General features: G+C 39.4%; 1 protein-coding gene across 4 annotated transcripts; it reads right to left on the minus strand.

Moving 5' to 3' along the window:
- Positions 1-66,785: 66,785 nt before the first annotated feature.
- AKAP11 (A-kinase anchoring protein 11) lies at positions 66,786-121,391 on the minus strand. Of its 4 annotated transcripts, none has more exons than XM_045202194.2 (12): positions 121,110-121,391; positions 107,012-107,120; positions 100,108-100,224; positions 96,548-96,595; positions 94,731-94,865; positions 93,089-93,356; positions 88,040-92,528; positions 79,138-79,293; positions 76,718-76,801; positions 75,894-75,940; positions 72,919-73,079; positions 66,786-70,516 (listed from the first exon to the last, which is right to left on the minus strand). In XM_045202194.2, the coding sequence occupies exons 2-12, from the start codon at positions 107,069-107,071 to the stop codon at positions 70,376-70,378; spliced, it is 5,706 nt and encodes a 1,901-aa protein (XP_045058129.2). In that variant the 5' UTR covers positions 107,072-107,120; positions 121,110-121,391; the 3' UTR covers positions 66,786-70,375. The 4 variants fall into 4 exon arrangements, with proteins under 4 accessions (XP_045058129.2, XP_024425158.2, XP_045058131.2 ...); XM_024569390.3 differs by lacking the exon at positions 121,110-121,391 and adding an exon at positions 120,686-120,811; XM_045202196.2 differs by lacking the exon at positions 121,110-121,391 and adding an exon at positions 102,681-102,913.
- Between the last annotated feature and the right edge of the window lie 19,176 nt (positions 121,392-140,567).

The following is a 140,567-nucleotide window of genomic DNA, read 5'->3' on the forward strand; positions in this document are numbered from 1 at the left end:
AAATGCCTCCATCTGGTAGCTGGAATTATCCTTGGCTTCTCTCAAGGCTTCTTCAAACTCCAAGAGTTTCCCAATATGAACCTTCATCAACTTCAAAACAGCTGGCTCAGAGGACAGATCTTTGAGTTCCATTCTCTGACTTCTCTGCCCCTTTTTCAGGATGTTCTCACTTTTTCTCTTTCAAGGAAGGGATGAGTCCTCCTTTGTTTTTGAGGGTGGAAGGAATCAGCCACCCTGCTTTTATATTCAAAGTAACAAGTACTTCCAAGCAGTTTCTATGAGGTAGGCACTGATCTCAAGCCTTTCACATATTTAATTTACTCCCTACAAGCTAGTGGTGAAGCAAGTGCTATCATCCTATTTTGCAGAAGAAATTCTCCAGCAAAAGTTTACCAAAGCTGCCTCTTTTCAGTTAAGGGTAAACAGGAATACGCCTATTCCTGGGTCAAAGAAGTTCTACAGTGGACACATTGAACAAAAATAGCATCCTGTAGCTCAAATATGGTAAGCCAAATTTTGGAATTATGAATAATTTTTAAAACATTTTGAGTATAGCATGCCGAGTAGACTTGTGCAAGGAAGTAGACTTGGTAAAGGAAGTATCTTAGTCTGCTCAGGCTACTGTATATAATAAAGTACTATAGATGGATGGCTTAAAAAAAAACATGTTTCTCACAGTTCTGGAGGTTGGAAGTTTAAGATTAGGGTGCCAGCATAGTCAGGTTCTAATGAGGACCCACTGCCTTACTTGTAGACGGCCACCTTCTCACTGTATCTTTACACAGCCCACCAAGGGGGAACTCTGGACTCTTCATCCCTTTGAGCACCAATGCCATCATGGGGCTCCACTCTGTGACCTCATGCAAATCAAATCATTCCCAAAGACCTCCCCTGCACCCCTCCAAACACCAAAACCTAGGGATTAGGGCCTCAACATAGGAATTTGGGAGGAAACACAAACATTAAGCCCACCGCAGGAAGGAAAGAGTAAGGGGAAAGAAAGAAGGGAAGGAAGAAAAAGCAAGAGATTGTGGGAGCATAGGGGAAGACTCTGGTGCATCAGGAACTTGGGCCAGAGATGCACAACCACCACAGGAAACTCTCCTCAAGACCCCGCCTTCCAGTCAGGAAGAGGAGACATCTAGCACCTGGATTCAATAAAGAGCCTCTCCTGCAAACCCTGCCTCTGTCTCCCAATAGTCATGAAATACTGGGGTTTTTTAACCCAAAAGGCAACTTGCCTGGCACTCTGCCATTTGAATTACAATCTCTGTATTTTTTGGAAGCTCTCCTCATTAAAATGCTGTTTGGGGGGTGGGGGGGGGACGACCCATCTGCTGTTGAAGATGCCCAAATTAAAATGTCTGTTCCCAAAGAAGAGACTGCAGGTAGAAAAGCCCACTGGTAATTTGTTTCTCCCTGCTACCCAAAACATTAATTTTTCAGTGGCCTTTCAAGTTAGACAAAGTAAATGCTCCTTCTCTCCCTCTGGCGTTCTGCTGACACAGGCACTTGGAGACAGCTTCCATAGCATTTCTACATCTTCCCTCCCAGCAGCTCTTTCATCAGTACTATTTGAATATTCTCCATTTTATTGTCTGTACTTGGGCAAAAGCCTTTTTCAGGGTGGTTATTTATGGTTTCCTTAACTTTGTGATTAAGTTATCATCAACACCATTGAAATATTCTTTATTTTATTGTCTATTTTATTTTTATGAACTTGAGCAAAAGCCATTTTCATATTGGTCACTCATGGTTTCCTTAACTTTGTGATTAAGCCAGAAAAATTCTGTTTGAAAGTGCATCTAATTTAAGGCTTCAAGATCCAACTATGTATTTCCACTTGCCTGTGGTCCCAAATGACTTCAGTATTTCTACTTGCCTTAGAGGCTCCCAGAATCAGCAGATGTGACCTCCACCCGCCCCACTCAGCAGCAGCCTGAGGAAACTGGTGAAGGACTTTTTCCACTTAAGACCACAATTTCTGAAACCACTTCCTCTCCTCACTTTCCTTGACCTCTCTTCAGAATTGGGCCCTATTAACCACACTGACCTTGAAACCCTCTGAGAGAAAGACAGTTAAAAGCAAAGATTTTGGCATCAACAGACCTGGATATGAATCGCAATCTGACACTTTTTAACTGCAAGACATTGGGGGAGTTTCTTAAAAACTCCAAGCCTCTCTTTCCACATCTATAAAAGAGAAATGATAATCCCTACTTTATAAGACTTGTGGCAAAGACTAAATTATCTGCTTGTAAAGTATTCACAGTCTCCATGAGATGACAATAAACTAATCCTCCCCACTCATATTTTTGTCTCCTTTTTGGGCTCCTGAAAATTAACATGGCCCAAGCTGCTCGTCTTTAGCCACCTGCTCCTCTCTCTCTACCTTTGCATAGGTCTCCCCTCAGTTCCCCCAAGACCTCACTTGAGAGTCAGCACATTAACCCAGCAGGCCACCCACAAAATGACACTTGGAGAAATGGCTTCACCTCTGGATCTCAGTTTCTATATTTGTAAAATGAGATGTTGAGATGGTGAATAAGGCAAGATGTCCCTATCACCCCTTCTTAAATAAATGAAGTCATTTCCCCTGTCTCTTCCCCATTCCTTCCCTTGTCCTCAATAGAATTTAAATAGTTTAACAGATGACAAGTGCCTAGATTAGAAAATTCTTAAATAAATAAAATGTTTGGAGAAGAAAAAAAAAGCCCTGGCTGGTGTGGCTCAGTGGATTGAGTGCCAGCCCTCAAATCAAAGGGCTGCGGGTTCCAATTCCCAGTCAGGGCACATGCCTGGGTTGCAGGCCAGATCCCCAGTAGGAGGCGTGTGAGAGGCAAGCACACACTGACGTTTCTCTCCCTCTCTTTATCCTTCCCCTAAAAGTAAATAAATAAAATATTTGAAAAGAAAAAAGAAAATGCTTGTGTAAGAGTCTGTCTCTTAGCACAGCTATGCACCTAGCATCACTGAGCACAGCTGTAGCTTTGGAGATTTAAAAAAACTTGGATACTATGGATTGGAATGGTTTTGAGAAATTTCTTAAGAAGTGTAATTAAGCCTAGTGAATGGTATAAACTTCATGAATATACTGAGGTGTTTCCTCCCTTGTTATGCTAAGGTACACTTGTTAAGTCATTTCCATGACAGAGTAGTTGGAAAGCAGTTTGGTACTACTTAAACAGGCTGACTTAATTATAACTACTTAATTAAACTCTGCTATCTAGCAGTTCCATTCTGGATACAAAGGTCTTAAGGGAACTGTTATGAGAATGGTCACCATAGCAGAGACTTGGAGGTAGTCTCTGTGTCAGCTGGGTGAGCAGGTAGATAAAAGGGGTGATACATAACCCTGGAATACTATTCAATAAGTAGAAGCTAAGAGTTAGGTATACATACAGTGGTATAATAGATCTCTAAAACAGTACTGAATGTCTGAAAAAGGAATAAACAGAATGCTATATTCAGTACAATACTATTTACAAAATCAACAATACATGCCCACATAATTGCCCACCATTAGAGAATGCAAGGGAATCAACTTATTAGTTTTGAAAACTGGTTAAAAGAAAAAAAGGAAGAATCAAGCAATTATTCTGACTTTCTTCTATGAATTATATTACAGATAAATAATATATCAGGAGAAGTTTCTTGTTATATAATGTTCCAGCCAATAAACAAAGAAGGAAGGCTAGAATTAGCATATCACCACTTTGCAACACCAAACTGTGGCAGACTCTAAGAGAGCCTCATGATCCCTGGTACTCATGCCGTTGTGTAATCTCTTCCTCTTCAGTATGTGTGGGACATATGAGTTGCTTCTAACCAATGGAATATGGTAAAGGTGATGGAATGTCTCCTCCATGACTACATTACATTAAGATTGGACTTTCATTTTGGCAGCAGATTCTCTCTATTGACTGTCTCTTGTGGTGGCTTTGATGAAATAAGCTGCTATGTAGACAGGCCCAGGTGGCAAGGAACTAAGTGTAGCTTCCCCCAACAGCCAGAAAGGAACTAAGACCTTCTGTCAGACAACCCAAGGGACCTGAATCCTGCCAATAGCTATGTAAGCTTGGAAGCAGATCCTTCCCCGGTCAAGCCTCAGATGACATCCCAACCTGGCCAACACCTTGTCTGTAGATTTCTGAGAGATGCTGAAGCTGAGGTTTAGCTAACTTTTGCCTGGATTTCTGACTGTGAAATAATTAGTTCATTTTGTCACAAACCACTAAGCTTGTAACAGTTGTGTTACACATCAGTAGATAACTAATGCAGACATACCTTGTTTTATTGCACTTTATTGCAAGTCACAGATGTTGCATTTTTTGTTTGTTTGTTTGTTTTTACAAATTGAAGGCAAAACCCTCCATCAGCAAAAAGATTACGACTTGTCCTGGCTGGCATGGCTCAGATAGTTGGGTGTTGTCCCTCAATGCAAAAAGTCGCTAGTTTGATTCCCAGTCAGGGCACACGCCTGGATTTCAGGCCATGTCCCCAATTAGGGTCATGCAAGAGGCAATCCATCCATGTTTCTCTTGCACATGAATGTTTCTCTCCCTGTCCTTCTCCCTCCTTTCCCCTCTCTCTGAAAATAAATAAATAAATAAATAATTTTGAAAAAAATTAAAAAATATTACAACTTACTTTACTGTGGTGGTCTGAAACCAAACCCACAATATCTCCAAGGTATGCCTGGACACTAACAAACCAACAGGATCTTAGGCTGTGGTCATCGATGGCTGCTAATATCACACACACATGGCAAATATTTGTGCATCTTGATGGAAGAATACAAGACAAACCATGAAATAGTCTTGTCAAAAAAAACTAAACATGAATTTGAGCAAGTCCTTAGACTCAGCTACTAACTCATAGGAACTACAGAGGACAGAGTAACTTTTTTAACCATACCACAGAGAGACAACCAGCAAAACCACACTGTGGTAAATTCTATGGGACAAACAACCTGGGTTCTTCAACAAATAAATTGCAAGGGGAGTGGGAAACAGATTCAGTGGGAGTCCTATTGATTAAAAGAGACTTTAAAAATATCAGCCACTCATTTATGAATGGGTCTTATTTAAATCCTGATTCACATAAACAAACTGTGAAAAGAAATAACATTCATAAGAGAACTAAAAATTTGAGCACTGGCTATTCAATGACGTTAAGAAAATACTGTTCTTTTTAAGCTATTGATAAGAATATTGTAGTTATGTTATTTTGCAGAGATGCACATGGAAATGGGTGGAATGTGTATGGGGTAGGACTGGCGAATGGTAGTTGAAGCTGGGCACAGGAAGTTCATTATACTCTTCCATCTCTTTTTTGGGTATGTTCAAAATTTCCCAAAATTTAAAGTTTTTTTAATTAGCTACAGATAAGAAAACAAGAAACATTTTGTAATAACACTTACAAACAAAAAGATACAAACATTAGAATTGTTGTATATAGAGAAGAAAAGAAGATTGGAGAATGGGGATAAAAACAAATGAGTAAAGCAATCTCACTCCTGGGTAAATATCTAAAGAAAAAGAAATTGGGATTTTGAAGAGATACCTGCATCACTATGCATTATTCACAAAAGCCAAGACATGGAAACAACCTAAGTGTCCGCTGATGGATGAATGGATAAAGATTTGGTATACATTGGGTACCAACAGCCATAAAAAAGAATGAAATTCTATTATCTGTGACAACATAGATGACTCTTGAGGGCAATTTGCTAAGTGAAATAAGGCAGACTCAGAAAGACAAATACTGTATATTTTCACATATATGTAGAATCTAAAAAAGCCAGACTTAAAGAAGCAGAGTGGATTGGTGATTGATTACCAGGGGCTGGGGTTGGGGGAAATGGGGAGATGCTGTCAAAGAGTGCAAACTTCCAGGTATACAATGAGTAAGTTCTAGGACTATAATGTACAGCATAGTGACTATAGTTAATAACAATGTATTGCATACTTGAAAGTTGGTTAGAGAGTAAATCTTAAATCTTCTAACCACACACACAACAAAAACCTATGAAAAGAGATGGATATGTCAACTAACCTAATTGTGGTAATCACTGCACAATATATACATATATCAAGTCATCATTCTATATGCCTTAACTATACACTGTGGTATGTGTCAGTTATATCTCAATAAAGCTGGGGGTGGGAGGAATGAGTAAATAAGTAATGAACAGATAAAATAAGTGAGGACCTTACAAGAACCAATGATGATGGTGATTATAAATGGAAGAGTACCAATTAACTCAATTCTATATTTATTAAGACCCAAAAGGAAAAAGGAAAAATGTTTCCCAGGGCTTCTCCTGTCAGAAATCTCCAATCCTGCCTTTCTCTGGAGTCTGACTCTAGGTCTCAGTATTTCTCTGAGTCCCATCCAGGTTCCTTCAGCATCTCTGAAATCCGTCCACTGCTTTGCTCCACCACACTCGCCCGCCTCGCATCACCAGAGCCCCTCAATGGTCTCCTGCCCTCTTTCTGTTCTATTCTGTACTGCAGTTCTCCTCGGTCCCCAGTGCCCGCCAGATAGACAGTCTTCATCGCATACAGCCGCATCACGGCTCTTCTCACAATCTAGCTATGGTTAATAACCTACAAAGTACTGTTAAAATTCTCTTTCCAGTTTCAAGGCCTTCGACAGTCTACGGCAACTCCTTTGCCTACTTTACCTCCCACTTCTTAATATGAATTCGATCCCACCTCCCCTCCCCACCCCGCACTCCCCTTTCCCAGCTCAGCCAAACCAAGCCAACACACCCATATCCTCAGAACCCACGCATGTTTCCACCCTGACTTTACTTATTTTAACCCTCTCTTCAGCAGACACAAAGCCCTATCTCAGCCCAAGAGGTGGGGCTTCTTATCTGAGAGATGACATCACTGTCTGCACTAGGGGGCGTGGCTTACGGCCTAGCTCGGGGTTCTCCCGGGCTGTGGCCAGCCTGGCTGAAACCAACTGCAGAAAATGGAACTGCCACCTTAGGGCTGCGCCCTTGAGACAAAAAGGGTAACCTGGGCTAGGACTGCCCCGTTCTGGGCCAACCCAGCCATCACACTCTGGGTCCTTCCTCCCAAATAGGACGAGGGCAGCTTTATACAGGCTGCAACCCTGAGTGGCTGGCTGCCCCACAACAGTGTATGTATCCCCACAGGGAGTAAAACAGCACTGTTTGAATGACAGGGATTTGGGGGAGACCCTAAATCAACACTGCAGTGAAAATCTTGAATAGTTCCTTACTTACCCCTTAAAAGTCCTTAAACTGTCCCAGGACACTGCCTAGAATAAAAGGCCGTGTGTATACAAGGCTGTGTCCACCCTCCCAATTCTCTGTTGCTGGGTGCTTCTCTACAACCCTCAGTTCTTCAATCTGTTCCTCGAGGATGCCAAGCCCTCTGTCACCACCCTCAGCCAGACCTCCTGAGCAAAGCGCTTCCCTCCTCAGTCAGTAGCTAGAGAACCGTCTAAAATTGTTTACAGGAGGGAGGGAGAGGACAGCCTGCAGTGTGGTGGGGAAGGTCGGACACAAATGCACCAGCTGGGGCCCTCATAAAGTTCTGTCTCCTCATCTGGGCGATGGCTACATCTGGGCAGCGGCTGCACCTGGGCGACAGTTACACCGCTGTGTCCATTCTGTCATCGTTCGTCTAGCTGAATAATTGAAATGGGTGCACTTTTCTTGTTTCTTAAAAGTGAAACAGACAAGACTTTCCAGCAAGTCTTGCCTAGGATCTATCACATTCAGCAGAACAGGCTTTCTCTTTCTCTGTTTCTTTTTCCTCCAACAGTTGAATGCTAGTCTTTTAATTGATGATAAGGTGAGTTTATTAGAAAGTAGCTCCATCACTGACTTGCTGTATTACTCTTGGCAAAACATGCTTAACGCAGCCCTTCACATCCTCCACATTTATAGCTTTTTTTTTCTGTAAAGGGAGGATAATAAGTTCTTAACCACATACCACTCACAGAGCTAATAAAAGAGGATTAAATGGCTTGTGTATAACTTGCTTAGAAGAGTGTCTGACACATAGCACTCAATGCATCTTAAGTTTGGGTTTTGTTTTTTAATTTCTCATCTGCCCTTTCCCTGAGCATATATTTGAATGAGGAACTTCATCAGGAGGAAGAGTGCAGCATCCACATGAGATTTGTGACCCCAAATCCCTTGAGCCAAGACCATCAGATAGGACCTTACAAACTCACCTAACACCCCTCTGCCAGCCAAACCCTCCTAGTCCTCCAGACCTTGCTCCCATCTACTCCTTTACAAAGGTTTCGCCAAACAGTCTGGCCCTTGGGCTCCCTCCTTCCTCTGAATGTTTGCTGAACCAGTAGGAACCAAACTTCAGTGCCTTACCCCAGCTCTGTTGGAGAGTCTTCATGAATCCCTGAGGCAGCAGCAGCTTCACATGTAGCTGCATAAGCCAAAGACCTGTGTTCTGTAGCGGCCATGGACTGTAGGAAGGGATCTGAAATCAGCAGTTTGCCCCCAGCCCCAGCTTCGTTCTTGAACCTTTCCCCTCCTCCTCAGCCTCCCACTTCTCCCATCCTGGTGGAGGAGGTATTTACTCAGGGGCCTGTACTTCATCATATTCTTCCAATCACACCAGCAAGATTCTGTAACCAGCATCCATGCTGGTTAATTGTCTGATTACACCTTTACTAAAGTGTGTTCACACCTTCAGGGTACCACATCTGGATATTTAAATTAGAAGCCATTGTTATCTGTATTTGTATTTGTATTTGAAGTCATTTAACTCAACTTATAGAATGGTAGGTTTCTTCCCTCTAAGAAATTTCAAACATCAATAAATGGATGATGAATTATGTGCAAGAATATCCTAAAAGTGATCTATTCCATTGCTAGACATTATGATCTAAAAATAATGACTTTGTTCAGCACTTACTATGTGACATTCCTATGTTACTCCATATGCATTAACTACTTTAATCCTCAATCAATGAGACATTTGTTACTCCAATTTTACAGATGAGAAAACTGAGACTTGGGGAATTACTTACCATGACCAAGACAATTACCATTTGTATGTGACTGATGGGAAGAAAACTCAGGGCTATTGAGTCCCTAAAACTACCCTCAAGTGACTTGTGAGTAGAGCAGTATAAGACTTCTTCCCATACGACTCGCAGATATCTTGTTTCCCAACACTCCCTTAGGGACTTTCTGGGTGCTGGAACTGGGGAACCCTGTGTCCCTTGACTTTTCCCACAGCCTGGGCAGCTCCAGCACAAGTTCCAAACATCCTCTCAAATCCACTTCCCACCACGTCTCACCATTCTCCTTTGTTTCATTTATTTATTTAATAAAGATGTATTGAAACCTATTGTATGTCCTATGTTAGTACTGAGGACTTAGTGGTTAGCAAGATAGATGCAATCCATGACCTCATGTTGCCCATAGTATGGTCCTTTTCATGATTCCATCATGTTCTCTCTATTGATAATTCCTTGTCCTTCCTCCCTACCCCATTACCCAACCAAACTCCTATTGATCCACAAGACCCAGCTCATGCTCTCACCTCCTCTTCTACCTTCCCCAACTCCTTGGGGATGACATTCAAAATATTTAGCAACCAGTTTAGCAATCACAATGGAAGTCAGCTATGAATTACCAGTCTACCATACATCCAAACTGAATTTTCTCACTGTCACAATCCTGGTCATAGTTAGTCACCCTGCCCATGAGGATCCCCAGAATCTGGTCCTATAAATATAGATACACTGCCCTTTATCTCTTCATCTGAAGGGTATCCTCCATTATCCTCCACCAACCCTCCCACTGCGCTCACATCCCCTACACACAAATGAGCCTGAGAGTTTCCAAAAGGCAATAGTCTTTTTTTTTTTTTAGTGTATCCAGTAGACTGACACAACCCAGGTAGACATCAGGAACTCAATACATATATATTGAATGAATGTATTGGGGTAGGAAGTAATCTACCCTTTATTCTGGAGAATTTCCTAAATTATCACTTCTGAATTAACTACCTTTCCTACTTCAAGACCCCCCAAAAATGAATGTGTGTTGGGCTCATTTTTTCCCTTTTAATTAGCATTTAATTATTTTTTAGTGTAACAGCCCTTACATAATGTCTGAGAACACGTTCCTTAGTTTCTTTATTTCCACCTTTACTTATTTAATTATAACAAAAGAGGCTGAATTGCTTCCCCTCCCAAATTCATATGTTGAAGTCCTAACCCCCAGTATATCAGAATATACTGTGCCTATACTGGAGATGCAATCTGTAAAGAGGTCATTATGTTACAATAAGGTCATTAGGGTGGGACAGACACAGAAGGAGAACCCTTTGAAGACACAGGGAGAAGCCAGCCATCTGCACGTCACAGAGAAGGGCCTCAAAGGAAACCAACTCTGCTGACACCTTGATCTTGGACTTCTAACATCCAGAACTGTGAGAAAATAAATTTCTGTTGCAAAAGCCACCCAGTCTGTGGTATTTTGTTACAGCAGCCCTAGCACACTAATATAAGTACCAATCTCCCTTGCAAATGAACAGCACAATTTTTCACTGCATATGTACTATCTGAGTAAACTTAAAAATTCTTGATGTTAGTAAATACTAGTTTTACTTCTTAGATTCTGTCATAAAGCATAGAACCATTTTTATACATAACAGATGCTCAATAAAACTTTAGAACCCACTTCCTAAACTACAGACTACATGAAACCCTTCCTTGTTTTCATGCATTCCAGGGCTTCTCCACCTCCACATCACTGACATTTGGGACTGGATAATTCTTTGTTGTGGAGGCTCCATCCTGGGCATTGTGGACATTTAGCAGCATCCCTGACTTCTACCCACTACATGCTAGTAGCACACACACTACCCTAATCTCCCCATGTTGTGACCACCAAAAAGTTCTCCAGGCATTGTCAAACATACCCTAGGACTGAAGACACTACTGGTTGAGAACTGCTGATCTATTGTGATGCTAGCTTTTTCTCCTCTTCTTGGATATTTTGTTCAAGTATTATACAAATCTGGGAATTCCTTAGAGAAATGTGCTATGTGAGTCTCAGGCATGAGAAGGGTAACAAGAGCCCTGCCCAGTGTGGCTCAGTTGGTTGGAGCATTTTCCCATGAACCAAAAGGTGGTAGGTTTGATTCCCAGTCAGGGCACATGCCTAGGTTGTGGTTTTAGTCCCTGGTCAGTGAGCATATGGGAGGCCACTGATTGATGTTTCTCTCTCACGTTAAAATGTTTCTCTCCCCATCTCTCTCCATCTCTCTCCATCTCTCCCCACCCCTCTCCCTCTCTTCCCCTCTCTCTAAAATCAATGAGCATGTCCTTGGGTGAAGATTTTAAAAAAGGATAATGAGAAATAAGGCAAATTTTATTAGCAGAGGAGCAGTTGGTACACTTCAGAATATGACCTGGTAGATAAATTTTGTCCAATTTGAGCTGTAGGAAGAATAGTCTCTATAGTAGGAGAGAGCCAAAGAAGAGGCTAAAAATGTCAGACAGTGGTTTCTGCTGAGTCAGAAGCCTAGGCCTCTGTTCCCAAGATTTCACCTCCTGGTCACTGGTCACCAGCTAGGATCAACATAGACAAGGAGTTATTTCTATATCCAGTAGCATTGACTATTTTAAATGAATTTGTGGTTCCAGGCCGTTTCTTAGTGGACAAATCCCCACATCACAAAAACCACCAGGGAAATTGCCACTAATTAGCATGCTTGTTAACGATCCTAGGAAAGAAGGCAGCAGCTGAAAGGGCTGGGGCCCCATTGCTGTGGTCTCCCTCCGAAGCTGGCCTGGCACACTGGTGCCAAGGCTGAGAGTGAGCACACAGCATGGCCTCTTACTTCCTAAACCACCTCCTTCTTGGAGAAGCATCTCAGGGTCTCAGGATTGTCCTCTGCACCCAATCAACTAGAGCCAAAACCTCTCATAGGGGTAAAAATAAAATTATGGTGGGGAAGGTCATGGGGTCAGTCTTATTTACTAAGAATCTGAAAGAATGATGGGTCAAGCTTTGTAGCCAAAAACTGTAATCTAGTCTGATGGTCCCAGTGCCTCGATCCTCTGAGATCCTATCACAGGGAGAGGGAAGGCAGCCAGGAGGCAGACTGGGGGGCCTGTCATGCCAAAGATAAGGAATTTAAATTATTTCTCAACTCATCAAACTTCCCATGTTAAAAATCATTTTCTCTATTATTTATGGGAAAATATAGAAGACGCTTAAGGCACTGGTGACTTAAAGCAATACATTTATTTAAATAACTATAACATGAGACAATAAAACGCTACCTAGAGAGAAGATAAGGAAGCACAGTACTTTCCAAGCCTCTCCAAAAATACTTCGTTGATACAAAGCCCAATAGCAGACAGAGTAACACTTTTTGTTTCTACTTTCTGAGTGACTCATTGCACTATTTACCATCCCAGAGGTACCAAAGTACCAGTGAGACAAAAACATACCGGCACTTGGACATTAAAGGAAATCTGTGTCATACTCGTACTGTGACCTGTCACACCTGCTTCTTTTCCCTCGGCTCTACCCTGGGTGACAGATGCTAAACTCCTTCCAATTTGACTAAATGGCAGCCACACACCTCAGAGTTTGAGTAAACAGACACAGACCACAGACTAAATATGTCAGCAGGAGTTTCATAGGGGTCCCCACGGCTTCCTTATTTCCTTTCAAATAGAGGGTCATCTATTTAGCAAAGGGTAAAGTTAGCTGCCATCAATGCTCAATACAAACTACCCCTTACTCATGTTATCACAGTTCACATTGTCCTCTATTCTATTTTCTGTGGCACCTTGAATTTTCCATGCAAAATTCATTCTTTCCATATTTCCCTGTTGTCCTACTTATCTACAAAAACAAATGAATAATGGTCATTTTACTTAGAACTTATAATCACCTTACTACTTTTATACTAGGTTATAATAGCCATAGCACAGCCACTTTAATTTCATTTAACAAACAGCAGAAAAAATAAAAATGAAAATTAGGACAGATGCTAAGGACACATAATAAGCTAAAAAGTACCTGTGATGTCAAGTGAGCTTCATCCATCACCCTAGAGAAAAGCATTACAGAAGTCGCTTTCCTTTTTCCTTTTAACATGTACTATGTCTCACAAGCCCTTCATCCAATGGGAAAACAGCATGTGTGGGAATTTTAGAACACCTCTAGTAACTAGGACAGAGCCCAAGCTGCTGCAGCACAGCTACCGGATGACACAGCGCCTCAAGCAGAACTGAAGCATATTTCTCTTTAACAGAGGAGTGCAGAGGTTGTGGAAAGGACTGGCTCTATTGTATGAGGTCCTCTAGGAACCCAGTCTCTTCTATTTTTTTTATTAAGGTCTAATTTTCAGAGTCAAATTCACTTTTTTGATGTATCCTTCCACCTTGTGGCTCCACAATTCCCCCAGGATGTTGTTGTTCTCATCTGCAGCATCCCTTCTCCATTCCACTCCACAGGAAGAGGGAGAGAGAATACCTAGCAACAAGCCTCTTTATACAGGGCAGCTCACATCCCACTGACAGTAATTTAATCACATACCTACCTTCAAGAAAGCCTCAAGAATGGGGTTTATGTGTCCAATTAGAATGTGGAAGATTCTATTACTGAAAGGATGAAGAGGAAAATGAATGCAATTGAGAATTATGCCACAATATCAAACTCTGTGAAACTTAGAATTGGGTTATTTTCCAATATCTTTTAACAAATGAGAATATAGTACTAGAACACAATTTGCAAATAATCAACAAATTAAAGGTTCCGTGAAACAATATCCACCTCTGGCATCCTTGTTTGATGTTGTTTTTTGTTTTTCACTTCCATTTTCCCCAAAGATCTGAATCAATCAAAAGAATAAGATTTTCTGTCAAATACAAGAGACCCTTGCCACATAGTGTCTTTGTTATTCTCCTTTTGTACAATCTGAAATTTCCTTTCAATGATCCTGGCAATCATAAAATGAATAAATCTGTGGAGCAAGAACATTTGTAGCTCAAAGTCGTTCTGCAGCGCATAGCAACTGTCAACACTTCAGACAACAAGAAAAATATCCTGTGCTGTTTTCTGAATCCTGTAATTCCTATTCTATAGGCTATGGCTCTGATCTGATCTTAATTTCCCATGACAACTATGAAACTGCAAGAAAGATGAAGTTCTAGAGAATATCAACATTTCTTTAGGTAGTGGTTGCTTTTGATGAAAGCATGACTAAGTGTTTGGCACAGAAAAGTTCTAATTGAGTGAAAGAAAATAAAAGATATTATCAGTGGGTTAATGAAGAGCTTTCTATGATGTACCTATAAAACAAATATACGATGATGTCAATTCCCAATTATCAAAAGAGCAGTTGATACAAAGCTTTACCTGTTTCAAAAATGTCAAAGCCTAAGAGCAGCATTGCTATATTCCATTGTCATGATGTGTGGTACTACGTGGATGCCTTAGCAGAAGTGAATATCCTTCCAGCCTCAACAGTAATAATTACAGTGACAATAACATCAGTAGTAACAGAAGCTGTAATTTCTTTAGATCTACTATTTATGGGCCACTGTGCTACGTACTTTTTGTGTAATCTTTCTCATAATTTATGCAGTAATATTGCAAGGTAAATATAATGGAGACTTTCACTTTAGACTCAAATAATTGCCCAACGTCATCTGGTGGTTGTGGTGGCAGAACTAACACACAGTGAGTGTCTCCTCTGTGCCGGACCATGTGCTAAGCACAGCGAAGCTGGATTCAAGTTCACAGCATCTTTGCATGGGGCCTCCTAAAATGAGACCTCTGCTCACAAAGACAGAATCCAGATTTGTCACCAGCCACAGGCTTCATCATGCTGTTTGCAGACACTCACACTGTCTCAGAAAGTGTAGATTCTGAGCATACTAACAAGTGTCTAGTGGTGATGTGGGATTCTAAAATAAATCTGAACTAGAACTGCTGTGCCTTCTCCTGCAATACACATGGTCGAAGGGCATGATGGCCAGGCTATAACGGCACAATGCTGGAATGAAATTTGTGAATACCAACTGTTGTGCTTTAATTCAAATCTCCCAAATTTGTCTGTGGTAGACAAATATAATGTTGATCAAAATAGTATGCCCCACATTCTCAAATACTTGAAAGTGGAAAACCATGTAAAAGAAACAAGTATGAACCAAGTCCCATGAGCCATGTCATTTTTTAATCTCTTCCAGTACTTAGCAAGATGCCTTTCTAGTGTCAGTGCTCAAGAATTCTCCACAAATTGTTATAATTGGTTTCTAAGAGGGAAAACTGAATTGACTAAACAGGTTACTTAAGGTCTTTCTCTGCTTCCTGGATTTTAAACAATTAGATTAATTGCTAGTACATTTAACAAAGAGATTTAGTTGGCTGATTAAAGAACTGGGATGATGGTACCTACAAAGATTAAATAGCAGATTTTTCTGTTGTGATTTTCTTCCATTAAGTAGTCAGAAATAACAACCCTTTGGCTGATAATTGAGTTTGGGGGTGTATTAAATTTATTGGGGTGACATTCATTAACAAAATTATGTAGGTTTCAAGTGTAGAACTCTATGATACATCATCAGTATATTAGTAAAGAATAAAGGAGGTCAAACACATTGTGACAGAAAAAGATTTGACTTTGGGTGGTAGACAATTGTTTTTATTACAGGAACCTGCGCTCACCTATTTAAAATGTAAACTTCTGTCTGTAAACCATGTTTTAATAGATTTTAGAAAGTCATGACACATGGCTCAGGGCAGACATAAAGATAGTCACAAATGGCATTACTGCAGAGGTGGCAAACACAAGGCCCACGGGCTGAATCCGGTCCTCCACCGTGTTTTATCTGGCCCAGCACCTTGCTGCTACCCCATACCAGTGCCAAGCTCTAGTTTAACTGTTAAGGAGTAGTTACATTTATACAGTCCTACAATTACATTCATCCCTTTGAAGGCAACCTCGAGGCTGATGTGACCCCTGGTGAAAATGAGTTTGAAACCCCTGACTTACTGTTAACTGCTTTGGATATAGTTAAACTTAAAATAAACCTGCCAAGCTTTACCACTGTAATTATTTCTATCAGCAGCAGCTGATGTATTTATCATACTTGAATTCTGCCACTTCATAACTTTTTCTTCAAAAAAATAATGGTTTTTAACCCACAGAAATGGTTAGTTGTTTAGATGGCTGTTACAATTTTGTCTTCCTCCTACAGTAGCTCACAGTAAAAAGCATTAATCAAATGATAATGCTCTGAGAGTATCTGACTCCAAACATTTATGCTTCAACACACATTTATCATCCTTGTGCTTTCCCACCCACATAAGGACATTTTGAAGAGTAAGGTCTCCATCTGGTAAGACTGAACCCACCCTGGTACAACCCCAGTAAATCCCCACAAACACGTCTAAAAGAATAATCACCTTAATTGGTAAATTTCTCGAAGGAGAGATTTTTGTATCTGTTTTGCAGTAGTGACTATTAAGCTTCTTCAGGTTAGATATTTGATCATTAACTTTGAAGAATAAAAAGCAGAAAACAAAGTGAAGTCATCACATGACTGATAAGCAAACTGAGGATGATGTGAAATGATAAATACCAACAAAGCAAGTAGATGTTGACATTTTCAGTCACAGTTTTCCAAGAACATGTCTACTGAAATGGTGACCTGAGCCTAGATACTCAGGGTTCATCATTGTTACAAAGGCCACAACCACAGAAACACAGCCTGTATAGTTGGTAAAGAAGTTCACGTTGAGACTTATGGCCAAAATGGAGACATAGGTAGACACACTGTGCCTCCTCACACAACCAAAAGAAGGACAACAACAATTTAAAAGCAAAAACAACCAGAACTGACAGAAAATCGAACTGTATGGAAGTCCGACAACCAAGGAGTTAAAGAAGAAACATTGATCCAGACTGGTAGGGGCACAGATGGGCAGCCGGGCAAACAGGACTCACGGCAAGGTGGCAGCTGGAGGGCCTGGGTGGGAAAGGCAGCAGCTGGTGGACAGGGTGGTCCCACATTCCTGTGCAGATAAACTGGGAGGGACAACTGGGGAAGGAGACAGACCGAACAACCCAGGGTTCCAGGGTGGAGAAATAAAGCCTCAAAACCTCTCACTGAAAAAACCTGTGAGGGTTGCAGTGGCAGGTGAAATTCCCAACCTCACAGGAGAGTTCACTGGAGACACCCACAAGGTCCTAGAACTTACAAAACCCCATCCACCCGGAAATCAGTGCTAGAAGGGTCCAATTTGCTTGTGGGTGTTGGAGGAAGTGACTGAAAGCCAGCGAGAGTTGAGCAAGCAGCATTGTTCCCTCTTGGACCCCTCCCTGACATACAGCTCCCCAATGCAGCAAAGTGGGTTGCCCAGTCCTGGTGAATACCTCAGGCTGTGCCCTTTACTATGTAACAGGCCCACCGAGATGAAAAAAAAAAATGGCCCAATGAAAGAACATATCAAAGCTCCAAAAAAAAATAAAAGTAAGTGACGAAAAGATAGACAACTTATCAGATGCACAGTTCAAAACACTGGTAATCAGGAAGCTCACAGAATTGGCTGAATATGGTCACAAATTAGAGGAAAAAAATGAAGGCTATGAAAAGTGAAACAAAGGAAAATGTACAAGGCACCAACATGGATGGGAAGTTAACCGGGACTGAAATCAATGGTCTGGAGCAGAAGGAAGAAAGAAACATTCAACCAGAACATAATGAGGAAACAAGAACTCAGAAAAATGAGGAGAGGCTTAGGAACCTCTGGGAAAACTTTAAATGTTCCAACATCCGAGTCACAGGGTTGCCAGAGGAGAAGAGGAAGAGCAAGAAATTGAAAACTTATTTGAAAACATGATGAAGGAGAACTTCCCCAAACTGACAAAGGAAATAGACTTCCAGGGAGTCCAGGAAGCTCAGAGAGTCCCAAAGAAGTTGGACCCAAGGAAGCACACACCAAGGCACATCATAATTACTTCATCCAAGATTAAAGATAAGGAGAAAATCTTAAAAGCAGCAAGAGAAAAGGAGACAGTTACCCACTGAGGAGTTCACATAAGGCTATCAGCTGATTTCTCAAAAGAAATCTTGCAGGCAAGAAGGGTCTGGAAAGAAGTATTCAGAGAATGAAAGGCAAGGACCTCCATCCAAGATCACTCTATCCAGCAAAGCTATCATTTAGAATGGATTGGCCGATAAGGTGCTTCCCAGATAAGGTCAAGTTAAAGGAGTTCATTATCACCAAGCCCTTATTATATGAAATGTTAAAGGGACTTATCTAAGAAAAAGAAGATAAAAAATATGAACAGTAAAATAACAACAAACTCACAGCTATTAACAACGAAATCTAAAAAAAAAAAAAAAAAAAGGCAAACTAAGCAAACAACCAGAACAGGAACAGAATCACAGAAATGGAGATCACATGGAAGGTTACCAGCAGGGGAGTGGGACAGGGAGAGATGGGGAAAAGGTATAGAGAATAAGTAGAATAAATGGTAGGTAGAAAATAGACAGGGGGAGGTTAAGAATAGTATAGGAAATGTAGAAGCCAAAGAACTTATATGTATGACCCATGGACTTGAACTAAAAGGGGAAGTGGGGATGCAGGTGGGAGAGGAGCAGGGTGGAGGGGAATAAAGGGGGGAAAATAGGACAACTGTAATAGCATAATCAATAAAATATATTTTAAAAAAAGAAGTTCACATTGATTTTGTTCATATTTATTGAGAACTTATTAAGCCCAGCACTGCCTTAAGCACTGTGAAAAATATAAAAAGCAATGGTATTCTATGAAGAAGCTACCAATAACTCAGGATAATTAACCCAAAAGTTAACAATGTGTGTGGCCTTGTTTATGCTGGTTTTTTATCTTTTTAGGCTTAGGACCCCTTTACACTTTTCAAAATTATTGAGAACCCCAATGAGCTTTCCTTATATCTATCAGTAATTGCCATGTTAGAAATTAAACCTTAAAAATTCTTTAACATGTAATAATTCATGTAAAATATTCAATAACTAAAACCCACTGCATATTAATTTAAATAACATGTTCTTATGAAAAATAACTATATTTCTCAAACAAAAAAGTCAGTGATAAAAATGACACTGTTTCACATCTTTGCTTATCTTCTTAATGTCTGGTTTAAGAGAGAAGAATCAAATTATCAAATCCACTTTTATTCACTCTGTGCCAATGTGTGTTTTCAGTTAGTATATGAAGAAAATTTGACATCATGCAGATATGTAATTGAAAAAGGAGACATATTTTAATAGCCACATTAGAACATTGTAGCTATTCTTTAATATTACATCAAACTTCAGGAAGTGATGGTTTCTTTTTTTTATTTTTTAAATATATTTATTGAGTATGCTATTACAGTTGTCCCATTCCCCCCCCACTCCACTCCATCCTGCCCACCCCCTCCCTCCCACATTCCCTCCCTATAGTTCATGTCCATGGGTCATACTTATAAGTTCTTTGGCTTCTACATTTCCTACACTATTCTTACCCTCTCACTGTCTATTTTCCACCTATCATCTATGCGACTTATTCTCTGTACCTTTCCCCCCTCCCCCTCCCACTCCCCTATTGACAACCCTCCATGTGTTCTCCATCTCTATGGTTCTGTTCCTGTCCTAGTTGTTTGCCTAGTTTGCTCTTGTTTTTGTTTTAGGTGTGGTCGTTAATAACTGTGAGTTTGCTGTCATTTTTACCGTTCCTACTTTTGATCTTCTTTTTCTTAGGTAACTCCCTTTAACATTTCATATAATAATGGCTTGGTGATGATGAACTTCTTTAACTTGACCTTATCTGAGAAGCACTTTATCTTCCCTTCCATTCTAAATGATAGCTTTTCTGGATACAGTAATCTTGGATGTAGGCCCTTGCCTTTCATGACTTGGAATACTTCTTGCCAGCCCCTTCTTGCCTGTAAGGTCTCTTTGGAGAAATCAGCTGACAGTCTTATGGGAACTCCTTTGTAGGTAACTGTCTCCTTTTCTCTTGCTGCTTCTAAGATTCTCTCCTTCTCTTTAATCTTAGGTAATGTAATTATGATGTGCCTTGGTGTGTTCTTCCATGGGTCCAGCTTCTTTGGGATTCTCTGAGCTTCCTGGACTTCCTGGAAGTCTATTTCCTTTGCCAGACTGGGGAAGTTCTCCTTCATTATTTGTTCAAATAAGTTTTCAATTTTTTGTTCTTCCTCTTCTCCTTCTGGCACCCCTATAATTCGGATGTTGGAACGTTTCAAGATGTCCTGGAGGTTCCTAAGCCTCTCCTCATTTTTCCAAGTTATTGTTTCTTCATTCTTTTCTGGTTGGATGTTTCTTTCTTCTTTCTGGTCCACACCGTTGATTTGAGTCCCAGTTTCCTTTGCATCACTATTGGTTCCCTGTATATTTTCCTTTGTTTCTCTTAGCATAGGTTTCATCTTTTCATCTGGTTTTCGAACAGATTCAACCAATTCTATGAGCATCTTGATAACCAGTGTTTTGAACTGTGCATCCGATAGGTTGGCTATCTCTTCCTCACTTAGTTGTATTTTTTCTGTAGCTTTGAACTGTTCTGTCATTTGGGCCATTTTTTTTGTGTGTGTGTGTGTCTTGGCGCATCTGTTACTTTAAGGGGTGGAGCCTTAGGTGTTCCCTGGGGTGGGGTAATGCTGGTCAGGTGGCTGTGACGCTGTACGTGGGGGAGGGTCTGAGAGGGGGCAATGGCGCCTGCTCCACTCTCCACCACGTTTCAGTCACTCCCTCTGCTACCCACAATCAAACTGGGCCCCTCTGGTGCTGGTGCCCAAGTGAGTGGGCTTGTGCACACTCTAGGCCCCTGTGGGTCTCTCCAACGACCTCTCCTGTGAGGCTGGGAGTCTCTCCTGCTGCTGCCCCAACCCCCACGGGCGTTTTCAATCAGAGGTTTGAGGTTTTACTTCCCCGCACTGGAGCCCTGGGTTGCACGGTCTGCTTCGATCCCCTCCATTCATCCCGGTTTATCTGTGTGCGAATGTGGGGCCACGGGGTGCTACCAACTGCTCTGCCTGCCCCGCTCCCCACCACTCTGATTCCAGCCCTCTCGGTTTATCTGTGCACAAATGTGGGGCTGCAGGGTCTGCCAGTGGTCAGACTGCCTGAGCCGTTTGTCCCACACTCCGCCAGTCTCGGTCCCTCCACAGCCACGCGAGTCCTCTCCACCCTGGTGCCCGTCTCCACCCCTCCTACTGGTCTGGATGAATGTTTATTTTTTATTTCCTTGGTGTCGGACCCCCTTGGCGTTCGATTCTCTGTCAGTTCTGGTTGTGCGAGGAGGCGCAGTGTGTCTACCTACACCGCCATCTTGGTTCTCCATTGATGGTTTCTTAATGGTTAGCTTTAATGTGGAATCTAAAACCATTACATTAAAATCCATTAATCTTTCTCACAATTCAAATTTTATAACATTATGCATTGGTATTTTGAAAAATATGAAATGTTAGCACTTCTATTATATAATATTAAAAATTACATTTGTTCACATCACTAAAAATCTCATTGGAAAAGTCTTTAAGTATTGTGAAGCTGTCAAATTCATGGTAACAGATCCAAATTTTACAAAATTCTTGTTTTCACTTAAAAGCTCAAATTTTGTAATTGGCCATAGGTACTGTCTGTTGTTTTCCTTGAAATGTCAAACTCAAGTTTCTCATTATTGAGAAAAATATCTGCCAAATACACAAGGCCTGTCTATCATTCTTTCAAATAAACATAGTGTTCCATGGAAAAAACAGCTAACTGAGTTTGCAACTCAAATTATAGAAGTGCTTTTCCTCAACAGCCAGCATTTATTCATCTGACATATAAATTTCCATCTGTAAAACATGTTTTAATAAATGTGAGAAAGTTATGACAGATGGGTAAGGGAAGGACATAATGACAATCACAAGTCATACTGCTAATGCCTGGTAAGGAGAAAGACAATGACTATCGTATTCAGTTCGCTGCCACTGCCAAGGCTGATCCTAAGGTGCAGGCACTTGTATCCACCATTAGTGCAAATGTCAATCTAGTGAACTGAATAAATCATGTCCCTTATGTTTCATGAAATGATTTTTACTTTGCAGTCCAACTGAAACAGTATCCGGACCCCACCATAATAATTACTGGGGTAGGAGAACCTGCCATACCCTGTCTAGTTTGAGGATTAGGGTTTTAGTGTTTTTTTCTTCTTTTAAAACATACTTTATTGATTATGCTATTATAGTTGTCCCATTCCCCACCCCTTATTCCCCTCCACCCTGCACCACTCCTGCCACCAGCATTCCCCCCTCCTTAGCTCATGTCCATGGGACATACATATAAGTTCTTTGGGTCCTCCATTTCCCATACTGTTCTTAAACTCCCCCTCTCTATTTTGTACCTACCATTTATGCTACTTATTCCCTGTACTTTTCCCCCCATTCTTCCCCCACCTCCTCCCGCTGATAACCCTCCATGTGATCTCCATTTCTGTGATTCTGTTCCTGTTCTGGTTGTTTGCTTAGTTTGTTTTTGTTTTTAGGTTCAATTGTTGATAGTTATGAATTTGTTGTCATTTTACTGTTCATAGTTTTGATGATCTTTTTCTTAGATAAGTCCCTTTAACATTTCATATAATAAGGGCTTGGTAATGATGAACTCCTTTAACTTGACCTTATCTGGGAAGCACCTTATCGGCCAATCCATTCTAAATGATAGCTTTGCTGGAGAGAGTGATCTTTGATGGAAGTCCTTACCCCTCTGAATACTTCTTTCCAGACCCTTCTTGCCTGCAAGATTTCTTTTGAGAAATCAGCTGATAGCCTTATGTGAACTCCTCAGTGGGTAACTGTCTCCTTTTCTCTTGCTGCTTTTAAGATTTTCTCCTTATCTTTAATCTTGGATGAAGTAATTATGATGTGCCTTGGTGTGTGCTTCCTTGGGTCCAACTTCTTTGGGACTCTCTGAGCTTCCTGGACTCCCTGGAAGTCTATTTCCTTTGCCAGTTTGGGAATATTCTCCTTCATTATTTTTTCAAATAAGTTTTCAATTTCTTGCTCTTCCTCTTCTCCTCTGGCAACCCTGTGACTCAGATGTTGGAACATTTAAAGTTGTCCCTAAGCCTCTCCTCATTTTTCTGAGTTCTTGTTTCCTCATTATGTTCTGGTTGAATGTTTCTTTCTTCCTTCTGCTCCAGACCATTGATTTCAGTCCCGGTTAACTTCCCATCCATGTTGGTGCCTTGTACATTTTCCTTTGTTTCACTTTTCATAGCCTTCATTTTTTTCCTCTAATTTGTGACCATATTCAGCCAATTCTGTGAGCTTCCTGATTACCAGTTAATGTGGACACCAGCCTGCAGTGTCTGCGGCGTTGTGGCTGAAAAGAGACAAATTCATATATACTATCGAGTCCTGTGATGGAAAAGGGACTGCACGGCCACTCTCTCAAGGGGAGAGCACCTCGGAGCACCTCGGCCACTCTCAAGAGAAAGGCACCCCAACCCTTGCCTTAATGGAGTTTTATTGCTTTTCTGGGCACATTACATTGAGGATGGTCCTCATTTACTACGCACAGTTTCGGTTTAGGTGGTTACATTTTACAGAAAACAAAGGAAAGGATGTTGCTAATTACTTCAAAAAAAAAAAAGGATATTTGCAAATGTAAAGGGAAAAGTGGTTGAACTGGTTACCCTCATGCTTGGAAGGTTTAGCATAGATTTGGGAAGTTACTTTAAAGATATGTAATAAATGTTTGCTGCCTCAATTCAGGGTGAGGGAGTTTTCAGAAAAAAACAAGTCTCAAAGCGGCCTAGGTACAATGCAGGCCTGATTCCCCCACAGGAGAACCTATCTGTGGGCCTGGGTCCTGTGTGCTGGACCTCACTTTCCACTGGCCTTTCCGAGTGGGAGCTGGGCCCACACCACGTATAACAGTCTCCTATAACCAGTGTTTTGAAGTGTGCCTCTGATAAGTTGGCTATCTCTTCATTGCTTAGTTTTGTTTTTTCTGGAGCTTTGATCTGTTCTTTCATCTGGGCCTGTTTTTTCTTTCCTTTTTTTTTTTTTTTTTAAATTTTGTCTCAGTGGGCCTGTTACATAGTAAGGGACACAGCCTGGGGTGTTCACCAGGACTGGGCAACCCACTTTGCTGAGTTGGGGAGCTGTATGTCAGGGAGGGGTCCGAGAGGGAACAATGCTGCTTGCTTGACTCTTGCTGGCTTTCAGTCACTTCCTCCAATACCCACAAGCAAATTGGACCCTTCTGGTGCTGATTTCCAGGTGGGTGGGCTTGTGTACATTCTAGAACCCTGCGGGTCTCTCCAATGAACACACCTATAAAGCTGGGAGTTTCACCTGCCACTGCAACTCCCACAGATTTTTATAGATAGGGGTTTTTGAGGCTTTATTTCTCCATGCTGGAACCCTGGTTTGTGTGGTCTGTCTCTCTCCCCAGTTGTTCCTCCCAGTTTATCCACACACAAATGTGGGACCACCCAGTCCACCAGCCACCACCTCCTTTGGTCCTGCAGCCACCACCTTGCCACGTGTCCTCTCTGCTGGGCTGCCCATCTCTGCCCTTCCTACCAGTCTGGATGAATGTTTCTTCTTTAACTCCTTGGTTGTTGGACTTCCATATAGTTCAATTTCCTAGCAGTTCTGGTTATTTTTTGTTTTTAAATTTGTTGTCCTTCTTTTGGTTAAGCAAGGTGGCAAAGTATATTTACCAAGATGCCTCCATCTTGGCCAGAAGTCTCCTGTTTTGACTTCATTAGCTACATCAGGGATCATTAGCTCAGTTAATGTGCCATATCTCCTGATTATATAGACATGCTTCTGTACCATTAAAATCATGCAAATTTCTTTTGCAACTGGCCACAGCAGCTATTGTTAGATACCACAAAAAAAAAAAAAATACCATGAGCAGTTTTCTTTTGTCCTAAAAGGAAAAGCATTTTGTGACCTTCTGTCTCTAGACTACCCCTGAGGGATGGCTGGCAAAACAAGTTAGCCTATCTGATTTTGTCAAGCTCTGCAGAGTCAATCAAAGGGGAAGAAGAGGATTCAATGTCACCGACCCCATTTAATAAGATCAAAAATGTCCAGTTCAGAGCTTTCCAAAACATTTTTTCATATATGCTTCTGAGCTTGCCACAGACTAATTTGAAATCAAGAGTGTTATAAAGTGAATCAGAGATTTACAGCAAAGAATGTGAGAAAGGGGTCCTGACTTTCCCTTATATTGCCAAATACACCCAATATAATAAGTATTTTTTGGACAATTTATACAGAAAATAAAGTACAATCTATTGCCAAATATTTTCTTGCATAAGAAAAAAAGGGCTTGAGCATTCTCATTGTAAAGACAAAAGTGTGACAGGAAAACATACACTAAGAGTCTTATGCGAAAGGTTGTATGTGAAAGGAGCCCAGACCATAGTAGGAACAGGGAATTCATGTTGCCTTCTGCCTATTCAGCTCAGTCCATATCTTCTTGCATCTTGTTTCATCTATGGAAAAGTAACATTTGGACAGAAATAAGGGATACAAATTAAAAGATTTTACTGTTTGGAACATTTTTAGGTTTTCAGAAAAATTGAGCAGTTTATAAAATATGAACCTAAATACCATATTTTGCCATGCATAATACACACCCACGTTTTTGTGCATGTGATACACTGGATTATTATATCCATGGTATGTAATCATCATACCCGTGTATAATGTACATCCTAATAGTTCTCTCAAATAACCACAATTGAAGTCACCTGGCAACAGTGATTTTTGAAGTCCAGTTTTTATCAAAAGTTTTAGTCTACCTACTAGGCTTTAAATTTTTTTTTCTTGGCTTATCTCATTTTTGTGATTAAAACAATGTCAACCTTCTATGGTCTTGTGTTTGCTATCTTATCTGCTTTTCTACACTCACTTGCTAACCTGATTTTATTTTTTTCAGATTTATAGACTCAACACATTCTGCCCTTCTACTATGTGATAGATTTCCAATCTGATCAATACTAACCAACTCAAGGCAGCTGGGAGGAGAACAAAGCTATCCATTATAACAGAAGAAAGAACAGAGTTAACAGGAATGAAATCATAATATGTTTATATAATTATCACAATGAATTATGATGGCATCAGCAGACCATGGTGGACCTAACACAGACATGAGTCCTGATTTTGGCACAAGAGGTCATGTGGCCTTAGAGAAGCCATTTCAATTTTCCTTCATTTATAGATAAGGAAACAGAGATCTGGAGAGTTAAGATGTCCAAGATCTTTTCCACATCTAAGATGCTAAGATGATAAATTCATGTAATTTTTTATAAGCCACTATTTTATTCAGTGTTTAATTTACCAGGCAAAATACTTATTAAAAACAAAAACGTTTTCAACAAATCTTTTAGAGGCTGCCAAGGTCTTCCCCCATGCCTTTGCATTTTCTATGCCTGAGCTATTTATACTCCATGTTCCTCTGCTTGTGCTCATCTTTGGACAGTAACTGGGCAGGCTACTGACTTCTTACTGCACTAAGTCTTTCTGAAATAAAACAAGAAATTATAGGCCTAAAGTTACTCCCATCCTATGTTCCAGTTTTGTTCTCAAGTAGATTATAATTTCTGATTCCACTCCTCAAACACTTACCGAATGCCAACCCAGAAGCCAGGCAAGGTAATAGGCCTTGGAATTCAAAGAATCAACAACTCAATCCTTGCTCTGGGCATTTTTACTAATAGCAAATAATAGTTCACATGTACTGACTACTTACTAGGCATTTTTCTGAGGACTTTTCACTTATTACTCATTTAATGATCACAACTTGTGTTATTATCTGTATTTTACTGATAAGGTGACAAAAATTACTTAAGATGACTCAGTAACCAGGTGACAGAGTGAGAATTTAAATGTTCCTGCAAAATATATATTGGTCTTTCATGTGCTCTTATTTTACATGAAAGGTTTTCCTGTTTCATACTTTATTCTACTTTAAGTTGCCTTTAAGATCTATCGATGATGCTATGATACATCTAATGTCATTCTTGTGTTTATAGATCTACTCGCTTGATCATAGTGTGTTTATAAAAGCATTGTTGGATTCAGTTAATGTTTTAGTTAAGAATTATTCATCTACTTCCAGCCAAGATGGAGGTGTAGGGAGACACACTGTGCCTCCTCACACAACCAAAAGAAGGACAACAACAATTTAAAAACAAAAAACAACCAGAACTGACAGAAAATCAAACTGTATGGAAGTCCAACAACCAAGGAGTTAAAGAAGACACATTCATCCAGACTGGTAGGAGGGGCAGAGACTGGAAGCTGGGTGGAGAGGACTCACAGCAAGATGGCAGCTGAAGGACCCAGTGAGGTAGCAGATTGTGGAGCAAGGCAGCCAAAGCTGCATCTGGCAGACCCAGCAACAGACCACACAACCCAGGGCTCCAGTGCAGTGAAATAAAGCCTCAAACCACCAATGAAAACATCTGTGGGGGTTGAGGCGGCAGCAGGAAAAACTCCCAGCCTCATAGGTGTGTTCGTTGGAGAGACCCACAGGGTCCTAGAACATACATAAACCCACCCACCCCAGAATCAGCACCAAAAGGGTCCAATTTGATTGTGGGTGTCAGGGGGAGTGACTGAAAACCAGCAGAGAGGGGAGCAAGCGTCATTGCTCCCTCTCGGACCCCTACCACATATATAGCATCACAGCCCAGCAACATGGGTTGCCCCGCCCTAGGGAATACTTAAGGCTCCGCCCCTTTACATAACAGGCATACCAAAACAAAAAAAAAAGTGGCCCAAATGAAAGAACAGATCAAAGCTCCAGAAAAAATACAACTAAGCAACGAAGAGATAGCCAACCTATCAGATACACAGTTCAAAACACTGGTAATCAGGATACTCACAGAATTGGTTGAATTTGGTCACAAATTAGATGAAAAAAATGAAGGCTATGCTAAGAGAAACAAAGGAAAATGTTCAGGGAACCAAAAGTGATGGGAAGGAAACTGGAACTCAAATCAAAGATTCGGACCAGAAGGAAGAAAGAAACATCCAACCAGAAAAGAATGAAGAAACAAGAATTCAGAAAAATGAGAGGCTTAGGAACCTCCGGGACAACTTTAACATTCCAACATCCGAATTACAGGGGTACCAGAAGGAGAAGAGGAAGAGCAAAAAATTAAAAACTTATTTGAACAAATAATGAAGAACTTCCCCAATGTGGCAAAGGAAATAGACTTCCAGGAAGCCCAGGAAGCTCAGAGAGTCCCAAAGAAGCTGTACCCAAGGAGGAACACACCAAGGTACATCATAATTCCATTCCCCAAGATTAAAGAGAAGGAGAGAATCTTAGAAGCAGCAAAAGAAAAGGAGACAGTTACCTACAAAGGACTTCCCATAAGACTGTCAGCTGATTTCTCCAAAGAGACCTTACAGGCAAGAAGGGGCTGGAAAGAAGTTTCCCAAATCATGAAAGGCAAGGACCTACATCCAAGATTACTGTATCCAGCAAAGCTATCATTTAGAATGGAAGGGAAGATCAAGTGCTTCTCAGAGAAGGTCAAGTTAAAGAAGTTCATCATCACCAAGCCCTTATTATATGAAATGTTAAAGGGAGTTACCTAAGAAAAAGAAGATGATCAAAACTATGAACAGTAAAAATGACAGCAAACTCAGTTATTAACAACCACATCTAAAACAAAAACAAAAGCAAACTAAGCAAACAACTAGAACAGGAATAGAACCACAGAAATGGAGATCACATGGAGGGTTATCAAAAGGGCAGTGGGAAGTGGAGAGGGGGGGAGAAGTTACAGAGAATAAGTAGCATAAATGGTAGGTAGAAAATAGACAGGGGGAGGGTAAGAAGAGTATAAGAAATGTGGAAACCAAATAACTTACATGTATGACCCATGGACATGAATTGTAGGGGGGGAATGTGGGTGGGAGGGGGTGTTCAGGGTGGAGGGGAGTGAAGGGGGAAAATGGGACAACGGTAATAGCATAATCAATAAAATATGTTTAAAAGATAAAAATTTTTAAAAAACTACAAAAAGAAATTATTCATCTACATTCAACAGTGAAATGGGCCCACGTTGTTATATAGGTGTATATGTCATCTATATGATACTCATCCTTTGGTATTTATTTATTTATTTATTTATTTAATTTATTTTTTTAGACATTTCTCTTAAGGGAGAACTGCCTATGCTTACCAAAATACTTAAGGGAAAAAAAAGAAAGAGCTAAACCACACAACTGAAAAATTAACAGGATTTTTTTCCCTTCTTTTTTTATTATGAGATATATTATTCATACAGGAGTGAGTGAGCCTTATCTGTTCAGTCAAAAAATAATGATAAATCATACCCATGTAACCATCACCGAATTCAAGGCCCTTCCTTCATGGGCCCATTTGTTGGCAGCAGTGAGAATGGCATCAGGTGTTCGACTGGTGGGTCAGACTGGACCTCAGTTCAGCAACCTCAGCGCTTGAGGTCTGGCTAGGAAAGAATTCAGAGCCAAGAGTTAAACAATAAGAGAAAGTTTATTTAGAAAATCACAGAAGTAGAAGAAATGGGCTCAAGAAACAAGTTACAGAGTCAAAGGAAAGGCCTTTGGAGTTTAGGAGAGAGAGAGGGTAAAGGAGAGGGAGGGGGAGCAAAGGCACTGGTGTGCTCCCAGAAGGAAGAGCACACTGGGTCCTCCGTGCTAAGGGCTTTCAAGGGTGGGGATTTTAGAGGAGGTCCCAGGGGAAGATCTCAATAGAATATCATCAGCTTTCCAGGTGTGTCCTTTCAGGGTCGTGATCTCCGCTGATTAGTCGGAGCCAGGGCAGAGGATCATTAGTCTATGCAGCTGGTCCTGGCATCACCCACCTGGTTTTGCTGCTTTTCTGGTCCCAGATCTGAAATACAGCTGAGGCCTAGATGTTATCTCTAGGGAGGAAAGGTAAGGGGATCTAAACCTTGTGACCAGTGATATGCTAGAGAGGAAAGCTTACTCTTCGAGCAAGGTTCTTATTTTTCAGTTTTACCAGTTGCTAGGCACCCAGGACTTTTACCTTGGTGACCTTTGTACCTGGACTATCATCCTTGCTCTGCTCATGTCTGTCTGTCTACCACACTTCCTGGTCACAACTTCATGAGACCAAGAGTTTGGGGCATGGAGAAATTAGAGATGAGGACATGGGAGAAGGGAGACAGAGTGACATGGTGGGAGGCTAGAGTAGGAGAATTTTTAAACACAAAAAGCCTAATGTTTATGTTTCAATTATCTGATGTGTGGGGCTGTAATGTAGGCTTTTTTGCCTTTTCCCTCAATTTCCAGTAGAAATTCTTTGTATATTTGATAGGGGATGGGGATGCTGCAGGGAAATTGAGGGGCGTGGGTCTGTACCATGCTTGGCTGGCCGACCCTGGGCTGGGGTTCAAGTCCCTGTTTGGGCACCAGATGTGGGGGAGCTTTGTCCACCAGAGTCCCACCGGCCATTGCAGATGAAAATAAGTCTACCAAGGCATGATCTGCTTGGGGAGGAAAGCTGGCCAATCTCTCAGAGGAGAAGGGCCTCATCCTTTGGTATTTATAGCAGCTTCCTTTATAGCTTCATAAAGTCTTTTTTTTTTTTTTTGTCTAACTCCTCCTGTGTCCGTCTTATGTGTATATATGGGTTCTCCGAATCTCAATATGGTCCTTTTAATCTGTTATTTCATCTGTAATTCTAGGAAGTTAATCTCTGTGATTTCTTCAAACATTACTTCTGTCATCAGTTTGTAATTTTCTCTTTCTAGGGCCCCTATCAGATGAATAAGATATTTCTATTTCTATCTTCTGTATCCTACACTTTGGCTTTTGTTTTAAATTTTCTATGTCTTGATCCTTTCCTGCATCCTTCTAGGAGAGACCCTCAATCTGATAGTCTATCTCAAGCTTAGTCTCAGCCATATTCTTCCATGTATTTATTCCTTTTCTGTGCTATTTATCTCAACTATTAAATTTTTCAGACATGCTTCTGCTTTGTTCTTTTTTACTTATGGATCTTATCTAGCAATACTAATGGTCTCCCTTACCTCTCTAGGTATATTTCATCACATACCAATGTGTCAGTGACAGTTTGGGACGGCCAATGCTGTCTGACTTGCTGTCTTTAAGGCAGTTATTACGATTCAAGAGCTCATTTCTGCTGGGGGTATTTCCCCCTTCTTCTGGGAAGGTATTTTGGGGAAGAGCGTAAAGCTCTAGTTTGTGTCATGGTGAATGATTGAAGGGAAGGGAGGAATGATCTCCGAATGGGGAGTACAGGCACCATAAAAGCATTGTGCATTGGTCCCATTTGCTGCTTCCTCATCAGGCAAATATTCCAGCCAGAATTTCACATCTAAATCTTTAGGGATGCACTAGGTTGGAATGAAAGAGTCTCCTCCACTGGTATCTGGACGGAAAACGGGGCTGGAAGTCAGCAGGTCAGTTCTGCACCTGTTTCCTGCTTCCTCAGTCCAGCAGAGCTGCTGTACTACCCAGGTCATCCAGAACAGGCATGCCATTTAACAGTCTCCTGCTGCTGCTATAACAATTACCACAAACTTCATGGCTGAAAACAACAGAAATCATTGTCCTATAGTTTTGAAAGTCAGAAATCCAAAATCAGTTTCACCAGGCCTAGGTCAAGGTTTTGTAGGGCTGGTTTCTTCTGGAGGTTTCAGAGAAGAATCCATTTCCTGGTCCTGGTGACCAGCTGTATTCCTTGGCTTGTGGTCCCTTCTCCCACCTTCCTCCACCTTCAAACCACATCACTCTGAGCTCCGCCTCCATGGTCACATCACCTTCTCCTCTGACTGTCCCCACTTGTGTCACTCTTATAAGGACTGTTGTGATTCTATCAGGCTCCCAGATAATCCAGGATAACCTCCTCATCTCAAAATCCCTAATTCTATCACATCTGCAAGGTCCTTCTGCCATAGAAAGGTAAAATTTACAGGTTTCTGGGGTCAGGGCGCAGACATGTTTAGAAGCCATTATTATCTCCACCACCCAGGCTCAGGTAGGCTGAGGAAAAGAAGATTACACATTTTTGAAACACCTATTGTGTACAGAGTATTGTTGGGGATAGGGGGCAGCACAAACAGAGTTAACAAATGCAAATGAGATTATATCGCTCTCTATAAAGAAATTTATAGTACAGATGTAGTTTAGAAGACAGACACATAGAATAATAGGATGTGGGCTATATGTGAAATTAACCAGCTCCAAGGTTTAAAACTGCCATATTTCAACTCTGTCCTGGTGGCAGGGCCATGCGAGGGGGACCTACATGTTCTGAAATATCAGCATTCCCCTGCACTTGACGTGGACCTGGAGGCACTGTTCTTTGCACTATTAATCTTCATTATGGGGCATGTTCTGAGTCAGCACTCGGGGTTCAGAATCAGAGATGCGGTATAAAGACACATAAAGCCCAGCTCCTGTCTTTGAAAGACGTTCAGCCCAGTGGGAGAGTCATACATACAAGAAGTGGAGGAGGATGCCATGGTGTGCTGGAGAAGGGTGCTTGCCCAGGACCAGGGAGGACTGGCTAACCACCTGCCCCCAAACCAGTGCAAGCTTCACTGGTTCCCAGGTAAGAAAGGAGATAAGGGCAGCCCAGGCTGAGAACCACAAGTGCACAGAGGCTTGAAGGAGATGACACATCCTGGAAACAGTGAGCAGCTCAGTGCACTGGGCTGTTGCAGCATGTCTCCTTCTGTGTGCTTAAGAAGAGAGCGGCATCAAAGCCCTTTCCTAACCTCCCCCTCCAACCTTTCCTCTTCGTCTCCTTTCTTCTTTCCCATTTCTTCAGCAGGGGAATGAGAAAGATGTTACAGGTGTCACAGTACTTTTTTCCCCTCAACTCAACTCCTTACATGACAACAAACTGAAGACAGAGGGCTTGGCAAGAGGAGGAGAGAGAAGAATCAGTTGCACTGATGTTGTCAGCCCTCAAAGGGCCTCCTGACCATTGTTTCATCTCCGGAAACTTTTATCTCAAATACTTACAGCACCTGCCTTCAAAGGCCTAAAAGCCTCACTGATACTATCCCACCTCTTGAACGCAGGCAGGGGAGCAGTCTCAGATCTTCACTGCACAGCTCAGAAAGGCAGCCAGCGGGACCTCAGGTCTCCTGTGCAGGTCTCTCAGGGAGCTGCAGAGAGCTCAGCCCCAGAAACACACCTGCCTCTGGGCACCAGGTCCTGACCGATGACAGAGGGCACCTAAGTTACAGCTTTGTTGTAACGGGACAGAATCTGCAAATAATAAGGATTCTCCAAGCTGACTTCAGCAGAGAGGGTTTTGTACCCACACTCTGTTGCAAGGTGGGAAAGAAAGACTGAAAAAGCCACCTTCCTCCACAGTATTTATTTCCACAGTGTCACAAAGAAAACACATAAAAATGACCAGGGCATGGAAACTAAAAAATGACTATTGTATGATACAAATTAAACCAGATATCTTAAACCATACACGTCTACTTCATAAACACTGAATCAGGAAATCCACAAAGACCAAACTAACGTCATAGTTCCTTTCTGGCTAATAATGACTCCTTACTAGACTGGAGTAAACAGCATCCAGTGTCTGGCACTAAGCCCCTGTGCAAACACCCTTGCTGGGAGGACACTGGGAGACTGACCAGGTGGGCTGGTTTATGGGTTGTTGACTTTGTGAACAGAATGGAGGGCAGAGCAAGCTTCTGCTGAGAAAAAGGGCTGGTATCCTGAAGAAGAGCTTGTGGGCTTCTGGGATCCGCTGCACCAGATGCTAGCATGCCCTCTTAGATGTCCCAATCATGTAAGGAAATCAGTTCCCCCTTTATCCCTAAATATCCCCCTAAATATCTTACACATTTTTGAAACACCTATTGTGTACAGAGTATTGTTGGGGATGGGGGCAGCACAGACAGAGTTAACAAATGCAAATTGTTAACCTATGCCCCCACCCTATGCCCCCACCTTATGGGCAGTATTCACTACCAGGGACATGCTGATGCTGAAAGGCTGCCCTTGGCCTGTGCAAGTATGCAGAGTTGAGCCGACCAGGGTCCCGGGTCCTTGAAGATTACCCTAAACAATGCAGTCAGACCAGGAGTGAGAGCACGCTGGCTGTGATTCAAGCGCAGTTCAGAGACACAGCTCCAGGGAAGGCGACTCTGGCAGATCTCCCGCTGCCAGAACTGACAGCTGGCATTCAGAAAACCACCATCATAAAGTCATTACAGTCACTTCATTCATGGTTTCCATGGCTTCTTAAATGGGTTGTTTGCTCCATGAGTAACACACAATGCACTGCCGTGTTTTATCCTAGATGTGGAATTAAGTCTTCCTACTCTTTCAGTTATCTATTTCCTGTGGTTAAAACAAAACATTGATTGCATCTCATAGGATAAGCCCAGGGCTCCCAAGGAATCTGTAATTCTTTAGCATATGCATTTTTAACATCCAAGGACATACCTGAACCAGATAATGTGAAAATTTATAGCTTTCCTAAGCATATTTTGTAAACTGTAAGAGAAAAAAATGAATGACAATTAGCCTATGAGGTTATAGTAAATTAGAAGAAAAGAACTAAAATAAAAAGTAATTTGTACCCTCTTTGTGGACAGGGACCCATTCCTAATTTCTTCAATTCCCTTGAATGTCTTCCTGTACTTAACACAATAGGTGACAAGTAAATATTGCTACCATTTGTTCATTCATTCACTAAAACATAGTTTTTAAGCACTTAATACGAGCCAGGCATTGTTTTAGCAGCTCAAGATATAGCAGAGAATAAAGCAGACCAAAAAATTTTTGCCTTGTAACACTTATTTTGATACTTCCCAAATCAGCACCAACAGGACAGAGGTAATAAAAAAATGGGGTCACAGACCCTGTGCCTTCTTTGGCATCACAACTTCCCTAATAAATGGTCCTGGGGGGAGGGTAGTGGAAAGAAACTTAGCATGGAGGCAATTGATTCACCAGGGCCTGGATTTATCACAACCATTTACAAGGCTGTTGTAGAATAGGTTATTGCTTCTATTGCCTCATCTTTCAAGAATTTCTGAATAATTTCTTTTTCTGAACACAGTGCAAATATAAATTTTTAAGAACCTTATTTCAAATAATGCACAGTAACTTTTCTAGTTGTATGAATAAAACTCAATTGTCAAGTGAAAGAATGCTAACTCAAAATATTTAGGGATAAAGGGGAAACTTATTTGCTTACATGATTGGGACATCTAAGAGGGCATGCTAGCGTCTGGTGCACTGGATCCCAGAAGTACACAAGCTGTTTCTTCAGGCCTTGTTCTGTCTCTCAGCTCTACCCTCCTCCCTTTGGCTTTATTTTGGCAAGCTCACTCCACCTGGTGGCAGAGGTGGCCTCCCACAAACCCAGGTCTTTGTGATGATCCTTTACCCTTATGATCTCAGGGATAAAAATGGTCTTAGGGAAAACAGGGACTAAACAAATGTAATGAAGTCAGTTCTCAGCTCTGCATCTCTCGGTTTGTCCACCTTATTCTCCATGCTACTCTGCATTCCCCTAGCCAGGGGTGTCAAACTCATTTTCACCAGGGGCCACATCAAGGTTGCCGAATGTAATTTTAGGACTGTATAAATTAACTACTCCTTAACAGTTAAGTGAGAGCTCAGCACTGTTGCCAGGTAGAAACAAGGTGCCAGGACAGATAAAACAAGGTGGAGGGCTGGATTTGGCCTGTGGGCCTTGTGTGTGACACCTGTGCACTAGGCAGAGGAAGAAGGAAGAGCGTGGGGTCACAGATACTTCCAGGCTTGCATAATCCCAGCTCAGCAACTCTGGTGGAAAAAGAATGTTTGCCATCTCCATGTTCACATAAAATCATTGGAGAGGCCCCTGCTGGCTCTGGCCTGGGTACTAGACCATCAGGCGAGTTATCATGGCCTTGGGGATAGCATATCATGATGGGCCAGGCCTGGATCATGTGCCCATTACTGTAGTGGGGGGAAGGCATACTTACCTGCAGGTGGCAACTCCATCAAATTCAATGCTTTCAAATGAATTCCTCTCCTTCATCCCAGTGCATTTGCACTGCTTTCAGGAAAATGACCTCAACCACTCACATTCCACCTCAGGTGCACTAGCCAAGTGCAACTTTCAAGTGCTCTGTAGCCACCTAAAACTCTGGCTACCATATTGGATGGCACAGCTCTACACCCCTGGCTTGGCCTCTCTTCTTTCACTCTGAGCTCAAAACATTTCCTTAAATAAGAATGTTTTGGAACTTCCAGCCATGATGGAGGCATAGATACACTTCGCCTCCTCACACAACCAAAAGGACAACAACAAATTTAAAAACAAAAAATAACCAGAACTGCCAGAAAATTGAACTGTATGGAAGTCTGAAAACCAAGGAGTTAAAGAAGAAACATTCATCCAGACTGGTAGAAGGGACAGAGATGGGCAGCTAGGATGGAGAGGACGTCTGCAAGGCGGCAGCTAAAGGACTAGGTGGGTGAGGCAGCAGCTGGCAGACCATGTGGTCCCACATTTGCATGTGGATAAACCAGGAGGAACTACTGAGGAGCAAGACAGACCACACAACACAGGGTTCCAGTGTGAGGAAATAAAGCCTCAAAACCCCTGGCTATAAAATCCTGTCGGTGTTGCAGCAGCAGGAGAAACTCCCAGCCTCACAGGAGACTTCCTTGGAGATGCCCACAGGGTCCTAGAATGTACACAAACCCATACACCCGGGAATCAGCACCAGAAGTGTGCAATTTGCTTGTGGGTAGCAGGGAAAGTGACTGAAAGCCAGTCGAGAGCTGAGGAAGCCCATTGTTCCCTCTCAGACCCCTCCCCAACATGCAGCACCACAACAAAGTGATCTGGGTTGCCCCACTCTGGCAAATACCTCAGGCTCCACCCCTTAAAATGTAACAGGCACACCAAGACAAAAACATATGCCCCAAATGAAAGAACAGATCAAAGCTCCAAAAGTAGAAATAAGCAATGAAGAGATAGCCAACTTATCAGATGCACAGTTCAAAACACTGGTAATCAGGATGCTCACAGAAATGGTCGAGTATGGTGGCAAAATAGAGGAAAAAGTGAAGGCTATGAAAATTGAAGTAAAGGAAAATATACAGGGAACCAACAGTGATGGGAAGGAAACAGGGACATAAATTAATGAATTGGAGCAGAAGGGAGAAATACTTTCAACCAGAACAGAATGAAGAAACAAGAACTCAGAAAAATGAGGAGAGGCTTAGGAACCTCTGGGACAACTTTAAATATTCCAACATCCAAATCATAGGGGTGCCAGAATGAAAAGAGGAAGAGCAAGAAATTGAAAACTTATTTGAAAAAATAATGAAGGAGAACTTCCCCAATCTGGCAAAGGAAATAGACTTTCAGGAAGTCCAGGAAGCTCAGAGAGTCCCAAAGAAGTTGGACCCAAGGAAGCACACAACAAGGCACATCATAATTACACTACCCAAGATTAAAAATGAGGAGAGAATCTTAAAAGCAAGAGAAAATGAGACAGTTGCCCAAAAGGAGTTCTCATAAGGCTATCAGCTGATTTCTCAAAACAGACCTTATAGGCAAGAAGGGGCTGTAAAGAAGTATTCAGAGTCATGAAAGGCAAGGACCTACATCCAAGATTATTCATTCCAGCTATCATTTAAAATGGATTGGCAGATAAAATGCTTCCCAGATAAAGTTAAGTTCAAGGAGTTCATCATCACCAAGCCCTTATTATATGAAATGTTAAAGGGACTTATCTAAGAAAAGTAAGATTATCAAAACTATGACACTAAAATGACAATGAACTCACAACTATCAACACTTGAACCTAAAAAACGAAAAGAAGGTAAGCAAACAACCAGAACAGGAACAGAATCACAGAAATGGAGATCACATGGAGGGTTATCAGCAGGGAGAAGGCGGGCGGAAAATGAGGGAAAAGGCACAGAGAAAAAGAGAGATAAATGGTAGGTACAAAATAGGCAGGGGGAGGTTAAGAATACTATGGGAAATGGAGAAGCCAAAGAACTTATATGTACAACCCATGAGCATGAACTAAGGTGGAAGAACTAGGGTGGGGGGTGGCATGCAGGGTAGAGGGGGATAAAGGGAAGGAAAAAATAGGACAACTATAATAGCATAATCAATAAAATATATATTTTTAAAAACGAATGTTTTATATTAGTTTACTATTGCTGCTGTAACAAATTGCCATAATCTTAGTGCCTCAAAATAACAGACTTGTTATCCTACAGTTCTGGAGGCCAAAAATTCAAAATTCGTTTCACTGGGCAGAAACCAAGGCGTATCAGGGCCACAGTCACTCAGGAAGTGATAGAGAATCTGTTCTCTGGCCTTTTCCAGTTTCTAGAGGCTCATCTCTTGTCCATAGTCCTTTCCTCGAGCTTCAAAGGCAGGTCACAGCTTTTCCAAATCTCCCTCTGCTTCCATCATCACCTTGCCTTCTGCCTTCAGAATCAAATCTCCCTCTGCCTCATTTTAGTGATTACATTTAGGCCTCCTTCACATAATCCAGGAAAATCTCCCCATTTCAGAATCCTTAATCCTATCTGCAAAACCTGATACCATATAAGGTAACATTCACAGTTTTCAGGAATTCAGACCTGCATTTCCTTGGGGGCCAGTATTCAGCCTACCACAGAGGGACTGGAGATAGATTGAGCCTTCCAAACAAAGGAAACAGCCTACGTTAATACCCAGTTGTGGACTGGAGAAGACCAAAGAGGCCAAAGTGAAGAAAGATGGGAATAAAGAAGGAGATAAGACTAGAAAAGTGGGCAAGCCCATTCAGAGCATGTGCCTTGAGAAAGATCTTGGTCTTTTTCCTAAAAGCAATGCAAATCCATCATGGGTGAGTGGAATATATTTATGTTTTTAAAAAGATCACTCTTCTCTAGTATGGAAAAGAGACTGGAAGAAGAGGTCTAGGGAGGATAGAGGAAGAGCAAGTAGCAAGTTAGAATGTTAATGCAACCCTAAGAACCCTGAAACACCAATCCAAAAGAACCTGTGCACCCCAATGTTCATAGTAGCACAATTTACAATAGTCCAGTACTGGAAGCAACCGAAGTGCCCATCAGCAAACGAGTGGATCCAAAAACTATGGTATATTTACACAATGGAATTCTACGCAGCAGAGAGAAAGAAGGAGCTTATACCCTTTGCAACAGCATGGATGAAACTGGAGAGCATTATGCTAAGTGAAATAAGCCAGGCGGTGAGGGACAAATACCATATGATCTCACCTTTGACTGGAACATAAGCAATAGAAGAAAAAAGCAAACAAAATATAACCAGAGACATTGAAGTTAAGAACAATCTAACAATAGCCAGGGGGGAGTGGGGTGGGGACAGTGGGAAGAGGGGATTACAGGAACTACTATAAAGGACACATGGACAAAATCAAGGGGGACGGTGGAGGTGGGGGAGGGAGGTGGGTTCAGCTGGGGTGGGGTGGAGGGATGGGGAGAAAAGGCATACAACTGTAATTGAATAACAATAAAATTTTTTAAAAAAAGAATGTTAATGCAGCAGTCATGGTGACAGGTGTTGGTAGCTTAGACTGTAGTTGGGAAGTGAAAATGGAGGGAACAAGACATATGTAAGAACTAATAGTGAAAACACTGAAAGGAATTGGTAATGAACTCCATCCAGAAGAGTGAATGAAAGGACTACCAAAGGATGACTCCTGGGTTTCTGGCTTACATAAGTGATGGCATTCAAAAAAACTGGAAGCAAACCAGGAGCGGTATTGGGAGGAGGGGAGACAGCACGAGTATAGTTTTGGATCTACATCTGGGTTGCCCCAGAGATCTCCAGTAGGCATAGTGACCTGGAGCTCAGAGACATGAATGCAGTACCTTTTATATTTTTATAGCCTCTTATCATCACCAATAACATACATACACATACCATGCACACAGTATGTATTCAGTAAAGATTCATGGATCAACTTAACAATATTCACTCATAGCAGGAGGCAGTATAATGCAGTAGAAAGAGCTTTGATCCCAGACCATCTGCTAGTTAACTGTAATGTTTTGAACAAGGTATCTCTGAGTCTTGACTTCCTCACCAGTAAAGTGGAAATGATAATGATTATTTTAACATGAGCTCAAGAAATGATGACTATTAACATTAACAGCTCTTTAGTCCTCAAAGTGTTTTCTTCTGCGTCATCTTATTTGATCCTCAGCATAAGCCAGTGATTTTGGCAAACTATAAGTGAGGTGTCCAGGAGCCCAGAGCTGCTCAGTTGCTAAACCAGGGTCTCATGACTGCCAGACTAGTGCTCTGATAAGGAAAAATTATCTCAGGATCTGAGAGCTATTGCTTTGTACTCCTACAGATGTATGGCTTTTCAACAATCATTCCTGGGTAGCTGATGTGATGGATTCTGAGCGTGGGACCAGAGATAAAAAGATGAGTAAGATACAGATCCAGCCCTAAATGGGGTCATGATCTTATACAGAAGACTAATACTATAAATAGATAAGTATAATATCACATGATAAACTCTCCAATGGGGAGCCTTTCAGGGCAAAGCACTAGGTGAACACAGTGGAAGGAATAATGAACTCTGGAACATAGGGGAGGGAAGGAGAACTCTAGTAAATCTTGGTAAGTAAGAACAAGGCTTAAAAATACATACTGACTTCAGCTATAATTTTCTTTTCTTTCATTAGAATCTTTTAATTTCTACACTAGAAAAGACCTTTTAAAAGTTATCATTCTCTTTTACCAAAGATGGTAGAATTGAAGACCAGAGAGGTGAGGTAACATTCTGAGGTCAAGAGTTGGGAAAAAACTTTGTCTAGTCCAAAGTTCTTTAAGCTCAGCTTTGTCTAAGTCAGGAATGCAGTCATCTAGCACAGAGGGCTCTGCTAGGTGCTCAGATGGGCTGACCCACCAGTTCAGGCAAGAGTGCATTACCCTAATCAGAAAGGCATCAATACCCATGAAGAAGACTTGAATCACAAGGGCGACAAGCATGTGATAGAAGCATGGCTGGGCATTCACTGAAAGGCTGTAAAAAATATGTTACCATCATCCATGAGAAACAAGCCATGGTCTCTTCCCTTGAGTACCTAATGTATCCGGTATTAGAAAGGCAAGGGAAAAGAACAGGGTGGGGGAGGCCTGGCAGAACCTTCATTAACACTGCAGGTAAGGAGAGATTGGGCAGGAGAAAATGGCTACCCATTCTGCACAGACCAAAGTAGGATCCACCGCAACAAAATCTCCCCATTAAAAAAAAAGATTGAAATTCAAGATCCATAATTTTAAGAATGTTCAATCAATAAATTTATAAAATGCGGTATTGAAATGAAGTATTAACTTAAATAATTCAGACCCATTTAAGAAATGACAGAGGATTAGGAAGCAAATCTGACTCTTCGAAAAAACAAACAAACAAAAATCCATCATTTCAAGTAGACTAATAGATTGTTGTAAGAAAAGCCCTTGGAAATTAAATAAAAACTTGGGTAAGTCAGTGCTGTCATGTACCACACACCATCTGTTTGTGAACAGACACCTGCAACAAAACCTGGTGATATGTAAGAAGTTAGTTTCCCGGAGGTTAAATATAAGTCATTTGTTTAGTAAACCCGAACTTTACAGATGATAAAAAACCACTAGTGTCTCTCTGCCCCTTTCTGAACTGCAAATTCCAAGCAGAATTCAAATAAATTAATTTGGAAAGTCCCTTGAATTCTCTAGAATGGAATTAGACCTGTGGGTCATTTTTCGGAGTCTTGCCAGGGCCACTATCGATATTTTATAGTGACACTTTCTTAAACAACTTGAACAAGAAACAAACGGTATAATCAAAGATAGATAACCAAGTAATAAACAAACAGATCTCTCTCTGAAGATAACATTTTAAAAGTTAACAGTATACATTTAAGAAGACTAAATACAACAAGGCCTCATTTATCCTGCATGTTAAGTAATGGGTTTATCTATACAAGAGCATATTTCAGGTGGCAGCTGATTTCCACTTTAAATGACAACACTTCAAAAATCATCTTGATGAAGATTATTTTAAATGAACTACATACTTCCTCACTAGCTTACTTGAGCCAATCTATTAAGACTTTACTAAGACTTCTTTTCTTCAATGACTCAGGATCCTCAAAGATTGATATTTATTGTGTCAGTGGTGCTATAATTTGTCCAGAGTTGACCGGTGTTCCTACGGTTTCAGCTGTAGACCCAGATGCTATGCTTTCTTCATTCCTGTTTCTGTCCTTCTGCACTGTGCCTTTTTCTTTCTTATGATTGTCTGTATTTCTTCCTCCAGCAGTCTTTTTTTACCCCTTTTAATTTGATACTTTAAAAAGTATGTCTTCTGCTCTGACCGGGTGGCTCAGTTGGTTGGAGCATAATCCCACACACCAAAAGGCTGCGGGTGCAATCCCTAGTCAGGGCATGTACGGGAGGCAACTGATACTGATAGAAGTTTCTCTCTGACATCAGCGTTTCTCTCTCTCTGCCACCCCCTCTTGCTCTCTCTTGAAACTCAATAAACATATCCTTGGGTGAGAATTTTTTAAATTATATCTACTTATTTCATACTTGACATTATGAAACAACACATGTTCATTCCAAAAAACTTGAAAAAATATGAAAAAAATTAAAGTAACAGAATGTTTTAAAATATTCACCTATTCATACACAGATGTTTCTTTCTTGTCTTTTTTTTAGCTCATGGATTTGTTTTAAAGTATATTAAGACAATAATAGATTCACTAATAACAAATGAAAATATGTGCTTTGCCTTTTGTGCTTGATACAGCAAAATTTTTTTCAAAAGAAACATTTTAAGGGTAATAATATTTCATTAGAGAGGTTTTCTTCAATAAAAAAATTCTGATTGTATTTCACATATAGGTAACCTCTGGGTTTTTTTCTACCACCTTCAAGCTGAATACAACATTTCACATCACATCCCCCAAAACAAATCCAACTCACAACGCATGCATGAAAAATGTAGATTGCACTGAAGAGTTTATGGAAAGACAGAGAAGTCACTTCATAATTTGCAACTTAATAATACCCATCAAAATGAAAATGTATTAAAATGATCATTGGAACATTGGAACACAAAGACTGGAAGCAGCCTTAATATGCCAGTCATAAAGGACTGGGTTTATGTATATGAAATGAAATATTATGTTATCATGTAAAAGAATTACCTAGTTCTATATTGCAGATACAAAATGATCACTAAGATGTTATAATGTGAAAATATAAGCTACAAATGATACATGTAGGTCTTTAAGCACCTATGCATACATGTACATAGGCACACATATATTTCAGATTCAGAGGGAGGAGGCACACACTTATATATGCTCTAGGAATGCAAACTGATTGTGGAAAGATACCGAGAAATATTACAGTGACTGCCTCAGGCTGGGGAGGCATTGGGACATGCAGGATGGGAGTTCCATTTACTATTCACCCTCTGATACTAACCCAGGATTGTGGTGGTGGCTGTTGCTTCACCATGTGTATTATCACTCTTTCACTTTTTCAACAGCAATACAAGTAATTCATTTCATTTTTAAAAGCATAACAACAACAATGAAAACTCACTTTCTGCTCCACGCCAGGATGTAAGTTTTTATATGTATACTTTTATTTAATCCCCACAGTTACCCTGGAATGTACATATGTCATGATCTCCATCTTGCAGATGAAGAAACCAGGAAACAGGAGAGTTAAGTGATTTGCTCCCAGCCATACTCCTAGACATCCTTCAAGGTCATGACCAAATTTCATCTGTCTCAGGAAAACTCAACTGACCATCTACATCAAAGCTCACATCACTCTCCTCTGGGGGTTGCTTAACACTTCATTCAGTAGAACTGAAAACGTAAATAAGTAATGCAAAGGAAACATAGATTATGAAAATGTGTATCTGCCAGCTACCTCTCTCTTGCAAAAACAAAATCTTTCTACTACTTGTACCACCTGTGGGGAACTGTTCCAAGCGTGGGAAATGTGGCTCAGCCCCCACTCGGAAAAGCCAGTGGGGAGCGAGGTTGGCGGGCAGGACCCACATCCATGGATAGGTTCTCCAGTGGGAAATCAGGCCTGCATTGTATATTGACTGCTATGAGACTTGCTCTTGCTAAAACTCCCTCACCAGGAGGCAAGCAAATGTTTACTGAGTATCTTTATCTTCCTAAAATCTGGGCTAGACCTTCCAGGTATGGGACATAGCCGTTTTGACCATTTTTCCTTTTACATTGCAAATCTCCTCCTTTGATGTATTCAGTGACATCCTTTCCTTTGTCTGCAAAAGATAACCACCCAAAACAAACCGATACATAATAAATGAGGACTGTCTTTGATGTAAGGGGCCTAGAAAAACAATAAAAGCTTGTCCAGGCGGGGGTTCTCAGGGCCCTCTCTCTAGCTCGGAGAGTGGCCACGCAGCCCCTTTTTCTCCACAGGATTTCTGTAGTCTGTGTGTATGTGTATATTGCAGCCACAACAGCAGATCCTGTGGGATCTACATCATCTGGCGCATCCGCGTCACCACCTCCCTCACACTGCCTGGCACAATATTTAAATAACTGTTCAATGAAGGTTTACAAAACATAGAGTATAGGGAATGCCACAGTCACCCAGAAAACCTGGGGCACATGAAAGCTCAGGAAGTATGAGCAGTCACCACTGGGCAGTGGAATGTTGGTCATCTTTACTCTGCTCCGAGGTGTGAGATGATGGTGTCCTTTACATGAGAAGCAGAAACTTGCTACCAAAAAAAAGTATATGTTTTAAAAGAAACAGAGGTGATAGGCACACGCATCCTGTTTTAGGGACACCTATATATAATGCTGGCTCCAAAACTAGATAGGACCTGGGAATCTTCAAGGCTACTGGAGAATTGCTAATGGCATAAGATGAGCTTCTGTTCACCCTCACCCTCCCAACCTCATCCTCGGTTTGTGTGTTTAGGGTGAGAAGGTCTTGGCCTAAACATATCAACTTGGGTATTAGCAAGAGGAGTTTGTTGTTGTTGCTATTTTATCTTACGGGCACTTGGCTCTGAAGAATGTTAAGGATCCAGAGTTAACAGAGCTTGTCTATACCTAAAGGAGAAGCAGAGCTGTCCTTACTGTAAGATGAAGTAGAACCCTGAAGGAGAGAGGTGGAAAGGGAAAGTGGTCAACAGGCCAAGAGGACAGGGGACTGCTAGGAGCCTGTGCAAGGTCAGTTTCCCTTGCCCAAAGGAAACCTGAGAGGAGGACTCCCAAAAATGCCTGGACCACCCTCTGCCTCTGGCCATGCCTATGATTGACCATGAGGAAGGGACCCATTTGATGATGGACCAAGCCAGTTTGTCAGCCCTGACAACAACTGCAAGGGAGGACTCAAGTTCTCAGCATTTTAATGCTTAAAAAATCAGGCTGTCCCGGCTGGTGTGACTCAGTGGATTGAGTGCTGGCCTGCAAATCAAAGTGTCACCAGCTTGATTCCCAGCCAGGGAATATGCCTGGGTTATGGCCAGGTCTCCAGTTGGGGGAGCGCAAGAGGCAACCACACATTGATGTTTCTCTCCATCTCTTTCTCTCTCTCTTAAAAATAAATAAATAAAGTCTTTTTTTTTAAAGTCAGGCTAAAGACTAGAACTCACCGTAAGAGCCAAGTAGCATTCTACTATAGATGCTCTCGGACAGACTGGGAAGAAGAAATGGGTTAGGGGTTAGCGCAGAATCCAACTGAGACCTCCTGGAGGAAGAGAATGAAGAGAGGTGACAGCAAGGTCAGTGTTGAGTGGCTGGAAGCCCAGAGGAGCATCCTTGGGGAATGGACAGGAAAGTACCTCCTCTGTGGGGGGCAGGCCTGAAGAGGAACTCGGGAAGTGCAGAGCCGCCTGAGGCCAGAAGGAAGGGCCCAGGAGAAACTGGCAAGGATGCAGATCCTGGGCAGGAATCCTGGGTCACCATCCTAGAGGCAAGCCCCCTAGCTCTGCCTAGCGCTTTGTTCAAATCCACAAAGATACAAGAAGAGCATTCTTTCTTACTGGTATCTCCAGTCATTTCTACCCTCCTGTAATACAGTTGCTTGGTTTATTCACTGAGCTTCTCCAGTCAAATTATCACTGTATACCTGAAGGATCTTTATGAATTCAAAGGAGAAAAAAAGTCACCACATCAGTTTCTTCAACTGTAAAATGGGGTAGTTTTTGTGGAAACTAAACTATGGGAAGGGACTTTACCAACTAGACAGCATTCAATGAAAGTAAGCTACTTGATTGTTGTTGTCAAGGTTACTTTCATCATCATCATTACAGACCTCGGGTGGAAACTCCAAAGGGTGACTCTGACATAGATAATCACACAAAATTTTGACATTGTTGTCCCAGAGTTAGTGGAGTTGTTAGAATTGTTGGCAAACACTTACATTGGATTATTTCAGACATGGTTCTTTTTCCTCTTTACTTTAGGAATGAAATGACAAATTCCTTCCAGGTGGCAGAAAGAGAATTAAAAGTACAGCCCATCCATGCCCTTGCCTCAAATGGGGGAAAAAGATAGCAATCCCATTTCAAATGAATCTCTGCCATAAAGTCAAGCCCAGCAACAGATGGGAAAAATCCCTGAGATAAAACATGACACACCCCATCCCCAATAAAAATAATCAATAACAACTAAAGCTCAAAAAAAAAGCACAGTGCTTGCAGAATGCGATAAAGTGTGCCAAGAACCATACCTGAAGGCCCGCTGCCGCTGACACTGCAGCCTGCCAGGGAAGATTACCTGGAGGCAGGTCTTAGGTGTCCTTTGCAGAAGTGAGGGAGGGGAGGTTGTGCTGGGGGGAGGGAGGATGGGGACAAGACAAGCAGCACGAGAGAGAGTAGAAAGAATAATCAGAATGGGAAATATGGGGATTTACATGACACCAACTGACTAGTGATTCCTGACCATGAGACCAGACATCTGGCAGTTTAAAATGCCATAATGTAAAGGTGTACATGTACTTGTTGTTATCGCTAATCAGAAACACTACCAGATGAACTCTGAAAAGTAAACGGATATTCACCTAAGGAAGAGGAAGGAAAGTAAATATGGAGACCAAGGAAGAGCCAAGAAAAGCAAGGGCCAGGTCCCAGCAAGCTGGGTGGTCTGTGTGCTGTGGCTGCACTGTCGTCATCACTGCAGAGTGTTCAGCAAGAACCGGAAATGGGAACTGGACGCTCCTCTATGGATTTGATGTGTCGACACAGCAGGTACCTTCTGCAGCAAACGGCTCTCAATCTAATCCACTTGTAAAAGGTAGGCAGCAGTTACCAAGGAAGATAGTAGAAATGTTCAAGTGTGTGTGGACAGAGACACAGACACACACTTGGTACCTTGTGAGAACACAGTCACTTCCTTCCTGTTTCTGCAGCACGGGCTCACTCAACCCTTAGCCCACACAACCTCTCTGTGAATGACGCTCCAGCCCCATTCCCCTGCCAGCCCTCAGATTTCCTTCGCTGATATGGCTCAAGATCCCTCTTTGATGGAGACCAGGCTAAGTCAGAACAACGGCTGCCCTCACCCAGCAATGCCCTAGTGTCCCAAAAGCCCTGCACCTCCTGGGAAAACAGTTCACTGATGATACCCCTCAGATGAGTCCCAGTCTCTTAAATAACCATTTAATCCATTCTGTACGTGCCTTGGCTGTAGATGCTATGGAATAAATTGAGAGAGATTTTGAGGATATAATTTGTTCTATGAATTTTTTTTAACTACTTTGTTCCACATCTACAAATAAATAAGCCATTTGGAAATTTCTGGCTTTAATGTCTAAAAATGAGTAATCTTGAATTTTAGAGTGTGTTGGGGTCATCTAAGAATGTGGATTCTTAGAGCAGAAAGTCCCAGAAGTGCACTAAAAAAAAATGTTAATAATGGGGATACAGGAGCCAATTGGAAGAGTTCCCAGTGGACAAAACTGGAGTAATTTGATTAACAAAGCAGTATTGGATGATAGCCCAGTACCTATGACCCCATGCTGATATAAATAAATGATTAAATACAAAAATAAATAGATCTCTCATGCAGAATTCCAAATAATTAATATAGCTACTCCCCTCCTCAAGGAGGTGGGCTATCCACAATGCATTTTTGCAAAGAGTGCAATATGAAAAGGTGGGAGAAAAGGAATAACTTTCCAGTGGAGAAACCTGTCAAAACCAAATCAGCCAGGTGATCAAGTTTAGCATCAACAGTAAGTCATGTTGGTAGTACATACCCCTGACGTGATGCGACAAGAATGGCACTTTACCTCTGTGACTTTTCTTCCCAAACTCATTAACCCCATTCTAACCATAAGAAAAACATCACACAAATCCCAATTGAGAGACATTCTACAAAATACTTTCCAGTACTCCTCTAAATTCTCAAAGGTTATCAACAAGGAAAATCTGAGAAACTGTCATAGCCAAGAGTCGGCTAAGGAGACATTTATATAACAATTAAATGTAATGTGGTATCCTGGATAGGATTCTGTAATAGAAAAAGGAAAGAAAAAATAATGTGAATGAAGTGTGGACTATAGTTAATAATAATGTTCATTAACTGTAACAAATGTACCATACTAATATAGTAATAAAGAAAACTGAGTGTGGCACAAATGGGAACTCTGTGCTATCTTTGTAACTTTTCTGTAAATCTAAAACTAATCTAAAATGAAAAAATTTATTTGAAGAAAGTGGGATTACCAAGGGCCCCATCCCCAGAGGTTGTGATTCAGGAGGTCTGGGGTGAGACTCGTCCACCTGCAGGTAGAGTAAGCTCACCAGGTGATTCCATTGCAGGTGCCTGTACCATCTCTTAAAAGGCTAAAATCCAGATATATTTATTTAAGCAGAAAAACAAATGGCCAACAAAATGTCTACCCACCTCTATACTGGAGTGCCAATGGCTCCGAGAACAAAAATGATAGCCTTATACCTGCCTGACCCCTGAGTTGCATTCCATGGCTGTTCACCAAAGGTCAAACTTCTTCAGCATTCCATGTACAATGACATTCACAAATGTAAGTTTAAACAGTGACTCTATGGTAGCAGACAGTCCTATGGCCTCCAGCTCTGTGAGGTTACAAAATAAAGAAAACAAAGGGGGAATAAAAGACATTGCCTCCAGCAGCCCTCGAACTGAACAGATCAAGACATGGACAAAAACTATTCATTCACTGGGAAGGGAGGGGGGAGGGCATGTAACACACACAACTTCAAAACTTGATCCAACTGCATGGTCTAATGGTACTCTCCAAAACCCTAAGATATTTTACTCTATACTTCATCAATTGAAAGAAACAATTTTAACTAATGGGTAGTCTTCAAGTTTTAAGTAGGAGCCTTGGGCTTTAAAATAGTTTACTAAGGAAATAAACACATATGGGTCTTATAAATCCTACCCATATCACTAGAATAGGTTGCTACAGACTATTGTGAAACAATTGGATTGTGTTTCTATTATTTTCTCCATGGTTAGCTAATACCTTGATCTCTTCACTTATATAGCCTGATTTTTGGTGGGCATATCATTCGTTTCCTGTGAATATGACATTTGCATAGTGATAGTCAGTTACTCCAGGTCGTATCATATTTTTTAGCTTACAGACCTTCTTGAAGCATCAGAAAAAACATAACTTCGTGTGTGTGTATATTAAACCAAATCAGCCATACTGTCTGCTGAAGACAGTGCTTCCAGCAAGAGCTGTGAATATGAACACACGCTGTCTTCAATTGCCAGGCCATCAGCACTTCCTCTCCCGTCACCTCTACCACACCCCAGCGTGCAGGTCAGACTAATGAGCTGGCCTGTGCACAGGGAGCAGTCTCCACTGACAGCGTCATCATTACTAACTTGCTTTCTTGCTCCTGAAGATAAATTGCAACACTTTCTGGTTTTGACTAAAATGCAATGAATCCTGAGCCTAACCAACCTCAGAGGAGGGCTGTAGTATCTGACAGGCCAGAAGTCTTTCAGAGAGCCCATGAGTGAGTTTGTTTTTGGAAAACAGCCTGGAGTTGGGAGATTTTTGCTCTGAAGTACAAAACCATGGAAAAAAATTCATTGAAGAAATTTAGCCCGAATCCACGTTGCCAACCTCAAATGATTAGTTTCCATATAGAAAACAAAAATAAAGACAAGGACAAGATAAAGTTTATTCCCAGACTGCTCTACTACATGAATCATCCCAACCAAGTAACCAGGATATTTCCGTCCACAATACCTCAAACAGACTCAGATGGCACTGAAATCAATTGTATTGCCCCATTTTTAATGGCACAAAGTTCATTTGAGTTAAGCAAATGACATCATACAGAAGAAAAACAATAGCAAAATTTCACTGTATGTCTCCATGAGGGACACTTTCAATATGGCATTTTGGGCCGACAGTAGCTGTTGAACTACAATATATTTTGCAACTGTCAATGTGCAGGTTGTGGTGAAGCAACGAATCAGAATCCGAAATCCTGTGCCAGGATAACTTGCTTCTGAGGCTAATTATTCCCGATATTTTAAAACATGCTTCTAATTAGAGTCACTAATGAATCCTCACAGTGCTTGGTACTGATAAACAAACATTGAAAGGAACTACAGGGAAGCTAAATTAATCATGGAGCAAATCAGAGGAGAACCAAAATTTCAAATAAAGAGTTTATCTGCTGATTTCTAGGCTCAAGGCATTTTTCTCTGCATTATGAGAAACTGCCACAGAGAACAAGAAATAGGCCAAACAGAAATCACTACATAGAATGCTTCTTGATATTTGGGCTCAGATATCTGAGGCTTCCTTTGGGTTTCTAATTCTTTTTGACATCTTTGTTTTCTGAAAATGCTAACCACCCCTGTCCAGGAGGAGAAAGGTAGGGCAAGAAATACTGGCCAAAAGGGAAAAGACCCAATTGCTGCCTCCTCTTTCCAGCTAGACCAGAGTTTCTAGGTCTCCAGGACAATTGCTCAAGACAAATTTACCATCCTGTTGTGCCTTGTCAAAGCACCTTCTAGGGGCAGCAACACCAAATGCACACTCTGCAAGTCATCACTAAGCAGCCGCTCTCACGGTGTAGTATAGCAAGACACACACACACACACACAAGCCTGATCTTTTCTCTTGGACCTGAACATCACAGCTCATGTGGGCCACAAATGCAAGCTATATGTGTAGCTTCAATTTTCTAACTCACTTTTTTAAGTTAAAAAGTGGTGAAATAACTTTGAATATATTTTGTTTAAATAAACATCCAAAATAGTATCATTTCAACATGTAATTGATACAAATAAATCATCAATGAGATTTTGTCCATACTAAAATCTATATGAATAGATCTATTTGAAATGTGTATGAATTCCACACTTACAGCACATTTCCATTTGGACTGGCCACATTTCGAGTGTTTGGTCAACACATGTGGCTGGTGGCTGTCATATCAGACAGCATAACTCTAGATGCCTAGCCTGGCCTCTCTGGTTTTACTCTAGGGTATGCAAAGCATTTGTTCAACCAAAGGATTATATTAGTTTCCTATTGCTGCTGCAACAAGGTATGACAAATTTAGTAGCTTAACACAACCCAAATTTTATTACATTACAGTTCCGTAAGTCTGACATGGGTCTCAGTGGGCTAAAATCAAAGTAACGTCAGGACTGTGGTTCTTTTGGAGGCTCTAAGGGAGAACCCATTTCCTTGCCTTTTCCCGCCTCTAGAGCCTGCACTCACTGGCTCTGGTCTCCTTCCTCCACTGTCAAAAACAGCAATGTTTCATCTCTGAGATTCTTCCTCTCTACTTACATCTTCCTTTGACTACAGCTGGGAAATCTTCTTAAACTGCATAACCCAATATAACTTCCCCCATCTTAATGTCCTTAACTTTATCACATCTGCAAAGTCCCTTTTGCCATGTAATAAATTCAGGGTTTGGGGGATAAAGGCCTGGACATATCTGGGGAGGCTGGGTGGGAAATTATTCTACCTACCACAGGTATCAAGTTTATTATTATTATTATTGTTATTATTATTAGGAGAGTAGAGTAAATATTTAAAATTGGGGACTTGGAGAACCATGGGGTTACACTGGAAAGGCACTGCCTTTTGTTCTCAAGCTTTTTCAGATTTCCTCCCTCAGATGAGAAAGGCAGAACCACATTCGTAAAAGTTCTACTTATATCTCAGGATATGAGTTTTTTCTCTCACATGCCACTGACCATTCATTCAAAAAATATTTTAAGGTTTTCTAGATACCAGACATGCACCAATCGCACAAACAACCACAACTAAGTAGCAAGAAGAAAATCAAGGCATAAGGTGAGAGTTCTTTTTCGAAGGTAAGAGTTTTTAAATTACTGTTATTTTGAAACTTGTTTAGCATGTTGAAAGCACATGAAGAGCATGACATCTTTCCCAAAATAATTTTCTCAAATGTGTCTACTGTACAATATTCTCAAGTTTTAAAATAATTATAATTTACTAATGAGAAGAAATAGCCTATGAAAATCCCAAATGAAGAACAATACTTTTTAAAAATCTTTGTCAGAAAAATCAGAATTATTAATACATGGAGACAGAGGTCCAAATGAAAATAGAAGCAAAGGCCAATACATATAAAATTTTCTTAGGAAAATGATTTTTTAAAGACTTAAAGACTATGAAGCAATTTTCCACATGTATAAATGCACCTTTTGATGCTAAGTTATTAACTTGCAACAATTTCCAGCCAAGAATGTATAAGTCTGTCATCTAGTTTATGGCCTTGGCCCCTTTTGGAAGCATAATCATAAAACCAAAAACTGCAAGAGCAGAAGGGAACTTCAGATCATGAACTCCAGCCCACTCATTTCAAAGATTAGAAAACAGGCCACACCGGGAGGTCAAGCAACTTGCTCAAATTCCTTAAGTGACTAGCAGCTCAGTTGGAGCCAGAACCCTAGACTCCAAACTCCCAGTGTGTACATTGCTTTCTCCTCTGATCTGCTGGGGATGGGTAGAACTCTGCATCCATCCATCCATCCATCTACCCATCCATTCATTTATACATCTGACCAGCCACCCACCCACTCACCCATTCATTCAGACATTTGCTGAGTGCCCACTACATGCCAGACACTGTTCTAAGGCTAAGTAAGAACTCAGGAAACAAAACTGGCAAAATCCAAGTGCTCAGGAAGCTTACACTGTAGGATACGAAGAGAACAAATACACACTTATCTCAGGTGAAAAGGAGACTAAGAAGGAAAATAAAGCAATGTAAGGGGATAAAGATTGCTAGAAGGTAGCTGCTATTTTACACATGTTAAGGGAAGGTTATATTGGTAAGTTGACATTTCAAGCAGAGACTGAATTAGGAGTAAAATGCAGAGTACACTTAGGGTAAAATCTAATTATAAATGGCGTGGACATGATGAAATGCTAATAGAAAAAATCCCCCCAAAAGCTACTGAGGAGTGACTGAGAATGTGTAGAGTGGAAGCAGGTGGGAATGAGTAAAATAAAAAGAAAGGAAGTGGTTTGAACACAGGAAGAGGAATGCTGGTGGTGACGGTGTGCTGACTGCTCGCCTGAGTGAGGAGTGATTGTCTGAGGAGCCCCTTGGATTGACCTCCCCTGTGTGCCTGGCACTGTCTGGGCAGTGCCCATGCAGACAGGTCCCATGAGCACAGGGCAGCAGTTCTAACCTGAAGCTGAGGGATGAACCTGAGCAGATGTGAACAAGGAATTGAGAAAATGACCCAGACTCTGACTGGGGATGGAGGTGTGGACCTCAAAAGTCAGGCTAGGTGAGGAGCCAGCCCATTTGAAACATGGGATGCCCACAGAGACTGCAAAATGGTGAAGCAGTCAGGCTAATAAACCTGCCTGAGGAAGTATTTTGCAGTTTAACCTAGTCTTTTTGTAAGCCGTGGACTGTGCTGCTGTACCACCTTGAGGCTCAAAGGAACACTGCAGCTTTAAGAACAGAGCAGATCATCCAAATTCTGGACCCGAGTTTGGGCTTCTGTGGTGCCTTCCCAAGGACTCCCTCTCATTGTAATAAAACGCTGCAGGCCTCTGGCTGGTTCAGAGCACCGCCCTGTCCTGAACCCTGTGGGAGGCTGCAGGAGTATCTGCGAAAGGGCAGTGCCCTAGCCGTATGGCTCCGACCAGTCCAGCTGGGCTGGGGGTGCATGGGTACCACTGCCAAAAGCAAGCTGCCAAGATGACTACCTTAACCTCTCCAGAGCTCAAGCTTCTCAGTTCCTGTGTCTTCATTCTGAATCATGAGGCAGCTTCCCAGGAGGTCAGCATTTCCCCACTCCTGGCTGAGGGCCCGGGGGCCCTGTGGCAGCTTTGCCCTTCTTCCATATCCCCTGGCCAAAAGGTGTCCTTGTGTCTCCTGACATTTACTCCTATTAAAGGTTCTGGCTTACAGCCTCCTCCTCCTATCTCTTCTGTCCTCTGCTCTACCTCCCTTCATCCTTTTCCTCTGATCCAGTCCCTTTGGAGGACAACAGGCACGTTTTGCTACAAGATCCAGGTGAGAGTGGATCACCCATCTTCTGTCAGGAGCTGAGGCGGGAGTCCAGGTACAGGAATCAGAACCAGGAGATTCAGGACAGGCATAGGGATAAGGTGGGCCAGGCACTGGCTTCTCTGACTCCTTCCAGGGACAGTGGTCAGCTCCTTCACTCCCACCCATCAAAATATTAAGAGGCCGACAAGCAGAAAACTAAGGTAATGTGTACTTTTTCCAGGAAACAATTCAGAAAACATGGAAAAGTTTTCCAACTGGTTTTTTCTTTAATCTTTTTGTGTTTAAACATCATTTTCCCTCAAAGTTGTCTTTGCAAACATTTCAAAAAATGTTTAATACACCCAACACCCCCTTTCAACAAATTTTGCTGAGTATGGTAGTCCCCCTTTTCTGCAGGGGATACCAAGAGACCCAGTGGATGCCTGAAACCACAGAATACTGAACCCTGTATCTACTATGTTTTTTCCTATATGCACATACCTATAATAAGCTTAATTTATAAATTAGGCACAAGAAGAGATAACAATAGAAAAATTATGATATACTGTAATAAAAGTTGTGTCAATGTGGTCTATCAAAATATCTTATCAGGCTATACTCACTCTTCTTGGCTTGATGTGAAGTGAAATGCATTATTAAGTCAAGAAACTTTCACCTTTTCACTTAAAGGAAGTACTTTACATCTTTTCTTCAGCCTATCTGAATTGCCACCATCACTAATCTTGCACTTGGGGGCCATTCTTAAGTAAAATAAGGATTATCTGAACAGAAGTACGCGATGTGCCACAGACGATCTGATAACCAAGATGGCAACTAAGTGACTGACGTGTGGGAAGTGAACATGGCGAGATGACAGACAAAAGGATGAGTCGAGTCCTGGTCAGAGGGAGCTGGATGCCAAACTCATGAATCGTCCTGGCAGGGTAGTTCAGTTGGTTAGAGCATCCTCCAAATACATCAAGGTTGTGGGTTCAATCCCCATTCAGGGCATATACGAGAATCAACCAGTGAATGCATAAGTAAGTGGAACAACAAATCAATGTTTCTCTCTCAAACCAATAAATAAAAAACAAATAAATAAAACTTATGAACTGTTGAGTATTAGGTTTAAATGTAAACATTAGGTTTATAGTATAGTACAGTACTAGCTTTAAACCCAATGTTTAGCTTTAAACATTAAATAAAATAAAATAATTTTTAAAAACTTATGAACTGTTTATGTCTGGAATTTTCCACTTAATACCTTCAGACTGCAGTTGACCATGGGTAACTGAAACCTTGGCAAGTGAAACCACGAATAAGGGAAGATCACTGTATCTGTTTTTAAATAAATTTTCATTGTGAAATACAACACACATTTAAAATATGTATGAAGAATATATATAATTTGAAAACAATAAATTGAACATTCAGGGTCCCACCACTCATAAATAGGACACTATTGTTACTTTAGAACCTCTGTGGCATCCTCTTCCCTTCCCCCACCCCCACAGGCAATTTACTATCCTGGATTTTGTATTGATCATTCCCTTACATTTTAAGTCATATATATATATTCATACATATATTTAGACATTACAGATGTGTGTATCTATATATAAATGTGTACATGTATATGTAATAACAGTATTTAGTTTTGCCTGTTTTTGAAATTTATCTAAATGGACTTTTTGGTGTGTTCTGTGATGTGCCTTACTATATTTTTACAATGCATCCATGTTGATGCATGTAGCTATCATCCTTTTTCACTGTGGCATAAAGTCTCATTGCATGAATATATCACAACTTATCTATGCAGCCTACTGTTGGTAAATATTGTACATACCATCTGGTGTGCATAAGAAAGGTTTCTTTCCCTAGAGTCCACATATAAAATTGTAGTGTCATAGGGCACACACAAACCCAACTTAACTAGGTAATTATCACTTTTCAAAGCAGTTGTACCAATTTCACACTAAGGTTGCCCTGGAAATAGACTCTGATATTCCTGTGCAGGAAGTTTATTGGGGAGTGCTATCAGGAATACCACTGAGCGACGCCGGATTTATAGCTACCATCTTGTTTTTCTATTTTTCCCTCAGTGTTTCTTTTTCTATACTTCCTTAACTTCTCTATGTAGAATATATAAATTTATATATGTAGAAATATGTAAGTATATATACACTTATTGATCACCCTAGAAATTTAACTTCCTTATTTAATAATCCAGAAATGTAGACAAATATATGTATAGCTTTTCCTAGAAAACTTAATGTGTATTCTGTTTTTGCTTGAGTTGGGTTTCTTGAATCCATGGATGGTTCTTCTATTTCTTGAAAATTCCAACAATTATCTTTTTAAATATTAATTCTGCCCATTCTCTTACTTCTCCTCCTATAATTACTAGACATGTATTAGTTCTCCTTTCCCCCAGTGTCACCTAACTTTCCTCTAATATATCCTATCTTTCTTTTTACACTGCATTCTGGATAATGTTTCCAATTTAATAATTTGCTCTCAGCTGTGTTAAGCTCAATTACTGAGTATTTCAATTATTTTTGTTTTCATTTTTGGAAGTTTGTTTTTAAAAAATATTTTGTTGTTCCCTGCTCATATTCTTGTAAGATTTATCAATTTCTATAGCATAAAATTTATCCTTTTAAAATGTACAATTCAGTGGGTTTCAGTATATTCAGAGTTGTGCAAATACTATCCCTATATAATTTCAGAAGATTTTCATCATCCCAAAAGAAACTCCATATTAACAGTTACTCTCCATTCCTGTCTTCTCCTAGCCCCTGGAAACCACTAACCTGCTTTCTGCCACTGTGGGTTTTCTTATTCTGGACATTATACATAAAGTGCATCACACAAACGTGGCCTCTTGCGTCTGCCTTCTTACACTTAGCATGTTTTCAAAGTTCACTCATGTTGTAGTATGTATCCCTACTTCATTTCTTTCAATGGTTAAATTTCATTGTATGGATAAACTACATTTTATTTATCTATTCATCAGTTAATTTGCATTTTAGTTGTTTTCATTGTGGGGTTATGATGAATAATTCTCTGAACATTCATGTACAAATTTTTCTGGAGACATGTTTCCATTTCTCGAGTATATCCTTAGGAGTGGAATCAGCTCTTATGGTAACTGTTTACTTTGAGGAACCACCAAACTGTTTCCAAAGTCACTGCATCATTTTAAATCCCCACCAGCCGTGTATGAGGCCCAATGTCTTCATATTTTTTTCAGCGCTTATTACCCATCTTTTTATTTTACTCATCCTGGTAGGTGTGAAGAGGTTCTCTGTTCATATTCAAGTTTCCTTTTTTGTCTTACAAAAATATCTAATTCAGCTGCTTTATATTGTGTCTGACAATACCAACATATGAAGTCTTAGAGCTGGTTTCTACTCTGCTGGTTCACGTTCATGGTCCTGTCAGTTTTTTCAAATCTAAGCTTCTCATTTTGCGGGGCAGAGGACTTTATCTTCAGGAAAATCAAATCCTGGGGTTTGTTTGCCTCCTACAGGTTCTTAGAAGCATTAACAGGAAAATGTTAAATTCTCCACTTGAGGGTTTTAGACCACCCAGGTAGGGTGAATCTAGACTGAAGTTCACAGCAGTTAGATTATCGGTTCTCAGGGAAGGTATTTTTGCGCTCCATTCGCTGCCAAAGTTTTGGACAGAAACGTTTTCTTCCAATTCCCGGGGTAAGAGACTTGGGGTTACCCTCCTCAGCTTAACTTTTATACCGGCCTACATATTCCTTGCCTCCATGCTGCCTATCAATCCATTTAGAAGTTTTAACATTTTATCCAGAATGTTTGTTTTCAATGGAAGGGTTAGTCATCTGCCATACTAGCAAAAATGGAAGGCAGTAAACAAACTGAGTTATTGTGCTTTTCTTTAACTTACCTTACAGATTATTCAGTCATGAATGTGGCTCATCTCTTGGGTGACTCATATCATCTGATATTACTGAGCCATCTTCCGATTGCAGGACTCAATATATTGCACTCAGTAAGTAATAGTACTGATCATAACTATACATTTCTGATTCGAAATCACTGAAGAACAAGTTAGATCTTACCGAACGTCTCCAATGGCTATGCCATGTAGGTCTACATCACACCACAGGACGAACTGTCCTAAATGTCTTTTAACATTTCACTTTCCCACACCTTTGGAGGGAGGACTTTTTGCCCCCTGACTCCTGCTCTCTCTCCCTCCTCTTGGAAAAAGAAAACAGGGTGGAGAGGAAGAGGCCACATATAACTGACTTCTCCAAAAGCTAGAACATGTATAGTACGGTCCATCGAAGGAGGCACACATTTGCTGGGGCAAGATGAGCTCTATTTCATGCATGAAAGAGCCTCTAGTGCTGTCAGCTCTGATAAGAAGAGTAAGAGTAAGGACAAGGGAAGAGAAAAAATCAAAGTCAAGCTGAGGTAATTTTGCCTGGTTTCTACATATTGTCCTTCTCAAAAGACCTACTTAAAATACGTGCATTGCAAAGATTGTCAGCTGTACCAACTTTGCACAAAGCGATCCCACATAATAGGAATGCAAAGGAATTGGAAGGAAATATGCTAACATGTAAATAGTTAGTCTATCTTATTACGGGATTTTTGGTGACACCGTGTAACAAGCAGAACTTGGGCTTTGGAGCCTGACGACCTGGGCGTTACCCCTGTGCCTGTCATGTAAGAAACCCAACCTCTCAGAGCTTGAGGTTTCTTCACATGATAAATAGGAATAACGGCAAGGTTGACATGCGGAGTCAATGATGCAAAGTGCCTGAAACAGGAACTACATGGATATGTATTGCATTTGGGTGCTCACTCTTTCTCTTTCATTTTCTATTTTAATTATTATTTTAAACATTGCCCCTTCATTATTTCCTTAGAGTTCAATTCCCTTCTTATAAAAGTAGTATAGATTTCAGCAATTTTTTTTCTCGGCACAAGTAAGTTAAATGCAAACTCTTTCAGTCTACCAAAAATTTCATATTCGCTATTAAAAATTGTTTAGAAGAAGATACATTTCTGGATTTGACTTTTTTAACCAGCACTTTGAAGATATCCTATTATCTTTTGGCTTCTATTACAACTGTTCAGCAGATTGCTATGAATCAAACTGCTGCTTTGCAGGTAATCCATCTGTTCCCTCTGGTTGTCTGATGACCAGTTTTGCAGTTTTTTTTTAAACATTGTGTGTGTTTGCACACACATACACCTGTGCATGTCATGTGCAATGTTTACACAGAATTGCACATAATCTCTGTGGACAGTTTAACTACCATCCAACTCAAGAAATAGAGTATCGTTGACACCACAATAGCCTCCTATATACCCCACTGCCCCAGAAGTAACCAGTAACCTGACTTTTCTAGTAATTAGTTCCTGTTTTTTGACACTTTCAAATTAATCTCCCGCAATAACATACAACAGGGATCGAAGCTCTGAAACGTCCTATAGCACAATGCCTATGTAGCAGAAACTGGTAACGTAGTTGTCTCTATGAGGCGAGCTCACGGCTGAAGAGTGGTGAGAAAGAACCTCTCTGCACATTCTGATACCTTTTGGAACTTAGTATCATATGCATTTATAACCCTGTCAAAAGATAAAATGTAGACAAAGTAAAAGGGATATCAACAATAAGGGATATGGAGAAAAATGTTTAGGCACTACATGTAAATTAAAATATTGAGGGGTTACCTGGGAGGGGAAGGTGGGTAAAAAGTATTAAAACATCTTGAAAGCTACATAAGATATTAAGGAATCAATGGGTCAAATCTAGCAAAAGCAAAGAACCCCAAGAGGTAAAGCCAGCACTCAACACCCCACTTTCATCCTAAGAATATTTGCCAAAGCTGACGGAAAACCAGAATAGTATTCTGGCAGCTTCATAGGGATAAAAAGACAAAAGTCAAGCCTCTCCACCCCCTCCAACTAAAAGATTCTCATAAACCACTCCTTCAAGTTGGGATTTCAGGGGCTACACGCTCCATACACAGGCCCTGGCCTAGATGAACAATACCATCAAGCCCCCGAGTGATCCAGAAAACCTCAAGACCTGAATTTATTTTTTTTCAAGATTTTATTTATTTATTTTTAGAGAGAGGGAAAGGGGAGAGAAAGAGAGGGAAACATCAATGTGTGGTTGCCTCTCACATGGCCCACACTGGGGACCTGACATGCAACCCAGGCATATGCCCTGACTGGGAATTGAACCGGCAACCCTTTGGTTCACAGCCTGCGCTCAATCCACTGAGCTATACCAGCCAGGGCTCAACACCTGAATTTAAATCAAGGAGCTCCAAGACTAGTTGTGACCCCAGGCACCTATCAGTAGAAAATGACACCCCCTACTGCCAGGAAAAATACCATCATCCTAGTCTTTTGCTCTACATCATATAGATAGGTCACAAATGGTGGAGCTAAATTTTAAATCGTTCTTTTGACCCCAGAGCCTATGTTCTAACTTTACTAAGCTGCCACAGAAAAAAAGTATATGGAAATGGATTGTACCTAATATAAAGTTATGAACTATTTGGAGTTCTTTTCAAAACTTGCAGAAGTGGGCTTCTAGTCAAGATGGAGGTGTAGGTAGACACACTTTGCCCCTAGCACAACCACAAGAATTACAACTAACCTCAAAACAACAACACAACAACAAAAACAAAAACAAGCCCGAGAACTGCCAGAAAATCAAACTGTATAGAATTCTGACAACCAAGGACTTAAAGAAGCCACATTCATCCAGATGGGTAGGTGAGGTGGAGAGGTGGAGACGGGCACAGAGGTGGTGGAGGCAGCGGTGGAATGGACGTTCCCACATTCACGTGTGGTAGATGAAAATGGGGAGGTATACCTCCCCAGGAATCCCAGCCCCAGGCCAGACCAACAGGAGGTGGGGTAGCGGAAGAAACTGCCAGTTTCTCAGGAGAGTCTGTTTAAAAGGCATGCACACGCTTCAAATGTATACAAACCACCCACTCTGGGAATCACCACCAGGGCAACAGCTAGAAGGGTGCCAGTTGCATTCGGCACATGAGTGAAGTGACTGGGAATGGGGCAAGTGCCAAGCAAACCTACAGAAGCCAGGTAGCCACACCGTCCCCTTTTCAACTCCCCCCCCAACATACAGCCACATAAGGGTGAAGCGGGTCTCACCCAGGCTAATACCTAAGGCTTGCCCCATAACTTAACAGGTACACTGAGACAGGGAACCACAGCAGCTCTAATACACAGAAACAAACACAGGGAGGCTGCCAAATTGAGGAGAGAAAGAACCATGGCCCGGATGAAAGAACAGAACAAAACCACAAGAACTAAATGAAATGGAGATAGCCAACCTATTTGATGCAGAGTTCAAAACACTAATGATCAGGATGCTCAGAGAACTCAATGAGTCCAGCAACAACATAAGGGAAGAAATGAAGGCTACACTAAATGAAATAAAGAAAAATCCACAGGATACTGACAGTGAAGGGAAAAAAAAACCAGGATTCAAATCAATGATTTGGAACATGAGGAAGAAATAAACATTCAACCAGAACAGAAAGAAGAAACAAGAATTCAAAAAAATGAGAAGAGAGTAAGAAGACTCTGGGACAGCTCCCAAAGTGCCAACATCTGAATCATAGGGATGCCAGAAGAAGAGGGAGGGCAAGAAACTGAAAATTTACTTGAAAAAAAATATCAAAGAAAAACTTCGCTAATTAGGTGAAGGAAATAGACAAACAAGTCCAGGAGGCAGAGTCCCAAACAAGTTGGACCCAAAGAGGAACATACCAAGATACAGCATAATTAAAATTCCAAAGGTTAAAGATAAAGTCTTAAAAGCAGCAAGAGAAAAGCAGAGTTACCTACAAAGGAGTTCCCATAAGACTACCAGCTGATTCTCAAAGTAAACTTTGTAGGCAAGAAGGGACTGGCAAGAAGTATTCAAAGTGATGAAGAACAAGGACCTACAACCAAGATTACTCTATCCAGCAAAGCTACCATTTAGAATGGAAGGGCAGATAGAGTGCTTCCCAGACAAGGTAAAGCCTAAGGAGTTCATCATCACCAAGCCATTATTACATGAAATGTTAACGGGACTTATTTAAGATCAAAACTATGAACATTATAATGACAACAAACTCCCAACTATCAACTGAATATAAAAAACAAAAGGAAAAACTGAGGTGGAGAGGTAGAGATGCGCACAGAGGAGGTGGAGGCAGCAGTGGAATGGAAGGGGTTATCAACTGGGCAGGGGAAGGAGGAGAATGGGGGAAAAGGTACAGGGATTAAGAAGCATAAATGGCAGGAACAAAATAGGGGGGCTGTTAAGAATAGTATAGGATATGAAGAAGCCAAAAACCTTATGTGCACCAGCCATGGACATGAACTAAGGGAGGGGGGATTGCTGGAGGGAAGGGGGATACCAGGTGGTGGGGGCCATGGGGGAAAAAATGGGACAACTGTAATAGCATAATCAATAAAATACACTTAAAAAAAAACTTGCAGAAGCGTTTAGCCAGCAGTGCAGGCATACCTCCAAGAGCAAGCACATTCCTTTTTCACCAGGACCTAGTCCACTCTTTGAAGAGCTAGCTGAAATCTGCCGCTAAATTTCTACCCACTGGTCCCCACCTGGTCCTCTAGAGTTACAAATTTCAGTCTCTCCCCACCAAAAGCCTCCACACCTTTCCTTATCCAGCCCAAACAGCCTTTTGTGTTTCAGCAGAAACTCAACTGATACATTTTTAGCTCCTTCGTATTAGACTTGTCACAGATGTGGACGGTTCACGTTATCTCTGCTCTTTGTAAAATGGTATCTGGACTAACCACCATACTCCAGGCTTGGTCTGAAAAGCACAGGATCAAGCAAGACTGTCACTTGCCAAGCCCTGTACTTAAAACTAACTACTGCAGTATAAAAACTGCCATTCAGCTGTGGTGCAGAAAAATACAAACACTTTTGTTAAGCATCTGAGTGAGAGCTGTCTAAGGTGTATGTTTTCAAAAAGTGTCACAACTCCTCAAGCAGTAGGCAAAATGGTCTTTGGTTCTTCAAATAAGTGGCAAGCATTGTCTGTCAGGGTCTGTGTTTGCTGCACTGAAACAGCTCTCTCCACTCCCCAAATCTCTAACCTCCTCTGCCCGGTTGGGTCCTACTAAGCTCAAATCTAGCCTAAGGCTCAGCATCACATCTTTAGGAAAGCCCTGTTAGATTCCTGTTGTAGGCTCCCACCACCCTGACAACAGAAATTAAATAATTGTTACTCATTTAATGACTCTTCTTTACTAAAGAATAAGCTCCATAAAGGCAGGGGCCAATGGGAGTATCAATAAATATAGAGCTTTCTTTTTCATTCTAACATATTCCCACTCCCAGCAGGGCATTGGCACTGGCTTGCTTTCTCTCCTGCAGCCTTCTTAGGACCCTGATACAAGCCTTGAAAGTTTCTCATCTCACCGCTCTGCATTTAGGCAGGACCAATATTTACCTCCCACATTATTAAAACACTTAGCCATTTGGGTGTATTGAGGCCTTATGAGATCTGATTGTCATTCAACACACTGACTGCACCTCACCAGCTTTCTGTCAACTGCAGACTCTGCCACTGAACTAGGGACCCCTCCTTCTGGAAACCATGGCTTCTTAGGGTTGAGGGGCAGTGAAGAGGTCCACTGGCTTTCCCAAACTCAGGCAACTTAAGTGACCTCCCAGTGCTTGTGTCTAAGGCTGACTCAATGACATAGACATGCAGGTTGGAAAAGCTATTGTAACACTTCAATTTCCTTGGAATCCGTGCCCTCTTGCCCCACAAACACAACATGATAAACAGAAGTGAGGCTGCCTTCAGGTGTAAGTAATTCTGGCAGCTTCTGTTTTTGCCTGGCAGCCTTGTTCTAACTCTTAAGAAGTCCGCAGCATTTTAAACCCTTACAGGATTTCTAAGCATCAACTTCTGGATTCACCGAATTTATCTAACAGGGAGAAAAGTAACTCTATCAATAAAGCCACAAATATATAGTATTTGAAGTAAAATATTCAAACCCATAGTTGTAAAAGGGTTGTTTACTATGTAAACATAGAACTTTCCCACCTTTGGAGGAAAATGTCAAATTATGGTTCAGTCATAAAGACAAAGGGAAAAAATAGACTCAAAAGTCCCTTGTCTTCTCCTCTAGTTAACTTCAATTCTATTTAAAGATTATCCCTTGATATGGTTACTGAGTAATGATCAGTAATACTCTTTCCCACCCTAACCAACCAATTTCCAACACCATCTTTACCCAGGGCGGTAGAAAAAGGTCATACTTGAAACAGCCCATGGCACTTCGCAGTGCTGACCCTCCAGGTGGGCACTGGTCATCAACGACAAGTCTCTGAGAACAGTCTCAAACACTCAGGAAGCCACAACTGTTCGCTCCTTTTCTCCATATGAAATCCTCATTAAAACACAGATACTATGTCTCCATATAATTGATTCTATTTAAAAAGGAAATGTAAATCTGATAGAATCTGCTCTTGGTAAACCTCTCCCTTCTTTCTTCTCTACATACTTAAAAACCATGTTGTTAACAATTTTGATTTGCTTTCTCCTCAGGAGAAATAAACTCACTAGGTCTGTAACTTTTAGAATCTTCTTCCCTTCTTTGAGCAATCCTAAAGAATGAAAGAACTGCTTGAACCTTGTTCAGATATTCCAAGCACATTAATTAACTCATTTGCTTTAAGCCAGAGGTTGCATCTCAAAACACCCACAGGACCCCAGGGGGCAGCAGAAATAGGTGAAGTGGAGCAGGTCTTGCCAGAGGCAGAAAGAAGTGTCAGCCCAGACTAGAGGGACAAAATCATTAGCCAGCTCTCCCAAAACTGGTGCCACACAGTCCAATCAGTGTTTCAAAACTCCCCATTTCTCATGAGAATCTGAAACACAAACACTGAAATATGAAACCTCATTTGTAAGTGTTGGTAATAACTTTAAAAAGCTCTTCCATTGCGCCAAAGCGTATCACCAGACCAATTCAGTACACGGGAGTCCACTTTTAATTCCTTACTCCAAGCTAAGAAGTCTACTTAGGGATCTATTTAAAAGAGGTATGGGGTAAGGAGAGCGAGGGGCTTCAATCCTCTCTTGAAAATGTTCCTTTTCATTCCTCTCCAATCTAAAATATTATCCTCCTTGCCCTAAAGCACAAAAATAAGAGTGACTACAAAACTCCCAAGGATGGAAGGAAAGCAATGCATCAAGCCCAAGGAGTTACCTTCATGCGCCCTTTAATGTTCCTGCTATAAACAAAATGCTGCAAAAAGCTCTTAAGATTTTTACTCTTACACCTTTTGCCTAACAGCACCAAGGGTCTATTCATCCTTGGATATGCGACTTCTCCCCATCTGTCCACTTTCAAAAATCTGAGGTAACTCTTCCAGCCCTGTCCCTCACCACCCTCTCTATCCCAGCTAAGACACAGATCAGAAATGATCCAAACATGCAATATTGTTCAAGTTTTGGAATTACAGTCTACAGAAACTTGGTAACTTTTTGTCAGAATTTGTAAATTGTTTTCTTGCTGACTGAGATGCTCTCACACCCAAACCATTGTTTGCTATCATTACTTCCTATCATTTTAAAACATTCCTGAGAAACTACAAAAATCATTCCCTAATTTCTGGGGCTTAAAATACTTAAGGCAGTCAAATTCCATTAGTGATAAACAAGCAGCACCTTGAATCTGAGTGCCTGACGCTACGTGGCACAACAGGCATGGCTGCTATGTTATACGGAAGGAGTGCTCAATCCACGCCTGAGAATTTCGTAACACACTCAGAATGAGGGCAACCATAATACCCTACTTTGTACTGAAGTCCAAAACAGATCAGACGCACAGCCGTTCAAGTCACTGTGAGCTTCAGAGGCACCTGAATAAGTAGTTAGAATCCAGTGTCCGTTAAAAATATTCCTGACTTCTCTTGTTCTCGAAAACCGTGTTAGGAGAACCGCGATTGTTTGATGTATCTTCTGTGATAACAGTTCCAGTCGTATGCTCTGTTTTAGTTCAGCACAGAGCAGTTAACAACACATCATAAAATGAAAACCGACACCTGTCATTTCTTAAATTTTTGGAGAATTCTTACTGGAAGAGGAAAGATCAGAGACTTAACTGATAAAAGATAAAAGAACTAATACAAATTATTACAAAAGTAATTTCTGAAATGTTTATTTTGAACCACTGCTAAAACGAAATTTTAGTGCCTCCTGAAGTTTATATTTTGGTAAATGAACATATTAAATTACTGAAAAGCAGAAAAGAAGTTACTGTTATACAATATAAGATGTTAATATAGTAATTCAGCACAAATAAACAGCTACAATTATTTAAACTGCTTTGCTATATAAAACAAGAATGTGAATTACTTTTAACATTGCACAAGTAACCAAAGGTAGCAAATCCAGCAATATTAAAATCTGATATTAAATAGTATTCAAACATTCCAATAAAAACAAAACAATTATGCCCTTGTGAAAGGAATGTACACGGATGGTAAAAAATAAATAAAGTGACAAGAGTGACTAAGCCTGTATCTGCACCTTCAGAGCAGAAATACAGTTAAGTGAATGCATACAGGATCTTTTGCTGAAAATGAGAAAAAAATGTACTTTAGTGAAATTTTATAATTTCCACTGAAGTTCTAATCTTTTCTGTGGTGACAGGCAGACAGGGTTTTAAATGAAAGCATCTTCCCTACATCTTGAATATGGATGCATTATTTTTTTAAAATCCGATGGAAAGTTACCTTAGAAAAATATAAAATTTAAAGCAATGTACTGATGGGAAATTGAAAATATTAGGTGGGGAAGAATAATATTAGTTAAATAATTAACTAAGAGGCCATTGGTGTCTGGACTCACAATGAGCCGGTTCAACATCACAGCCGGGGAATGTGCACTGTCGTCGCGGTCACCGGGAAACCTGCCCTCCGCTGCACGCTCGGTGCACTTAATGAGCCATTAAGTTCTCCTGCCAGCAACAAAAAGCCCTCATCAAAGCAAAATGAAAGTATCATGAGTTGGGTTAATTCACATCGAACATCTGAAAGGGTAAGTGGAACATTTTTCAAAGCATAAACGTGTCACCACATACATATTCACTGAATAAATACTCTCAAAGGTTTTCTTCCATTACATTGTATCAAGCCATCCAACAGACACTATAATTTTATTGTGATCTATAAATGAATCATTTCTTTTGTATAAATCAGGACATATTTTCAAAATCAACATTAATAATACCTAAAATTTTAAACTTAGATTGAGAAAAGAAGACTATGGAAGTATTGCCACATTTAAGCCTAAAATAATGTTTAAAAAACCCCTTATCAGAGGCCTCATTCACTTTCTTTCCACAGACACTCCAATGGTTCTAAACCTGATAAACAAAATTCAACTCTATGCACATCACAACTTTAATAGTTCTGAGTAAGATATATTCCATAAGGGCCAAAATCATCAGAATGGCAATATTACAATGTTATAAATATGTCAAGTAGATTTGTATTAAAATAAGAAAGCTGTTCTCAACAAACAGTGCTGTTCTGAAGGCTGAACAACCAAAGGGATCTAGAATGTAGTTGGAAAAATCACAAAGTGCCTTTAAAGAAAGTAAATTTAAACTGTACTCGATTAAGATATACTGCTCTAAACGCTAAAGTTGTCTTTAGGAAAGGAAGCTTAACTCATGCTTCTTTTCACACCTGCCAACAACTTCGTATTTTTCTCCAGGCAGCCGCACTGAAGTGATTTGAGCGCGGAGTCCCGCTCTGACTAGGGTGAGGCACGCTAACGCCTCCTGACCGGTCTGACACTCACAGGGGCTGAGCAAGGGCAAGCTGAGTGCAGCGCAGCCCCATCAAAATGCAAAGGAAAAAAGCATACCAGGGAAATCTCACCTCAAAGTGATTTTTACCATAAAAGAAATAAACATAAACATTTCAAGCACAAAGTTTTACAAACGTAATATATTATCACTTTAGTTTAAAAGAAATTCAGAACTCGGTTTTGCTGTTAATCAAACCCGTACATACAGTGAAGTTATTACTAAACACGAAATGACAGTTATGTATTTGTAAAAATTCAACCCAAAATAATCAATTAACCTGTGTTATAATTAACAACATAGTTCCAAACATTTAAAAACCCAGTCCAGTGCTGCTGCATCTCAAGTTCTGAGAAGCTAAAGGCAGAAATTATCCTGGTTATATATATACATTTCCTGCATTTCTCCACCTTAAAAAAATACTTGAAGAAACTTTAGGAAAATTTATTTTTAAGGCCTGCTCTATTTCTTTATCTTAAATTGAGAAAAACTAAAGGTTGCAATGTAACCTCAAAATATTTAAATAGCTCTTGGCATTTTTCTTAAAAAGCAAATTTAATTCTCTCATTATAAAATACATTTTTTTCTACCATAATTAATAACTCAAATTAACGGAAGTGCCCCTAGTCCTTTCCCCATGGCAGGTGCTATGTCTTCTATACTTTGTGCAGCTTCTAGAAGTCAGTGCTCAGGAAAAAAGAAAATGTTTTGGAGCAAAACCAAAGCCCCCAACAAAAAGTAATTTACTGTAGATTACAAGTCCACGAATGAGAGAACCAAAAAACTCACACACTCATGCCCTCGCATACAAAGTCAAGACACAATCTCATCCTCTATTCAAGTCAGCTTGTAGTTTCTTAGGCCGAAGCAGTCGGAAATGTAGAGCCCAGAAGGATTATATCAGAGGTCTCTGCAAAACAGTGCAGATAGATTTTATCTGGGGAGGATAATTTTTTCTTTTCTAGAAAAAGCTAGAGCTAAAGGGAAGAGGTTTTCAAAAATCCAAGAGTGAAAGTCATTATTGGGCTTCTCTAAAACACATTTTCTATTAACATTGACTTTTAAAATTTCAACATGTTTTGCAACTTTATTTTCATTTACAGGATAAGCTGGGGACTCCAAATAGTCAAAAGAGAAATATAAATTCTTACTGCACAATCTTTATAGATATTTTCTGTTAAAGCACCTTTTTTTAACAATAACAGTGGATTTCTAACCATGAAAACATTAAACTAAAAGTGGGCAGAAACCACCAGCAAGGATAAAGTGCTCTTCACACACAGAGACGCACACTCTCACTCAATTTCCTGCCAGAACAATTGGCAACATTAGCAAATAATGTAATTTGATGAAAGGCTGAGGAAACTATCATTTACAGTATTAACAGAAACCTAAAATACTAATTTTTTAAGGAACTAAATAGTTTGGGGGATTCAAAAAGCTACCAATAGCTGAGCTAATAAAATTGACTTTTAAAAATGAGTCTAAAACTACCAGAAAAAAAATTAGCCTCAATGCATTTTTTAATGTCAAATTAGTTATTGATAGGATACCACGAGTTTGGAACCCAACCTTAGTCACCTCAGTACAGTTTCTAGCAGCACAGCTGATGCAAAAATGACATCAACATTCCTGAAGACCTCATGGCTAGACTTTCCTTCAAATCCATGTTTTTAGTGTCTTAACATACTGCACATGTGTATAGAAACATAAATGAAGATAATATTTGACAGAGATTGCAAAAGTGTGAACTATATACACCATGTGATGACGCAATGAGCTTAAAAAGCTCTATTTCCTTTCCTCTCAATTCATTTTAAATGTTAATATTCACTATTTAAATTTTATCCTTTGCATCTTTAACTTTTTCATTCTCTCCTAAAACAAATAATAAAAATATATTGGTTTGGAGTTTGTTCTATGCATTTTCCAAGAGCCAATCGAATAGTGACTTGCACTTCTCCTCACTGGAAGTCTTTTCCATCACTTCATAGTATTTAAGTACAGCCTGCAGAAGGTCTCCCACTTTCCAGCGTTTTTCTTGTAATAGTTTCGAAAGCTAAAAGACAGAAAGATATGCCAAGTATTAACCAAAACCAATTTCATAACAATAAAGTTTTCGTTTTATTTTTAACATCGGCTAAAACTAAGAATCCTGCTGTTTGTAATAAAATATTGTTTCCCAGTTATAACAAAGTCTTATCCCTAAACCACCACCCTTTCCCACAAATTAAACATTTTCCTTTCCTGCCCTTTCTAAATACATCTCCTCCACAGGATGACAATTTGGGATTGCTGCAGACAGGACTCCATAAACCTCACCAAGAGGATATTCTGTGTGGGAGTACAGATGCTCCATTTCTACAGGAAATTCTTAACCTAACTAAATACATCTGCCACACCCTCAATGAGAAACACAAAATAATAAAGACATCAAGCTTAATAAAAGGATGTGGATTTTCCTTCCACAACATATAGTCTGTCTTTTTCTTTTTTTTGAATACGCACTCTAGCCTCAACGGAAACATGGCTTTCTAAGTTAAGAAATGTTAATGTTTCAAAAAAAAAACAAAAGTAAAATATTGTGGTCATAATTTTGCAATACAGTATATACAAATATCAAATCATTATGTTGTACACCTGAAATTAATGTTATATATCAATTATACCTCAAAAAAAAAAGGAAAAACAGGTTTAAATAAACTATCATCACCAATCAGAATGTCTTCACTCACTTTTTTCTATTTAGTTCTGTATAAACTACTTTAATTTTTTGTGATGATGTATATATGCTTAGTTTTTTTAAAAATAGCTTTTGAATTATATCTCAATAAAAATATAATTCATATACCATACAATTCATCCATTTAAAGTGCACCCATCAATGGTTTTTAGCATTATTCACTGAGTTGAACAAAACCATCACCAGAACCAGTATCAGAACATCTTCATCACACCACAAAAAGAGCCTTACACATCAGTAACTGCTCCCCACTTCTCCCAATTCCCTTAACTCTAGGGAATCACTACTTTCTATCTGTACAGACTTGTATGCTGGCCATTTCATATAAATGAAATCATTTGTATGAGATGATCTACTTTTACATGATCAATTATGACCAGCTTCTTTCACTTAGCATAATAATTTCAAGGTTCCTCTACGGTGTAGCATGTATCTACATCATTCCTTTTAACTGGTAGATTATATTGCATTGCATGGATACACCGTATTTTATTTATCCACTTTTGGCATATTATGAATAACGTTGCCATGGGCATATGCTTTCATGTACCTAGGAGTGGAATTGCTAAATTATCCAATAATGCTGCATTCAACTTTTTGAGGAACTGGCAGAATGGTTTTCAAGGTTACATGGGGACAAGGTCTCCTTGCTCAGGCGCTGTCACACTCAGATCTGCCCACGACCTTTCTCAGCCTTCTGTTTATCTGTGACTAAATAAAAATGTTTGCCTCCCTAAGGTCAGTTCTGCCCATTCTGTCTCCTTGACATTTTATTTCCTGAAGATCCCTTTCTGTCTTATTTTCTCCCTTTACCCCAAAACAGACACCTAAACTGGAAGAATACAAAAAAATCTAAGTAAAACAAGTAACAAAAATAGCAAAAAAAAAAACCCACCCAAAACCTATTTTTACACAAAACTTTTTCACATACTTCTTTCAACAATACTTTTGTAAACTCTGGACCAGGAATCAAGAGTAACAGGACTGTTTCTTTTTTGTTACTATTGATCAATTCACATTGGTTATTTATTAGACTACTCTATACCCTACAGTAAGATTAAACCAAAGTTCTGGTAAGAAAATTTCTGGGACAAAAACCTTAAATAGAAAATTTTGACTAACAAGGTGCTCAGTATACAGTTAGGTTCTCAATAAAAATATCCAATTAGTACATCAAATCTGAACATTTTATTAGAACTTTATTAAATACTCAGGTGGTCCATTGTCCCTTATTGGATGTTTAAATTTATATTGGCTTTTGATTTTGGTAGGTTCTCATACTAATGAAACTGGACTAACAGAAAAAGAGACATACTAAGTACTAGGCATAATTATGAATCAATTAAATACAAAGAAAAACTCAATCTTCTCATAGAAACACATGAAATATTTATTAATGGCACCTAACTTTGAGAACTTAGGATGTGCCAGGCACTAGATTAAGCAATTTTTTAATATTATTATATTTAATCCTCACAAATCTCTGTAAATTCTATACTCAACTTCCATAGTGCAGATAAGGAAGTTGGTGAACTTGCCCAAGGTCACATCACTAGAGAGTGGCAGAGCTGATATGTGAACCCAACTATTACACTCCATCACCTAAGCATTTCCCCACTCTATTATCAACGGCCATCTTACTAGATCAACCACATGACACAGAACATTATGTACTGTGAAATGTATCTTCACAACCATCCTAGAAGGCAGGTACTTACTCGTATAAACTCCTTCTTTGCAGAGTCACGAAAAGAAAGTTCCGTAACTTCGGCCTCAGAGGCAACAAGCCACTGAAGAATGATCCTTAGCTGAGGGTCTACTGTGCATGGCTCCAGGTCAATATTTGTTATTAGCAGAGTCTTTCCATCTTGCCCCAAACCTGATATTTAAATTTAAACAATATGAAGTGAAACTCATCAATTCCATTATCAAATACCCTGGTTTCCAAGGATATGTAAATATTTTCCATTTCTTAAAACTCCAATGAATGCTTGGAAAAAAATCCATCCTTTCTTAACCACACCAAAAAATCAACTAAAACATCTCTTTGAAAGGGCAAAATAATGTGAAGTAAAAGAATAACTTCAATTATCCACTGAGAGCACAAATGTAAAACTCTATTTTGAGGCACTGAAGTGCCATAAATAACTGCCTTCATTTGTGTCAGAATATAATCCCCAGGTAAAGGGAGAGACAATAAAACCATAAAGCTAAGATTACAATCAAAATATAAATGAAACACACAAATAAAAACCTCAACTAAACATATTAAATAGACTTTAAGAGAAATAACAGTAGCGGCCAATGTATGTATAGTATATATTTAAGTAAGTATTGTTCTGAATTGTTTGGATAACACAAAATCCCATAACCCAAAACTACCCTGTGATGCAGAAACTACCACCGTCTCCATTTTACAGGTGAGGTACCTGCGGCAGAGGGAGATCCAGGGTCTTACAGTAAAGCAGTGGCTGAGCTAGGATAGGAACACAGGCAGTCTGGCTCCATGCTCTTAATCACTTCATTCTTTGGCCAAAATAGGGAAAATGCCATATGCAACCACTTAAATCCCAAAAGGCAGACCAGGGAATTTACTGGTACATTCCTATTATAAATAAGGTATTGCTCTCATATTTTCCTTTTTTAACGAAAATTACGTTTTCAACATAAAGTAGGGTGAATCCCTGTTGACTGTAAAACTAATGACTTAACACTGCTGCTTAGTGATGTGTGAACAGTGAGCGGTGCTCAGGCACAGGCTCTCCCACTCAGGAGGGGAGCAGCAGGGCATGTGGCAGGCACTGTGCCGAGCTGTACCAGCAATGGAAACTTGCTAGTAAATGTCCCCGATTCATTTTTTATAGGGCATTCTAGACCATTGCTAATTATTTTTAGGATATGTGTCAGCCCCTAACTTTTCATTGAAAAAGTTCGTTCGCATTATTCTCTGAAAATAAATGTACTATTTTTTCTCCCCTCTCTCCCCACTGACTATCAATCAAAGAGGGGTTTGGGGCACTACGGCACCAAACATGGGCCACTTTGTAGTCCTGGTAGCAGTCATGGGGTTTGAAGCTGTCTCCCCAAGGCGTGTCTGTACTACTGGCTTCCTCAGTGCAGAACCCGATTGTCTGAGAAGGGACTGACATTCTAAAATTACCAACAGCAGCAGCAACAAAAATGAGGGCTGTTTCCTTAGAAATTCCATAATTTTGAATCTTTCTATAAATCTACATCAGTCTACCTCCTAATTTACCAATTTCTAATCTTAAAAATGTATAAATTGGCTGCAAGTTTCTATATAATGAGAGATGACTATAATCTCACAAACTGGGTGGTGACATATATTTACAAATAATTAATCTCCTGATTTTTACCTACTCACAAAAGAAATCCTGAACAGCCTGGCTAGTGCCAAAAGTAAAAACTTCTAAATGCATTTTATATTGATAACAACCTGTATCTTCTTCTCTCATAATCATTCCACAGTAAAGTTAGTATTCCTTACAGAAAATATCCACATGCATTTATACCACATACATAGCTTTTGGAACAACTCTGCTCACAGGTATTACCTGGGGAAAAGTATGTAACTTTTCTATATGAAAAAATCAACATGTTTTTAGTTAACAAAAATAAAGCAATTACCTAGCCTATCCATAACTCAGACAGTATCATGCTACTTCTACTTTGTATCTGATCAGAAAAACTTACTTCTAGAGGCCCCTTATGAAGAGAATGTCTTTGTAGCCAGAGGCATTAGAACTCTACTGTAATAATCATACTAGATGTACGGATTTTAGCTCAAAAAGTGGTACCTTTTTCTAAATAAGAAGAGCACACTTAGTAATAAAACTGACTGGAAACTTGGGTGTTATAAAGTACATTTCAAGAAATTCATTTTGGCAATTTTATCAGTTTACCCACTTCTAAAGAAATGATTTTAAAAATCGCTGGTTCAAAATCAAATATCTCAAACAGTGTGAATATTTTTCTGTGCCCCTCTATAGAAGGAATTATTCATATTTTAATGATTAAGAAAAAATAAGATTTGGGAGAGAAGTTCAACAACCATCTAAATACAATGAAAATTCAGCTTCAACATGAACAGGGTTTAGATTCACTTAGACAGCCTAATACATGTGGATGAGGGATTACAAACCACAGGGACTCTGTGACCAATGGGATCTAGTATGGACATATTTAGAAGTATGTGCATTAAAGAAAGATTTGAATATTTGCTTCAAATATGTGTATGTGTGACTGCAGAACTGGAATTCAGAAAGAAATGTAAAGACCGAATATGATTTATGTAAGATTATCATTAAACACTAATTCTAGAAGTTACTGATTTGGAAGAAAAAAAAACTATGACATATGCCATTGTTATAATAAATAATATCTTATGAGTATAGATTTTTAATTTTGAAAAAGATAATTATATAGTTTATCATAAATTTTCCTCTCAAATAATTGAATAATTCTTTTAAAGCAGCTCAGTCTTTATATCAATGAGTACTTCATTAGTTTAGCAATCAAATAATACAAACTGCTCAAGGGAGCTGACACTGAGTAAATTAGTTTAAGAATACCATGATTTATAATGCAAATACCCTTATTTGTAACAACCCAGAGCCTAATTGATGAAATGCACAAATACAAAAATTAAAGACTCTTACAAATTGTCAGTTACCTTCTACGTCATCCTCATGTTCTTCATCTTTATCATCTGGCCCATCACTTTTTGAATAAAAGAACAGAAGCAGTGTTTTAAAAAAAAGCTTTAATAATGTTATTAAAACCAATTCTTAAAATGTGGTAAAGAATGAATGTTACAATATGATATGTGACATTTAAAAAGGGGAGAAATGACAATAAAAGAGGAAGCTTTGCTTCTCACACCATTTCATGTTAAAATCTGAATTGTGAATGATGCCTAGATAAGTTATCAATAACCAAGAAGTTCCACCTGACTATTATATACAGAGCACCAAGTAATTTCATAATGAAATTTAATTTAAAAAAATTTGAAGCCAAAATATTCTACTAATTTGGTGTTAGGTAACACAGAATTTGAATATTATAAAATCTCACCAATAATTATTTATTAATGCTTCTGCTGATGCCATTTATGTATTTTAATATAGTAAAAACACATTTTCCTTATATATGAAATAAAACTACATATAAAACTGAACAAAAACAAAAACAAAACAAAAAACAGAAATCCTGTAGGAAGCAAGCTCTTTTTAATGAAATAATAATTGGTAGAATGAAAAATAGCAAGCAGAGCAACACATGCATAAAAGCAATACATTTTGCAATTAGATGTCAACCATAACTTAGCATAGTTGAATTTTTTTCATTAGATGTAATTTATCAAGCGGAATCATGTCAACATATACGAGAAAAGCAGCTTGATACATATTGGCAGTAACCCACATTGTTTTAAGAATATGGCATCATGCATTAGTGGTGAAAGACTCATCAGTTTTTAAGTTTCTGGACTGGACCAACCTGTCTGATGTTGGAAAGGATAAATTGTCCTCATACAAATCTCCTTCTAAACCAAGACTGCTCCAGCTACTGCTGTTACCATTACTGCCAGAGGAAGAAAAGAACAGAGCTGAACTAGAAAATGAATAGTAAAGACGACCTTGGTTTTCCTTGGAACAGCTTCTGTCAGTGGTAACTGGATGTTCTGAAGCTGCCACAATGGAGCGCAGCATCCACAGGGGTACAGAGAGCCCACCACTTCTACTACAGGAGGAACCTGACAGCTTCAGAGATGTGGGCATTTGCTTACTTGTCCTCAAAGATCATAAAAATCATTCTAAATGTAGGTTTATTTTAAAGATTAAGACAAGATAATGTCTTTTAAGACAGCAAATGAATGCAAGAAGCTGTTTCACGATGAAATTAATGTCTGTTAAGTGTTATGGTATGATTTGTAAAAGCCAATATTCCTTAGTTTGGAATAAGTTTAAAAAGAAAATACCACAGGTTGACATTCTCTCAAGTCTTTAGATAGTGCAAACCCTGATGGACTTGGGGGAGCAGGGGGTTGGAAAAAAAAGTTTTCTGATTTTAAAATACTCTTACTATGTCAATTACCTTCATTTCACATATTATATATGATTTAGTAGGTGGCAACTAATACACATTTTCCTCAAAATATTGGCTAACCAAGGTTTATTCAAGCATTACACTGGTCTAGTCAGCCAGTCACTAAGGCCAAACAGGTAACTTCTTATACTATCTAATCAAAAGGAGAAAGCAATTATATCCTAAAACTTCAGCAAAGCAATAAAAAACAAAAAGCAACCATGTTCAGAAACAAAACTAAATTCAATCTTTCTTATTAAAACCTAAACATGCAATATTTTTAAATTCAATCATTAAAATAATTAGTAAGCACATTAGTTTGCAGTGAAAGCAGCTATCTTTTTCCAGTATTAGACTAGGGAATTATAAAAATTAATATCTTTACAAACCAAAATTTTGGTTGTAAAAAAAGAAATAATATAAACACCTTATAGGCATCAATAAACGTTAACAAAGTTACTAGAAAAAAATGATCATTTAAAAGTTCTAAGTGGTTTCCAAGAGATCTTGAATAATTTACATTTCTATGTTTACCACTATCAAATTGTGACAAACCATATGTATGAGAGTAAAAGTTAAAACTGAGTAATACCTCTTCCTGTATATTCCAACAAACATAGCTCTTACATAAAACTATTAAAACAACCAGAATCTTGCCCATGTGGTGTTTTCAGAAAACCCCAAAATGAGAAAACACAGAAATACAGAGTGAACAGAGGGCCATTAGCCAGAGAAAATTAATGATCTCAGACACTGTATTCACTTCCATTAGCAGAATGATTACCCAAATAAAAAAATTACAAAATTCCTACCCATACACTAATGATTCCCCCATTTAATAAGTAATAAAAATCCATCACCTTAGTATTAGATGATCATGCAAAAAAGTCCCTCCACCTAACCTCATTTCCCCTCCCATTTTGCCTCTTGAAAGAGGTGAGTGAGATTTGAAGTCAGTTATTTATAAAATGCCACTTCTAACTAGGATGGCCATGTACGAATTTTCACCTGACCAGGGCACTCCCGAAAATGACAGGCGTCACCATCAGTGATTACACCAGAACAGAAGTAACCAGGACTGTCCTAAACAAACTGGAGGTATGATCATCCTACATTAACCCTTCCCAAAAAAGACACTACCTTAACTAATATCAGGAAAATTACAGGGCCATTTTGATGCCTCTTACAGATAAACTGTCCCTCCTATCCTCTAAAGCAGCGATTTTCAACCAATGTTCCGTGGCAAGGAACACAAGAATTTTTAAAACATAAGATACCTGACTATTTAATCAGGGGCACTAACCTCTATTCTCTTAAGACTGTCAAATTTTAAAAAGTAACAACAGCCAACACGACAATACCCGTCTGATGAGAATGAATCAAAATTATATGTGTTTTTTATTCTTTTTGTCAGGTCAGCAAAACCTCTGTTTTTTGGTTTGCTACATTTAGTAATTAGTTATGTACGCCATGAGATGAAAAAGGTTGAAAATCACTGCTCTAAAGAAAAAAGTACCCCCTTTAGAGTAAGAACGAAAATTTTTCCTTCAAATTCATGAAATGTCCAGGTAAAGCTTAAAGGGTATAAAATCAAAAGTATGCAACATTTTTTCACATCAACTACTGGCACATCCAGAGAAAATTAGCTAGGTTAACTACTATATTTAATAAATGTCAAAAACCATTAGAAATATATTATGAATAATAAAACACATTTTGAAAATGACAGATTTTCAAATTCACAATTTTAAATAATGCTCAATATACATTTATAGCTCACTTTTGAGGTCTTAGGACCAAAACTGTGCAGATACATGTAGAATTTTAGTTACCTTTCACTCAGATGATGAAAACTGCTGCTTTCATCCTGGTGTTCATCCTCAAAACTTAAGTTGGACCAGCTACCAGTGCTGTCATCACCAAGGCTGAGATTCATCTGCTGGCTACCAGAAGACTCAGTTGACTGAAAGTCTTCTATTTCTTTTGGACTAAAGAAAAAAGAAAATACAAATTCAATCCAAAAGCATCAGATGTTGAATTAGAAGCCTATTCATTAGATGATAAAAGATAATAAAAGCAAAAAACGCGAAGCTGAGCCAGACCAGTGGTCCACCTACCTGCTTTGTTTAGTCTGCCAAAAAGAGACTGCAGGACACCTTATTAATTTGAATTAATGGAGGTACCCACCAACACCCATTCATTCCAAGTGCATCATTTACCTAAATTCTCTTTAAAGCAGTTCATATTTTCTACTGGAACCACTATGAAGGAGCACAAGTTCCTAAGTTTTCCATGTGCTTTATAAGATAGTACTTCCATTTGTACAAAAACCAAACCAAACCAAACCAAACCGTTTTTATGGCTTTAAAAGAAAAAGTAGTAGTTCACAGAATTCTGGTGCTGTCAATCAAGCCTTTAGTTAAACTAGGAAACTCTCTTCAAGACTTTGAGTGTGGATCATAACCCTAACCTTTCTCACTTTTTTTCAATCAAGAAACATTTACATATTTATTCTATCTTCACAAGAAAGGTCATTCACTGTTCAATTGCTGTACGAGGGGGGACGCCCCCACGTAAAAAAAAAACCTGGAATTATCTTCTGGAGGGCAGGCCCCTTGTAGTACAGGCATCTGCTGCTAGGTGAGTGTTCAAGGAACCCATCTGTATTAGTGCACCAGCTAGAGTTGTTGTGAGAGGCTATGTTCGACCTCAGTGACTTTTTTTGAAGACTCAAGCACTTACCCATGTCATGATGGGTGATTTACAAGCACGCCTGCCCCCACAGCACTGAGTGTTCAGCAGTTTCCAACCAAAAACAGCATGACATCCATGCCCCACCCTCTCTATTCATCCAATCTCAACCCGAGCAGGTTTATTTTGTTTCCCCAGGTGAAAGAAGTCCTCAAAGGGAAACATTTTGCCACTATGGAAGAGGTGAAACAAAAAATGGCAGAAGCACTAAAAGGCATCAAAACTGATGAGTCCAAAAACTGTTTTGAGCAGTGGGAAAAAAGTCTCAATAGGTGTTTTGCATCAAATGGAGAGCACGTGGAAGGTGACTGAAGTTTAAACATGTAAAGATACACACACAATTTTTTATAAATAAATTCTGTTTTTTGGGGTCCCCTCTCATAACTACGCACATTACATTTTATTCTTAACATAGCATTTTAAAGCTGTATTTTTAAACACGAAGGGGGAAAATGTTAAGTCTTCTGATGAAAACCCTCTAGCGGCTTCTATCAATTAGAATTAGCTAAATCGTGAAAACATACTACTTGGTATGATAACCTCTCATAACCTCCACCTTATTTCTTACTACTCCCTCTTCCTCACTCACTTCAGCCACTCAAGCCTCTTTGCTGTGTCTCCAAAATGCAATCCCTCCCCTTTGCCTGAACCCTCTCTCCCGGTTCTTATGTGACTTCTCTCTTCACCTTTGGCTCTTTGTTCAAATGTTACTTTGTCAGAGATGCTTCCCCTGCTACCTGTTCAAAACTGCAAACCAGCCGTACCTGCTGCCACCCATCACCATCAGCAGCAGCACTAACTCCCTTCTTTGCTTTAGTTTTCCTCCAAAGCTATTATCACCATGTCACATACACCATATTTTACTTATTCATTGACTGTCTTATTCTACTAGAACTAAATTCCAAATGAACACACATATTTCTCCCTGTTTTACTTACTTCTGTATACCCAGTGTCTAGAATAGATTCTCAACTGCCTGCCTCTTTGGAGCAGTTCTCATTTTGTATTTAGAATATACTAACCAGACTATTCTGGGCATTCTTCATTTTTCTTTCATCCTTTAATTTGGAATTATTAAGAACTATGGTGCAGTGTAAGCTATACAGAATTTAACCAAACACCCAGTGATAGCACCAGAGATATTGAAACTACAGGTAAGAAAGACCTATCAGATCATCATTGCTTAATTTCATTCCAGCAAGTGCCTTTTATTTGGGTCTTTTCATCCAACCTCCTTGTAGACTCCAACACTGGTTTATGATTTACTGTGTTCATTAACCTTTGTGTTGTTTTCATAGAGTGCATATATTATGGCCCTATTTACCTGGTTGCTTAACGAAATATAGACCTCACTTTAGAAGCCCATTTGCATCACCACATCCTGAAATGAGACTCAGTGGTTTGGCAGAATGGACTTACTGTCAGGATTAGGTAGTTGAATTGGATACAACAATCCTATATCAAGATGATGATGCTTCCAGGATTCCAGCCTATCCCTACTTTGGAAGAATCAGCTAATAGCCTCTCTGTTCCAGTCTCAAATCCCATTCCCTTGTCTCCCTTAGATCAGGCAAGGAGAAACTTCCATATCCTACAAAGGCAGGGACTACACCCCTTGTCAGCAGGAAGCAGTTATTTGTAAGAGAATCAACTCCCTCATCATCATCCTGAGAAGATTTTAGGGATAGAAGTCTTTGAGGGGGGAATGAGACAGGATGGTAAGAAGCTAGGAAATTCTTGGGCAAGTGGAATAGGAAAAACAGACAAGAAAACTGAATGAAGCCAAACAGTATGAGCAATTTACAGCCAGCTAGTGAATCACAAGACCTTATCTCCCCTAACCAAAGAAGGATACTCATTCTCCCTAACCAGAGAATACATAACCTCCCCAGCCCTAAACCACAGGCCTCTGGGGAAGAGAAGAAGAGGAATTCTAATGCAAATAGAGAGTTAACACCTGAACAAAGGAGCCAGCTTGGGAAAAAATTGCAGACTTCCCTTTCAGCTCCCCCTCCCAAGGAAACCAGAAGGTCTGCACTCCCCCTAGAATTTCCCTCTCTCAAATTCCTACATTTCCCCTTTATAAACTCTGAAAGCTGAAGGTAGGGTGGATGTTAGGGTTTTAACCCACCACATTCTCAGACTGAGAGCCTCTGGTATTAATAAATGCGCAATTATAATCCAAGCCCTGGACACAGCTGCCATCAGGTTTCAATTCTGCCAATTCTGGTGGGATAGACCTCAGGACTCTCTGGGAAGTCTGGTATTTGGCGGGGAGTCCCACTGGCTGCCTGGACTGGGGGCTCCCACATTGTGGATTTGGAGACCCCCCAGCAGCTGCTATGTGATTTTACCTGGGCACTCTCCTTTTCCAACTCTCTGCACCCTCCCCATCGCCATCACTTTTCAGTAAGAGATTGGATTTGCACTCAGAAAGCCCATCTAGTTTAAGTCCATTGGCCATCTGGTGGTCTACAAACCAAATCTGGGCTTTTCTGTAACAAACATCCAGTAAACCAGTTTTTCTGGGGGTCAACGGACTCCAAACTCCTAAACTGGGTAAGACCCTGGTGTGCAGGACCAGGAGCCCCTGCCCTGCCACTCTCAGTGGCTGGCACGGCTCAGTGAAAAACTACAGGTACCCAGTGTGAGATTTGGTTGGAGCACTCTTCTGGCTTTGGTATATAAACTTTGTGTATAGTTTGTTTTCCTTGTTGTATACTGCTTTTAATTAATTGTCTGTTGGGTTTATTTCTCTATTCCTCCACAGGAGGAAGTCAGTTTATGTTTGAGAGCTCTCCTTTGTTTCTCTTGTCTGTCTGAAACGAAAGGTGGTATGAGGTAAAGTTTTAAGGCTAGGCCCAGTTTGAATTTTGTCTTTCATTTTAGATTTTCTGTTTCTGTTTTGAAAAGGAGTGACTAGGTCTCAATCCCATCAAGAGACCATTAGGTCACATTTTGGCTGAATCATCAACTTAGCACTATTAAGTCAGTCACTAGTTTTGCTAAAGGTCCGGTAAATAGAATAAGATCTCATATGTGCAGGCTTTATGTTTAACACCTTTTAAAAGTTATTAACATAAAATCTATGTTTATTTTGCCTTGGTGTGTGGGAATAAGTTTACTTATCTTTGTCACAAAATTTGTCAATAAGATGGCTTGGGTAATTATTGAGTTTAAAATCTCATAAGGTTGTTAAAAACTAATAAATAGATATAACACTATAGTTTTGAACCATAATAGAATACCACTTTGTTCTTTAAAAAAAAACCCAAAAAACACTTTTCCTGATATGTGCCACAATCTAATGGTTTTTTGGCTAAAATGACCCCACTAGATGGGGTCCAGAAAAGATTTGTGGTTTTTTTTAAATAACTGCTAAGTATTTTGGCTCAAAAGAAAATAACTCTTACATATAGTTTATATGTTTTGTTCTTCTAAAAATTCACTATCCTATTTGACACTCATGTGCAACCCCTCTGTACAATAAGATTTGTGAAATATTTATGTTTATTTTCATGAATCAAACATTTATGATAAAAGGTACACCAGTGAAATAATCCAACTAATACCTTTAAAACAATCCATCTTAATGACTCCATGTTACAGCTTGAAAGACAAACCATTTTAACTTTAGAAAGAAAATGTGAAACAGTACATGGTAAACACTAATCAACTTCAAATAGTCATCATTTATAGAACCCTAGCACAATTATTAATTAAAAAAAAAAAAAAAAAAGAAAGAAAGGGGAAAAATGTGGAGTAACACTCTACCAGCCTGGATAAAAGGCTGGAATTAGACCGCCCTGTCTTACCGAAAGAACTCCAAGCACCTATCTACTCACCCAACTCTAAGAAAAAGTGAGAATTCTGAGAAATCAATACCAAAGGCATTTGACAGGCCCTAGGATTATCCTAGAGACACTCTAATCTACAGAATTATCTAGATCTAGAAAATTATCCTCCCAAGAGGCTGGGATTGAACAATGGAGGGAAGGAAAAAAAAAAACAATTAAAATAGCCTAAGGCCACTTTTGTTTGAGGAAAATTGCTCCAATTGTAGAAAGGCCCAGCTTCAGCTTACCACCACTTATTCATTTGTACAGTAACCATTTATGTCTTCAATCACATAAGAAACCAATATATAGCCATAAACAAAAAAATCTGGGTCTTCACAAAGGTCCACAATTTTTTTCTGTAAAGGACCAGGGAGTGAGTATTTAGGCATTGCCAGATATATGAGGTCTGACCAGAAGGTACCCAAGTCATGCAATATGAAAAAACAGACATTTACTGAAGAAGCTACAGGAAACATTGTACATAGGACAATGATGCCTCAGTCCCCTTCAAAGTAGGTACCTTGGGATCTCACACAGTTCTCCCAATCGCCATCAGCTGCCCTGTTCTATTTTCCTGAATCTCATTGCTGAAATCTCTTCCCTTTCAAAGGTGATTTTAGTTAAAAAAAAAAAAAAAAAAACCCAGAAGTCGAAGGGTGCCAAATCTGGGCTTGTAGGAGGGCTGAGTCACCGGAGTGATTTGATGTTTCGCCAAAAATTCTGTTTTGAGACATGATGCATGAGCGGGTGAACTGTGGTGCTGAAGCTGCCACTCACCAGTTGCCCATAGCTGCCCCCTTCTGAATCATATGAATAGTTTCCACGGAGGAATGTTCAAGCTTAATGCAAAAGTAGATGCAGATTTGTTGTTCTACTCAGTCATTTTACGTGCAATGGCCACACAGTACACATGATCACTCAGTGGCCTCTACCACCCCCACTGACTAGTACAGAGAAGTTGTCATTGTTCACGTACCTGCTTTCCAGTCCACTCTCCTTGGTTGCCAGGTTACATCGACATCACGCAAACTGTTCCCATTATACTAACAATGACTGGACTTTCTCTAGACAAAACTCATATATATACCATTTCTTGTAACTACTCAGCTCTGCCATTAGGTCATAAAACCAGCCACAGATAAGCTGTACTGACATTTGAATTACATATAACTTTTACATGTCACAAAATAGTACTTTTTAAAACATATTTATTGATTATGCTATTACATCTGTCCCATTTCCCCCCCTTCACTCCACTCCATCTAGCCCACCCCCTCCCTCCCACATTTCCCCCCTATAGTTCATGTCCATGGATCATACATATAAGTTCTTTGGCTTCTACATTTCCTATACTATTCTTACCCTCCCCCTATCTATTTTCTACCTACCATTTATGCTACTTATTCTCTGTACCTTTCCCCCCCCCTCCTCCTCCTACTCCCCTGTTGATAACCCTCCATGTGATCTCCATTTCTGTGGTTCTGTTCCTGTTCTAGTTGTTGGCTTAGTTTGCTTTTGTTTTTGTTTTAGGTGTGGTTGTTAATAACTGTGAGCCTGCTGTCATTTTTACTGTTCATATTTTTTATCTTCTTCTTCTTAGATAAATCCCTTTAACATTTCATATAATAAGGGCTTGGTGATGATGAACTCCTTTAACTTGACCTTATCTGAGAAGCACTTTATCTGCCCTTCCATTCTAAATGATAGCTTTGCTCGATAGAGCAATCTTGGATGTAGGTCCTTGCCTTTCATGACTTGGAATACTTCTTTCCAGCCCCTTCTTGCCTGTAAGGTCTCTTTGGAGAAATCAGCTGACGGTCTTATGGGAAATCCTTTGTAGGTAACTGTGTCCTTTTCTCTTGCTACTTCTAAGATTCTCTCCTTCTCTTTAATCTTGGGGAATGGAATTATGATGTGCCTTGGTGTGTTCCTCCTTGGATCCAGCTTCTTTGGGACTCTCTGAGCTTCCTGGACTTCCTGGAAGTCTATTTTCTTTGCCAGATGAGGGAAGTTCTCCTTCATTATTTGTTCAAATAAGTTTTTAATTTTTTGCTCTTCCTCTTCTCCTCTGGTACCCCTATAATTCGGATGTTGGAACATTTCAAGATGTCCTGGAGGTTCCTAAGCCTCTCCTCATTTTTCCAAATTCTTGTTTCTTCATTCTTTTCTGGTTGGATGTTTCTTTCTTCCTTCTGGTCCACATTGTTGATTTGAGTTCCAGTTTCCTTCACCTCACTATTGGTTCCCTGTACATTTTCCTTTGTCTCTCTTAGCATAGCCTTCATTTTTTCATCTAATTTGTGACCAAATTCAACCAATTCTGTGAGCATTCTGATTACCAGTGTTTTGAACTGTGCATCTGATAGGTTGGCTATCTCTTCATTGCTTAGTTGTATTTTTTCTGGAGCTTTGATATGTTCTTTCATTTGGGCCATTTTTTTTGTCTTGGTGCACCTGTTTTGTAAAGAGCTAGAGCCTTAGGTGTCCACCAGGGTGGGGTAACACTGGTCGCTGTGCTGTGACATTGTATGTGGGGGAGGGCCGAGAGGGAGCAATGGCGCTTGCTCCACTCTCTGCTGGACTTCAGTTACTCCCCGATACCCACAATCAAATTGGGCCCCTCTGGTGCTGATTCCCGAGTCGGTGGGCTTGCGCACGCTCTGGGGGTCTCTCTAAGGAACTCTCCTGTGAGGCTGGGAGTTTCTCCTGCTGCCGCCTCAACCCCCAAGGGTGTTTTCAATCAGAGGTTTGAGGCTTTATTTCCCCATGCTGGAGCCCTGGGTTGTGTGTTCTGTCTGCTCCCCCGCCATTCCTCCCAGTTTATCTATGTGGGCATGTGGGGCCGCAGGGTCTGCCAGCCACCACCTTGTGGGATCTGCCAGCTACAGCCTGGCCTGCCCCATTCCACAATCCACCACCACCTGGCTGGGTCCACTGGCCGCCACCTTGCTGCAAGTCCTCGCTGCCTGGCTGCCCATCTCCGCCCCTCCTACTGGCCTGGATGAATGTTTGTTCTTTATGTCCTTGGTTGTCAGACTTCCACACAGTTTAATTTTCTGTCAGTTCTGGTTGTTTTTTGTTTTTAAATTGTTGTCCTTCTTTTGGTTGTGCGAGGATGCACAGTGTGTCTACCTACACCTCCATCTTGGCAGGAAGCTCTAATCACAAAATAGTACTTCTGACTTTAGCTCTCAGTCCATACAAAAATAAGCAATGGGTCTGTTTTGGCCCACGGGTTATACAGTTTGTCAATCCTTGGTTTAGAGGAAAGAAAGCTACCTGATCACAGCAAAAGTGACCTCCCATAGTTCACCAAAACCTACAGCATCTTTCATCTCAAGAGTTTGCTATCAAATAATTTAGAGTCAAGGACCCTGATCAAACTGCATGGTGGAGAAAAGAAACAAGTCTTTGTCATGGCTTTGACAAAAGCTACTAAAAGATCTGGAATACCATGTAATTCAATTAAATTCCACCTCCACTTATGGTATATTCTTTTCAGTGGGACTAACAAATACAATCTTACAAGCTAATAATACAAATTGGTCTTGGTGCTTGCCCAGGGAAAAAAATTAAAAGTGAAATTTTTAACTAAGGTGTTAATACAGAGCTGCAGAAGAACAGGACACTGTGGGACTATCAAGAGAAGTGGTTGCAGTGGTGATGTGTCGAAGGATTTCTGCTATCTCCCTAATAGCACTTTGGTTAAATTATGCTATTTATTTAAAAAAAAAAAAAACAACCTTACCTTTGTGAATAAAAAAAGAAAATGCTATATAAAAATTTAATCTCAGAACAGTAAATAAACAAGGTAATACTCTATATTTGCTGTATAATATTCTCCAGCTATTTCTTTGATTCATATTACCTACTTCACAGCTTTGTGAACTTGGGCAAGGTGATTAGCTTCATCTTCTACCAAGGTAAATGGTTAATACCTTCCTTCAAAGGGCTATTGTGGGATAATGAACAATGTATGTGGAAGTAATATGTAGGGTATAAAACAATACACAAATGTTAATAGAGAAAAACTGCCAATTTAGGGTTAGAAATAATTCCACCTTTCTGAATAGGACCTAAGATATATATGAGCAGGTTTAACTTTTCATTTTATCATAAAACCCAAAAGAAACTTGAAACTTACCTGCTAATGGCATCTTCAACATTCACCATCACTGATGTCATTATTTCTGTGGTAAGACTTTCAGCAAAGCTAACGCCATCTTGTCCAATCCCACTATCAGCTGCCAAACTGGTATTGCTCAGCTCCCTCTCCGCTTTTTCAATAGCTTCAGCAACTATCTTCTCAGCAAGCACAGTCTTATCAAGATCAACTTGAATTTGAGGGACATCAAGGTGAAAAACTCTTGTCTGATAAATGTTGTTAAATTTTGAATTAGAACCTGGCTTACTATGAGCAAGTGAATCATGTCTGAAAGAGTGTTGAGGTGAATTTCCATTGCAGTCATGGAGTTCTTTATGGTCACAGTATCTGCAAGCTTGACTTGTAAGAGGTGACAACTTCTCTGCATAAGTGATCCTACCTGCTGCTTTTGTGGTCTCGGACACTTGGAAAACTGCAGATCCTAAACTTAGTTCTAAAGTATCATCCACTACTTTTTTAGCATATTGTTCTATAGCCTGAACAACATTCTCTCCATAACCATGCCCATTTAAGCTGCCTGTACTGTGGTAAAATCTGTGATTTTGAGAAGAAGGCTGAAAAGACTTAGTAAATTCTGGCTCAGTATGAGACTCGGTATCTTCATCACATCCAGATTTCTCGTAAAGGCAAGAATCTGTTGAGGATTTTGGCAAGCCAACTGTAGACACTGTCAGTTCTTTTTTAACATCTCTGGTTATGCTGTGAGCAAGAGAGGCTGAAAAACTATACAGTTCAGGGCACTCATTTCTGTATGGATCCCTTATCCATTCACATGTTTGATTTTTGCAAAAGTAACCTCCACTTCTTTTCATTTGTCTTTTATCCACTTCTTGGTGGTGTTCTTTATTGAAGAACGTCAAGAGTTCATTGTTGGTTTTCACTTGTGAGCTTTGCATGAGGAACATTTTTGAGTTGCACTTCATTTTGGCCGTCTTAGCTGCTTCTTGCAATCCTGATTTGACAGATCGATAGGCAAGTCTATTGGCATACTGATCCATTATTAACTCACTGTTACCACCTTCTTGTTTTAGTACTTGGATAATGTGTCCTGCATATTCATCTGTCACACTTTCACAGCTGGGATACTTACATGTAAGACCTGACATAAAAGAGGTTGGTGGTAATGAAAGAATAAATGGATCAACATCTCTTGGGAGTGCTACAGTCTCTATATTCAATTTCTCTTCTGATCTATAATCTTGGTCACCATCACTATAACAACTGTTATTCTTTTGCCTAAAAAGCATACAATTTCTAATTTTTGCTATTTTCTCAGCTTCTGTAATGACTTCTGCTGCCATATCACCTGCAAAATTGCATAATGTTTGTAAATTTTCATCTGAGCAGTTTAACAAAGTAGGTGATACACTTCTTTGTCTCTGCACATTTAAGCAAGGACTTTGAATCTTGGGTTGTTGAATTATTTTATTATCTAAATGGGAAGCTGCCATTTCAGTTGCAAAAGAAATGATGTGTGTGGCTAATGCTTCGGCAAACTGAACTTTCTTCCCTGAGTGTTCTGACTTCACATTCACTTCTGGGTGCTCCTCACCTTCACTACTTTCAACTTCTTCTGAAAGAGATCGCATGAGTTTCAACATGAACTCTTCTTTTTCAATAGTATTTTGTTCACTTTCAGACAAACTACCAACAGATGAGTAGTGAGGTGTAGAAGGTGGTGTAGCAGGTGCAAATTCTTTTGCCAATTCCCCCTTGAGTTTTTTAGTTAGCTTCTTGATATCCCATTCGGAACTAGCCTGGGAAGGTACTAAAGGAGTTGATGGAGGTGTATCAGGTATTACATTTCCATCTCTGATTTTCTGTTTATCTTCCACATGCAAACCATCTACACATGTAAGCACTGCAGATGAGAAAGTATGTGAATGGGCAAAAGGGCCTTCTTGCCCAAAAGATAAGGGCTCTGGTGCTGTATTATTCAAATGATACTTTTTCACTGATTTGTCCTTAGCAACTTCCTTCAAATCAGGTTTCTGACCTGCCATAGATGGACAATGTGGCAGTGTCTCTGAAGAAAATCCATGAGCTATAGAATCTTTATGTTCCAAAACACAACCCTTTCCCACTGAAAGTGAATAGTGAGTTAAGTGATCTTGAGCATCAAGAAATTTGGGGCTATTTCCCAAGGTCAACTGTGACTCTGCTCCAGAAATAGGCATGCCTTCCCTGGGTACCAAATTCTTATCCACATTTGGGATGATTGGTTTGCTTTTATCTATGGAATGTTTAATAATAGATTTTGATAATCGATCAACAAACAAGTCCTTATTGCTAGCTTCACTCTGGTTCAGTGTCTCTTGATCATAGCAGAAAGGAGGGATTTTTTCCTTTACTGTTTTAGTTAAACAATCTGTGTGTTCACCAACCGTTTTTGTAACTTTGAATAATGTTACTGACTCTAAAGTTTCATTTACTATTGAATGTACCATTGCTGCAGAAAAGTTGCTAACAATCACAGGATCACTTGTTAATTTTGAAGAGCTTTGCATTTCCGTATCATCATTAGTTGGTTTAAAATCATTCTGGTTACCTGGACTATGCTCTGAAGGCAAACAAATATTTCTGAGGCAGGCCACTTCCTCTCCTTTGTTTTTTGTGGAAACATGTGCTTCAGTAGAATCACCATTCAAATTATCACCAGATGACAGAAGAGACTTTGAATGATATACATTAGATGAAAAGTGATATGGGAGAAGGGCACTTCCTGCCAGGGGCACTGGTATAGAAGTAACAATTCCAGAAGTACAAAATAAGGCCTGGTGTACAGTGTATTCTTTTTTATATTCCTGTGTTGGTTTTGTCACGGTAACTGCTTGATTGTTGAAAGTAGGGGGATATGTGGAGGTCGGTATCAATGGCACATTATGTTCTGCACTCACATACTTTATGTTATCTGTAGAAACACTAACTGCTGCCTTTGTTGTAAAGATCACATCAACTTGTGATAGCTCAATGAATGCTTCCTGTATTACAGATTCAGACAAATCTTTTGCATATGACTTCACTACTTTATCTTCATAATCAAATGACCAACATGGTGGAGATGCAGGTGTTGGAGGATATGAAAATTGACACACTTCCATGATGCCTTCAAAAACAAGCTCTTCGGCAAGATCTGCAGCAAACCCAGCAACTATATTTGTAAATATCTGCTTCTTTACATACTGTAAATCTTTTAAAGCATTTGATAAAGCTTCACTCACCAAAAAATTAGCTAGACCACTAATGGCATGCTGTTTCAATGAAAATGCACGCTGCCTTCTCAGTTCATTAAATGCCATCTGAAAAACGGATGCTGTCAATTTGATGGCTAAATGGCACAATGCATTGGTATATGAAGAGACTCCTTTTTGCAAATCTTTAAATGCACTGCCAAAACTTTTTTCCACAAGATCTGTTGCAAATTTTTGAATGCTATCTCTAATCATTAAGGATTTATTTTTAGATTTACTTTTCTGGTCAAGGCTTCCACTCTTAAGAGCTATGGTTTTATTTTCTCCCTTTTTAACACTATTAATGTTTGATGTTGCATTAGTTTGTTGGGTATGGAGAATCGAGTCCAGTACCTCACATGAAATGCTATTTGCATAATCTTCATAGGTGAAATAAATAGAATCATGATTTTCAGGAATCATATCTCCACTACTATCTGTTTGGCAAAAACATTCAGCAGGTGTACAGCCTCCAAGAGGACTGAAAGCAGAGGATCGAATGGGGCTAAACAAGTCATTGTCTTCCCCAGATGCCTTCACTGGGCGAGGAGAATCTGGAGTATCACACAGGTTACTGTAAGGGGATTCTGGTTTACGGGGTGTGGGCTTTCTAACATTAGCTGGGAGAGCTGGACGATCAAACTTGAATATTGGAGGATTCATAGTAGTGGCTATAGAACAAGATTTGTCATGTTTGTGCCCTCTCTTTTGCAATAGTTTCCCCATGACAGGATCTTTTAGAAATGGACAAGAAGTCTCTAAAGTTTGTTCTAGCTCATCAAACTGATCAAAACTATCAAAAAATTCACTTATTTCTGAGTCTGAATCCTCTATATCATCTTTCATCACAGGAATTTTAGGTAACTCAAGTTTTGCTTTTAAACTTTTTTGATATCCTTCTTCATCTAAGAAAATAACAGGACTTGGACTTGAGCATTCTGATTCAGATGAATAGGCAGGAGAAGAAGAAGAAAACATTTTCTGTGTGTCACTATCTTTAGCAGAAGCATTAGATGACCTATAGACACTTCTTTGGACCCAAGGCTCAGAAATTGATGTTGTAACTGAAGTTTTCACAGGTTCTTTACGTCCCAGAACATTTAAGGAAGTTGAAGGTTTAACCAATGACTTCTGCCGCCCAGAGCTGATCAGAACCCTTAAATCATGGGTTTCTAACTGGTGACCAGAAGTCTGTGAAGCAGCATCGCACTGACTCTTCAATGCAGTAATGCTTACTCCTATAGGAAAAAAAAATTAAAATGATCAAATTATTCTTGAGCAGAACATTTTCTTCATTTAAATCAATGGGAATAGACTTTAAGCATAAAATATTTATTTATACCATGTCCCTTCTAAACTATGCTGTTTAACATATTCATCCCAAGTCACTCTCAGAAACAAATACAACTTGTAACAAAATAATCTCAATTTACCCCATACTTAGGAATACCTGGTCTATGGGATGATTACAATGCTGTCACATGTTACTAATGTGTGACAGTCACTAATATGTTGACTCTGCCAGATAACTCCTCTCAAGTTTGAATCTACGTATGTTCCAAACACTTAGGATAATGAGGTAAACAGTACCACGAAAATAATTACAGACCTAGCAAAAATAAAAACCAGATAGCAATGAACTTAAAAACCACAAGAAAATTAAGTCCCTGAGAATCAGAAAAAAAAAAAAAGGTTAAAAAGAATAAATTTCAATTGCGTAAGTTGGCCTTAAAACTTTTAAAACTGAACTTTAAACTTTAATCCCCTATATCAAGAAAAACTTTTGTAAAGAACAAACCATCATTATATGCCTTTGAGGTCTCTTCTTCCTCTAAGTGCTCAAATGCAGTGACAAAGTCATCCTCTATGGATGACACGGACTGGTTAGTGTCATCATCATCTTCATTAGTGGTCTCAAGTTGGCACTTCTGATGCAAGTATGTGTCCAGCGTGTATCTCATACCAGCAGCATATTTACTTAGTAGACTAAAGATAAAATCAATTCTGAGTCTTGGTAATGTAGGCGGTGACACTCTCATGACACAAAGCATTCCGGAATGATGACTCTTGGGAAAGACGATAAAAATATTTTAATTTCAAAACATATACTTACAAAACATATTATACATACAAAACATTGTACATACAAAACATTATCTGGAAATACAGCCTAGAAATAACATGGGGGGAAAAAAGGAAAGAAATGTATGCATCCTGAAAGGCTCCCTAATTCTGTAATGTTTAATTCTTTTTCTTCATTCTTTCTTCTACTTTTCTCACCCTCCAATCTCTTTTTCTCTCATATTTCTATTATCCAGGTATTAAAATTCTACCTACGCTATCTCCTTAAATGTTACAGAACTTACCATCCATTCATTTTGCAATGATGTTTCCCTGTATTATTGTACAGTCCTGTGATTTTTCTTATTTAATCATTCACCTAACTCAACAACTACCCTACAAAGTACTTGAAGGCAGGAACCAGGTACTGTTCTATTTTTGTATCCCATTTTCCTGTAGTGCTCAGCATGACATCAACTTCTCTCCTATCATAAGAGAATAATCCCCACCTTTTACCTAAATTTCTCTAGTTTTACCATTTATAATAATGTTTACAGCTTTGATTAAGAATATGTCATCAGACCTTCCCATACACACTGTCTTTAAAAATGTAAATATTACAAATAATTTATTTAAAAAACTAGAACCTAAATATAATAGCTACTTACCTCTTGTAGTCTGACAAGTAAAACAAAGTAAATATAAATGAAAAATATAATTAAGGAAATGAGGTGAGCAGTTCTACTTTTATGTGTAGACCTAATAACACAGTAGTAGTCTTTTATACTTGGAATAAGTAATCCAAATTTTAAACCTACTGAAGTTCAGTTTTTAGGAAGTAAAAAATTCAAAACATTTTTCTCTGATGAATTACCAATAAAAAACACTTAGTAAAGAACTAAAAGTTGAATGTTATAAAACCAATCACCTGTTTGAAATGGTAACAATTTCGTTTGTAAAAATACATGTCCACTTTATAATGAATTTTTTAACCAAAAAATGAGATAAAGTATGTTCTCTAAAACATAGCATAATATTAATATAAATTTGGAATTGGCCATAAATGGAGGAAAATTCCTATTGCTTACAGAAGTTCAAGAAAACCAGAAATAAATTTTCAGAAAAAAACTAACACATACTTGCATACCATTTATGGAATTTCACACACAGAAAATCTAATTTAAAGCTATGACCAAAATTATTCTATTCCCTCAATGATTTCAAAGCTTTATGAGTTAGATTTTTCATGAATCATATTTCCTTAAATATAATTTTTTTAAAAAAGAAACTTCAAGCATTTAAAAGTTTAATACTCTCAATCAAATGTCATTGTAAAACTTGCCCTGAAAAATTCATTAGAAATGATAAATTAAAGTTACCTGATTTAAAGGCCCATTATTTATATCTGGTGGTTTATTTATATCCTTCATACAAATAATTTCATTTTCATTTAGACTACAGAAGTGCAGTGAATTCAGAAGGTCTGGAAGTTCCAAAGAAACTGCAGCTAAATCCTAATTTAAAACAATAACACAGTAAATAACACTGCAGGTTAACACTTTTGTTATGGTTCCTATAATACAAGTCTCTATCCAAAAATTGTACGATCTACTGGTTAATAAATTTTCCAATTCATAATAGTTAACATATGCAGTTTATCAACCATACCCAATTTTTTTAAAACTCAAAAATAAAATATACTGAAATTTCTTAATACCTGCTATTTCTGGAGCCTCTTAATATTAATTATGTTAATGGAACATATTAATATCAAGCTACAAAAATTTTTTACATGCTACCTCACACATCCTGACAATTAGGCATGATAGTTGTTAGCTGCAAATGAAAACCTGCAGTCCTTTAGGCTTAACTGTAAATTTTCATACAGGAGTCTTGCCTATAGGCTGTATTTCATTGGAGCTTAAGTTTCATATTTATAAAAAACAAGTCTACTTTTCTGTCTTTCCTCTCTGAAGTATTATGTTAGACTTTAACTGAAGGAAAAGAAAATAGCTTCCCCCCTCAATATTTGTCCTTTTTATGTAAATATTTTACCCAGTTAAAAAATTATTTACGTTCTGACCTCGCACAGAGGTTTACTTTATAATTAGGAGTTTATCTGTAACTCTTAAAGAGGAGGTAGAACAAGAGGTAAGTACTTTGGAACACTTCTCTCTTCAGCCTTACATTCTCAAGAGAATGCCCTCTCTTGTGCCTTCTACCTATTTCCTTCAGGCAAGAGTACAATCAAAACACACGCAGCTTTCATTTGTTATCACCTGATAATGCATTGTTCACACAGAACCATAGGGTTATTTCTTCTTCTATTAGGAGACTTTACTGCCATAAAAGGAAACACACGGCAATCATAAATCTTAAGAAACTGAGGTAAAACAAGGCATGCCTACCACATCTCCTGAGCTTCAACCACTCTTCATGTGACTGTGAAACTTTCTTTTGCTGATCCTAATATCAACTCTCATTCCCTCTGTAAATTCCTTCATAAATCAAACGGCTAAAAATCTTGCATTGTTAATATTCTTTTTACAAATTTTAGCCTTTAAATTTAATTTTATCTCATTTAACAGTTTAAGAATCTGACTGTTGAGGTCAGATTATAAAAACCATCCAAATTAAGGAACAAGTCTTGCACTGGCTGGTGTGGCTCAGTGAATTGAGCACTGGCCTGTGAATTGAAAGGTCACTGGTTCGATTCCCTGTCAGGGCACATGCCTGGATTGGGGGCCATGTCCCCAGTTGAGGGCATGTAAGAGGCAACTGATCAATGTATCTCTCTGTTTCTCTCCCTCTCTTTCTCACTCCCTTCCCCTCTCTCTGAAAGTAAATAAATAAATTCTTAAAAAAAAAAAATCAAAGGTCTTACATTCTACCTTAGGCACAGAATGGAGAAAAAGTTAGCTCACAGTTTGCAGCCTTCACAGATCAATGACTTTTGTGGTCTCCTAACCTAAAAGTGCTTTCCATAACAAGAATGCTCAGTGAAAATGCTAAAAGTAAAAATGTCCAAAGCACACTCAAAAACTGATCTCAAAATGTCATCTTCTACCTTTATACAGGAATGATACCAGAGGACTTTAGTGTAAGTTTCTGGTTAATAAGGCAAATTTTTCATGGTCTCAAAGTTTGTTCCAAATAGTATCTCATAGCCCATTCTAGTTCAATAAATCAACCATACCTGTATATGAGCAGCATCTGTTTCTTCATTAAAACCTAGAAATGTGACCTAAATAAAAAAGGAATAAAGCTCCATTAATTTGAGTTTTAACATTTTATGTCAGTTAGATTATTCACAACTGAGAAACAGAAAAAAAGCACATAAGGCATTAAAATACTGATGGTGACATATAAATATCAAAACATTATGGTGCACACCTGAAACTGTTTTATGTCAATTAGACCTCAGATAAAGTAAATAAATAAAAATGTTGACTACTTTGGACAGAATGATTAATTTTTTTTCCAAGGAGGTGGCTGGGGAGGCTCAGTGGATTGAGCACCAGACTGTGAAGCAAAAAGTCACCAGTTTGATTCCCAATCAGGGCACATGCTGGGTTGCAGGCCAGGTCCCCAGTAGCGGGTGCACAAGAGGCAACCACACACTGATGTTTCTCTCCCTCTTTCTCCTTCCCTTCCCATCTCTCTCAAAATAAAAACAAACAAAAAGATAGTGACAAAAGTGTTTCACCAAAGCTTTAGCTCCATAATGCAGTTCTTCAACCTCCCCCAAATTCACTTCTTCAGCAAGTTCAATCAATTCTACTCCCACAACGTATCTCACATACATTCACTTCTCTCCATTCCCCCTGCCACCACTTCTCATCTGCACTAATACAATCCTCTTCCACCTGATCCCAGTAACTGCCATGTCACCTGCCTATCAAAAGCCTTCCATACTTCCAAGTGCAGTCCTGAGGCCCCAAGGCTCTGGATTAACTGCCTTCAATCTTCCCTCCCTTTCATTTACACACACAGGCTACGTTTCTGGGTTTAGAATATGCCCAGTATGCTTGTCTAAGGGCTTTGCAGTATTGCCCCCTCACCCTGGATCTCTCTTCCCTGGATGTTTCCATGCCTAGCTCCACCTCATTCTTCAAGATCCAACTTAAATGTCATCTCTTCAAAGAGGCTTTCCCTGGGTAGGCCCTCAAGATTACCTCCTTAGTGGCTCCCTGTGATATCATCACTTGTTTCCAGCAGTGCTCTTATATAGATTTCTGTGCAGAAGTTTATATAAATTAAATTTCTAAAGACTAATGATTGAGGAAATATATAATGATATAAGTAAAAAGGCCAAGTTACAGAAAAATGATAGAGTATGCCCACAGTTACAGCTTTATTTAAACACACACACACACACACACACACACACGGGAAATAACTCTGGAAGGCAATACAAAAACATACAAACAGTAATTAACTCAACATGATGAAATTGAAGGTGACCGTATCTTTTCCCACTTTTTTCACTTTGTTTTTTTCGCCCTACTTCACAAGATTGATAGTCATTTTCTTTTAATAAAAACTTTATTTATTTATTTTTAGAGAGAGGGGAAGGGAAGGAGAAAGAGAGGGAGAGAAACATCAGTGTGTGGTTGCCTCTCGCACATCCCCTACTGAGGACCTGGCCCGCAACCCAGGCATGTGCTCTGACTGGGAATCAAACCAGTGACCCTGTGGTTCACAGGCCGTCACTCAATCCACTGAGCCACACCAGCCAAGTCAGTCATTTTCTTTTTTATGTTTTTGCTATTTCTTATTTTTCTATAAGGAATGTGTACTGCTTTTATAGTCTGAAAAAAGTATTATTTTAAAATTTATATTCCCTTTGTCTTTGACATCATTGGGAGAAATATTTTTATATGAAGATAGAACAGTAAACTGTCTACTAAGCAAGCATTGGGACTAAAAATAGGAAATACTGAAAGGATAGCAATATGGATAATCAATACTAGAAATCAAGGGAAAATAGCATAATTAAAACATAAAGCAACATTCAATATACTTTTGATCTCTTTCCAATGATTCAGAAGCAAGTCAGAATCCAAATTACCTCAAGATTTTATTCTGATTTATTAGGGTTATTACTTCACAGAATCGTTCATTTCTAGAGGTCTAGGTAAATTGTTAACCTCTAGTAATTAGTCTCCTCATCTATAAAACTTAAGGCAATACTTCTCCTCCACAGTTGTGAGGGGTAATCAGATAATGTAGAGTAAAGTGCCTACCATATCACAGGCACTCAGTAACAAAGAAACATTCAATTAACAAATTTCCTTCCTTTCCCCAAAAAAGATACTTTGTGATATGTATACCCTAAAATGAGACAGAAATTCCTTCTATTCTTTTGAGTTTCCTTTCACTGAATACAAAAAACAAAGTAAGCTGACTTGGGGCTTTGAAGATGCCAGCAGAGCCTTACAGAGCCCACTGATGGAGGAAGGCCTTGCCAAGGAATATGGGCTCAGAAAGGCACGATACAAGTGGCTGGAGAGACACAGGCTGGAAAACTAGGGCAGAAGGACACAGGAGACTTGTCACACTTGGTAACAACTAAGGAGACTGAGAGTGGCTCAGCTTTATGAAAATAAAGGAAAAAGGAAAAACAAGGTAAGAGTCAAGAGCCATAGTAATTGAGCTGATACAAAAACAGTCTCCAGTCAGAGAATACTACAGGCCTGAAAGGCATGCTCACCATCCTATGGGACTGCTTCAAATACAGTTTCTCAAGGAATAGGAAAGAAAATCATTCCCAAATAGAAGAATAATCAATATTTCATTAGTCCACTGATTTCAAAAATTTTTTAATGATCAAATACCTTATTTTTCAGATTCAATAACCTAATACCTTATCTCTCTATATTTTTTTAATTTTTATTGTTATTCAATTACAGTTGTATGCCTTTTCTCCCCATCCCTCCACCCCACCCCAGCTGAACCCACCTCCCTCCCCCATATTTTTTAAAGATTTTATTTACTTATTTATTCTATACAGAGAGGGGAAGGGAGGGAGAAAGAGAGGGACAGAAACATCAATGTGTAGCTGCCTCTCACACGCTCCCTACCAGGGACTTGGACCACAACCCAGGCATGTGCCCTGGCTGGGAATCGAACTAGCAACCCTTTGGTTCACAGGCCCATGCTCAATCCACAGAGCTACACCAGCTGGGGCCTTATCTCTCTTATCATAGATGTGCTAATGGACTATGGTTATATTGCAGAATAAAAATACCTTTTTCCAGTAATAAATTCAAACAAAGAATGGAAACATTGATGTAGCAGAGACAGGTGAGCAAGTGGTATGTATGTCTTCAAGTAATAAATATTTTAATTGCAAAATAAACTTATCACTACTTATTCATTTTGAATCAAGTACTGAATTTAAATAATCAAGAAAACTAACAATAACCCAAAAAAGATTATTAAAAATAAGTATCTATTTCATGTTTCACAGTAAAAAACTTCAGTATTAAAGTACCAGTTACTGAATATAGCAGGAATCATCTAATACAGCACCATCTGCCTGACGAATGGCCGGTGATGCCTACGCACTGAATTAATGTGTTCACTGCAATGCACTGAAACACTTACACCAGTGGGTACTTAAAACAGGCACTTCTCACACACATATTCACATGTAAAGATTTTAAGCATTTTACAACTAGATCATGTAGTTCAAAAAAATACATGAAAATACACTGTGCTTTATAAGGAAAGGGAACAGAAAGTATATCAAACCTCAGTCAAACTGGCATGTTCATCCTGCTTTAAACAGTCCTCTGCTGATACACTGCATAGTTCCTTCTCACTCTGTAATAAAGACTTTATAGACTGGAACACATCTTCACTGAAGCTCTGAAAATAAAAGATACTCTTAACTGAGTTAGTTCTAAGACAAGATAAAAGATCCAGGAGATGTTCTAGTTTTAAATGGAGAGTCAGTAACTCTCCCATTAATATTCATTTGGTATATTACTGTATCTTTTGATAATACAGAACTCAATCCAGCTAAGAGGAAAAAAAAGAACCCAGGCATTCACCCTGCTAGAAGATCACAAGGTCCTCACACCAGGTTCACTTACTCTTAACCTACATTAAAACCTAACAGACTGTATACGTGATTTCTAAGTCATTGGCAGAACAGAAGAAACAATTTATATAAGGAGTATGATGCTGTGGAAGCTACAGTAAAAGGGATGCTAACAACAGTGATTACTCTCATAATCAGGTGGTTATGGAGAAAAAGAGACTTAATAGCTACAAATAAGACTTTCCAGGGACATTAAGGTATTCATATGACGAGTGTGAGGGAAGGCCTTCCAGATTAGGAAAGGAGAGGATATCATAAGTACAAAGTACCACATGTAGGAAAAAGTTACATGAAGAAAAAAATGCGCATCATAATCAGACAAAGGTAGAACATTAATTTCCTTCTACCTAACTCTCCTTCTGCTGATTTGTTGATATGCTTCCTATTGGAACTATCCTTATTCCCCAATATTCCCCAGTAGAAATCCTACCCATCCCAAACCTGTGAAGATTTCCCATCTCTTGGTCAGAATAAACTGCTCTCAAAGTTCCTACTGTATTCACTGCACATTAAGATAGTTTAATCTACATTATAATATAATCACTATTTTCATTATGTATCTGTCTTTTCTACCCATTAAACCACTGGGTTTAATTATCGAGGCCAGAGACCGTAAAACTGTATTTACCTCGTTTTGTTTCTGTATATTTCAATACCTCACACGCTACAGGGTGGAGAAAAAGTAGGTTTATAGCTGTGAGTACACACAACACAGGTGTATTCTTGTCTGTTATTAATTAATTACTCTGTTGTTTTCCATACAAATAACTGTAAGCCTACCTTTGCCCCATCCTGTATATGAACTCAATAAACGTGTGATTCTAATAAACTGAAAATTAGTGGAAATCTTCAGTCTGAGAGAAGAGATACAAATATGAAATTAAGCAGTTAAGAAAAATGTAGTTAAATTTGAATGTGAACTATCAATATAAACTCAAGATTTTTTAAATATATGTACTACACTTTTCCACTGAAGGATCATAGAAGCAATGACCCTCAGTAACAATGAGCATACCCAGCACCCACATTTTGGTTTCTCAATACCATGTGCCAATGGGGAGAGCTAGAGCTTCTTGGGAAATCGGTTAGTTCCAGGTCTGAGGCAGAGAAAGTATGAAGTGTGGCTGAAACATCTCACTGTGATGGGATGCAAAACAGCGCTCAGAGACTGACTAGGTCATTTCAGAAGAACACAGAAGCCAACCTGAAGAAATTGCTACCAGCTAACTCAGGACAATTTGGGCAATAAAAGAATAAAAATGGTACTGAATTATAACAACTAAATTTTTTTTTTAAACCTACAGAAGAGACAGATAAAAGGGTGAGTTAGGGGAAGAGCGCGTCTTTATATAAGAATGCAGGCTAACAAATAGAGACAGATGACAAAATTAGAAAATCCCATTTTGTAACTCTCCATGTAATTACTGATTTAGGAAAGGAACATCATTGTATACAAATCCACTGGATTAAAAGCTATTCTGGAACAGGATACTTACATTGTCATTGTCTCACACAATAACCCTACAGATTACTTAGTAATCACAAAGGGAGTATGTGTCGTTACCTTGGAGATTATGATAACCTTGACCACCTGGTCAACCCTGGCAGCTCCTGACCTGACAGAGTGGAAATACCACATCACCTTTGGGGGTTCCTGCTAAACCTAATCACAGATGAACTCCAAATATGGAGATGTTCTACAAGACAACTGGTCTTGACTTCCAAAGATCTGCCGTCATGAGAAAACAATGTAGACCACTGAAAGGGACTAGGAGACTGCAAAGACACAATCCTCAAATATAGAGTATGAACCTCAGTTGGATCCTTGGTGAGGGAAGGGAAATGTAACAAGGATACATATGTGAGACAATTAGGGAAATCTGTGTATGGACTGCATGTTATATGATGTTATTGAATTAATGATGTTTTGAGGGATGTTAATGATGCTGATGTTAAGAGATGCATGCTGACATATCCAGAAGAAAAGTAAAATAATGCCTGCAGCCCCCACTGCCATATGCTTTCAGAAGTTGTACAGGAGAGACTGTTTCCTGACATGGCTACGACCAGACCCTGAGCTATTTAGATCCTGGCCAGGACAGAGACTGTTTTCCATAAATGCCCTCAGAGACAATCTGACTCCCCTACGCCCCATGTTGTGCTGGTTCCTGGAACAGGTCATTGCCCTCCCTGGACAAGCATAAAAAGCATTTTCCCTTACCTGGGACCAGTCCAGTGTGTTCATCCATCCTGCCCTGTTCTACATAATTCTTTAGTGCCTGCCAAGTATCACGGAGATTATCTACTTCCTCTTGCCACAGCCCAAGATGAGCCTATGTTTCCTTTAATAAACTGTTAACTGCTGAACTGGAGTGGCTTACTTCTTTCTTCTGTCTTTCCCTCCTGCTCTCTGCTTAGAGAGGTAGATTTTTCACTCTGGATCTTTCCCTGGGTCTGCGTGTATGAACAGAAGGGAAGTTTGAATGTATATGTGTGCATATATGTGTGCACATGTGTAAAACACAGAGATAGAATGATTACGGTAAAACGTTAACTAACAAGGTGAATCTAGGTGAAAAAGTGTCTGTGGGGTTCATTGTACTTTTCTTCCCCCAACTTTTCTGTGAGCTTGAAAATATTCAAAATTTTAAATGATTCTGCTTTCATTAATGAGTGGAGGTTTTCAGGCTAGGATATGAACATTAACTCAAAAAAGTAAAATTAAAATGTGAAATCTGAACTTGAACTACCAATATAAACTCATGATTCTAAAAAAGCAGTGGGCATTCCTAGTACCTAGATCTTGGTTTCTAAATACTATCCAGGGTTCTTTGGAGAAATAGCCAAATCCAGGTCTGAGGTAGGGAAAGCAGAAGGTGAAACTGGGGTCAATCTCTTGTAGCAGAAATCCAGGAAGCAATCAAAGAATGATGACCCTGAGACAGAAGGACATAGGGACCAGCTGGCAGGGGCTCCCAGGAACCAAGTTTCGGACAATTTGAGCAAAGTGAAATAAAAAAATGAGTAAATGAATAAATGACTATAAGTAAATAAAGGGTTGAAAAATATAGGATTTTTAAAATCCACAAGTCCAGAGCAACACAAACAAACAAATGAATGAGGGGAAATAAACTCAACCACTGGAGGTGACTGTTCCACTAAATTATTAATCTGAAAATTGGCATTAAAGGGCATTTACCCTGCCTTTATAAGAGATATTATGGTTCATCTAAGGTTAATAGAAAAAACTTTTCTTTAAAAAGAATGTCAGCTAATAAATGCAAAGAGAAAGAGAGGAAATTAGGAAAATCACCATTTTGCAACTTCAGGAAATAACAAATTCAGGAAAGGGCCATCAAGAAAGGCCAAAAATATCAGATGAAGGGTTGTTAGAAAAAAACAAGATATATGCACACAACCAAGTATCACCCCGTACATCATCAGCTGACTAAAAACCAGAAAGCAGACAGCTCTGACAGAGTTACTACCTTACTCAAACGACTAATTTTTTGCATCGTCAATCATAGGAAAACCTGAAATTCTGTCCTCACATCACCCTATAATGTATTCTTGGCAAATATATTTAACCTGAACTCAATTAACCCTTTACACCTAACTTTTAATCTATATAAAATATAAGAGAGAGAAATGTTAGAGAGTACTGTGAGAAAACAACTAGACAAATCCACAATGTGGATCATTGTACAAAACACTGACCTACCCTGTTCAAGAAGTCAGCCTTCAATGTATTTTAAAGATAGAAAAAGAGGGGGTAGGGAAGGGAGGATTTTTCCATGCCACCAGCACTCTCATGGACATGGTGAACATTCCTGAAACCATCAGGACTCTCTGTAAGAAGTGTGGCAAGCACCACCTTACAAAGTGACACAGTACTAGAAGTACAAGCCCCCACATTGACACAGTACAAGAAGGGCAAGGATTCTCTGCATACCCAGGGAAACCAGCATTCTGACAGAAAGAGTAGCCATGGGGGGCATACCAAGCCAATTTCCCAGAAAAAGGATAAAACTATAAAGGAATTTTGCAGAGGTTTGAATGTGTTGGGCCCAAATGCAGTTCTAAGAGAATACTAGCTTTAGGAGATGCAAGCATTTTACACAATGGAATACTACTCGGCCAAAAAAAAAGAAAATCTTACCCTTTGTGAAGTATAGATAGACCTGGAGAACATTATGCTAAGAGAAATAATAAGCCAGTCAGAGAAAGACAAACACCATATGATTTCACTCATATGTTTGTTCAGTCATATCTAATGAACAAACTGAACAAGGAAAATACAGACGGACACATAAATAGAGAGCAGGATGACAACTAAGGGGGTGGTGAGGTTAGGGGGTAGAGAGACTGAGCAAAAAGAAAAAAGGACTCGTGGACATGGACAACAGTGTGGTGATTTCAGGGAGGGTTGGGGGAGGGCATAAGGGGACTAAATGGTAAGGGAAAAAATACAAGTTTAAAAAAAAGAGAGAGCCCTGGCTGGTGCTGATCAGTGGATTGAGTGCCAGCCTGCAAAACAAAGGCCGTCAGTTTGATTCCCAGTCAGGGCACATGCCTAGGTTGCAGGGCAGGTTCCCAGTAGGGGGTGCACAAGAGGCAACCACACAGTGACGTTTCTCCCTCTCTTTCTCCCTTCCTTTCCCTCTCTAAAATTAAATAAACAAAGTCTTTAAAAAGAAAAAGAGATACAAGCATTTTAAACTGGGAGAATATAAGAAGAAAAAAGACCTCATGATCCAGTTGTAAGCTTCAGTTTTTGTTTTATTATGAAGGCAAAATCTTCAGGTTATGTTTACTGTTAAAAAATTAATTTTTTTAATTTTATGAATAAATGAAAAGAGGAGAAACTTTCAGACCAAAGAAATGTAAACATGTCATAACCATCAAATGCAACCATCAAATGCAACCTAGGAGCTTAAACTGAATCCAAAATAGAAGTTGGAAGGGGGAAATCTGTAAAAGACATTTTAGGAATAATAAAGGAAATCTGAATATGGCTGGGTATGAGATATACGGGGATTATATTTTATTTTCTTAGATGTGATAGTGGTATTATTATATGGGAAGATGTTATTTCTGGGAGAAGCATGATCAAGTGTCCAGGAGTGAAGAGATATTAAGAGTTTAACATTCAAATACTTCTGCCAAATAGTAAAACACAAACACACACCAAATAACACAAAATATCAACCACCGTTGAACACTGGTATTTGGCATGCAGATTTATGTGTTGGTGTACTATGCTTTTAAATTTTCAATATGCTTGAAATTTTTCATAATAAAATGTTTTTAAAAAATAGAGTACAAAGTATAACTCTCTCTGATTTTCCTAACACTTGGTTCCTAATAAATATTTAATATATCTCTACCTTTAACACAAAGTATAGTAAAATCTAGAGAATTCAACTACACCTTTCATTTTCCACATAAGTCATTAGGAAAGTATTTTTGGCATTCAGCCATACCAGGGAAAGGCATCAAAAGCGGTGTAAGTGTAGGCATAACACACACACAGTATATCCTAGTATATAGTATTTGGATTCACATACTTTTATCTAAAAGAATGTCCAAGTATTCAAGTGAATTCAAACCAAATCTTTACTGTGTGCCTAATACAGATAATGTGCTGAATAACGAAAGACATTAAAAGAGTAGTACGAAATTTTAGCTGTGGCCTAAGTCCTTATCTGAGGAATATATTGGTAAATTCAAGTCAAACAGGTATGTAACATTATGTTTGAAGAACAAGGGCACTAGCTTATTACTATATTTTGTGTGTATAATTATTAATATACAGCAATCAGTACAGTTTATTAATTTAAAGCTACATGTCCTGTTGCTAATATGAAAAAAGTATAATATACTAGAGTTTACAGAAAGTAGAAATTTGCTCACTACTGATCATCTAATACCAGACCTGACCTATAATAAACACTCAAATTTATATTTGCTGAATGAATAAGGAGAAAGCACCAACAGAGAGGCAAAAGTGGCTGAGTATCCACAAAGGCAGAAGGTGGAAGCCCTCCAACACACCTGGACAGCGATGCCCCTGGCAAAGTGGACACAAGAAGTGTGCTCTGTGCCGGCACAGACGTCTTGAGAGGAGAGCAAGGCAACGATGGTGATGCTGCTAAAGGGCATATTAGCCACCAAAATGCCACATGCCTTCAGTCCTTCTATCCCAAGGGAAAGGAGATATGGATGGATGGATGGATGGATGGTAATAGTTTGCAGCAGAGCTAAAGGTATATAAGAAAATTTACACCTGATACTCAAATTGCTAAAAATAAGACAGAAAACTACCTACTGAGAAGACATGGGGAGACACTGCGATCTTTATGAAACAAGGGTCATTGTCTTCATGATTTCCTATCACTACTGTCACATATTCTAACCTTTGCAATATTTTAATGTTACTAATTTCAATGAGATTAATTTAAAAACATGAATATCATAGCTGCTTTAACAAAAAGAAATATCATCATATTTACTAAAACTCTCACAAAAAGTAGTCTAATACAGAGAACTTACTTTTCTGACAGATGCTCTAGTCTTCACGGGGGTGTTTTTGAAAGTCTGGAAGGTCGCCATAATTATATTGCTGTTGTATGTATTAATGAAGAGTTAATCTATAACACACCTAAAGAACACATATCAAAAGAAAACAATTTATTAACTTTAGTGACTTGGTCTAAAACATAGTCATTTTTAAAAATAAAAACAAAAATTCTGACCTATAAAAATTTATTTAGCAACCCAACATGAATCCGTGAAATATATGTTAATACTGGTACCTTAATAAGATACCAAATTATTATAAAAATCTTTTTAGGTAAAATATTATTATTAAGTAGTTTATACTTACTAATCTCACTGTCCTTTTTTATTGCAAATAAGAATTTTGAAAGCCTCAATAAAAAATATTTGAAAAACCTTTTAAAATCTAAAATACAGAATATCACAAAAAGATTCCCAGCCTTCTTGTCTCCCAAGTCACTCTGTCCCTATAGCAACTGTGATTGCCCTATACATTCTTACTTCTTGGGCAGGAAGGTTTGATAATATATAAATGAAAATGTGAAATCTGTACATTTCAAATTAAAATCAAATAAACAAAAACAAATTCCTTATACAGTAATCTTAACAGCATACCAATGATTAGAGTTCAAAAAACATCCAAATTAAATGATGAATAGTACTTAAAACTTATGTGTGCGCACACACACACACACACACACACACACCCCTTGGAGAACCTCTAAGTCTTAACTTTTTATCAATGCTTTAATAAAATACCTTTGAGAGCTGAAATCCACTCAGCATTAAGCAGTCAATATTGACATTTGACCACAGTAACTTGTTCACTCATTCAAAATGTACTTGCATTACATGCTATGGATACAGGGGAGAACATGGCAGGAAAATGTTTTATTATAGTGAAAGGTGGGAATGGGAATTGAATTCTAAATCACTAAATAATAAAAAATTTGAATCAATAAATATTTAAGAAATGGTAGAGTTTCAATCAAATAGGTCTTGTAATTACCTAGTAGAAATTTTAAGGACATTTGGTTATAACATAAATTTTATTATAAAGAAATTTATATGGAAGACAAAACTTCAACCTAGAACTGGAAAAAAATCACTAAATTTTAGTGTTGTTCTAATCTTACATTCTTATACTATAGGGATAAAACTGAAGTGTGTGTATGCACACACACCCCTTCTGTAGAGATTAGTAGATTCTAACTTTTGGACAAAGAATTATGATGGTATACTATCCTGAGCTAGATAAATCCCAGTGGTTTCTCTAACCACTGATAAAATTTGATCAATGACTGGAACTGAAGAAGTACAGTAAGAAAAGCAACAGAGGTCCCAACAGTACAAGATAAAGAGTGATACATCAGGATTCAGAAAAGTATCATTTCTTTTCCTAAGTCTCATTAGCTTTGTTTCTTCTAGGTAAAGTGCAATCATCTCTGGATCTATTTCCCTCAATATATACTCGTGTTACCTGACTTACCTGGCTAGATTTTTGTAAGAACCAACTGGAAAATAATTTATAGGAGGCAGTTTGGAAACTATGAAACATACGTAAAAGAAAAATGAAAATACTTACTTATGGAGCAAAATGAACAAGAGGACCAAATTATCAAAACAAAATGTTGCCCTAGACGAGTGGCTCCATTGGTTGGAGCGTCATCCTGTACAGCACAAGGTTGCGGGTTCAATCCCCGGTTGGGGCATGATGTGTGTGTGTCTCTCTCTCACTCTCTCCCCTTCCTTCTCTCCTCTCAAATCAATCAACACATCCTTGGATGAGGATTTTTTTTTTAAGTATAAATGTAAAGATTTATATGGCCAAAGCAAATAAATAATCCTTTTATTTGTCCCAGGCCTACTTTCTTTCCCGCCCCCCATCTCTTCAACTACCAGAAGTCCTTAGAGGCAAATGGACTTGCCTCCACCTTCACATAAAACATATAATACAGAGGTCAACACAAGGGTTCCAGAAAAGCAAAACTCTCAAACTCAGCACCTGCACAAACTGCCACCGCCTTTCTGGAGGGCAATTTTGAAATGCATGTCACAACACTGAAAATATTCCTCCCCTCTGTCATGGCAATTCTATCTCTGGGAATCATCAAAGGAAACAATGGTTCTGGAGCATTAAGATTCTAACTAAAATTTAGAAAGCCCCAAGTGCTTTGCTGAGAGTATTACATCAACATCTCACTTAAGCCTCAGGACTGGCAGAGTAGTACTCCAATTTTACAATGAGAAGAACCGGCAAGGGATATTAAGCAATTCATCCAGGCCTACACTGCAAGCAGTAGAGCTAAGACTCAAATCCAAATCGTCAAACTCTAATACCTAGATCCGTATCCACTCCTCTATAGTGTATAAAGGTATGAAAAGCTGTTCATCACACTTTATAATAGAGAAAAATAAGCACTCAAGATGCCAGAAAAAGGAGAGTAACTGAATAACCTATAGTGCATTCCTAAGATGACAATGGCAGCCATTTAAAAACAATGCTAAAGGACAGATACGCAAAGCATCTTTACTTTCTCTGACTCTGGTAAGGGTGGAGCCATGAAAAGGGAAAAAGCAATCACCTTTGCAGCTGCTGGCTAGTATGAGCAAAGATTAAACACTAACTCACTGGAGGATTCACCAGGAAAGAAACTGACCAATTATCCAGATGAGCTGCTCACCTGAAGGTCGACACACCGTGCCCCTGAGGCAGAAGGAAAGAGTTCCAAGGAGCTTGCTGTGAGGCCTGGATGCTCTGAGACAATATCCTGTATTTGACATCTCAAGTATCCCAGTTCACTCTACCTACAACATTTCCGAAGGCCCGACCTAGATAGACTACTCTTTTCAAAGCAAATGTAATCCAATATGGGCCCATAAAGGAAAACTTTTTAAAATAAATACAACCAATAAGAAGGAATACACTAAAGAAAGAAAAAAAATCCAGACAAATATAATCATGCCACCCAAAACTCACATTATTTATTTTCAGGATACTACCTCAGAATTTATATTAATAAAAAAGAAACTACATTTAATTCCACATCTACACTTTGTTTCACTCACTGAAGAAAAACACATTTACTGAACTCTACTCCATCACTTTGTGTTTAACTTAAAAACATTATCTCACAAAGGAAAAAAAATTGACCAGAGAATATCTGCAATGGTCCATAAAAGTGAGTCCCACATGAGATTAAATGACTTGTACTTTTGGAAAAGCAAAGAAAAAAATCACTTTGGAAGTGATGCAAAGACAGATGGGGGAAGAGGAGCAGAGCAGCGTTTCTTCCCCAGCTCACATAATTGGAGAGAATAGAGTTTTAGACAGATTTCACAAAAGGAACAAAAACAGAGTATTTCCCCCTAGGACATCTTTGTGTTATCATAAACTTTTCACTTAATGCTTTTTGGCTTTCTGACCTATTCTGCTGAATAAAACAAGAGTCCTAAACAGAAAAAAAACTAAGTGTGCTTCTCTATAGTCAAAGAAATGAAAGTAAACCTAGACCTAGAGCATTTTTTAAAAAGCCCATCAGAGACAAGAAGTTACAGATGAACAAGGCAAACAAGTCAAAAGTGAGTTGCTAGAGCTCAGCAAAGACACAGGATGTAAAAACAATACTATGAAATCCCTTAGAAGCAGCAAAAAAGCGAAACAGATATTGCTAAAAACACCGAACACCAATAAAGTTTGAAGAAATATCACAGAATGCAAAAGAAAACAAATGAAAGCAATTAAAGAAACAACTCTAAAGAGTACAGAAAACAGAGATAAGACACTGAATAAACTATACCTAGCCTTTGATCCTGCGATTTCATGTCTTATCCTGCATACACACTTACACAAAATTCATGTATATGTGAAAGTGAAAGAATATTCATTAAAACAAAGAGGAAAAACTAAAAATAATCTGGAAGTCCATCGATTCAAGTAAATTATAATATATTTATATGGCTATTACCCAGTTGTTGGAATGAGCTGGATCAATACATACGAATACGACAGCATGTCCACAAAATATTAATAGAAAAAGCAAGTTACAGAACAGTATAAATAGTGTGCTCTCTACTTGTGATTAAAAAAAACTACAGACACAACTGACACACCTATGTGTATGTTTGCACACACACCTACGAAATATGACAGACACAAACAAAATTCATGATATTGGTCACTCATGACAACCAAGTTTTTTTGTTATAAAATGTCATATAATATTGGAAGATGATAGGTTATTAAATAAAATAAGGCAGGTTCCAGCACATTCACATTTATCCCCATTTTGTGTAAAATCTGCATCACTACACATGTGTATTTATATGTGTAATATAGAAAATAACATAGTATATGAGTATAAACATTGGTTTTATCTGGGTAGATACATGTTTTATTTTTCTGGATGTGCAAACATTTTTTTATAAGAAAAGAAAAATTGCCCAAATCTCTCCTCCTCTCCTCTGGACGAAGAAATGTTTGAGACAACGTCATCTATTTGTTGACCCTTTCACAGCATGAGTTAACCAAGCCAAGGAGTCTCTGAAACTCCTTCCCAGTCTTCCATCAACAATACTGTCCTATCTCGACTCTCTTCCTACTGCACTGGTTCTCAAATATCAGTACACACGAAGCAGCTTACTTCTAACATCCTCCCTCACCCCCGAAGATCCAGACTCAGGAGGTCTACATAGAAAAGAGAAATCTTTATTTTTAACAAGTACCCTATGTTTTTTCTGATTGAGAAACATTTGTCTATCTCTCTAGCCATTACATCAGTCACCTTCCCTAAATTCTTTCATACTTTGTTACTCAAATACTAATATTTTGTAACCTCCAACCTTATTCTCTTTGGTATTCATTCTTTTTAGTTTTCCAAGGATATTTTATCTCATTGGTTTTCACTATGCAAATAACTCCCTAATAATACGTTTCTCTTCAATTCACTTACTGCACCTTAGTCTCAGGTTCTTATGTTCAATTTACTTTTAGGTACTTCTGACTAAAATCCCAATTACTCCAAAATTAGTATGTTCAAAAACTGAATGAAACTTTCTCTCTAAACAATCTCTTCCTGTATTCTCTACATCAGGAAGAGTCAGTAAACTAACTGAGCCAGTAAACCAAGCTAGAAACTGACCTTTCCCTCAATCCCTACAGACTACCTCATCCCGTGAATCACAAGTCCTGACCCACTGTCCTCCTAAACATCCCTCAAATCTACACTTTCTTGCATCAGCTGAACTGATACTGACTCTTCATGCATCAGTTCAAGGGCCTCCATCGTTGAGGAAGGCTTGGCTCATGTCCCTGCCCAAACAGTAGCCACCTCCTTTATGCTTCCAAAGTGGTTTGTCCTTTATTGTTCTGGTGTCACTGTTTGTGTGCTTCCCTGTTGAATATAACAATAACAAAACAAGATAAAAATATATAAAACATTGGTTTTCAAACATTAGACAACAGGCAATGCAGGACTATGACCTGGCTACTTCCAGTCACAACACAGGGAGAGGAAAGCCAAGCAGTCTGGCAGTCTAGCCAGGCTGCAGACACAGAGATCAGAGTTTAGGAAGGCCAAGGAGTCTTGAATTTGTAGGACAGAGTACCGAAGGGTGAGCTCAGAAAGAGTGAGAGCTTTAGAAATGTGCAGATGAGTTCCCCTAGAGCCCTTGGCTGAATACTGATCTGTGCTGAGTATCTGAGGTAGGGAAATAACTACCAAAGAGCAGTAGGCGAAATAATAATTGGAGCCAGACAGGGCTTGGAAGAGTTTGTGCTCCCACCAACCAGCACGAAAACACTTTGCAGTGTATCAGACAATAGACTGGACTCCTCAGAAAGAATTGCATTATTGGGTCAGCCAAAAAGTTTGTTTGGCTTTTTCCATAAGATGACTCTAGGAGCACTTAGTTGTCTTTAAACTTTATTTTAAACAATTTTGTTAGACTGTATTGTAACAGCAGTCATATTATCATGCATTTAAATAAACATTTATCAAAACTGGTGCATTTTCATGTAGCCATTTTAATATTCAAGATGGAAGAACATTTTTGGCATATTATGCTTTATTATTTCAAGGAAGGTAAAAATGCAACTGAAAAGCAAAAAAAGATTTGTGCAGTGTATGGAGAAGGTGCTCTGACTGATCAAACATGTTAAAGGTGGTTTGTGAAGTTTCGTGCTACAGACTTCTCAACAGCAATGCTCCACAGTCGGGCTGACCAGCTGAAGTTGATAGTGGTCAATTCAAGATACTAATTGAGAACAATCAGCATTATACCACATAGGAGAGAGCCAACATACTCAAAATATCCAAATCAATAAAGTGACTGGTGAAAATGAAAAATACGTGTTATATTTTACAGAAAAAAAATCATACGGACTTTTTGGCCAACCCAATACTTGTGGGACAAGTCATCAGCACACTAAAGGCTGTTCAGGTCTCACCTAACAAAGCTAAGGGAAGCCTCAAAACAATCCAACAGATTCCAAATAAGCCAACTGTGCACCCCAACTAAATCCAGCACTCTTAGGAATACAACAAAATCAAGCAAAAACAGCATAAAACTTACTGACTGGCATGCAATAAAAAATTACTATAAAGTGTACACCCAGCAACAACAGAGATAATAGAATGAACAGATGTTAAAACGATGCTATAAATATGTTCTATACATTCAAGAAGACAGAGGAAAACATGAGCATAAGGAGAGAAATACAAGATATAAGGAACCCCAATTAAAATTCTAGAGATGAAAATAAAATATACTAAATAAAAAACATACTGGATGCAATTAATTAACATCAGACGAGACACTGCAGGAGAAAAGTCCAAAGACACAGCAATAGAAACTATCCGAAATGAAGAACAGTGAGAAGAAACTTAAACACAAACAGTAGCAGCAGCGGTCAGTCACTTCAAAAGGTATTGGAGTCTCAAAGTGTGAGGGCAACATGTAAAGGCAAAATAATATGCAATTTCCCAAATTTGATGAAACCATCAAACGAAGATCAATAAACCCTGAGAAGAAACATGTAATAAGAAACCCACACCAACACACATCAAAATTAAATTGCTAAAAACCAGTGCTAAAGAGGAAAATCTTCTCTTTTCTGTTTTGGTTTTTTAAATTATTTTATTGTTGTTAAATTACAGTTGTCTGCATTTTCCCTCTAAACAGGAAAACCTTAAAGGCAACCAGTATCCATTACATACAGAGGAACAATGAAGGACAGCAGACTTCTTGTCAGAAACTATGTAAGCCATAAAACAAGACCATAGAAAAGGAGGCTGAAAGGTCATATTTCTGAAATTAAACAGACTTTAGAAATTCTAAAATACATGCAGAAGAAAAAAAAGAGTCCACCAAATCACTGGAGACCAGATTTAACCTGTATCGTAAAGCTTCAGTTCCTCCTACCGATAAAGTGTGTCTGCAGTTGGGGACTGAGGTAATAATGGGGACTGATGAAGCTCAGGCATTGCTGGGAAATAATTTTACCGACTGCCACAAAGAATTCTGATTCTCTTGAGAAGACCTCGACTTTCTTCGAGATCAATTTACTACCATAGAAGTCAATATGGCCAGGGTTTATACTGGGTAAAATGAAGAAACAAAGATGATTCTACCAAGAACAAAGCATAATGCTGGCAACAAAAAATGTGGTTCAGTTTTCCAAACACGTTCTTTTAAATACTTCACAATTTATCCTTAAAGGCTGACATAACTTTGAATGATTTTTTAACAGTAAGAATGATAATTAAAACTTTAAGAAAAGATTTTAAAAAATAAGACAATAGATAACATCTTTAATGAAAGGAAAAAAAATCTAATCCAATGAAAAATCCATACCCAATGAAAATATCTTTCAAAATGAAAGCAAAATAAATGTATTCAAACTAAAAATGATGTGCTAGCTCATCACCAGAACCATCACTAGAATACGTATCTGTTAAAAGAAACTCTTCAGGCAAAAGAAAAGCTATATCAGATAGAAATCGGAACTGAAGGAATCAAGTGCCTAAAATGGCAAATATGAAGGTACTTTAAGAGGTATTTTCTCTGTTTAAAATCCCTTTTAAAAATAACCATTTAAACTAAAATTAAGAACAATGTATTACAGGGTTTACAACATACATAGAAGCAAAACGTATGAAAAAATAACACAAAAGATATGGTGGGTGGTAGATGAACAAACACTGGTGTAAGTTCCTCCAGTATAAGAGAAGTGATGCTGATAAAGTTATCTTGTAGACCCCAAAGCAACCACTAAAAACATAAAACATAAAATAATACCTAATAAGCAAACAATGGCGTAAAGGTGATGCTACCCCTTTTTTGCAAATGAGAAAGCTAAGGCTCACCTTCACAGGACTGCTCTAAGAATGCAATGAAATAATATGAAGGGTAGGGCAAAAGTTGTTCATATGGGAAATAATACATAAATAATACAATAAACTCTGTGTTTTGTGTACTCACAACTGTAAACCTTTTGCCCCACATTGTATGTAAAAACAGTACGTAATACAATAGAAATTCAAATGCTAGCTCCTTCCCTGAGTACAGATGTGTTATTTGACTTATAAAATCAAACTATCACCACTATTGGTTACTAATTTTTAATCCTGAATCAATCACATTCCTGCATTCATAATATACATTTTGTTTGTACCTCTACAGGATTTCTCAATCTCAACATTATTGACTTTTTGGGTCAGATAATTTTTTGTTATGGGACTGTCCTATGCATTGCTGAACATTTAGCAGCATCCTTGGTCTCTATCCACTAGCTGTCAGTAGCACTAAAAATGTCTCCAAACATCGCCACATATCTGAGGGGCCAGGAGCAAGACACAAATTGCCAATGCTCTATTTTGACGCTTGGGACTATGGTGCCTAAGTAACAGTTAAACTTATGTTGTTACAATTTGATGCCATGCACTGGATTGTAAACACTAACAACATTGAACTCTGTCTAAGTAACAGCAATTGGGAGATAGCAGTGAGAAGTCCCTGTTCTCATGGAGCTTACACTCTAGGGCCATGCCTTATTCCTCTCTTCATTCCCCAAAGGTCTTGTCCATAATAATACATAAACATATATTTACAAGTTGAACAAGCTATAAGGTAAAGGAAAATTTCATCAAGGAGATGCATTTCAGAGGAGCATTTGGTGGGAAGAGTGACATCTTTAAATAGAAAATAGTATGGGACACCTACCTATGACTTGCTGAAAAATTAATGCAAGCATATTTGTTCTGCACCTTTGTTTTCTCAAGCATTCAATGGAGAAAAGTTACTGACCTTCTTACTGCATTCCAGGTTGGAATCTACTTCTCCTAAAGTATGTCTGAACCTTGCCAGTAATTGATATTTAAAATAATAACACGGGTCTAGTTGAGAAAGTACTAAGTGTGAACTGCTATGACTCCAGAACTTCCTGTACTCCAACAATAAACACAATTTTAAAAAGAAAAAAGAATTTAAATCTTAAGGCTGTGCTTTCAATGTGAATATTCTGCCTAGAAGTTAAAATCATGGTTATTAATCTTATAATCCCCAAATACAAGATTCTTAACCTAAAAATAAGGTCAGAATTTTAACTGAAGAACACATTTCTCTTTATCAGTGACATCTATGACTCCTTGACTTAAAAGAGTATATTGCTGAAAAGGTATTTAAGCAGCTCTTGCAAATAGTAGTAAGGTTCTATCCTAAGCTGCCAGTAGCAGGGATGAATGCATAGATCTGCTCTGCAGATGGTCCAGACCTTGGCACAAAAAAACATTCTAGAAGCCTGTGCAGAACCTATTAACTGATGAGATATAAAAGGTATAAAAAAAGAAGAAAAGTTTCCAAGCCTGGGGAGCCAGAAGGAAAGTGGAACCTTTGCCAATTATAGGGTAACTGAAAGACAGTGTTTGATGTCAATATAATATCCTAAATAATACACAATTTGTTGGGAGTGGTCAGAACTAGAGATGTTACTTGAGGAATCACCTGCACAGACAGAGCTTGAAAGCTGATCCCAGAGACTGGGAAAGAAGAGAGGATGTGAGAGAGAGTCTAAGGGACAACCATAATAAAGGGTTCCTGGACAGCTAAACAAAGAACCACACATGAATAGGAGTCTCAAAAACAGGCAAGGAAGATTTATAAGAGTTTAGTGTCATTAAAGTCAAGATAGTTTTTAGTATGGAGTGGTCATCGCTAGAATTCTAAACTCCTGAGGGCAGAAATGACATTCTTTCATCTCTGAATGCTGTAGAAGCCCCTATCACAGTACCTGCCAGAGTATGCACTCAGTAATAATATATATATATCCTTACACAGTGCCAGCCAGGCACTGTTTAAATGCTGTTAAACAGAATTCATATTTCTCACAACGGAAGTTGCTGTTATCATAACCATTCTTCATCTAAGGAAAATGAGGCACAAGTTGATTACATATTATCCTAACTCACACACCTGGGAGACTCTGTCCTGAGAGAGAACAACATTGCTGTGAGCAAGTTCAATGCAGTACTAAGAGAAAAACTAAAAACTGCAGTACGTTAAATATACCAGAGATACCCTTCATTTCCTCCCTGCTACCTCTTTCCTAAACAACTTTCAGTAGCCACCCTAAAAAAGTACCAACTGGGAGACAAGCTGAAGTCTCCTCTCCATCCATTTTCCCATTCCCATCTTCCTTCACTCTCAGCTAACTGGACTAGAAGTGGGTATTTAACCAACCGGATTCTCTCTTCAGAAATTCAGGATTAAGATATAAAGTATTCATTGAGAACTGCAATATCAAAGTGAGTATGGTGTTAGCACCATGACAAATCAAAGTTTCATGCAAACCAAAGTTATGGGGAGGCAGAAACCAAGATCTTTAAAGAGAGGGACATCTGAAAAGAAAGGAAAAACTAGAAGAGACATAACAGAGTACAGAGTAGCAGAGAACTGAGTAGCAGAGACATTAAGACCACGTGTTTTCCAGAGAAGAACTGAAAGACTAAACCCCTTAAGATTTTCTGGTTCCCAAAATACTGAGCCAACATGGACTTCATGCAGTAACTTCAAAGGTAGTCCTCCAACTCTCTGACAAATACTTTTAAGTCAGTCAATTCGAGTGCATTTTTGCTCCTTGCAGCCAAATAATCCTCAAGCCTTAATTAAAAGAGGTCAAAGAAAAACACTGAGAAAGCAGCTACTTTGTGTTTCACAATAACTTTTTAGGTACTTTAACTCTCTTTTCAGGGTGAGAAGAAAAGACACTCAGCAATATTACCAGATCTGCCAGATTCCAAAGTCCAAACTCTTCACAATGTATCTCATTTTCACTCAAGTAAAAAATCCCCTGTGTTTCAGGCCACTACATCATTTCTTATTTCTTCCCATGTTAACTTTTCTCCTTTTATCATTCCAAGTTTCTAATGTATATACAGGGTCAGGCAGAAGTAGGTTTACAGTTGTGAGTACGCAAAACAGTTTATTCTTGGTATTATTTTCCATACAAACAACAGTAAACCTACTTTTGCCCACCCTGTATTCCAAATATCTTAATTTCTAGTAAATAGTTTTAAATAAATTGAACTTTTATATATAGAGGGCAGAATGAGCACGTATGGATCTGTTTGGTCTGCTTTTAAACTAATAATTTTCTTTCCTTTCCCCACTTCACCAGTGTATACACCCTTAACTCCAGCCCAGGCCCAGCTGTTACCTTCTCCTGACCTGCTCCCACCCCTTGTTCCCTCCTAGTGATTTTATTACTAAACGGCAGGTGACCTGACAGAAAAAGAACAAATTCAGCTTACCTAAATAATTATCCTACCCAAAGTTACTTTTATTACTTTTCAAGGGCAAAACAAAAGAACTAATACTTAACATCCTAAAAGCTCGATACCCTTGCCAAAAGGTTTAGAGATCAGCCAAAAAAATTCCATTTTTCTATTCCTGAAAATCAGTTTGCCAATACAGAATGGAAAGGAATTTTTTTTCAATATAGATGAGTCTCTTTTTCCCATTTCTCAAAAAAAATTTTTTTCCTAAGTTTTTCACATTTTCTCCAAGTATAAACAGAACTCCACTATTTTTAAGTGAAAACTTCCCTTAAAAAGAATAATGTATCATCTGACTGGGTTTGATTTCCTTTTCCAGACAGTAAGTTCCTAGAATTAAAATATATATAATAGGTACACATAAACATATTAAATGTACTATCCTTCTTATAGCCTCTTAAGGCAAAGGACTTCCGCTTCTAGACTTACCCCAGGAGCTCAGAAGCTGGCAAATCTGTGGTTCAGGGTCTTTGGTGAGTCCCATATCCTCAACACTGGGACATGCCACGCTAGCTCTTATCAATAATGCAGTTACGAGGGTACATACACTAATCACTAGTTACCAGTTCGGCTTGGGATCCCATTTGTTCTGACTACCCTACATTCTTTAATCTCTCATAAACTGCTGTCACAGTTACAACTAAGAGTGAAATTCACTGTCAACCCTTGCATCAGTGCTGCTAGGAAAAACATAAAAAGTATGAAAACCAGGGCACTACTTGAAAAAAAGTGACTGTGTGTTTAAAAAGATTCATTAAACTGCACCATTTTAAATGTCACTAATCATACTGGTAACTGTCTTCCATTTCCTCTAAAATGGTAAACAAGACGTTAAAATCACCTTTGCATTATTGAGAAGCCTTTATTTTCTGAGTACTTCCACAAGTAACAAAATCAGTATCAATCATTGTAACATCTCTAACGAAGCTAAGGAAAGCTTACATGTTTTAAAAGGGACTTAATAATTACAAAGCTGAGAAGAGAACCAGAATTTTTAACTCGCGTTACCACTAAGGCCATCAGATGCCTCAGTATTTCTCATCCTGAAATTTCCTTAACATCTTAAGATAAATCACCTTCAGCTTAATAACGTTTTAGAGAACAGGGTAAGCAGACGAAAAGAGTTGTTACCAAGTCATACCACGGTGGTAGTTTAGATTCTATTCCCACAGTCATTTTGCGAACGTTTTTCATACTTCAGTCACATTTCATAATTTTTTCTTTTTATGAAGCAGCTTAGGTGCCTTAAGTAACAGACGACATACTCAATCCATTCAGATATTGGATGGTCAGCATTTAAACTATTAACAGCCTTAGAGAAAATACAGATTTCAACACTCTGAGGAGCTGCTTGACGCCTTCCGTTTCTGTCACAAACTTGGGGTGCGCCTTGTTCCAGCGCCCAAGGGTTCTGGAAGTGAAGGATGCTGCTGTTCCGGGACAAAGTGCAACGTCCTCTCCCTCCCGCACACTCCCCTGGGCACGCACCACGACCGCAAACTAGGCACACGCCCCACCACCCACCGAGCGGACACGGCTCTACTAAATTCGTCATTCAAAGGGACTGCAGCTTCGTAGCCACACTCCCGCCCCCTGAAGACTCGGCCCGATCCCCTGAACACCCCCGCCCCCTGACCCAGGGCTTCCTCCCTCTGCCCCGCTCCTCCCGTCTTCCTTCGGAAGCGAAGGCGCAGCTCTACGCAGCCCCGAAGTCAGAGCAAGGAGTGCGGGCAGGTGGAGGGCTGGGGCCCCAGAACTGGGCCGCTCCATCCATCGCGACCCCACACCCCGCCGCCACCCGCGGCTTACGCCGCGAGCGGATCCGCACTGGGCTCACCTGGGGACCGCAGCCTCCACAGCTCAAAGGCATATCACCAGCCCGCAACGACCGGCAGCGCGAGCTGCAGAACAGGGGAGCGCCCCACCCGCACTGGCCCCGGGCCCTCCCCACCCTCCCCGCCCCGCGGCCCGTCCCCGCCCTGACCGCCCCGGCTTCCGCCGCTGCCGCCGCCGCAGCTGCAGCCCCCAACACTACCTAGCCCCCAGGCGTCCCACCCTCTCTCGCGAGAACTCCGTGACCAAGCCCGCGTAAAAGTGGGTGGGTTTATTGAAAAGCAAAGAAAGAAAATGAAAAACCTCCCCACGTGCTCCGCGGCGGCATCCAGAGTGGGCCCTCGCGTCACATGACGCGGAGGCGGCCTTTCCATTGGCCAGAACCCGCTCAGCCGTGGGAGCTTTAAACTCGAGGCTGACCTACGAACCTGCGGCGAACGTCTTGCGCGCTTCCTGATCCGTTACCTCGGAAACCACTTAACCCTTTCTTCTGGCCAAACTCCAGTCCTTGTCTTGCTCAGCAGGTTTGGTTTCAGGCCCTGCCTCCTTGCCTTCGACCTTAGTCTTACCGCCTGGGGTCAGATGGACTCCTTCGCCACAGGCAAGCCTTGCGCTCTTCTGATTTCCTGGACCCTTTCCGCAGGGGCACCCGCACCAGATCTGAGCGCTCAAGTAAGGCTCATCCTTTCCGGGTGGCTCCGCCCCTGCTCAGCATCTCAGGGGAGGACCACTCAAGCGCTCCAGTCCTATGGCCCTGTCTGAACCTCCACAAGGAATCTCTGGGCCCTAGTGCGCACCGAGACATCTTTACGCAGCATCGGAATTGGGAAGTAAAAGCATTGATAAAGCAAGCCCTAGATTAAAAAGCTAGTGTGTGATTATTTCCACTTAGAATCGTGAGTCAAGCTGCAGTCTCCTCGAGGACATCTACTCCTCAAGGGTGGAAATACCTGATAAATAAAAAAGACATTTTTAATAGCATCCTTGTTTCGAGTTCTCCCCTGACACCGGCAGGGAAGAAAGGGTGCATTCACATGTTCATTTCTTCAGCAAATATTTGTTGAGTTCCTGCATATGTTAGTCATTACTCCAGGCTGTCAGTTGAGCAGCGATGAAGACAAGTAAGTCTAGGGTCCAGGGAGCTTATAGGGGAGGGAAGGAAGGAGAGAGAAGAAAGGAAAAAATATCTTTTGGCGTTAGGCTCTATACAAAGGAAATATATATACATGAATGATGTGATGATGGTGATTGTGATTGGGTGGTTCCGTGGCCCTTTTAAGGAGGAGACACTGAAATGGTGATTTGCATAACAAATATCAGAAGAGTGTTCCAAGCAAAGTAAGCCACTAATTCAAAGGCCGTAAATTACTTTTGAGGAGGGAAATAGGAGAAAGTAAGAAGAAATAAACTTGGAGAAGTAAACAACCATGGGCCAGATCCTGGCCCTGAAAGCCAAGAAAGGAATTGGAAGCGTATTCTGAGTTCAGTGGAAAACAATGGAGAGTTTTAAATAAGGGACAGATACCTATGGTTTACTTTAAAAAAACAAACATGTTTTCTTTCCCCTGCAGAAAATGGATCTTAAGGCCACACAGGTAGCAAGGAGATTAAGAGACTTGTAGTCTGTGTGAGAGACAATCCTGAAAGACTTAATTTCCAATGACCTTGGCATTCCTCTTCTAAAATCCACTAGGTCAGAGTCCTAGTGCTATTTATTTGCTGCCTTTTGTTAAAAAAAGATCTGGACACATTTACTGTTATTTAATTACAATAGGAGGAATAAGTTGGACGTTTGTTGTTGTTAACGAGCAAACAAGTGGCCCAAAAGAAAAGTCACCTTCAATTTTTTTCTCCCTCCATTTATACCACATGGATAACCACATCTTCTATTCTTAAAGTCAATTCTAAGAAAAAACAACATTCTGATGTTCAATGAAGATATTTATTCCTCAGTGTAAGACTTGAAAAGATAGAGGTTGGAGGCTGGAAAACGAAGATATTTTACTAAAACAAATCAGGAGAGTTGAGTTCCAACTGGAAAACCGTTCAGTAACTGGTGAGACAACCAATCAAGGTACCTTATCATCCTTGAGTCTCAGCTTCCTCATACATAAAACAAGGCGCAATGCAACCAGCCAACACCCAAGTGGTTGAGCCTGAATTACACTCTGGCATACACACAACAGTAACACAAAAGCTGGAAAGGGAAATGAAATGAATTTTTATGAAAACCTAACTGAGTCAACAGCACAAGTCAAATCGCGTGCACGCACACACACACACGAGTTGAGGAACTATGAAACTGATTAATACAGATACCAGGAACGCTTCCCTAAGAAACCTTGGCCTTCTCAGAATGTGAAAGCAAAAGCATTACCACCTGCTCAACTTCATATTCCCTTTCTCTGTAGCCATTTTGAACCTATGATGTGTTTAATAATGATTCATATATTCTTAATGCAGATTTTAAAAATATAAAATAAATGTTTAAAAGGCAGTCTCTTAAAGTTAATCTAACAATTTTAATGAAAATAAGATTTTAAGAAACCTTATAGAGTTACTTTCTTTTAAAAAAAGATTTTATTCATTTTAGAGAGACAGGAAGGGAGGAAGAAAAACATCAATCGATTGCCTGGCCCGCAACCCAGGCATGTGCCCCAACTGAGAATCCGGTGACCTTTCAGTCTGCAGGCCAGCACTCAATCCACTGAGTCACACCAGCCAGGGGTACAGGGTTACATTTTAAAAGGAAAGTGCTAAAAAGAGAAAAGGTATTCATTTTTACAAATTAAGACCAATCTTTTAAAATGCTGAAAGAATTGAGCACTCCTGGTGACTTTTGCAGATATAATGATTAACTGAAACAGCTGCTTGGTGCTGTTAATTTAGATAAACAATGGCTCAACTTTCCCATTCTAACATGTGTTAATAAAGTCATAGTCCTCCCAACTCACCCTAGCAAAAAGGTCATTGTGGTCAATTATTTGGAGTACAATGAATATGAAATGAGAAGAAAGTTAGGATCGAGATCCATTTCCACAGGTATCCTAGTTCCTGATTCTTTAAAAATTATTTTTTAACAGCTCCATTGGGATATAATCACATATCATACAATTTGCCCACTTAAAGTGTATAATTTACTTACTTTATGTATTCCTAGAGTTGTTCAATAATCACCAAAATGTAATTTTAGGACATTTTGTCCTCCCTAAAAGAAACCCTGTACTCATTAGCAATCAATCCCCTACCTCATCTCCAACCCTAAGCAACCACTCACTATTCTATGTCTCTTTAAATCTGCCTATACTGGACATTTCATATAAGTGGAATTATAGAATATGTGGTTGTTCATGTCTCACTTCATTCACTTAGTATAATGTTTTCAAGGGTCATCCATATTGTAGCATATATCAACACTTCTTTTTATTGCCAAATAATTCCATTGTATGGGTATATCATGTTTTATTTATGATTTTATCAGTTAATAGACATTTAGGTTATTTTCACTTTGGGGCTATAATGAATAATGCTGTTCTGAACATTTGTATATAGTTTTGTGTGGACATTGCTTATTTTTTAATACTTTAAAAATAAAATTTATCCAGTTTACAAAGTCCATATTTCTTTTTCTAGCACAATTGCTTTACTCCTAGCTTGCTTTTCTATTTATTATTTTATTGTTCTTGTTTTGCCTGTTGTTTGACGCATGTGCCCTCTATCCCCCAAGGCCTGGAGGGTTGGCATTTCTACTCAGGCAATTCACATCTGACCGTGCCACTCCTCTGTTTAAAACCCTTCAGTAACTTTTTATGGTTCTGCCCATGATCTATTTACCTAAGTTTCTCCTCTGCTCTCCTATCATTCTCCCTCTCAGACAGTTCTTTCAGTTCCTCAGAATCGAGCCAGACCCTCTCTGCTTCAGGGCCTTCCCACAAGGTGTTCCTTCCGTATCAAATGTACTTTCACTGTCTGTCCTCCTTAGCCTCTGAAGGCCCGTTTAATCCTTCAGCATTCAGCTCTACTCTTCCACAAGAACTCTTGTCCTAACTCCCCAGACTGTCTAAGCTCCTCATCTGTGACTGTACTTTTTCTCCAAAGCATTCATCAACTTACAATGATTTTTATTTGAGTGATTGCATATTTAGTTAATGTCCATCGCCTCTACTAGACTAGGATCCATGAGCAGGAACCACATCTGTTTTTACTTCCACATGCCTGGCACTTAGTGGGTAGTATTAGTTATTGAATAACTATTCACTGGAGGAGGGAAGGAAGGGAGGGGAGCATCTTCCTGTGTTCTATTTTTCCCTCTTTTGTTTGTATTGAAATAAATTTCTAGGCCCAAGATAGGGCCACTCCTCCCCGCTGTGACATGTCAACAAATAAAAACTTAGATACCTTCTGTCCCCGTAAATGCTCTGCTAGACCAGAAATGCAGTATATCCAGTCAGCCAATTCTCAAACACCAAACCAACTCTGGGCTCTACACTTATTTTCTTGTTCCTGTTCATGCTAAACAAGGTTGACTATGTCGCCCCAGCCAATCAGATATTTTTAATTTTTTTCCTCCTTTATTTTTATTCTTTATTCTATAAAAACCTACTGCCTTCCAGCTCATTTTGGAGTTCTCCAAATGGAGACTGTCCACTTCAAAAAGTGTTATACAAAGTTTATTTGTATCACCTAAATTGTTTTCTTTAATCATTTTTGCCACTAGGAATCTTCAGTAAAGTCTTAATAAATCTTAGAAGCCCAATCTGTGCTATGGGAAGGTGAATCCATGGAAGTTGAAATGGCATAGTAGGGGACACAAGTGTCCCCTGGCCATACTCCCTACAGAAGGAGGGTGTGGAGAAGGGAAGGCCAATGGAGAAAGTCAGTAGTGTGACAAGTCAGAGAGCACAGGCTGTGTCTGAGTGCACCTAAGATTGTGCCTAGGAGAGCCTCCCACATCCCCAGGGGACATTTTCGTGGGCTAATTTCTAGCAATGAAGTCAATGGTGTCTCCAGAGTCATTTTGCTATTTCATGGAACTGTTATGTTACTTTTATTTGTTTACATAGTCTAACAGAGCCAAGACATTTGAGTTATATGTACATGAAAGAATTATGAACCAGCAAGGCTGAATGATTTGTTCTAGATCACATGGGGGACTAAATCATAGTTCAGACTAAAATTAGCTCGTTCCGTCTGGTTCTACCTTTCATTGGCATACTGCACAAAGCTAGCCTCTCAGCTTAATCTTTCTAATGACCTTCTGACTACAAAGGCAGGCATCATCTTTCTGCAGAGCTTCACACCATCAATCTCTGATAGCCAAGGGGCAGATTCCAGGTCACTTCCTGTTTGAAAACTTGAGTCTCCCTTTGGCCCACCTGCTGAATTCCTGTTTCCTGCCTGACTGACAGCCACAGCTGGCAGTTCACTTATAAAAGAGGGATGTCAAGTCCTTTTCCACATTGCTCAATTTTGGGATTTTGTTTTTTTATGATGATGATTTAATACACACTCATTATGTACAACACCGGAAAACACAAGAAAATATAATGGAGCAGACCTTCTGCATTATTTACTGTAATGATACGTAATAAACCAATATTCTAGTAAAATATTCTGAAAGTGGAAATGTATTGACATTACAATTTCACCAGCCATTTAAACATGTAAAAATCCTCTAAAATTTAAAAGATTAAGTATTTCATTCATGCCTTTGTTTTAAAAGCAGGTATATTATATGACAGTCTTTCATATGGTTTATAACTTATACATTTATCTAACTCTTTTTTTAAAGATTTTATATACTTATGTTTAGAGAGGGGGGAGGGAGAGAGAAAGAGAGGGAAAGAAACATCAATGTGTGGTTGCCTCTCATGCACACCGCTCAACAGGGAGCTGGCCTGCAACCCCAGCATGTGCCCTGATTGGGAATCGAACCTGTGACCCTTTGATTCACAGGTCGGCACTTATTCCACTGAGCCACACCAGCCAGGGCCACACTTACCTAACTCTTTTGTAGTGAATCTCTTGAAGGACAGAAACATACCTTAACTCCTCTTATAATATGATACCTATTAATGTTTTTATATATAGTAGGTGTTCATTAAATGCTCTATGACTTCAAAATCATGACTATGATTATTACTACAGATGATAGTTCAGAAGTGCCATTCCAAATTAAAGACCTCTAGAATTAGAAAAATAAATTTGAGTCCTATTATTTATCATACTCAAATATAATGATTCTTCTGATTTAAATCATCATAGGTAATTACTGACTTAATTTCCAATATGTGAAATACAGATGTACCATCTTTTAAGGCAATATAATATATAAATGTCTGAATTTCAAAAACAAATAGTAATGCTCAAATGTAATTACTACATAAGAGGATTTTAAAAATATGACTGCCCTTCTGATTTTAAATGGTTGGTATAGAGTTAACACTAAAAAAGAAATTACGGAGAAACAAGATGGCGGCGTAGGTAGACACACTGCATCTCCTCACACAACCAGAACTGACAGAAAATCGAACGGCATGGAAGTCCGACACCAAGGAGATAAAAAATAAACATTCATCTAGACTGGTAAGAGGGGCAGAGATGGCAGTCGGGGCGGAGAGGGCTCGCGTTGCCGTGGCGGGTCTGAGACTGGCGGAGAGTGGGACCAACGGTGCAGGCAGTCTGACCACTAGCAGACCCTGCTGCCCCACATTCGCGCACAGATAAACCGAGAGGGTCGGACTCAGAGTGGCAGAGAGCCAGGCAGACAGAGCAGTGGGTAGCACCCCATGGCCCCACATTCGCGCATAGATAAACCAGAACGAACGGCAGGGAGCAAAGCAGACCGAGCTACCCAGGGCTCCAGCGCAGGGAAATAAAGCCTCAAACCTCTGAGTGAAAACACACACGGGGGTTGGGGTGGCAGCAGGAGAAACTCCCAGCCTCACAGGAGAGGTCCTTGGAGAGACCCAGAGGGGCCTAGAGTGTGCACAAGCCCACCCACTCAGGAACCAGCACCAGAGGGGCCCAATTTGATTGTGGGTGGCGGAGGGAGTGACTAAAATCCGGGAGAGTGGAGTGGGCACCATTACTCCCTCTCGGCCCCTCCGCCACGTACAGCTTCACAGCACAGCCACCAGCGATACCCCGCCCCGAGGAACACCTAAAGCTCCGCCCCTTTAAGCAACAGAAGCACCAAGACAAAAAAAAAAATGGCCCAAATGACAGAACACTTCAAAGCTCCAGAAAAAATACAACTAAGCGAGGAAGAGATAGCCAACCTATCAGATGTACAGTTCAAAACACTGGTTATTAAGACGCTCACAGAATGGGTTGAATTTGTTTGAAAACTAGAGGAAAAAATGAAGCCTATGCCAAGAGAAACTAAGGAAAATGTACAGGGAACCAATAGTGATGCAAAGGAAACTGGGACTCAAATCAGTGGTGTGGACCAGAAGGAAGAAAGAAACATCCAACCAGAAAAGAATGAAGAAACAAGAATTCGGAAAAATGAGGAGAGGCTTAGGAACCTCCAGGAAATGTTTTTCCAGGAAATCTTGAAACGTTCCAACATCCGAATTATAGGGGTGCCAGAAGGAGAAGAGGAAGAACAACAAATTGAAAACTTATTTGAACAAATAATGAAGGAGAGCTTCCCTCATCTGGCAAAGAAAATAGACTTCCAGGAAGTCCAGGAAGCTCAGAGAGTCCCAAAGAAGCTGGACCCAAGGAGGAACACACCAAGGCACATCATAATTACATTCCCCAAGATTAAAGAGAAGGAGAGAATCTTAGAAGCAACAAGAGAAAAGGACACAGTTACCTACAAAGGATTTCCCATAAGACCGTCAGCTGATTTCTCCAAAGAGACCTTACAGGCAAGAAGGGGCTGGCAAGAAGTATTCCAAGTCATGAAAGGCAAGGACCTACATCCAAGATTGCTCTATCGAGCAAAGCTATCATTTAGAATGGAAGGGAAGATAAAGTGCTTCTCAGATAAGGTCAAGTTAAAGAAGTTCATCATCACCAAGCCCTTATTATATGAAATGTTAAAGAGATTTATCTAAGAAAAAGAAGATGAAAAACATGACCAGTAAGAATGACAGCAAACACAGTTATTAACAACCACACCTAAACCAAAAACAAAAGCAAACTAAGCAAACAACTAGAATAGGAACGGAACCACAGAAATGGAGCTCACATGGAGGGTTATCAACAGGGGAGTAGGAGGGGGAAAGGGGGGGAAAGGTACAGAGAATAAGTAGCATAAATGACAGGTGGAAAATAGACAGGGGGAGGGTAAGAATAATGTAGGAAATGTAGAAGCCAAAGAACTTAAAAGTATGACCCACGGACCTGAACTATAGGGGGGAATGTGGGAGGGAGGGTGTGGGCAGGATGGAGTTGAGTGAGGGGGGGGAATGGGCCAACTGTAATAGCAAAATCAATAAATATATTTAAAAAATTAAAAATTAAAAATTAAAAAAATAAAAGAAAAATCACAAAGTTTTGTAAAAAGCTTATGTAACATTTCTAATTCAAAGAAGCACACACATAATTGAGCATTTCAAAAGCATTTAGCATAAGTAAATGAAAAATTACTTTTAATTTACAAAAAAATGTTTATCACAACTTTTCATAAATGTCTTTTGTCAAAGGCAAAGCAGACTTCCTCATCATGTGAACCAACAGCATACACGCTTGCTACTTTAACAAAGATACTAGATAACTTCCCCTAGATTACTTATCTAAAGGGCAAGGGAAGTCTTTTAAATATTGTCAAGACCTTATACCAAGATAAAACAGATTCTAGCACAAGTTGTTCCTGAGTCTATAATTCCTTGTTGCTTGGGTGCTTTGCTTTTCATATAAAATATTAATTTAACATGCAGATAAGAGAATCGTATTAATTAGTTAACTCACATGAAATTCAACAGAAATATCCTTATGTGATTAGTTTTTTCAGAGTAGGTAATACTCATCTATTCAAAGCATGAATATTGCATGCCTACTTCTGGTCCAGGAAGCATTAAATATTGTGATAAAAATCTAGATTGAAAAGTAGAACTTTTAAGCTGCTTTGACTACTTCCTAGGCTTTAGAAAATCCGTGTTCTATTTGTTTTTCTTTAATTTTTAAAATAATTTTTTATTATTCAATTATAGTTGACATACAATATTATATTAATTTCATGTGTATAACATAGTAAATAGACATTTGTATAAATAACTTAAAAATGGTTATCCCAATAAACGTAGTAACCATCTGATATCATAAATAGTTATCACTATATTATTGACTATATTCCCTATGCTATAGTTTATACCCCATGACTATTTTGTAACAACCAATTTGCACTTCTTATTCCTTCTTTTTCACACATCCCCTCAACCCCCTTCCCATTGAAACATACCATCAAAATATCCTCTGTATCTATGAGTTTGTTTCTGTTTTGTTTATCCATTTATTTCTAGATTCCACATATAAATGAAATCATATTGTAATTGTCTTTCTCTGTGTGACTTATTTCACTTAGCATAATACCCTCTAGGTCCATTCATGTGGTTGCAGATGGCAAAATTTCATTGTTTATGACTGAGTAATATTCCATTGTGTATATGTACAACCTTTGCTTTGTCCATTCATCTTTTGATGGACACTTAGGTTGCTTCCATATCTTGGCTATTGTAAATAATGCTGCAAAACACATGTGGATACTTATGACTCTTCGAATTAATGTTTTAAGTTTCTTTGCATAAGTACCCAGAAGTGGAATTGCTGGGTCCTTCTTTTTCTCTTGTTATATAGCCTTTGGTTTAAAGTCTGTTTTCTCTGGTATAACTACTAATAGCCATGCTTTTTTTTTTTCCATTTCCATTTTCATGAAATAACTTTTCCACCCCTTTACTCTCAGTTTGTGTGTGTCTCTCTATCTGAAGTAGGTCTCTTCTAGGCAGCATATGAATGCTGCCTGGAAGCATTCTAGGGAATGAATGGGTCTTGTTTTCTTATCCACCCTGTGTCTTTCTTTTTCCATTTAAATATCATTTTTATTTTTTTAAGATTTTAAATTTATTTTTAGAGAGAGGAGAAGGGAGGGAGAAAGAGAGAGAGAAACATTGATGTGTGGTTGCCTCACATGCACCCCCAAGTGGGGACCTGGCCAGCACCCCAAGAATGCGCCCTAACTGGGAATCGAACCAGTGACCTTTTCATTCGCAGGCTAGCACTCAATCCACTGAGCCACACCCGCCAGGTCTCATTTTTATTTTTTAATTACAGTTGACATACATTATTATATTAGTTTCAGGTGTACATCCCAGTGATTAGACATTACATAGCTTACTAAGTGACCATCCCAATAAATTTCATACCATCTGACACTATACATAGTTATCACAATATTACTCACTATATTCCCTATGCTGTATTTTACATCCCCATGACTGCTCTGTAACAGTCAATTTGCACTTCTTAATGCCTTCACCTTTTTCACCGTCCCCCACCCCCTCCTCTCTAACACCCTTCAAAATGTTCTCTGTATCTGAGTATGTTTCTGTTGTGCTTGTTTATTTTCTTTTTTTTTTTAGAATCAGTTGTTGATAGATATATATTTATTGTCATTTTCTTGTTCATAATTTTCTTCTTAAAGAAGACCCTTTAACATTTCATATAATATTGGTTTAGTACTCCTTTAGCTTTTTCTTGTCTGGAAAGCTCTTCATCTGTCCTTCAGCAATAGTAAATGCTAGCTTTGCTGGGTATTGTTGGTTGTAGGTCCTTGCTTTTAGTCACTTTGAATACTTCTTGCCAATCCCTCTGGCCTGCAAAGTTTCTGTTGAGAAATCAGCTGACAATGTTATGGGAGCCCCCTTGTATGTAACTATCAGCTTTTCTCTTGCTGCTTTTAAGATTCTTTGTCTTTAATGTTTTGCATTTTAATTATGATGTGTCTTGGTGTGGGATTCTTTGGGTTCATCTTGTTTGGGACTCTCCACTCTTCCTGGATTTGTATGTCTATTTCATGCACCAAGCTAAGGAAGTTTTCTGTCATTATTTTTTTTCAAATAGGTTGTAAATGTTTTTATCTCTTTCTTTTCCTTCCAGCACATATATGATGTGAATGTTTGTATGCCTGAAATCATCCCAGAGGCCCCTTACACTATCCTCATTGTTTTGGATTAATTTTTCTTTTTGCTGTTCTGATTGGGTGTTTTTTGCTTTCTTATATTCCAAATTGCTGATTTGATTCCCAGCTTTGCCTACTCTATTGTTGATTCCCTGTAAATTATTCTTTGTTTCAGTTAGTGTACCTTCATTTCTGACTGGTCATTTTTTATGCCACAGAGGATCTCACTAAGTTTATTGAGCATTCTTACAACCACTGTTTTCAACTCTGCATCCAGTAGATTGCTTTTCTCCATTTATTTTAGTTCTTTTTCTGGAGTTTTGTTCTGTTCTTTCATTTGAGACATGTTTCTTTGTCTTCTCATGTTGGCTGCCTCCCTGTATTTGTTTCAATGTATTAGGTAGAGCTGCTGTGTCTACCAGGCTTGGTAGAATTGCTTAATGTAGCAGGTGTTTTGCAGGCTCCAGTGGCAAAGCCGTTCTGATGACCCAAGTTGGGCACTCAAGGTGACCCCCCCAAGTGGGCTGTATTCACCTTTCATTTGTAGTTGAACCTTGATTGCTCTTGGCGTGTCAATGGGAGGGATTTACCCCTAGGCCAATTAGCTTCAAGGACTGGCTAACACCACCAACTACTGGCCTCCAACCACTGTGGAGAATCAGCTGTGCAGGTGACCATCCCACAGAGCAGGACTTACTTCAGCTGGCTCTGGTGCCCACTGAGACCTACCCTTTGAGTGCATCACTTGTGGTGGTGGTTGGTTGATGATGCTTTGAAGTGGTCTGAAGCTGTCCATTGGGTACACTGACAATGGGGCCTCTGGGAAGGTGAAGACCAAGGTTGCCACCGCCTGTGCTCTGCCAGGGGCCACGTGGTATGAGCTACAAAGCAATCTACAGATGGTTGCTACTTGTGATGGGCTGGGAGGTGCCTATGTGATGCCAAGCTGTGAACCAAGGCCAGCTGCTGCTAGTGCCAGGTCTGAGGCCACTAAATGAGAGGTAAAAGGGCTCACTGAGAACAGGTGCTGCTTGTTTGTGATATTTTAGGAAAACTTCAAGCATGAACCAAGGCAGGCCATTTGTATGGAAAAGACATGGGCCTGCAAGTTGGGTGGGGCAGGGTCTCAGGAATCACCACGGTGAGGCAAACAGTGTAAGCCAGGTCAATGGAGACTCAGAGGGCCTGCCTGTCTGGAAGAAAGCTGCACCCTCCCCAATTCTTGCCCTGATGCCTGACAATTCAGTTCCTTCCCATATGTTTGTGGTGCCTTTCGAGCTGCTGTCCCAGCACTGGAGCTCAGAGATAGTGACTCTATGTAAGTCTATGCACAGGCCCTTTATGAGAGACTGCCTGGGACTCCAGAATTCCTCAGCCTCAATCCCTGCTGGTTTCTAAAGCCAGAAGTTATGGGGACTTCTCTTCCTGACTCTGGAATCATAGGCTAGGGGGATCTATAGTGGGGCTGGGACCCCTGGCTCCTCAGGAGGGCCCTCTGCAGCTGAAATATTCCTCCTGATTTTTATCTGCCACATGTGGGTGTGAGACAAGCACATTCTGTGTCTCCTACCTGTCTTGATGTGGCTTTTAAAAAATATTTCCCTAGTTGTAACACTTCTATTCAGCCAGATTTCAGGTGGTTCTAAATGATGATGTTCTGTAGTTTGGTTGTAATTTTAATGTGGTTATGGGAGGAAGTGAGTACCCCACTTACCATCTTGCCTGAAAGTCTCCAATTTGGGGTTTAAAGCCATTAAATTATGCTAGCAATGTCTAATCTAGCCTCATACTAGTTTTGATCCTTATTTGTTTTGGATTCCCTTAAGTCATCCTTGAACAGATTTGCTCCCCTTCCTTACAATGGAACTTGTGAAACCAAACAACGCTCTGAAGAACAAATGAGGATTCCCCACAGCCAATCCTCATCAATTCTAGAGCAGCCTACTATCTCCGGTTTGTTGGTTTACTGGCCAATAACACCTCATGGTCAGACAGTATTCTTCCTCTAAAGGATATGGCTACCAAAATATGGCAAATGCCATATTCACGTGTTAGGCCACATGAATGCTGGTATGATGCTCAGAAGAAAAGAGGTGTGGTGGCCTCACTCTAAGCTGGTTAGTCCACACCTGCATTAACCAAGTAAGATAAAACCAGATGTGAAGGGACTAGAAAATACATCATACGTAAAATTTAGCCTGATGGTATTTCACCTGAGGAAGGGAAGACTCACAGGAACCTTATAAACTGAAGTTGGAGTCTTAGAAATCTGCTATTTCAGAGGGAAGGGAGAGGATTTCGTTTCAAATATAAGGGCAAAAATTACAATAATCTTAAAATGGAACAGATTATCCTTATAAACAGTGGGTGTCAACTCTCTTGGCATGTGTGCAATTTATTTTTAAAATATCCTTTTTAGAGGCCAAATTTATAAAGTCCTAATTTATTTCTCATATTCTGCTCTTATCTATAAACTGATTTAAAAATTCTTCCTTTTTAAAAGTGTGTCTTTACCTCACATTTGACTATTCAGGTTGCTATTCTTATCAGTTGCTGTGGTAAGATTCCTACAAAGATCTTGTTATCTTGAAACATCGTGCCTGCACACAGAGTATACTAGGTGTAACAGGACTCCTGCAGAGTTCCTGTTTGACAGTTTAATGGCCTGTAATGGTCCTTCTCCTTTTCAGATGGTCAGTAGCTATTCTGAAATTGCCAAATAAAATCCTGTTGAAAACAGGGTGTTCGGTAAATACCAAACTAACTTTTGTGTATGGCTTGAGGAAACGACATGCTTTTATGAAAAAGAGAAATCAGCACTTTACCGGATACTGCTCGGGCTTTAGTGTCAAACCCAGTGCCCTTCAAACTTTAATATTGATCTTCATTCTTTATAATTTTATTTATCTTTTAAAGTATATTTTATTGATTATGCTATTATAGTTTCCTCATTTTTTTCCTCTCATTTATCCCCCTCTACACAACAACCCCTTCCCACCAGCATTCCCTCCCCTTAGTTCATATCCATGGGTCATTCATATAAGTTCTTTGGCTTCTCCATTTCTCATACTATTCTAAACCTCCCCCTATTTTCTACCTACCACTTATGCTTCTTATTCCCTATACTTTTTCCCCCATTCTTCCCCCCACGACCTCCCCACTGATCACTCTCCATGTGATCTCCATTTCTGTGATTCTGTTCCTGTTCTAGTTGTTTGCTTAGTTTCTGATTTTTAGGACCAGCTGCTGATACTGAGTTTTTGTAATTTTACTGTTCATAGATTTTGATCTTGTTTTTCTTAACTAAGTCCCTTTAACATTTCATATAATAATAGCTTGGTCATAACGAACTCCTTTAACTAGACCTTATCTGGGAAGCACTTTATCTGCCCTTTCATTCTAAATGAGAGCTATGCTGGATAGAGTAATCTTGGATATAGGTCCTTGCCTTTCATGACTTCAAATACTTCTTTGTTGGGGACTGCTCTGTGTGGTTCCAGAGCTTGCTCTCTCGGGGCTATGAAACCACAGAGTGGTCCCCAACACTTCTTTCCAGCCCCTTCTTACCTGTAAGGATTCTTTTGAGAAATCAGCTGATAGTCTTATGGGAATTCCTTTGTAGGTAACTGTCTCCTTTTCTCTTGTTGTTTTTAAGATTCTCTCCTCATCTATAATATTGGGTGATGTAATTATGATGTGCCTTGGTGTGTGCTTCCTTAAGTCCAACTTCCTTGGGACTCTCTGAGCTTCCTGAACTTCCTGGAAGTCTATTTCTTTTGCTAGATTAGGGAAGTTCTCCTTCATTATTTTTTCAAATAAGTTTTCAATTTCTTACTCTTCCTCTTCTCCTTTGGCATCCCTATGATTCAGATGTTGGCATGTTTAAAGTTGTCCTGGAGGCTCCCAAGCCTCTCCTCATTTTTCTGAATTCTTGTTTCTTCATTCTCTTCTGGTTGAATGTTTCTTTCTTCCTTCTGCTCCAAACCATTGGTTTGAGTCCTGGTTTCCTTCCCTATATTTTCCTTTATTTCACTTTGCATAGCTTTAACTTTCCCCCCTATTTTGTGACTATACACAACCATTTCTGTGAGCATCCTGATTACCAGTGTTTTGAACTCCACATCTGATAGGTCAGCTATCTCTTCATCACTTAGTTCTTTTTTTGGAGTTTTGATCTGTTCTTTCATTTGGGCCATATTTCTTTGTCTTGGCACACCTGTTACATTGTAAGAAGTGGAGCCTTAGGTATTTGCCAGGGCAGGGCAACCCAGCTTGCTGTATTGTGGCGCTGTATATGGGGGAGGCATCAGAGAATGAACAATGCCGCTTGCTTAGCTCTTGCCCCACTTTCGGTCACTTCCCCCGCTATTCACAAGCAAATTGGGCCCATCTGGTGCTGATTCCAAGGTGGGTCGGTTTGTGTATGTTCTAGGACCCTGTGGGTCTCTCCAATGAACTCTCCTGTGAGGTTGGGAGTTTCTCCCACCCCCGCCACTGCCACAGGTTTTTACAGCCAGAGGTTTTTGAGGCTTTATTTCCCCATGTTGGAACCCTGGGTTGCATGGTCTGTCTTGCTCCCTAGTTGTTCCTCCTGGTTTTTATTGCATGCAAATGTGGGACCACCCACTCTGCCATCTGCCACATTGCTACATGTCTTCTCTGCCCCAGCTGCCCATCTCCGCTCCTCCTACCAGTCTGGATGAATGTTTCTTCTTTAATTCCTTGGTTGTTGCACTTCCATACAGTTCGATTTTCTGTCAGTTCTGGTTGTGTGTGTGGTTTTTTAAAATTTGTTGTTGTCCTTCTTTTGGTTGTGTGAGGAGGCAAAGTATATCTACCTTCACCTCCACCTTGGCTGGTAGTCCACTTTTTATAATTTTAAAAGATTATCATGAACGTATCTTCCTGCCTTTATTCTTAGTGTAATTCTAAGAATTCTCCACTAAGTTCCAGGAGGAACTAAAGTCCTCAATTGAAGTCTGCTGAAATGTACATTATTCTATTCAATTCCTCATCATTATTACCTTTTCACACCAACATCTGTTGAAGTACATGCATTTCCACATATTCTCTACCTGTAAGATCAACACTGCTTTCTGCAACAACAGCGTCCCCTCATTAAAACATGACTAGACAATGCCACTTTATAAACTGCTTTTTCTGCATAAATAACACTTGATTCTTAGATGTGATACAGGTCTGTAGACCAGTCCTTTCTACTAGAACATGGCAAAGACTTCCTCTCATTGTTTTCAATGATCTGATTCACCGCCTCTCCTGGGGGCAGAATTTTGTGACACCACAGTGTTCCCTCCTGTGTTCCATCCTGTACTAGACCTCTTGCTCCTCATCCTGGAATGGCGATAATATATGAAGAGACCAAGAAAATCCTCTGCTTACCATCAGAGAGAAGCCTCTCTCAAATCACCTGCGTGACATAGAAGATTGTCATGAATTGTACTCTCTTTTTATTTGTTCACGTTGGCTAACTTAAGGTTCTACTTTCTTTGACTCATGACTTCAGATCACTGCAGGTCGAAAGGTGAAAGCAACAGAATGTAATAATGTACAAGATATACGCAAGAATAAACACCTGCTGGGAGAAGTCAGAGGCTTTCTCTAACCCCTGGCAGGCATTCAGTTTCCTTGGGCCACCTTTATAATGGATTTCCTCACTAAGCCCTCTGCCTCTCAGTAACACAACACCAACTTCATGGCTGTTCCAACAACAAGTGCTCACTTCCACCCATGCCAGGAGCCACTGGGATACTCATGTTTTTCATCTTTTACCTCCACAAAAGCATCAGCAAGATTGGTCTGGTCTAAGGAACCCCCTATATTTACAGTCAGGGTAACATTACATCCTGTTTTTCCCTGGTACAATCATGTATAATCCTGGCACAATCACAGTTTTGCCTGTTGTTAGCACCTCTTTCCTTCCTCAAAAATATCTCAGTTTGGGATGTAAATCATGATGATATCCTATTTATATCCTGTTTTAGACAGAACCTACCCCCCCTTTTTTTACCTGTCAGGTCAAAATGGACCTGTCCCAGGTTACCACCCCAGAATGATAGCCAGACAGAAATAACCAATCAAACCCTAAAGCTATATCTCCGAAGTCATTCTTTGCACTATGAAGATAACTAACTGGTCATTTCTCCTTCTTCCCATCTCACTTGTTTATTTAAATGTCATCTGCCCTTACCCCAGGATACCAAACGTGCATAAACTACCATTTCTAACAAAGATACTTCTTGGACTTTATTCTTTTTGTCAGTGTTTGAAGTTGTAAAACATGTTGAGAAATTCTAAGTCACAAAGAATCACTGACAGGCTTTCTTAAGGAAGCCAAAGTGATATTCAAATAATACGTCAGCAGAGGGACTCAGAGACAACCCCACCGGCATGTTCCTTATTTCAATAGCATGTTGGTAATTTCTCTTCCTACAACCTTTCAGGATGCTGCATGGCACCCTTCTCATCTCCTCAGCCTTGTGGCCATTATCATAGTGGTCACTTACAGCTACACCTTCTGAAAGCTCTCAAATTCATTAGCTTCTCCTTATCCTACCCAGTTCAACCCCTATTCTTCATACTAATAAAGTATATTTAGGAATATGTAGTTCATGTCATACCAGATTCTTGGTTGTACTGGATAAAAGCCCAGTAGTTCAACAAATGGAATACAAGCAGAAGGCCAATGCCGAGTTTGTCACCTAATCTCTGCTGATAATTTGTGGTCCTTTGCCATTACCCTATAGGAATGATGTAGAGACCCATAATGGGGGGATTTCTCCTGTTCCCTAGAAAACTCTGCAGTCACTCGGAGAAGAGGGGCATCACTTCTTATGCCCAGGGATCTGATGCTTCCTGTGCCCAGGGATCTTCCTGACCCTAGAATTCCTAAAAAGACATGTGAAAGAAAGCCTCCATGGGATAAATTTCTCTAGCCTCTGACTCTGCCTACCTCCTGCTTCATGCATATTCTTTGCTTCTATACAACCAATTTGACTGTTGTGGTACTTGAAAACAGGCAGGGACAGTGTGTTGTTGTTCATTGATTCCCAAAGGTCTATTATAGAATTAGGTAATAGGCATCAATGAAGCAACAAACACATCTCAACTCCTCTATAACTTTTAACTGTCTTTTCATATGCTTTCCCTTAAATATTGGCCTGAGGAATGGGGACAGGATAGAAGTAAGTGGTCTGGTATCAGAGTCAGTAGCCTTGAAGATAATGGGTCTTCGGGTTGAGTGTGGTCCAATTGCTAATGAGGCTAAATCAAGCATGAGCTCTTATCTCTAAAAGGATGAAAAACAGAGGGGTCTTGGAGAGAAGAAAGAAGCCAACCTAGTACAGAGCAGAAGGGCCATGCTGTATAAATGCAGACCTATTCAGATCTAAGACAAAAAGCCTGCTAACACAGTTGCTTTTCACAAAGCAAGTAGGTTGGTTGGGAGTGTGCCTGTCATCGTGGACACATAATCAAAGGACTCATGATACCCCAGTCATCTCTTAGAGGGTTCTATTTCCAAGCAGTTTATCTCTAGGTCTGAGGAGTGAGGGAAGGTAAAGAGAGACAGCTGTGTTCTAATAAATGGGTTTCTATTTTGAGAGCCTGGATATCAAAAGTGTTTAATCTGATCAGTCTGACACAGGTTAGGAAGGAAGTCTGAAAGCTTAGAAAGTGCTGAGAGCTGTAAATTTTCATCACTCTTAGCTGGAGCTATCTATTACACTCATTCACTAGATGGGGACAGGTTTTAGGCAACAGAGCTAGGTGGAAATTCAGTCTGGAGTTCAGTTCCATGTCCCAAAGATAGTTCATGAGAGCAGCAGGTGTCCAAGGAGCTAACACCAATCATAAGAGGCGATCCAAAAAGCAGACAAAATACAACATCAAGGAATTTAGGCTTAAGACATACTCAGAAATCCAGACTGACAACTGGCAGGCACTAAGAAAGTAAATCAACAAATGAAATGGCCTCTATCCAAATGGGTGCAGGAGTGGGACATCAGCTGAAGAAAAGGCACAGCCAAAGCAAGGGAAGTTTCTAGTTCTCAGTCAACTCCTTAGTACCAAGGACCTCAGGCTCCAAGAAAAGAGAGGAATCACGTCCTATGAATCAGAAAATCAAGTTATTAGATTGGGGATTTAAGATTACAGTCAACACTACGGTATTTTGTGTACCTTAATGAAGTCTGAAGTAAGGATAAGTCCTAGAGTCTGACTGGGAAAACATGGAGGCAGAAGGGGATTAGATATATCCACATTAGATGGAGGCAGAGATTAGATATAGCTTTAAATTATAAAGCATTTAAAATAAACTAAAAATAATATAACAGGTCACTTTTTTACAGGTAAAATATTCCAGGGAGAGCTAAAGCCTCATGCTCACTATCCTTTTCCCCTTTCCCCTTCATAGGGAACCACCATCCTGAAATTGATACATGTCATTACCATGAATGTTTTTATACTTTTACTGTATGACTCCATAGACAATTTATACTACCTCTGAGTGTTTAAAATTTTTACATATATGTTATCATGTAGTATATACATGTATTTGTCGACCTGCTTATTCTTATTATTTCATTCAGCATTTAAAAATCCAACACACTGATTGATACATGTTGATTTAATGTATTCAGTTGTGTTAATAAATGAATTTATTTATTCATTCTTTAACTATTAAATGTCTCTATTTTTCATTAATACATTTTTTTGCAATACACATCATTGTATGTATCTT

The sequence above is a fragment of the Desmodus rotundus genome, chromosome 13 (assembly GCF_022682495.2).
Source record: "Desmodus rotundus isolate HL8 chromosome 13, HLdesRot8A.1, whole genome shotgun sequence".
NCBI lineage: Eukaryota > Metazoa > Chordata > Mammalia > Chiroptera > Phyllostomidae > Desmodus > Desmodus rotundus.

Excerpts from the sequence above, each read along its gene's own strand:
- AKAP11 (XM_045202194.2), bottom strand. The coding sequence starts at position 107,071 with ATGGCGACCTTCCAGACTTTCAAAAACACCCCCGTGAAGACTAGAGCA. Across the intron at positions 100,225-107,011 it reads CTAGAGCATCTGTCAGAAAA|AGCTTCAGTGAAGATGTGTT; the intron begins GTAAGTTCTCTG and ends TTTTATTTTCAG. Across the intron at positions 96,596-100,107 it reads AACATGCCAGTTTGACTGAG|GTCACATTTCTAGGTTTTAA; the intron begins GTTTGATATACT and ends TTTTTTATTTAG.